At 35.4% G+C, this 129,197-nt stretch overlaps 2 protein-coding genes across 2 annotated transcripts; both read right to left on the bottom strand.

Moving 5' to 3' along the window:
• Positions 1–11,452: 11,452 nt before the first annotated feature.
• Positions 11,453–19,837, bottom strand: LOC127178220 (GTPase IMAP family member 8). The gene is made up of 5 exons (XM_051130948.1): positions 19,813–19,837; positions 19,489–19,544; positions 18,630–19,331; positions 15,827–16,534; positions 11,453–12,492 (listed from the first exon to the last, which is right to left on the bottom strand). The coding sequence occupies exons 2-5, from the start codon at positions 19,514–19,516 to the stop codon at positions 11,723–11,725; spliced, it is 2,208 nt and encodes a 735-aa protein (XP_050986905.1). The 5' UTR covers positions 19,517–19,544; positions 19,813–19,837; the 3' UTR covers positions 11,453–11,722.
• Positions 19,838–28,307: 8,470 nt separating this feature from the next.
• Positions 28,308–128,480, bottom strand: si:dkey-12j5.1 (uncharacterized). Its single transcript, XM_051130958.1, has 11 exons — positions 128,286–128,480; positions 127,831–127,931; positions 127,592–127,738; positions 127,303–127,452; positions 124,645–124,751; positions 122,454–122,577; positions 118,210–118,326; positions 116,353–116,421; positions 53,534–53,587; positions 48,824–48,937; positions 28,308–29,310 (listed from the first exon to the last, which is right to left on the bottom strand). Exons 1-11 carry the CDS (start codon positions 128,350–128,352, stop codon positions 29,119–29,121), a joined length of 1,242 nt encoding a protein of 413 aa, XP_050986915.1. The 5' UTR covers positions 128,353–128,480; the 3' UTR covers positions 28,308–29,118.
• Between the last annotated feature and the right edge of the window lie 717 nt (positions 128,481–129,197).

Genomic DNA, 129,197 nt, shown 5'->3' with positions numbered 1-129,197 from the left:
GAAAGATGTATTACTCTTATCTGTATGACCAAAAATGACGGAGTATTTTAAGAGCAAGTGGCCGCACCAGCGCCTCCATCTGTCTTTTCAGCTGTCTTCTCACTATTCAGCTTCCACACTCCACACAGACACTTGAACAGTGCACATTTTTCTTAGATTGAGCAGCCATGTAAAGTTGCTACTATATAAATCTTTCAGATGAAAAGCCATATTTGAGGTTGATGAATGATAGGATGTCCTGCATGATGTACTATATTACCACATAAACCAGCTGTTAGCGATCTGTCTGTCACGGACTGCGTGAGTTTGCTACTTTCTGTGCAATTTTGTTTTCTGCGACTAAGCAACTAAAAAAATTTAGGTTGACCAAGTCTCTACTCGTCGACTAACGGTTAGTCAACTGTTAGGGGGTAGCCCTAGTCATATACATCTAGGATGGCTTGAGGGTGAGTAAATCATTGGGTAATTATCATTTATATATATGAACAGGGACAAGAACGGGGGGGGGAAATGCACATACAGACAACATATCACAAAAATGGTACAACAGTGGTACAAGGGACTGCCAGGGCATAGGGACTGACATTTTTTGAAATCATTTTTCAAACCAAGTGGTTACTGACAGTCCTACACAAGCAACCAACTAATTTCCTTGTTTTTCAGCCTTGCTGGCAGTAATTGATATTTACTGTGAGCTGATGAGTGACCATTAGTGTTTTATCGATTAGAGGCGGAGAGGAGATAGACATGTGAAGATAATGAGACAGCCAGACAGAAAAAAAAAAAACACTGTTTAAGACAGAATAACACTGAATACATGCATTCAGACATACAGTAGACTGTAAGTCACCTAATCCTGCATATTAACATTTGAAGTTAATAATTAAACAAAAAAGGAAAGAGTTTTCACTCCAATTTTCATTTAGCAGGTATTGGATTTTAATTTTAAGGAAGATTTACGATTAGGTTTTCTAATCCTTTTGGGAGCTGCCATGATTAGCTTGGTAATTAACTCTTTGATGCAGTTTCCGCCTTGAGATAGCGCTACTGCCTGCCTAATGCACTTTGTCGATTTAGTTATCCGGTTGTTGTGATGACACATGCGTCGTAATCCTTTAATCCTTAAAATATTCATTCTTCCCCCAGTTCTAATTAAACACTAATATTTGGATTAATTGGAGGTTGTCTGGGTCTCTGCGATAAAAAAAAAAGGAGCTGTGTGAGGCCTGAAGCAAAAAATGTGCGGACGGATGTTCCAGCGGCTACAGAAATGATTAAATTGCGGATTCTACGAACTGTGATGTGCTCGCTGGTGACTCTATTCCCAGAAGGACTGGTCATTGTCCTGTAATGCACTCATGGCTATCATCTGAATGGTAAATAACACATTACATAAAGAATATGGAGAGAAAATTTGATAGCAAAGTCTTAGTTTCAGATTCTGTTATGGAGAGATACAGACATACAATTTCATGCTGTCACAAAATGTGAAAGGTGAGAGATGTTTATTGTATCTGTCAATTTCAACTTGCCATTGGATTCCGATTCCCGTCAAATATGCATTGGCTTGGAATGAGAGCATAAAACAAATATGACATATTCTACATTCATGAGAAGGGCCACTGTCATCGTCTGACAGAGCAGAATGTAAAATTTGCAGCAAAAACATTCTTCTATATATATTCCTCATGTTTTCATTGAAGAGTGTGTTGAGTTTGACCACCTTGTCTAGACTGAATATACCACTTGTTCCTGATGTAATTTAAAGGCTGTTACATCCAAAGAAATGGAAAATACTTTGAGGATTGTGGTGTTTGTCTTATAAAGAGAGAGACAGATGGCCACAACACTCCCAGTCTGTAAAAACAAATCTCCAACAAGCAGAAAACATTACAGTTGTAACACTGCGACACTCTGTGTTCAAATTAAAATGGTGCTCAATTGTGCATGTGTCTGTATTTTAAACTGTCGATGATAAGTTGCATTGTAATTTGACATCTAACACATAGCGAGAGATCTATATCGAGGTTAGCTTGTGATGGATGACTGGTTGATAATAATTGGTTTTAAAACTGCACTGACCATTCACGCATGAAAGAGTCAGTAGGGGTATTTTTGTGTTGTTGTCGAGGTGTATCTGTGACAGAGATTCTCCAGGGGGCTGGAGTCAAACCAAAGACTTGTCAGTAAAGTTCTCCGAGCATCAGCTCTTCTGCACTCCTCACCTGCTGCTGCTGGTTACTTAGAAGAGCTTTCCTGCGGCGAGGAGAGACGGAGCAAATCCTCCTGTCAGAGCTTCTATGTTTGACACAGTTTCGTTTCAGAATGCAACATGGAACACAAACACTCTTGTACACTGGGAAGAGTGGGAACTTTTGAGGTTATGCTCGTTTACACTAAAAATGTTGCTAAAAGCTTTGAAATTTGGACCTCTTTAACATGTCAGCAGACAATACTTGTGTCAGTTAAATACAGCCTATAATTCATCAAGTCAGATACAATTAAACTAGAAATACATAAGCCGTAGTTCACTAGAAATATTGTATGGTAAGGATGCACATTAATAGATAAAACCAAATGTAAACAAACAAGCTGATATGGAAAATAGCTTAGCTTTAAAATAAAGTAGTCAACATTTGAAGTGGATTAAAACCTTTCATCAAAATTGTCCTAAAACCAATCTTAGGACAACTTTGATGAACTTTTTTGATCCACTTAAAATGTTGACTACTGTAGTTTTAACTTTATACTGCTCAAATTTGATTAGCAAGCAGGTGGTAATACATCACTGGCTGCATCCCAATTTGCATACTTCCCTAATCTATAGTAAGCAAAAAACAGCATGTGAAAAAGGTAAGTCTGAATTCATAATGTCCATTAAAGGATTAGTTCACTTCCAGAAAATTTACAGATAATGTACTCACCCCCTTGTCATTCAAGATGTTCATGTCTTTCTTTCTTCAGCCTTAAAGAAATTATGTTCTTTGAGGAAAACATTTTAGGAATTTTCTCCATATAGTGGACTTCAAGGGTGCCAGTGAGTTTGAACTTCCAAAATGCAGTATAAATGCAGCTTCAAAGGGTTCTAAACAATCCCAGTAAAAAATGGTCTTATCCAACGAAACAATCAGTTATTTTTTATAAAAATGTACAACAAATGCTCATCTTGTCCAAACCTGTGATGTGCATGCATACTCCGTGCACTCCATTTCAAGACAGTCAGGGTATGCCGAAAAACTACCATCTCATTTTTTCCTCCAACTTCAAAATGGTTCTAGATCACTGTTTTACATTTTTTTTGTAAAAGGCGTTCAACCTTCTTTGCACGTTCACTTTCTCAACACTGGATCAGTACTTCTGAAGCAATGTAGGACGATTTTGAAGTTGGAGGAGAAAATGAGATGGGAGTTTTTCAACATACCCTAACTGTCTTTAAACCGGAGTGCACAAAGTACACATGCGCATCACAGAGCTAGACAAGACGAGCATTTGTGGTTAAAAAGTGTATAAATTGTAATTTTATAACTGATCGTTTCACTAGATAAGACCCTTTATTAGAACCCGTTGAAGCTGCATTTAAACTGCATTTTGGAAGTTCAAACTTGGGGGTACCATAGAAGTCCACTTAATGGAGAAAATTCCTAAAATGTTTACCTCAAAAAACATACTTTCTTTTTGATTGAAGAAAGAAAGACATGAACATCTTGGATGACAAGGTGGTGAGTAAATTCTGTAAATTTTTGTTCTGGAAGTGAACTAATCCTTTAAATTCAATATGTCAGTATTCATAAAACAGTAAGCGAACATAAGTGACTTAACACTTGAGGCTAGATTTTGGAGTTAGCATCCAGTAGACATTTTTATTATTCCATGAGGTCAAGAAAGAGGATTTGTGAATGGCAGTGAAGCAACGCAACTTACTGTATGCTAGCAAGTCACATGATTAACCCTCTGGGGTCGAAAAACACACAGATTCATACTATTTTAATAGGCATTAAGTATTCACTTATGAGTGAATCAATGAATCATTCACTCAGCTGATTTGTTCAAACACTGATTCATTCAGGAACAAAACAAGTCTTTATGAGTGAGTCATTAAATCATTCACTCAACTGATTTGATTTTGATTTGTTTTCGGTTATAAGTATATTTGGATTAAAGGGTTAGTTCACCCAAAAATTAAAATTGTGTCATTAATTAGTCACCCTCATATCGTTCCAAACCCATTAACCATTGTTCATCTTCAGAACACAAATTAAAATATTTTTGATGAAATCTAAGAGCTTTCTGACCCTGCATAGACAGCGATGTAACTACCACATTCAAGGCCCAGAAAGGCAGTAACGACAACTTGTCGAAAAAGACTAACACAGAAAAACACAGAAGTATTCTTGTAGCTTCAAATAATTCAGATTGATCCACTGATGTCACATGGACTATTTTAATGATGTCCTTACTAACTTTCTGGGCTATAAAACGTTTCAGTTGCATTGCTGTCTACGCAAGGTCAGAAAGATCTCGGATTTCATTAAAAATATCTTAATCTGTGTTCCCATGTTGAACAAAGCTCTTACGGGTTTGGAACGACATGAGGGTGAGTAATTAATGACAGAATTTTCATTTTTAGGTGAACTAACCCTTTAATACTTTAAAAGCAATATTGTGTCTAAAATGTTATTAATTTAATATTATCTTTTTTATTAAACTGTTTTGTTGTATACAAACAATATCATGCTTGTAGTTTTCAAATAGTATTTATTGTAACTGAAAATGTGTGAAATTCATCAATAATGAGTTACATATGAATTAGAATATATGAGTTACATTACAATTATTTCTTTCCTTTCATTTAGTTTCCATGTAGAACATTTATGCTCACATGCCATGTACAAAAAGGTTTTTTTTTGCCTTTGTGTCAAGGTTTCTTTTATTCATTCAGCTTTTTGTGCTGCCATTTTCAAGGAGAGATGAGGAAACACTTGGTTTAAACCCCACTTAACATCCTTAATACCACCTTCATGACTAATGCTAAAAAATTTTGTATTTCTTTCTGTTTCTCAGCTCTCCTCCCATTTCCTTCCGCCAGGTGCCTTCTTTTAAGAGCAGCTTTGAGGGGGAAGTCTTTACAGGATTAGTGTTCTCTGTTCAAGCAGCCCGACACTTGCTGAGCAATTTCCTGAATCTCTGTATTGAGAATGTTCTAGAAAGTTCAAAGTGCTGACTACAGGATTACACAGAGACTTGTTCCAGCCAGGAGCCAGGCAACAGGTAAGCCATTCAAGAGCACCACTGCACCGACAGTGGAAATGTCACCGGAAAACAGGTGCAATATTTTTAGCACCATGAATATTTTAAAACCCTTTCAAAAGAAAAGGTTTGTCAAGCATTACAGCTGTGCTTTGTATCTGCATAAATGATTTCATTGTTAAGCTGTTCTCCAAGGCCAAGACAATGGTTTGGTCTCTGCAATGACAGTAAAACTTCCTAGAACTGAAGTAATTCACATATTTAGCGCAAGAATTGCTTATGAATTGCTTTAATGCAAATGAACCTATAGTAAGGGAATTTTACTCGCTCCACTGAGTGAAATGACCCATGTAGCAATTATTTTCATTTTAACGGCAAGGTCAAACCATTGTGAACATTTAAAACTGTCATTACATAACACAAATTACATCACTCCCCTCGTTTCTCAGAAACGTATGGCTCTATTTTCAAAAGATGAATGACAGAACAACCTCTTTTTTTCATAATGTCACAAGCCTTCGAAGACTGCCATAACATATCCCCCTAACCATCAATCCAAGCAAATGTATATTCAAAAGGGATGAATAGCACATCTGATTTTTTAAAAGAAGGCCACAGTACCTAATTTTAACAGCCTATTTTTAAAGAGGCCTTGGTGATTGGAACACTTGCCATTCTTTTCATTCACACAAGCAATAACTCATGTCTCTGTTGCACAATTGTCTCCAATTCAGAAACACAATGTTCTGAATAAGTGCATGAGTAATATAATGCACATGAGGGCACCCTGACATGTTTTTCCTTGTTTGAACATGACTCCAGTGCATCAATTAACGTAAAAAGCTGCGTGTTTGAAAGAAACAAATGAATCATTAAGGCATTTTGACTTTAACACATTTCTTCTGGTCAAAACATCAGTCCATAATCCATTATAATTCTTCCTCCAGTGAAAAAGTCTATCCAAAACCCACCAACATATTTGTTTAGAACTGTTTTTGCTTGTAAACCCTGCTTGATCTTTGCATATTTCTCTCCTGATTCAGACAAGATGACATTTTCACCGGAGAAAGCTGTTTGTTTTTTGGATAGAGGCCTTTTTTGGAGTTAAAAATGTCTTGATTGATTTATTTGTTACAAACATGCAGCTTTTCACTGCACAATATGTTAATTGATGGACTGGAGTCCATCAGCTGCTTGAATTCTCATTTTGACGGCACCCATTGATGGCAGAAGATCCATTAGTGAGCAAGTGATGTCATGCTAAATTTCTCCAAATCTGAAACAAACTCATCTACATTCTGAATGGTGAGTACATTTTCAGCAAATTGTGATTTTTCGGGTGGACTACTTCTTTAAACTGACTGACAGTCAACAAGTGAGATCTGCTTATTTATTACTACTATGTTGTAAATTAAAAACAATGTGTTTCATTCACATTCAGAGCAGATGCCCTTGTCGTGCCAGAATTCTTTAAAGCATACATTATTTGCAATTCAGTGACATGACATAAAGTGAATACTGAGTAAATAGTTATGCACAATGATATGAAAAATGATTAGCTTGAGATAGGCAGAGTATGAAAACTGATGATTTTAAAAATGCATAAAGTGCGTTCTACCAGCCACGCATAGATTAAGCAAAGGGCCAAATATTATAAAGTGACAGATGAATATACACTTAAGTACTAGACTGGAAGACCATGCCAAGCCTTTGACACAGAAATAATAATAATAATAATTTCTCCTCCTAGAACATTGATTTCATGACCACTTAGTGCTGCTTTACATGATTATGGTATTAAACATGCTCTGCCCTCTCACGTCTTTCCCCCGTCGTGAACAACCCCTCCCTAATTCCAGTCCCCCGTAAAAGAAGCCTCAATTAATTATACAGTCTTAGTTGGCCTGAGTAAAGTTGAAAACATGAATTATTCATGTGTAATTTTTTGAAACAGTGCATATGTGTGTGTGTACGAGACAGAGTGAATGGATACAGTTTGAAGGGCCAACTCAGTGTTGCAAGACCAACTCTGTCATCTGTCGAGGCTTCATTCAGTCTGATTCTGTAACCTCGCTTTGTTCCCCTTTCACAGCTTTCATCCTCTTCCTTGACATTTCTCAGTTTTGCCCTTTACCGTTTCTTTATTTTTCAAACTTTTCCTTGCTATCATTTCTGTTACCGCTTTTCATCCTTTAGCATGAGCCAATATCTGTAACCTATTCTTTATTACATACATTGTGATTAAAAGAGAACTGGGCTGCTCTGAGGTTAGCCTGGATAGAGATACAATCCAAAAATGCTTAAACTTACTGATGTCATTGTAAAGCAATCGTCCACCTAAAAATAAAATTTCTAATAATATATATTTAATAGTTTTAAGAGGTTTTCATACGAGAATGTACTTGTTTATAGTTTAAATATGCAGTTTGTTAATAAAGATAACGTCTGAAAAATGTGTGACCTCTAGGGCATCAGCGGCCATTCAGCGCTCATGAACCCAAGAGAGAAGCCTCAGCTTGGCCGGATCTTCTGGAATTTTCCACTGACTCTGATGTCTCCATAGTGGTTAAACATAAGATATAATTCGTTTTGGGCAAATCTAATGGCCAGTCTTTGGTCTCATCATCTATTATTTGTTTCAGAGCAAATCATTTTGGCAAAATCTCATCATGTGTATGTTAATTCAGTGTTGTATATCAGAGAGTGTGTACTTTTGACTGAATTGCTTAGCAACTTTTATGATAGCTGTTGTTGTTGTTTATTAAATATTATTATTCAATACATAATTTTTTTATATAAATAATAATGACATTTAATACATAAAGTTTTTTTTGTTTCAACATCAGCTTAATGCAGATGAAAGGATATTAACATTACGACAGAAATGACGCTTTCCTCAGCGTACATTCAAACTGATGTTTTATTGTGAATATTGTATTGATCTGAAGAATGAATGCTGTATCAAATGCAAGTATCACACTCGCCCAATACATCTCTCTCTCATGATACTCTACTATAGATAATACAGTGAGCTTTTAATGCAGTAATACAGTGAGCTTTCACTGAAGTAACTCACCGTTCCTTCATTACTAGTTCTAAAGCAGGGGTGCCCAAACTTGGTCTGAGAGGGCTGGTGCCCTGCAGAGTTTAGCTCTAACCCCATTTAGACACACCTAAACCAGTTAATTAAACTCCTTCTAGGCATACTAGAAACTTCCCTGGAGATGTTAAGGCAAGTTGGATCTAAACTCTGCAGGACACTGGCCCTCCAGGACCGAGTTTGGGTACCCCTGTTCTAAAGTGACATTTTTGAATTAGTAACGGAGGCTTGGGCTCAGCTGTTAAACTGTCAATCTTAGATTTGAATCTGTGGTGGAAGAAAGTGGTTCTGCATAAAAGAGGGCTTTCGAAGACGCTCTGTTGTTATTTAATGTATTTCAACGGCACCCTTGTGCTCATTTATAGGGCCCTATGAAAACGCAGACAGAATCGCAGAATCCAGTGATAAAATAGAATTTACTGTAGAACACGGAATGTCACGGAATTTGCCAAATTTTGGCTGATCAAATCAAAACGTGGTATGGACTAATGTCTGTGAATATAAACCCACAAAAATAGTAAATAAAAAATGAAAAATGAATGAATGGTGCAGACGTGCGGTTTTGTTTTCTAGACACATAAACGTCCGTGACCTTGCAGCCTCTTCAAGGTCTTTTCAGCCTCTGCCGCCTCAATATATGAGTACATATTAACATAATCTCTAGAAGTGCTCTGAGAGTCAGTTCAGAAGCATTTACGGTAGTTTTTAGACAAACTACCGTCATATCATATACAAACAGAAACTTCAGCAGTCCAAAACAAGTCCAATAAAGTGCATCCATCCATGATAAAAAGTGCCTCACACGGCTTCAGGGGGTGAATAAAGGCCTCCTGTAGCAAATCGATGCATTTTTGTATGAAAAATATCCATATGTAATACTTAATAATTACTTTAATCTAGCTTGCACCAACTGGTCGTACACAGAAGCTGCTCTAGGCAGATGACGTAGGACATCGAAATTGTGCATATGCCCCTCAGACGTGACGAACGCAGACACGTTGTGAGAACAGAACAACGGTCACAAATTAGAAGTACAAAACGAGGATTTGTAAAGTAAAATGTTGTAGGATTTCGATATAAGCCAAAAGGAGACTGGTTTTCCTTTGATAAAGTAAGGAAACACTCCTTCATTTGCTCCTGTAAACAAACGTTGGTTTTTGCGAGACTAACCGGCGCATGAGCAATGCCAACGTCCTACAAGCTAGAGAAAAGTGATTTTTATGTTTTAAATGTGACCCTGGACCACAAAACATAGGGGTTTCATTTTTTTTTCTGAATAAATAAGCTTTCCATTGATGTATGATTTGTTAGGATAGTACAATATTTGCCGAGATACAACCATTTGAAAATCTGGAATCTGAGCGTGCAAAAAAATCTAAATATTGAGAAAATCGCATTTAAAGTTGTCCAAATGATGTTCTTAGTAAGGCCTATTACTAATCAAAAATTAAGTTTTGATATATTTATGGTAGGAAATTTACTGAATATCTTCATAGAACATGATCTTTACTTAATATCCTAATGTTTTTTGGCATAAAAGGAAAATCGATAATTTTAACCCATACAGTGTATTTTTGGCTATTGCTACAGATATACCCGTGCTACTTAAGACTGGTTTTGTGGTCCAGGGTCACAAACATGAATATTTTTCTTACACAAAAGCATCAATTTGCTACAGGAGGCCTTTATTCACCCCACCTCCAAAGAAACCAACGTCTGCTGAATAGCAATCAAATATTAGTGTATTATTCAGTTCAATGGCAAACAACAAAGTAACTTATTATATCTGAAGGTCCAGAAAAGTAGAAAGGATTGACCCTTTAACAAATTGTCTAGTTACGATTGATTAAGCTGTTCGTGGATGAATCTGCCACAGAGTTCATGATCCTTGAGCAAATAAATACCCTTGAGTGGTATAGCTACACTGAAAGGTTCATATGACAAAAGATGGAAACAACTCACAATGACTGTATCTGTACGTGTGAATATGAGTGACGGGCAGACATCCTCCAAACAGTGAATGATGAACAGAAGTATCAATGCCGCTGGCTGTATGAAGTGTTGTTGACTGAAAACTGCCTCTTCTAATGACATTCACTTCATCTACCGGAAACAATACAGTCGTTACAGTCATTACAGCACAACAGTAACTTGCATTAGCATTACTTCCTCTTGCCGTTCTTCCCCTTGGATGTTGTTTGTCATTTATTTATTTGTTTTGTTGTTTATTTTTGTTTATTTTTGCCCTGGAAATATTGTGCTGTGGCATCTCATTTGCATATTCCTCCTGAATGTGTGCCACTTGCCCACAGCAATGTGTTGTGCAAATGTATCAAATTTTAATATTCTCGTCTCTAAGGGGTCTGTGCATTAGGAGAGTAAAGATATGGCAGCGGATTTCCAGAGGAATACATTTTCCACAGACATTTCCACATTTCTACATTTTAAAAACAGAGCCTAGTGCCCTCTACATATTTCAGATATATATTGCATGCTTAGAAAATGCCTTTTTGAAGTATAAATGACACCATCTCATGTTTAAAAAGCAATGTTTTTAAAAATAATGCACTGCAAAAACTTTTTATGTATATACTTGGCAAACATAGATATATACAGTTGTAGTTGTTTCTTGTTTTAATCATAAATGTAACTGTTTTTTTTAGATGTATGCTGCTTATAACAAAAAAGTATATAAATATAAAATATAAATGTATATAATAATTATTATATATATATAAAAGTTTTTTTTATATATAATATGTGTACAGTGTATATTATGTACACTATATAAAGACATACACATACAGTATTTGTTTTAAAAATATTAACATGTATTTATGTATTCCTATTATTTATATTTCTGTATATATTCATATATTTAATATATAAACAACAGATTTTTCTTACATATATATACATGCAAATATATACAGTACACACACATATATTATGTTCACAGAAACTTTTTATTATATTTTTCATACTTTTTATTAACTTTTAAAATATGATTATTATTATTATTATGATTATTATTATATTAATATATGTATTATATTATATTTATATATAATTATATTATAGAATTTTATATAGAATTTCCCCCGCTAGCTTTAAGCTTTAATATTACTTGAAATGTTTACATAATAAGACATGATATGCAATTATGCATAATGTAAAATATCAAATAAAAGTGAAAAAAATTCACATATTATCTGAAAAATAAGTATAATAATAATAATAAGCCCAGTAACAATTTATAATAATACTAATTGTTAAATAAGTGTCTATTGTTTCAAGGATGTTTAGATATTTCTATTCAACAACAAAACAGCACTGATTATAAAAATGATTTCCACAACATTTTCCCTCATACATTCACACGGCAGTCGTCCATCTCCACGCTCTCGACTCCCATATGACTTCATCATCTTCACCGTCATCAAATACATCATCAGATTCATCTTCCTCTTTTTGTCCCTGCATCTTCGATCTGGTGTTTGCTCTGTCTTCCTCCACCTTCCTCCTCTCCGTCACCTCTTGCAGCACCTGCATGTCCTTGTCATTGCACCCGCTGTTTGCCGCTATCATCTCCTGTATCTTTTCCAGCAGCTCTCTGACCTGATGGCTCTCACCCTTGGCCTTATTATTGAAAACATGATATCTGTTTCCACATCTGTCAACAAGCCACTGCAGAGCTTTTCCCTCGCATTCAATGTGCTGCTCGATGGCTCTGTCTCCTAGCAGGTCCCCAAAAGTGAACAGAACTATACTGTTATCCCAAACCGTGGAGCCTAAAAGCCTCAAATGATCCTCCACCGCTTTCCGCTCCTGCTCTTTGAAGGAACAGTCGGCACGGAGGACCAAAATGTAAGCGACCTGTCCAGAAGTTAAAAGAGATGCACTCTGTGTAATTTCGTCTTTATTTAGTTCAGGGGTTTGTTCTATGGGCAGATGCTTCCACCAGCCAGGGGTGTCTATGATGCTGACCTGCTGTCCTCCCACCTCTCCATGTCTCTGAACACACTGGGCTGTTCTTCTTGACCCAAACACCTGTCTGCCGAGGATGGTGTTCCCTGTTGAACTCTTTCCAGAGTCTCCATAACCCAGCAGCACAAGACAAAATTCTGAGAAATGCTTTCCAACATCTAAAGATACAAAGAAAAAAAAAGATTACTGACAGATTTTTAATATAAGCCACCATCCTTCATAGAAACAATCCAACAATGTTTATTCCTTTTCACACAAAGTTACAGGTTTAGAGTTTTGATTAATAAGCCTAATTTTCACACAGTTACTTGCAGAATATGATGTTATGACTTCAAGACAATTTTAACATCCTGTGCGATTTGAAAACGATTTGAACATTGTCGTCACATATACAGCTTCATATGCATGAGTTTTCTAATTCAGGTTTGCTCGGTAGCTCACGCGATACAGCGTTGCACTTAAGTGATAAAGAGCTCCGGTACAAACCCCGTGAAACTACGGTTCGTCAAAACAGTCTAATCCGCGTAAGGAAGTTAAAATAGCACGGCTGCATCAGCAAATGCGTTTTTATATCACTTTTGCACTACTGGGTAGGTTTAGGGTTGGGTTTGGTGTGGGGGATATTTCCAACACGGGGAAATAACCTTTAGCGGAAATAACCCTGGATATTTGAATTTTCATTTTTAATCATGAACTTACAGGTCAAGCATATCGGTTTACGGATTTATTTATTTATTTATGAAGAGAACAGATAAACAGAGACTGTGCGTCACTTCATGTTCAACACCACACCTCACTGACAATGGAGAAAACTAAAAACAACAAAATACGCTTTTCGATTTTAATAGATTCTCATTTTTATGAACTAATATCAATTATTAAATCCCAATCGATCTTTTGGTCTATGCTGTTTTCAGTTAATGAATGAACAGTGCGGTAAGGTACTTGCAGTACCGTACGTAATCATGGTGTTGCAGAAATGTATATAGAGGCCCGTGTTTTGAGTCTGGGTTGATCATTTCAATACATGTCGCTCCAATTCAAGAGTCAAAAGTCCCAGTAAATAAAAAAAAATGTTTTGATTGTTATGAATAAACTGAAAGCTATGGAAACCTGTTTTTGCCACAAACAAAACAAACAAGATAATCAAAAGTTTTTGAGTTCCAATTCTGAGCTTATATCTCATAATATGAAATTTGTTTCTTACCTTTTTGAGTTCAGAAGTCAGTATTGCAGGATATAAATTTGCAAAAAAAAAAAAACTTTTTTGTTATTGAAATTTAATGTATATAAAAAAAAAAAAAATCAAAGTCCTTGATTTATGGTTTCTTCTTAGGGGTGGGCGATATGTCCAAAATCTTAAATCACGATATGAGTAATTTTTTTACTTGTAGGTAGTTATTTTTGCTTTAAATAAGGTCTTTATGATATCAACATTTTTGAAACCATAGAAATTTCATAATTCTTGACACCAGTGTCAATATCCCACAAAAACTAATACCAGCCTTAATTAAAAAAAAAAAAAAAAAAAAAAAAAAAGCTCATTGAAGACAAGTAAACAGACAGTGATTAAATAAGAATAAGAAACTAATTACAAGCAATAGGACAAAAAACTACAGTAGAACAAATAAATAAGAAATTCTACATACATTGTATAAAGTAATCAAATGCATAAAAAATTGCATATTCTTCACTATGTAAATTAAATATTTCTTCTTATTAAAGTTACAAAAGTGATGTAGTCCAGAGCAGTGAGACATTTTCTTTCTTTTGTTGTTTGATTAACATGAATGACAGACAGGAGAAATATTAGACTGCTGTCACTTTAAGAGCTGCCCGCATCCAATATACTGTTACACACGTTTTCTTTGTCAGCTGTTTGCTTTTACTTAAGACCTAAATTACTGTGTTTATGAGGGTACTTGCAAAGTTGGCATTTTGACACGTACAAGTGTGTGTATTTAACCATTCAAGAAACAGTCTCTCAGACAATAGCCAAATTGTTTATTTTTCACTGTTTCACTGCTGATTGCATTTCAATGGCTCAAAATCACTCATTTCTAAATCAAAATGCTTAAAAATGTGTGCAAAAGTTACATTTTTGTGACCACGTAGCACAGCAATGTCACGTGAATGTGTAACCGCAATGGAAACGACAGTCCAAAATCTCTACCAGTTGACATATTTCTACTGGTTAATCGTGTCTAAATGGAATATCGCCCACCCCCATTTCTGCCACAAACAAATAACAGATATCAAACATATATCTCACAATTCCTTTTTTCACAATTCTACTCCCTAATTTACATTGCAAATCCATAATTGTTTTTACTCAGTGAAGCAGGCTTCCATAGAAACCATAATTCAAGAACTTTCAAGAATTTTATTTTCATAACATATGTTGACTTTGAGGAATTTGCTTGAAATGGCAAATGTTTTGTAAAATTTATTTTTACCCAAGAAGTTATGACTAATATAAACAAATCTATACATATTACTTCAAGCTCATTATCAAATATCACATTCCCAAAGCCTTGTACACACAAACAAGCACTCAGACTCAACTCGAAAGTGTTGTATAATAAATAATGCAGCTCGAATGACACAGCACTTCTGTGATGCACACTGAACTCTTCGCAGACACACTGACGCCAGAACTTTTTCATCAAAATTAAACATTGTTTTTCAAAGACAAAGTGAGAACATAAAAATCCACAAAAGAACAAACTCAATTTGCAGTTTGAACTCTGTATTCTTCCAACACCACAATATTGCATGTATTGTAATATTTTCAACAATCTTCCTCTGAATCATCCCTTTGTCTTTTTTTAACTGATGTGCTCTTGTTCCTTTTTTAGTTACCATTTGCTGATCTTGTACAAACAGTACAGTTGTGCTAGATGCACCGAAAGGTAAAAGTAGATTTTCTTGCAAATGCAGTTGAAACATCAACATTTCAGCTTGCTTATTTAATCATTAGTTTTGAATATTTCTCATGGGCATTTAATAATTTTTGACTTTTCAGTCTGAGTTAAATCTCTTTTTTAGCCAATTTTATCTGTAAAAATCTGAATATAAGAAGTCTTTCACTTCCAGACTTCATGGACAATTATAAATCACTTATAAATGATTAAATACAAATGAATAGTTTTTAAAATTGATGTGATTTGGAATTGGTAAACTATGCTTGGAGAAAAAAAATGTGATCAGAACATTAACTTGCCTAATAATTATGCATGCACTGTATTCTGTATCAGCTATTTGTTGATGTGAACCAAAATCCAAATAGCTGTTAAAGGTTTATTTATTTATTTTTAGCATTTGCTCTGACTTCATTCACTGTAGTTATGAAAAGCTCAGTTGTAATGATCTCTATGCCTTGATTGCTTTTTTCTCATTGGATATCATGTTTGAATCAGAAACGTCATATTATGGAAGCAAAATGGTGTTCAAACCTCATATTGACTTAAGTGTGTAAAACTAGTATCTTACCCTTCACTGCACTGTTCATCTTCTTCATCTGTCTTTGTTTCTTTGCTCTTGCCTTTGCTTTCTTTTCCACTGCTTTCCGTTTCTGCTTCACCTCCTTCAGTGTCTTAAGGTCAGTTTCATAATAACGGCCTTTATTTTGTGCCACCATCTTCTCTGTCTTCTCCAGCAGGTTTGTGACCTGACTGCTATCATTCCAGTTCTCATTGTTGAGGACATGATACCTGTTCCCACATTTCTCGAGTAGCCACTGTAGCGCTTCCCCTTCACTCTCAATGAACTCTTCGACGGTCACGTCCCCCAGGCAATCTCCATGGGTGAACAGCAGTATGGTATGAGCCCACACTCTCTCACCAAGAAGCTGCATGTGCTCCTCCACTGATTGCTTCTCTGCTGCTGTGAATGACACGTCTACACGCAGGGTCAGCAGAAGCACGTGTGGTCCAGGTAGACAGAGAGACATGCTGAGTAAAATCTCTTCTTTATCCAGTTCAGAAGTGTCAGCCACTGAGAGAGACTTCCACCAGCCTGGAGTGTCCACTATAGTCACATGTCTCCCGTCCACCTCCCCTTGTCTTCTCAAAGATGTGGTGGTTCTCTTCGAGATGAATGTCGCCATACTCAAAATGGTGTTTCCAGCGGAACTCTTCCCAGCTCTTCGGAAACCCAACATTATTAGCCTCATCTTAGAAATGTGGACATGTTTGTGACCTGGTAAAAACAAGACCAAGTAAAATCAAATATCAATATCCAAACTCTTTCATTTCTTTATAGAACAAAAAAGAAGAAATTTTCAATCCGCTGTAGCTCAAATATGGTGCATTTAAGACATTTTGTGTCAGCTGCAGCAGAATACGGTTGTCAGCCCTGTATTTGAGTCCCTAATATGGTTACGTTCACTGTTTTTTTCGGTTCCAACCACATTATATAATGAACTCACACCCGTAAATTTTCAGGACTCACAACCGCATTCTCGGAACACACGCACTGTGTGAACGGAACAGGACTGAACAACTAGTTGTCCATCACGTCATTCAGTGCGAGAGAGTTTCTCTCGTCAGTTTCATGTTCCGTCCGCGGCTCAAATGCTATGCCCTTCACCCAAATGTAAAAGCTGCTGTCGGTTAATGAAGGTTTGATGAACGATTTCGCGGCTCGTCTGGACTCTTGTCGTGTCAGAAAGTGATAAAACTTTAAGTTTTATGGACGTCGCCATCTTTGACATTACTTTGGTCACTCTTGCTATGGTTACTAGTAAAGAATACGGCTTGATTCCCGTTGGACGATCATACAGACAGTAACTGCTGCTTAAAGTCTCTAATAGTATTCGAAAAGCTAGTAAGTTGCAGTGTGAACGAGACATTTCGAGACTCACACATGCAAGTAAATGCGGTTGTCAATCCCAATAACTGACAGTGTGAACGTAGCCTTATTTTGTCACTAGGAGAACTAAAGGTTTTGGGCATCTACATTTCTTTCTTTCTTTTTTTTTTTGTAGTTTATTATAAGTGACCCTGGACCACAAAACCAGTCTTATGTTGCACGGGTTTATTTGTAGAAATAGCCAAAAATACATTGTATGGGTCGAATTTATCTATTTTTCTTTTATGCCAAAAATCATTAGGATATTAAGTAAAGATCATGTTCCATTAAGATTATGACTGGTTTTGTGGTCCAGGGTCACATATTTGAAAGTTGCAGCAGAGAGGAAAACTTAATGACTTAAAATTTGGTTTATTATAAATCTGGCTAATCTGAATCATTGCACTTTTAAGTCAATTTAAAACTTGGACTTTTAACATGTTAAAAGATGTTCAAATCATTAATACTTTAAATATAAATATGTTTTGTATTTTTGGAGTTCGATAGCCCCAGATCTCATTCACTTTCATTAAATGGGAAAAAAGAAGCCATCATAGTCTTTAGAATTTCTCCTTGCATGGAGGGAATAATCAGAGATCTGGAACAAAACGAAGATAATGATAATGAGAGAAAATAATGAGGGAATTATAGTTTTTAAGTTAACTATTCCTTTAAAAGTGGTTATCTGGGGCCTGATTCACAAAACATTAAGAATGAAATTCCTCTTAACTGCTACTTTCTAGTTCTTTTGTAACTTAACAACGAAGTTTATATGATATGTAATATTGCAAAAACATTTGTTAAAGGGATAGTTAACCAACAACAAACAAATAAACAAACAAAAAAAAAACCCTGTAAGACCTTTGTTCATCTTTGGAATTTACAATTAAGATATTTGTGATAAAATATGAGAGCTTTCTTACCCTGCATAGATAGCAATGCAACTGGCATGTTCAAGGCCCAGAAAGGTAGTAAGAACATCATTAAACTAGTCCATGTGAAATCAGTGCAACAACCGTAATTTTTCCATAGCTTCATAAAATTACGTTTTAATTACTATTTTAATGATGTCCTTACTAACTTTCTGGGTTTTGAATGTGGTAGTTGCATTGCTGTATTGCAGGGTCAGAAAGCTCTCGGATTTCATCAAAAATATCTTAATTTGTGTTCCAGAGATGAATGAAGGTTTTATGGCTTTGGAACGACATGAGGCTAAGTAATGACAGAATTTTTTTTTTTTGGGTGAACTAACCCTTCAAGAATGAATTTAAATTACTGAAAAGAATGTTCCAAAAAATCCCCTCCAAGTTGTTTTAAATGTTCTTGTTAGAAGAGGAAGAAAAAGATGCTCTTAAGAAAATATTTTTCAGGAATAACACTTAAGAACTTATCAGAATTTATCCTTCTTAGAAGGATCGTACTGAATCCGGCCCCTGGTTCTTACCTTGCCGTACAAGTGGCATCTCCCATTGTTCTTGTACCATCTTCCTCCTCTGGTTGGCTCTCATGTATCTCTTCGTCATCGTTCCTTCTACCTTTTGCAACCATTTTCTCTCCATTTCAAAATGACAGCGACCGTTTCCCAGAACCATCGCATCTATTTTCTCTAGTAACCCCGTAAGCTGCGTACCGGTGGCTCTCTCAGCATTAAGAACATGATATCTGTGTCCACATTTCTCCACTAGCCAGAGCAGAAGAGCCTCTCCTTCACTTCCAATGTACTTTCCTAGAGATTGCTCTTGTAGCTGGTCTCTGTATGTGAACACAACTATAGTGTGATTCCACACTCTCTCGCTCAGAAGTTCCACGTGCTCCTGCACGGACCTCCTGTGTTTTTCTTTGAATAAAGCATCGACACGTATGATCAGCAGAACCGCATGGGGCCCAGGAGGACAATGAGCTACACTAAGCACAATCTCTTGTTTTTGAAATTCAGGAGTTTCTTTTACAAGGTAGTTCTTCCACCAGCCCGGCGTATCAACTACAGTGACCTGCCTTCCGGCAAAATCTCCACGCATCTTCACACTCTGGGCCGTTCTCCTTAGATGAGGCTCTGCATGACCTGTTATTAGGTTTGCCAAAGAAGATTTCCCCGCTGCTCTGTTTCCCAATAACACAATCCTCAAATCAAAGAGAAACTGGACTCCTGCCAATAAGAGACAATGCATTCCTAATATCAAAAACATGATGTCTTGCTCCCTGCTGACTATAGATCTAGACATTTAGATTTAAACTTTTCTTAAATACAAAATCCCAATGCTAGAAAACACCAAGAATTGAAATGCTTTAATCAGGGAACTTACCAAATTCACTTGCTTCACATGTTGCCATCGCTGCACTCTCTTGCTCATAACCCTGCCTAAAATATTTAGAAATAATGTCACTTTTGGTCTGAATTAGTTACCGCACCATTTAAATGATACGAGAAGGTTAATAAAATGACTTCCATCTTCAACTTTGTATTAATGTGTTTTTGTGGCACCAAGATCAAGCTAATGGATGATGCTTTTAAAAATGACAAGATTACCACCCCATACATTTACAGCGCTTTTCAACAAGCTTTTAGAAGCCATTAGCTATCTGTGAAAGAATGAATAAGTGAGGTGAAAAAGGGAAAAAGGTTTTACCTTTGTTCTCATCACAGCAGAAGAGCTGACAGTGAAATGAAGAATATTATTCTTGTGTGCACAACAAATATGAGAAAAACTGGTTAGTCAGGCTGAACAAGTGACTCAAGACTTTTATGGAGTCTTGTAAGAAAGGTTTCTGTTTCCATTACATTGACCAATTTAAATAGATACATCCATTAAGAGCCACACCGTGGATATTGTAATGACCAGAATAGCTGTACGCGCCAGTGAACTATTTTGTGTATTTGATTAGTGACCTGGAAATGACTAATCTGAGTTTGATTTAGATAAGAAGAAACCCAAAATGCACTGACCAATGATTGTTTAAAAAAAATGTAAAATGAATAATTTATATTTAAAGGGATAGTTCTCCCAAAAATGAAAATTATGTCATTAATTACTCACCCTCTAGTCGTTCCAAACCCGTGAGACCTTTCATTTTTGGAACACAAATAGAACACAAAAAAATATATTTTTGATGGAAACCATGAGCTTTCTGACCCTGCGTAGACAGCAGTGCAACTGACATGTTCAAGGCCCAGAAAGGTAGTAAGGACATTGTTAAAATAGTCCCTTAATTTTCTAAAACTACGAAAACAATATATATTTTTATTTTTTGTTTGGCCATTTTTTCATTTTTCTTTGAAAGGACAGTGGAGATGAGACAGGAAGTGAGTGGGAGCAAGAGAGGGGGGATGGGATCGGGAAAAGTCCACGAGGCAGGATTCGATCTCAGGACACCCGAGGCGCAACTGCACCATATGTTGGGACAATTGGCTATTGGCACCGACAACTACGAAAACAAAAATAACAACTTTATTCAACAATTTCTTCTCTTGGACTATTTTAACGATGGCCTACTTAAAAATGTCCTTACTACCTTTCTGGGCTTTGAATGTGTCTGTTGTGTTGCTGTTTATGCAGGGTCAGTGAGCTCTCAGATTTCATCGAAAATATTTTAATTTGTGTTCTGAAGATGAACAAAGGCCTTGCGGGTTTGGAACGACGCAAGTATTTAACAACAGAATTTTCATGTTTGGGTGAACTATCTCTTTTGTTTCATATATACATATATTTATATTCTATCTTTAAACATATAATGTTCACACAGGAATGTCTGCACGCTTACACCCGCCAGTGCTCAAACAAGTGTCTTCAAATGAAAAAGGAGTTTCACACTCTCCCTTGACATAGATCACAAAAGATGAATATATATGTTAGACAGAAAAGAGAATAGGAGAAATGGGCCGAGAGGTTGTGCGAGCGATGACTCATGGACAGTGTCAGCGAGTGCTTGTCTTGTTTTGATGTACAACACACAGACGCCTGAGATCGGTCAGGGACAGATATGGCCATATCAGATTTCACAGAACTAGAAGGGGAATGCAGAAATTGCTTATAACCTTGAAAAGACAGACCTTGAGTGAAAGAAAGGAAGAAAGAAAGAAAGAAAAAGAGAGAGAGTGAATTATGCGGAAAGGAACCGTACAGCAAATCCTTTGACAGCACTCTGGATAAAAATGGCTTTAGTGTTGATTCACAACAGTATCATTTTGCAGGCTTCGCTAGTGGTTTTTTCCGTTTTGGAACTTTTTATGTAAATATGATGTTTGTGTGAGCCTTATCACATTTTCTATCAAATTACAGATGATTCATATGGTCTCAGAGGTCCCCTTCAGTCTATAAATCTAATTAGCGCTTCTGCACCCTCAGCCACACAGGACCGACGTTTAGTTTGAAACAGAAGATCTGAGCCTTTGTTTTTCACTCAGTACAAGCCATTAAAGTTGCATTTAGCTCGTACATCATTATCACTGTTATCTGCATCTCTCAGTGGAGGATTACTGCTAGTAAAACATGAAAAGTGAAGGTTAAGAACACAATAACAGAGATTAGAATCTGTCTTTATCTCTAAGGAACTTGCCGGCTTAAACAGAGCTGGCTCTCTGTTTATATGCCCGTGTATCAGGTAATTGGAAAGTTCTGCTCGGCTGGAACCTGCGCCGCCTCCAGTGATGTTGGTCACACTTGTTTCTCTCTCATTCTGTAAGGAAATAAAGCCTCCGTGTGTGCGCAGCCCGAGCCTCGATAAGGAGAATGTTAGGAGGGCTCATGATGGCACTCGGATTATACTTCCACAATCCTTCTATCTAGACTTATCTGAGGACAAACTGCCTCGAAAACCTTTCCAAAGCGCGGCTTCTCTTCCATCCGTGTGCTTAGGATTGCAATATGCCAGAGACGTATCTGTGCTAGGATCTCTGCTTCGAGATTATTTTCCCACACGGATGAATGCGAATTTTTCAAAGAGATGAGGCAGATTATTTGGTTGACATGCACTTGAAATTCAGTTGCGTTTAATCTGTATCCACTTACTTAGTCCCTTTAGTTTGAAGAGGCTTTGGCAGACCGTGAGCCCCCAAATCACCTATTTCACTGCTTAGAGAAGCCTTCGGCTTGCTAAATTGAACTGGAGGAGAACTGATCTAAACTTAGCATCAATATTGCAAATCCTAGCTATAAACAAAAGCCTGTTCTCTTGAAAACAAAAGCAGTTTTAAATTAAAAACTTGAGGCAGTGAATAAATAAGAGCTACATAATTTGATTGTGGATACTGAAGAGTGATTATCTGTTTGTAACAAAACAAAGAATCTCTCTGAACGATTCCCGCTTAATAAGAGTACTTTCATTTGACTGAATAATTAGATTTTTGCTTTCTCTCTTCAATCCCATTCGCATGCCTTCCAGGAGCAAAAGCTATTTCTGTTTTTGATAGCGCATGTCTGTAATTAAAACTAACGGCAACATCCGCTGCTTTAACTTTTAACATAGAAAAGATAGCACTATGAATAAAATATTTGAGGTTCATACAGTAACGCCTTATCTACACAAGCTCTGTTCCTCTTAGAAAAAACATTAATTACCTGTACAGTAAAGTATATAAGTGAGTTTTATAGAGGAGCTTTATAAAGTACTTTTGTACTTTAATGTAGTTCTATATTTAACAAATGAGCTGCATGTTCATTTTGTTCCAGAAAAAAAATGGTAATTAGCGTATTAGGCTGTGCAGCCAGTAAACCCTATACAGTACACCATAGAGGAGTTTCTGACACGAAACCAAAAATATCTCCTATTCCAGCCGAGCTCTCATTAGTCATTGGAGTTGTTATTAATGTGCTTCAGCCTTTCTACTCAATCCTCCATATAACCCGCGGCTGTACAGTGATGGTGACGACTAACAGGGAAAACCGCAAATGGCACTTTCCATGAATATGATACAAAATAGGGCCCGATTTTGTCTTTTTTCTTCCAACCAATGGTGCTAAAAGGATAATTCACCCAAAACCCATTTACTCATCCTGATATTGCTCCAAAACTTTATGACTTACTTTGTTCTGTGATGCATACGATTTTGAAAAAAGTCTCAAAGGTTTTCTTTCACCATGGTTTGGTAACCAACATTCTTTAAAATACTATTTTTAAAAAAAAATTATTTTCATGTAGATTTATACAAGTGTTTTGTTGCCACGTAAAAAAAAAAAAAAAAAAAAAAAAAACATTAAAATTACAAGATTAAATTCGTAATATTTTGAGAATAAAATCGGAATTACAAGAATAAAGTAGAAATATTATAAGAATAAAGTTGCAATATTTCAAGAATAAAGTCTAAATGTTTCGAGAATAAACTAAAAATTACGAGAAATAATTCGTAGCAAATACGAGATCAAAGTTATAATATTTTGAGAGTATATTCTAGCCTATTGCGCATGCAAATGACCCGGATTAGGAGCACCGGAAGAAATTCCAAAGTCTTAGCTTTCAAAATCTGTCAGTTTTATAGCAAAATACAAACTATGTCTTACAATAATGTGGTTTTCATTCACTTCAGTTTAAGCAGCATGAGTCAATCATCTTTCCGATTACAATAATCAGACTTTTGTTTCATTGAATTAGGCTATACTGTTTTTTTCATGCCTTCTGATGTCCCTTCACTTTTATATCTTCCCATAAAGAATTTGAAAGCTAAGCTGTGTTATATTAAAAGCAACAAGGCACATAATTATTGCGATTACTGGGTGGCTGGCGCTACAAATAATAAATGGAAGTTGTTAAACATTATGTCCAATCATTTACTGTATTATATCGTGAATAAAGCAGCTTGTGAATAGTCACCTTTAGAAAGTTTTATTGTTGTTTTTAATTAAATACATGTGAGGAATGAAAGTTTCGACGCCACAGATGTTTTTGAAAAGTAGGTGGTGGAATTTTCACAAACAAAACAGGCTATAATTTAATAAACTGATTCACAGCGATTTGTCATGCCACATTAAAGAGCTTGCAAAACACATTATTGTAAGCTGAGACTTTGTTCTATATTAAAAGTACCAAAAGCACAAAGCTTATTTCTATTGGAGGGCTGGCGCACTACAAATAATGAATGCAGTCGAAGACATGAAATCGTCAATTATTTTCTAGCATACTGTCCCCACGAGAATGACACATATGTATGATTTCTGCTAATAATCCCACATATATTTGTAGTATTAAAAAGGGTTAAATAATAGAGCTACGGCGTAAACATGTACCCTTTGATTCCTGATTTTCAAATAGTTGTACCTCGGCCAAAAATTGTCCAATCCTAACAAACCATACATTAATAAAAAATTCTTATCAGCTTTTAAATTATGTATAAATCTCAATTTTAAAAAATTGACCCTTATGACTGATTTTGTGGTCCATGGTCACATATCATATTCTTGATATTAAGCTGTTTCCGCCAGTCCTTAAAATGGACTCTTTCTTATCCCAGTAAGATAATGTGGCCGCTCGGACGCAACACTATTCAAATAAATTCCAGTGGCCTGGCAACTTCACCCAGTGCTCCCAATCCGGGTCACTTGCATGCGCAATATAGGCTATATTGCAGCCAACGTACAGTATGCTAGAAAATAATAGCCTATTTCATGTCTTCGATTGCATTCATTATTTGTAGTGCGCCAGCCCTTCAATAGAAATAAGCTTTGTGCTTTTGGTACTTTTAATATAGAACAAAGTCTCATCTTACAAAATCAGTTTTTACATTTTACATTTTTTGTTTTATTGTTGTGATCATTGTTTTTATGATTGTTCTACTTCCTTTTTTGTGATTATTGTTTTTATTATTGTTTTTATGATTATTCTACTTCCTTTTATGTAAAGCACTTTGAATTACCTTTGTGTATGAAATGTGCTAAATAAATAAATTTGCCTTGCCTATATCAAAATATTACAACTTTAATTTCTACGATTTTTTTTCTCGGAACATTCCGACTTTATTTTCGGAACATTCCGACTTCATTCTCGGAATCTTAGATTTTTAACATTTTTTTTTAACATGGCAATAGAACACCTTAGAGAATTTGTTGCGTCAGCTTAAAATAATTTGTTACCCTGCTGCCTTAAAATTTTAAGTTCAGTCAACTAAAATAAGTTTAGTCAACTTGAAATGTTAAGTTGTACTAAGTAACAACTTAGATATTTGTGTTTGCTAAACTTAACAGATGGGTAAGTAACCCAGCTGCCTTAAAATTTTAAGTTGATTCAACTCAAATATCTAAGTTGTCACTTAGTATAATTTAACATTTTAAGCTGAATAAACTTTTTTTGAGTTGACTGAACTTAAAATTTTAAAAGGCAGCCAGGTTACAAATTATTTTAAGTTGACGCAACAAATGGTTTTTTACAGTGTAGATTTAAAACAACATGAGGATGAAGAAATTATGATTTCTCATTTTGGTTGAACCATCCCTTCATAAATCTTCAGAAAATCATGACTGTCAACCTAAACTACGTACAAATTGTTATATTTTGTATACATTCATGTTAGCAGATTTTTGCAATCTTGCTACCAAAATTTGGGATTTGTGAACCCGAATTTATGTAAAAACTAGGATAATTATCACAAATTAAGCTTAAATAAAGCAGCTGATGAGAGGCTTGGTCAGGTCATTGCACAATGCGCTTTCAGTCTGACTTCTCTTAAACACGCCGAGAAGAAAACACAGATTTGGAATGACCGACTTCGCTTGCAGCGTCTTAAAGGCTAATCACTTTCGGCTTCATCTGGACAGCCTCCTATCGGAGGCTTTTAGTCACCTTAGAGCGGCCCGCCATCTTACAATCTCAGTGAAATTGGATGAATGATTCCAGTTAAATAGGGTTTGTCATATAATGAAGAAAATTAGCACCAGGTACCAGATTAACACCAGTAACTTGGAGGTATCTGTAAGTGTTCTCAGAGTTCTTTTCCAAATATCTCATTTAATTTTTTTTATACTGTGCTTTATGTTAGATAATACATTATCCAACATATCTAACAGGTCGTCAGAAAAAAAAGCCATGGTGTTTGTGTGTCTACTGCTTTTATAAAAGTCATAGGCCACCAATATGTACCGCATTTGTGAAAAAAAAAACAACACTACAGAACTGTCTAGACAAGTAAAAACTCTTACCTCAGAATGAGCCTAACAGATATTAAACCTGAGCTTAGATGAAAGATTTTAATAGTCTTGCCCTTGACACTTTTACTCTACAGCCCTATTTCATAAAGCAATTTAACATGTTCTCAGTGTTCATCGTCCTGCTGCTTTCCCTGGTGGAAAGTGTGTTGCCATCTTAAGTGCCTTTCCATTATTCTAAAAGCCCAAGTGTAAAATCGACCCTTCGATGGATGAAGAGACGAGTCAACAAAACACAAGAACTCATGGGAACATATTTTTTCCATAAGGCATAGCATGCCATCGCATTTCTCTAAAAAAAAAACATAAAATTGACAGGAAAGCTGCTGGAAAGTGAGAATTCATTTGTTTAGCGATGACAACCAAATTTAAAGGCGTAAGCTGGTTTTGTCTGATTCGAGTATGTTCCATTTTCATTCCACACAATGTCATGACATTTAAGCTTCGTATTGTCAAATCCTGAGGGTAAATGGATGACTAGCTGTTACAATTGAAATCACGACCAGTACAAGGCGTAATCTTGATCCTCAGGAGAAAAGTTCGCTCTAAATGTATCACTGAGACTGACCTGACAAGTGCAGAGACTGTGACTTCTGCTGTAAGTTAGACCTGCTATTCAGGTGACCAGTTTTTATCGATCTTCACGTTTGGCTGTTGATTTTCTGTAAGGGAGCTTCTCATAACGGCCTTCACTGTGAAAGAACAAAGCATGAAACAGGTTTCATCCATTTTGCAGCCAGCACACTCATTCATCCTTCAGGAATTATTGAACATATCACTGAATTATCAGTACACACATGATATCTCAAACTTGACATGCTTTAGCATAAATGTTTCTCATTTATTCAGTCATGCACTGCTTTCTGTCATCTCCCTTCTTGTCGCTGTTTCCAGTGAATTAATAATACATACTCTGACTGTGTGAAATGTCCATCAAAATAAAAAAATACATAACTAAAGGTGTCCCAACGGCCTTAGAAGACTGTAAAACAACTTTGTAAAGCACAATACACAGTACAACCACTGTTTAATGTCTTTAGACATATTGTAATTAAACCATTTTCATTTTTGTAATGTGCATTCTGTTCTGTACTGTATAACTATTTATCAAAGTAAGAAAGATTTTTTAATTACAAATTTTGGTCAATTGAAAAGCTAACAGAAATGTATTTCAAATATATTTTTTTTAACTTTCTATTTGGTAAAGAACTTAAAAAAAAAAAATGTGTCATGGTTTCCACCAAAATATTAAGCAGAGTAATTGATTTCAACACTGATAGTAATAATTATAGTTTCTTGAGCACCAAACCAGCATATTAGAATGATTTCTGAAAGATCATGCGACACTGAAGACTGGAGTATTAATGCTGAAAATTTAGCTTTGCCGTCATAGGAAAAAATTACATTTTAAAATATATTAAAATAAAAAAACTTTAGCATTAAACTGGCAAGCAATTCCAGCTGCAGTGCTGAACCGTTTCCCCATTGAGAGTCTCCACATTATACTGTCCTCGTACATTTCTTACATGGACAGCCATCCTTTTGGGAGGACTTGGGCATAAGAGACATCTTTCAAAAGATCTTACAGACCCTAAAACATTTGAAATGTAGCGCATGTATAAATAGGGATTATACTTGTTTTTATGGACACATGTCAGAATTACCACTAACTTTGTTGTCAAAAAGTCAATATGTGACTATATTTCATCCAGACACTCCATCTCTGAGAAGCTAAAAGTCCATAAGCTTAATTAAAACTTTAGAATCTTCATTAGGTCTGGGAACCGGCAGTCCTTGTGTGATCGGATTATGAGATTTGCTTAGGATTCACAAAATGAAACCAAATGTCTCATTTGAACTCAAGAGGCTTGTTCTAGTGTCTCTGAAAAATTTGATGGGAACAACTGAGGCAGTTCATAAAAATAGTTCTCTGTGAAAACTAGAAGACACACAGAGGCCATCAGAAAAGACAAAAACAAACAAACAAACAAACATCAAGGCTCATTATATTAATGTATTGTGATGGTGGCATTATACCACATTTCTGCAGACTGCATCAGGATAAACAAAACTATTTTAGCACATCCATAACCAAAATGATCCTTAGTTTCATCATTAGGGGAACGACATTAACAAACACTCAAGTATGTTGAGGGAAGAAATGTTTTCAAGATAGTGGGTTCATTGTGCAGATTCTGGATTATGACTGATTCTATTCACACAAGACCTAAAGTCATAATGAAGTCAGAATGAGACCATGTGATGACACCATTATCATCATCATGATTATCATCACCATCATTTCAAAGTAACATAAACATGTATACTGATATTTAGCTGTTTGTTTTTAAAATATTTCAGTATCTCATTGCATTTCTCATTCGCATTCCATATAACATACATTAAAACAAAGCAAAAAAAACTGTAAGGACATATATGTTTTATGGAATTAGAAATGTCTTTTTTATTGCTATTTTAACACTTTGTAATAAAACAGTAAAAATAAAGGAAGTACTGTAAGTTATTATGAATCACCGTCTTGATCAGTGTCCAGATCAGTGTGACAGATGTCCTGATGGTTTGGAGTCTCAGCATGCAAAAAAACAAGGCAAACAGAAAACACATCCCAGTTTTAGTCAGACATATCTACTAGAATAGAAGGGGAGGAGGAAAGTAACTAGGAGAGGGAAGATGGAGGAAACTAGAAAACTGTGTGAAGATGCAGCCATCTGCTTTCAGTTTAACATTCTGATTTGATAAATCCATAAAAGACAGTTAGAAAAATCAAGAGTGAAAAACGCTGAGTCAATGATCCATGGTGTCATCTTCATCACTGCTTTCAATAAAATCATCTTCAATGTTGTCTACAGATGGTCCAGCTTCTTCATCATCATCATCAGCAGCAGCAGCCCCATGCTCTTCACCACCCAGCTCTGCTAACAGCTGCTCGGTATGCTCTAACATGGGTGAGTCCTCACAGCGCAGCTTCACATAGAGCTACAGATTAGAGAAAAAGAGTGAGAAAAAGAAACAGAGCTTATGATTATTATCAGAGGAATAGTGGCAGTGTTTGTTTGTAGAGTAAAGAGAAATCTCAGCTTTGACTCAAGGCTTGGCATGTTTTGCAGTGTGAACAAGTTGCCACTAAATCAAAACTCTCCTCTCCTATATTTTTCTCTTTTATCTAACTCCTCTTTTCTCCATCTTTCAAGGACTCGCTCTCTTTCTCTCCCTCCGTCTTTCTTCGAGAAGGTCCAGTGCCAGCAAAGTCAGCTGGCAAATTCCACAAATTAGTGACTCCTTTCCAAGCACAAACGAAGCGAGTTTTGCATCAGTGGGAAATTGTTCAGCAAGTGACTGAGTGCTTGCCAGGAGAGGAAGAGAATTCAATCCCCCCACTGTCTCAACTCTTATCACTGTAAAATATACCCTGAAAGAACATGATAAAAAAGCAATTCTCAATGTGACTGCAAAACAATATATCGCCCCGCACTTTCTCCCTTTGCTTAATACAAAAAGCTTGCAGGGGATTTCATCCTGTTTCAGCAGGGGAATCGGTATAATTAATATCACAATATTTTACAGTTTCAGTGCAACTACCAAATGTGGGTAAAGGGATACACATGATTAAATAATGATCAATTAATTGTCATTTTAATCATTTAAGCTTTAAAAGTCTGTTAAGTTCAGCACAGATACATTCGGAGGCAAGCCAATGTGAAAACGTAGGGATTTTTATTTTTTTACAAACAAAGATTGCATTCACTACAAACAAAGTGATAATGTATTAAATAGACACACTTGAAATTACACCATAATTAGTGGAACGGTATGTTATGTACACCGTGTGTTGTTATTTGGCACAAAAAAAGTGTTTTCACAGGATTTTTTGCCCAAAATTAAAATCAGCCCATTATTTACCCACCCTCCAGGCATCCTAGGTGTGTATGACTTCCTTATTTCAGACGAATAAAATTTGAGTTAAATTAAAGAATGGCGTGGCATTTATAATGGCATGGGCAGGCCCTTCTCTTCATCAGTCCAAAACAAGTCCAATAAAGTGCATCCATCCATAATAAAAATTGCTCCACATGGCTCTGGGGGGTGAATAAATACCTCCTGTAGTGAACCGATGCATTTTTGTACAAAAAATATCCATTTTTAAAAGGTAATATAATCTAGCGCTTAGTGCTTTATTCACCTTTATGCTGGAGCTGCGTGAGGGACTTTTTATTATGGATGGATGCACTTCATTGGACTTGTTTTGGACTGATGAAGAGAAACACCCACCCATGCCATTCTAAAGCTTGGAATTTTTTTATATAACTTCGATTGGATTCGTCTGAAAGAAGGAAGTCATATACACCTAGGATGCCTGGAGGGTGAGTAAATAATGGGCTAATTTCCATTTTTGGGTCAGTTGCGAGTTTATATCAGAAATGTGATACACTCGCAATTCAAAGAAAAAAAGCCAGGCATAAAGACAGAACTGTGAGATATAAGCAGAGTTGACTTTTGTCACTATCGTTGACTATTGTGACTTTTTTTCTCAGAATTATGAGATATAAACTCGCAATTGTGAGTTATAAAGTTCAGTTCTGAGGGGGAAAAGGTATATTTTCTCTGAATTGCTAGAGTATCTCACAATTCTGAAAGACGTGAACACAAGTGAGAAAAAAAGTCAGAACTGTAAGATAAAAAGTTGTGATTTTTACTCCTTATCCAGTGGCAGAAACAGGCTTCCATAATATACACATTGTGAATTATTATTTGACAAACTCCACGTCAAAAAAATTAGCATATTAATGTAAAAAGACTTAGAATGCATATACAGTAGTGCATAAATATTACAGAAAGATAAATATAAAAAATAAAGTATAAAAATCAAATAAATATAGATAAAAATCAAATAAATAAAGATAAAAATCAAAATAAAGTTATTCAATTAAAGTTGGCTATGTGCACATTTGAAGTAATCTGCATGTATTTTACTGTATTAATAGTAACAATTTATGAAATGAGAGTTAATTTTAATGAAAAACAATGATGAAAATTCCTAAAGTATTACTTGAGCGAGTCCTCAAAGACTGATGGAAGCCAGCCATGAATAAAAAACAGTCATGATGTGATAAAAAAGCGGCTAATGATGGCAAAGCTAAAAAGAGCATAGACGTCAGACCGCCTTGCACCCCATCAAAACTTCCTCAACTTTCAGAAAGCGTCATGTAAGAATGACTAATGCATACTATTTTTTTTAAAGGTCATTTCTTATGAGGTATTAGCAGTGCGTTTGGGGTACAGACCTCTCTTCAGCGAACTGTAATCATGCGGTCGCACAAGTTCTGTCTACTCTAACAACCAGACTTTAATTAAGAAAGCACATTTCTTATTAATACTTGAAAGAGCAGTCATTTAAAAAGCCGGAGAAAGTGACCCCACAACTTATCAACTTCTCCTTCGCTGTTCTTTCCTCTCTTTCCTTCTTTTTATTTAATGAGTTTTAGCACCACAGAACCTTATTTAACTCCCTCAGGGGCAAAACCACAGAGTCCTTCACACTCGCAGACTAACCAGGTCATCTCACACACACATACTGTCAGTGGGCAGCCCGTTGCTCCCTTATATCACCCTTAGAGTCGTGGGAACAGTCGCTAAGCAACAGCGAGTGGCGACAGGGCTCTCTGGGCCTCGTGGGATCTCATTTACGGACCGATCATAAGACCTCAGGAGAGTCTGAAACTCCTACCTGCTCTACAGACCTGACCTTCACACACACAAACATTACAACCACTGGCCACACAGGTTTAGTTGGACCCATGAGGGCATTTTAACACAATGTTGATGTGTGTGCATGTACTGTAGGGCCTTTTCGCTGCCGGATATCAAGGTTAATTGTGATGACAAAGCAACGCTTAAACATTAAACTCACACTGGCTCACAGGACCGAAACATTTAAATGTCTTTTGAATGATTTGTTATATACCGGTTAATGCATAACTGGAGTGGATAGCTATATTGAATGGTCATTGCGAACGTTACTGTACATTTAATTCCAGGTTTAGCACTCAAACTAATAGACCAATTTGTATAAAAAGGACAAACATTTCCAGGTAAATGTAACATGCTTGTTTCTGAGATTTTAAAAAAAACACACTTTACTAATTAAAGAACAGCACAGATCATTTTGAAGCTCTTATAGAAAGTATTTTAATGACGAAGAACATTTTAAATGGCATTTTGTTAAGTGTTTTAATTAGCTCACTTGCATTAGTCGCCTAAAAAGTGACTAAAATGTGTGAGTGCTTAAGTGATGGGGCTTGGAGAAGAAAGAGAGAGGAAGAGATGGAAATCAGAACAAATTATTCATGAAATAATTGCAGTGCCATTAGTTATTGTATATAATCAATAAATGCAGTGTAAATACACACACACAGTACGTACAGCGTGTGCATGATTATTAGGCGCATCAATATTCTGGTCATTTTTTTTTTTTTACTACAATCAACTACATCAATCTTAATAAGTACTATTAATTTTGAACTTCTTATATTCAGGTGTGCATTATTATTAGGCATGCTTTCTTTTACAGATAAAATGAGCCAAAAAAAAGATTTAATTATTAAATGCCCATGAGATATAATTAGAAGTAATGCAATACAGAAATTGCAATGTTAGGGCATGACCATTGGACAGCAAAATGCTCATTGGGTCAGCACGGTCAGAAAGAAAAGAAAACACATGTTAACTGCAAAAGAATTAAGGTGAAGAATTAGGTGTGAAACCAACAGGAACCATTTAGTCTCCAATGCCACCATTTCTCAAAACTGCAACCTACTGTACATTGAGTCTCCGAGTACAAGGTTTCAGATTCTCAGAGATTTTGCTTGGGTAAAAAAAAAAGTCTAAAACATGACCTCCACTTAATAAGAAGTGTTGTGAAATACATGAAGACTGATTTTTTTTATAGGCTTTATAGACCGATAAGTTGAGAGTAACTCTTGAATGACCAGCACCACATCCTCTTATACCATTCTTTCAGGAATTTTTCTTCTAAAATCTGGCAGTAAGTTTTGGGAGTCAATTTTTAGTCCATCTCCACAAGACAGACTTTGCAGGATAGGAGATGGACTGACCCAGTGCTGACCCAGTGAGCATTTTGCTATCCAATTGTCATGCCCTAACTTCACAAGTTCTGTATTGCACTAGTTTTGAATATTTCTCTTGGGCATTTAATAATTTTTTTAAAGAGTTAAAAGAGTTTTTAGCTCATTTTCATGGACCTTCATGAACAATTACATATCACTAACAAATGATTAAATACAAAATTATGACCAGAATATCAACATGCCTAATAATTAAGCACGCACAGTATATGTAAAAAGGATATACATTTGGATGGATGGATAGATGGAAAGACAGAACAACAGATACAACAATAGATAGAATGATAGAACAATACATACACAGAAGACAACAGAATTACAGAACGATAGAAAAATAGTTAGAATGACAGAATGACAGATAGATAGATAGATAGATAGACAGACAGACAGATAGACAGGTGATGGACTGATAGACAGACGACAGATGGAACAAAAGATAGATAGCAGGGAAATAGAATGACAAACAATAAGTGGAATGATAGACAGACAGACGATAGAATGATAGAATGACTGATAGAACGATAGATAGACTGATAGATAGACAGATAGATAGAACGATAGATAGAACGATAGAATGATAGATAGATAGATAGATAGATAGACGATAGATAGAATGATAGATAGAACGATAGAACGATAGATAGAACGATAGATAGAACAAGATAGATATATAGATAGAACGATGGATAGATAGAACGATAGATAGAACGATAGAACGATAGATAGATAGAACGACAGATAGATAGATAGATGAATAGATAGATAGATAGGCAGATGATAGATGGAACAAAAGACTGATAGCAGGGAAATAGAATGGAATGATAGACAGACAATAGACAGAATGACAGAATGATAGAATGATAGATAGAACGAAAGAACGATAGACAGAACGATAGACAGAACGATAGAATGATAGAATTATATATATATAGATAGATAGAATGATAGAACGATAGATAGATAGATAGATAAAACCAATAAAATTATTAAAATGCCTTAAAATATTTCCAATATTGTATGCAAATATATCTTTAAACTTAACACGCAATCCTCCTAGGAGCAATACACTGAGATTATTTTCCGCAGGGAAAGAAAAAGCATGTTATTCAGAGAATGACCCTGCACCACTCCACCCCCACTTCTGCCAATAAATGAATGAATTGAGAAACACTTGTGCCACAACTCCTGCGATTTGGATTCACAGATCTGAGTTGTGTTTATTTAATCAATCTAGAGGAGGACGGCGCTCCAGTTAATGTGTCACCTCAGCAACAGACACCATCTGGAGTTCCACCCTGTAATTACTGAGACCTGGGGCCAGTTGCATAAACTTAGCCTCTATGTTAAGACAGCGTCTTAAGTACTAGTCTGATAAACTAGCAGTTAACCAAAGAGTAATCAGTCTTATTTTTTGGATCCAGCTTGGACTAATCTACATTTTTCTGTAACTGAATATAAAACATTAGGACCAGACATAAAGAAAAATTTGGCTGACTTACTTTTTAAGACTGGTCTAACCCCTTTATGCAACCGGCCCCCGATCTCCAGTCCCGATAAGAGTTACACTCCATCAGCCACTGATACACACACACAGTGACAAAAACACCTTCCACAAACCAACAGTTCACCCATCACCCACTCAATCTCCCCGTCTTTACATCCTCTATTAAGCTCTCAAAACATATAGACAGCGGAAATGTTCCTCCCAGAGAAAGCTACTGCTGAAAAATATCTTACACTTTTTGCAAGCAATCCCTACCTTATCCAAGACTTCTACCTTCGCCAGTAATGTATTTATATGTTTTGAAATGGCAGCTTTGCAGAGGAACTCTGTCTGGGGGGGAGAAGGTCTTTGCTGAAGAAAATTGGCTGGAGGTGGTGATGGTGTGTCATGTGTGTGTGTGTGTGTGTGTGTGTGTGTAAAAGAGCAGAAAAGAGCCTGCGATCTCCTGCTATGGCCATCCTACTCACTTGGGAACAACCACAAATGAATTTCACACACACTTGTGCAACTGAAGACAGACCACATACACACATACACAAACACATCTGCTTTTCTGTCACGGTAAGGATTTTAAACTGATTTTTTTTCTAGACCCTGTTTTCTTTATTGTTTTGCATTTTACATCTAAATAGAGTGTACTAAATATTTTTGTTTTCTTTGCACACAAAAAGTTTTCCCATAGATTCAAAAAATAAAGGTTGAACCACTGATGTCACATGGACTACTTTAACAATGTCCTTACTACCTTTCTGGGCCTTGAATGTGGTAGCTGTGTTGCTGTCTATGCAGGGTCAGAAAACCATTTTCATTAAAAATATCTTCGTGTTCCAAAGATGAACAAAGGTCTTACAGGTTTGAAACAACATGAAGGTGAGTAATTATTGATAGTATTTTCATTTTTGGGTGAACTATCCCTTTAAGTCTTTAAGTATGCCTTCTCTACTTCCAAATACAATGCAAAAGTTATCTGGTCCAAGAGTTTGTTTGTCAGGTGCATTTGTGTGTTGAAAGTAATGAATGTGATTGTGTTTGTGCCTGTCCTTCCCTCTTTCTCTGCCTTCTTTCATCATTCAGATTACCATCAAGGACTCCTCCCACTGTCCTTAAATAACTCTCTTCAGGCCGTATCTCTCCCTCTTGTTCTGTACATCTCTCCTCTGATGAACTGCTGGGCTGGACCGACTTCTGATCCACAACTGACCTTACTGTCCCGCTGACAGTCATTTATATCTGCACAGTTCACAAACACACACACACACACATACACAAGCACCTACACATTCTTTCCTTCCTTTGGAGGCAGACAGCAGTGTTTCCTGCACTTCTAACCTACAGCATCACTCCAAAAGAAATTTATGAACGTAAGACCTAAAAAATGGTCGATCGTTTTGCTAGATAATACCCTTGTTCCTCAGCTAGGATGGTGTAGAGCCCTTTGAAGCTGCATTGAAACTGCATTTTGGACCTTCAAATCTATAGCCTCCACTGAAGTCCATTATATGGAGAAAATCCTGGAACGTTTTCCTTAAAAATCTTCATTTCTTTCTGAATGAAGAAAGAAAGACATTAACATCTTGGATGACATGGAGGTTTTTTTTTAATGTGTGATTACACTGATTGAACCAGAAAGAAAAAATGTATACGACTAGCATATCCATGACTTTAATTGTCTTGGTTCTTTATTTTCATACACAATAAACGTCAAAGAAAAAAGGTCAGACACTTCCGTGCATCAATGTAGGAAAACATGAGCACCAAAAAGGTATCAGGACAGAGTGATAACAAAAGAAACCGTATAGTTTCAGTGTGAATCTATAGACGAATAAGTGACTCCAATCCTGTTTGTGCTTGTGTCCACAAGAAGCGATTTCTTTAAGAGCACAGCGATAACACTTTCCTATATCTCAAGGGATGAGAAAGGCTCTTAATACATCAAACTACAGACCTGAGCTAAGAGAACAAACAAACATAACGCACTGAACAAAAGACGCTCTGCAGCTCTCACTCAACTGGGAGCACATACAAGCAAACAGACTGGAAGTGTTCTCCAGAGTACATTTATAAAGCATCAATGTACTCTAGAAGTCACTGTGAATTCAAATGTTGCACACTCTATAAGAAGAGTATATAAGACTTCATACAAGTCAAAACCATAATGTAGTACAACAGACTAGAGAGCATTTCATGGATTTAATTTATGGCTGTCAAACGATTAATCGTGATTAATCGCATACAAAATAAAGGTTTGAGTTTGCCTAATAAATGTGTGTGTACTGTGTGTAATTATTATGTATATATAAGTACACACATATTAATGTATATATTTAAGATAAATATGTTATGTACAAAATATTTTTATTTATATATAATATGAATTATATAACAACTATAATACATATACTTGTAAATATTTCTTAAATATATACATGAATGTGTTTGTATTTATATATACATAATAATATATAAATAATAAACTTTTTTTTGTATGTAATTAATCACGATTAATCGTTTGACAGCCCTAATTTAATGATTTTGCATACTAGAGAGATTTGAATTATTATTTTTGAGCATTGTTTCATTTATAATTACAGTACACTTGAAACTGGAAATGATAAGAGAGCGAGAACAGGATTTGGAGATGTTGCAAGCCAGATTCGAACCTGAATAACCCGCATAATCACCACAGCTCAACATGTCTGAGCAAATGGGGTTTGATGAGGAAAAGAAAACTGGTAACAACAAACATCTACAGCTGCTATGCTACACACAGAGCAATCAATACAGGATATAAATAAATAAGATTTGTGCATCTTTTCACAGTTTGCTTGCTGACCCTTCTTTGCTGGTGGTTTAAAATTCCACCTGCTTTCTAAACCTTGACAGATAAAATACCAAACTGGATTGGAGAGTTTTAAAAATGATCTTGAACCTAGTGAATAGAAGAGGTCCAGACTGTTGGAGGAAAACACACTGACAATGGTATGTTACATATACTGTATTTTTAGCTACTTCCACAACAACAGTGACTTGTGACTGAGGAAGGTTACTGATATTCTTGTTTGTACTAGTTTTTCTACAGCTGGTTGCTCTTATGTTATTAGATACATAAACATCATCATAATCAATATCAGAGATTTTTCTAATTATTGGTATCAGCTAATGTGATGTTGGTCAATACTGAATTGTAATATGTTTAGATGACCATCGTCTTTATATAATACTCACGGTTAAAAATAATCTTCTGCAATTCTATAATGCTAAATTCAGTAGTAGTGTTCATTTTCTCAGCCATTTTTAAAATTAGTCTTAGTCTCTTAAATTAGTTTTAGTCCTGTGTCACATGTAATTTTTAGTTATCATATTTAGTCAACCTTGTCTGGTTTTTTAGTCAAGTTTTAGCTGACTAAATGTCAGAGCATGTTAGTCTAGTTTTAGTCAATGAAAACGTCACATTTTCGTCATGTTATATAATAGTTAAACTGATAAAAAAATATATTTTTGCTTAAAATTATAAATCAAAAAGATTGTTTGAGAAATAATTTTTTACATTTTAGGTTTTGCACTTCACCAATAAGCACAAATCAATAAAAAGTGGACTCATGTTTTTTTTCTATTTAATACATAAATTATTATCAAAGCCTTAGATACGCACTCTGTCTACATTATGAAAACTGGTAAAAACAAACAAACTAAAAAATTATAACAGTGAAATTCCCAACAGTAAATCCAAATTGCAATAATGTTTCTCCATTAAAACAACAGCGGTTAAGTACAAAATAGTTGAGATCACAGTCAGTGCTTCCACAATGAAGAGCGCAAATGGTTGCCAGATTGCAAAAATATAGCAAAACACTGGGAAGAAAATGTATCTTCTTGTAGCCATTTAAGAAAATGTATTTTTGTTTTGCATTTATGTTTAAATATTATTTGTTTGTGTTTTGTTCGAGTTTAATCTGTTAACTACGAAAGAGAATTGTGAATGTCATAAAGGGCATGGTAACTGGACGGCAAGATGCGGAATGGGTCAGACACAATTTTTGACCACTTCATACGTTTTTGTTTGTGGAAGATCCTTTTTGTCTGAACAAACGATTTGTACAGTAGGTGGACAGCCAAAATGAGTACTACCGCCGCCGCAGGGCCATGGTGTTAACTGCAACTCAGTCACGTGTTAAAGTCATTAACGAAGCTACCGCCAGGTGGCGCAAAGGGACAGATTGCAAACTGACTGGAATTTTATTTTGGTTTGTAAACGGAGATTAAATAACGAAATAAAACAACAACAACATTATGACATCCTTAAGAATCATTAAAAAAAGGGTTAATTTCAGAACGTGGGATAGTCGTAGGCTACAGCCTACGCATCAAAAAAAAAAAAAAGAATGAAAGATATTTACACAAAGACTACACTGTAAAAAATAAAAAACACAATTTGTTGAGTCAGCTTAAAATAATTTGTTACCCTGCTGCCTGCTGCAGTCTCTTTAAAACTTAACGCACATGACGTGGATCTGGCACATATCCGATTTTCTCCAAACTCTTTACGGTCATTTAATACTTTATAACTCATTTAAGAATACATTTACAAGGTAACTCGCCAAAACTGTGCATTTTTACGTAATTGTGAGCGTTTTTGTCCATTGAAGCACTACTGGTGCGCTGTCTGAAGTGGCTCAGTGTATGCGTACAGCCGAACATGAAGCCTTTCAAACTATACTTCACCATCTAGGCGGCATAACCCCAGGTATGTGTCGCCACACTCTCGGGTTATGAAGAATAAAGAAGGGAAAAGTAACTCTTCCGAAATGAAGCAGACATATATTCTCAGGTAAAAGTTATTAGAACTATGTCTAGGGATAACCTGGCCATCACACTTCTCTGACCTTATCAGCCTGTTTGTATTTGTTACGACCCGTACACTGTTTTTTCTTGTGTATGTTCTTTTTGTTCTGTCACTTTTAGCGATTCTAGGTACCGCCTCCTTTGGAACTCTATTGGCTGACGGGGCTGTCCTTCACCGTTGATCACCTTTAAAACGGAAGCGGCGACTGGAAGTTCTGTGCTGTTTGACTTGGCGTGTCACTGGTTGTTTGTTGTGTCCGTTTGTCTGCTACTACTTGCGACACTAGTGTGAAATTTGTTGAAATGATCTGTGTAAACTATTGGCATTTGTGACACCTGAGTTCACGACGAACCTTGTGTGTCTTTGACACTTTTAGCCCGCTTACGCTCCACTCAAACTTGTGATCTAATTGCTGACTTACAGACAACGGAGACGTGGAACAGCCTAGTAAGTCACGTGACGTACATACCTTGCACGTAGGTTTTGTTTCTGTATTAGAATCACCAGTTTAGTGAAGTGCGCTAAATGTGTATTTTTGTGTTTTTTAGTTAGCGTAAGTTCAGGGCGCATTTGCGCTGAAGATTTTTCTTTTCATATTTTTGTTTTTTTATTTAGAGGACCGGGAGGAGACAGTGGGGTTCTTTTTGTTATATTTATTTCTTCGGTTTTCTAGCGCCACTTCTAGTTCCCTCTCCCGTTTGTCTTGGTTATATAAATTATTATTGTTTCTTATTTTGTTTTCCTAAATGTTGTAAATACTCATGGTTGTGGGAGCAATAAATCTCTTGCGGTACTAATTTGTTGTCCTGCCTTTCTCTTGCCAATCTTTACCTTCAGCTTTTTCTTCTGGTCATCTCAATGTTACTCCTTTTAAAATCCTAGACAAAAATTTCCATCAAGGTCGTAACAGTATTTCATAATTTGATTCGCTCGTCGCTTATGACAGAACAGCTAATCACGGTGATCTTGTGTTCGCAAAAGATTGTTTTATTCGCTTATGTCAGAAACAGCGAATCTCTTTAAAAACTGGCTGTTGTTTTCACTACATTCCATTGTTAGATTTCGTAAAACTTACATATACTCGTCAACGGTGATTTTTACTCGCATTTGGCGCTTGGCGAGTGTTAACTTTAGGCCCTGCTTATGTAGTAGCGGCATTTCAGTCTTATCTTTTATCGTCAACAACACTGCATGTTGATATGGTCACAATTATCATTTATTGACCTTATTGTCGTCTCTTCATTGCCTCATTTTACTCTTGGGAAATAAAGCTTGTCAACAAACATTTTTCGTCATAGTTTTCGTTAAAGAAATTAACACTATTCACTAGTATTTAAAACTACTAATTTCAGTTTATAATTTCAGTTTTTAGTGATTTATTTTTATTTATACTAAATTTCACCAATTTATCAGTTATGGGGCAAAAATGGGCTGATTAGTACAGTTCATATTTTTAATATAGTCAAATCATTATTGAAAATGAATGTCTTCAGACAAATGTCTGATTATTTGTCCTGAGGTTTCGCCCACTGTCGCACCACAGTGCTGGTTGTGCTAAATGTGGCACCTACTAGAATATTTTGATCCTGACATTTCACCCCTGTGTTGTAAAACCTGTAAACAATGGGAGAGCACCTAATAGCTGGCTTGGTTTGAGCTAAAACATACAATCAAAAACGTATGATTCACTCAATATCGCTCTGGTGTGTGTGAAAGACAGCTGTGGGCTCTACTGCACTTAATGAAATGACACAAAGCATCTATTAACACAGCTGCCATACATACACATAAAATTGACCAGTCACTACAAAATCGCCATATAGACAACAGGTAAGGCTACATTTCTGTTTACAAACACTCTTGCATCTCTTCCAGGAAATGTTAAATTCACTCAGATACACACTGGGAGCAAACAGCAGACCTAAAAACATAAATTTGCTTAATTGGAATGTGAAAAGAGCGTGAAGATGCACACTTACGCAAATTAACCAAACAATTTTTTTCACTGCGTATATTAGTTCTTCAAGGTCACACAAGGTGTGTCACTGTGTGTGTGTTCAAGTGAATGTGCTTTTCGTGTATTTCGCTAGAGGCCATTTCAAGAGCTGCCATGGTAAGTTACAGACAGAGCAATGAGACACTCAAAACTGGTCATTTTTTCACCCATGGCTGAGCGAGACGCTTTACTAATGCTGCAGTAACATTGTGACACACAAGATCTATATTGCCAGACAGAACAAACACTGATGAAATGCCTTCCGAATAATGCCTTCCGAATTTTTCTTTTCTCAATTTCCCCTCGAGGATCGATAAAGTGTGACTGTCTGTTCACAAAGCAAGAGGCTGGAGCATACATGCATTATAACATAAGCATGATAAATCATTATATGTAAGATTATTAATGGTTGAAAATATGGTAGTGCACTCAAAGCTCAATCGATATTGTCCAGATCAATGCAGGACAAGGGATGGAGGTAATGAAGAATAAAAAGAGACGTACTGAGGGATGAAGAGAGGAAGAACGAGCTGATGGAGAGACATAAGACATAGTGACATTAAAAGGGGGAGAAAGATTCTGAAGAATAAAACATAAGTACTGAGAAACCAGAAAAAAAAACAAAAAACAGACCGACTCATTCCTTTTGTGCCTAATGTTTTCTCTTCTGCTCATCAAGACTGCATTTATTTGATCAAAAATACAGAAAAAAACAATAATACTGCAAAATGTTATTACAATATAAAATAATGGTTTTTATTTTAATATACTTTGAAATATAATTTATTCCTGTGATGCAAAGCTGTTTTTCATCAACTCCAGTCTTAAGTGTCACATGATCCTTCAGAAATCATTCTAATATGCTGATTTATTTTTAGAATTATCAATGTTGGAAACAGTTGTGCTGCCAAATATTTTTTGGAACCTGTGATTCTTTTTTCCAGGATTCTTAGATAAATAAGAAGTTAAAAAGAACAGCACTTATTCAAAATAAAAATCTTTTCTAACAATGTAAATCCGCACTATCACTTTTTATTAATTTAACACATCCTTGGTGAATAAAAGCATAACTTTAAAAATCTACTAACCCCAAACTTTTAAACAGTAGTGTATATTGTTAGAAAAGATATCTATTTAAATTAAATGCTCTTCTTTTTAACTTTCAATAGAGAAAGAATCCTGAAAAAAAGTATCACTGGTTCAGAAAAAATATTAATCAATACAAATGTTTCCAGCACTGATAATAAATCTGAATATTAGAATGATTTTGAAGGATCATGTGACACCAAAGACTGTAGTAATGATGCTGACAAATTCAGCTTTGATAACAGAAATAAATTGGATTTTTAATGTACATTAAGACAGAAGCACATTGTTCTACATCGTAATAATATTTCACAGTATAACATTTCTGTATTTTTGTTCAAATAAAGGCAGCTGTGATGAGCACTAGAAACGTATTTAAAATATATTTAATCATTTGAAAGTTGAAAAGAACAGCATTTTTTAAATTGAACAACATTTGTATTTGAAATCTAAACATCTGTAAAAATGTGCATGCTTCATGTAAACTGTTGATGGTGACAGTAACTGTAAGTAATTAGAAAATGAAAACTAGAAAATATTTCACTAGTCATCTGATACATATGAGACTAAAAAACCTGAAAATTGTTTTCTCGCCTCATGTCTTTCCAAACCTACAAGTATAAAACTATTCAGATTATTTCAGTGAATTGATGATCAATGAATTTCAGTGTTCAAGATTCTAAAATCAAAATAATTTGTTATCCTGAGATTAATTTCCCGAAAAATGGAAAAATGTTCCATCCAAAAATATACTGTATGAATTCCGAGGACCACATATGGACCACTTTTCTTATACCTTTTGCATACTGACAAAGCTAGAAAGGCTCTTTCACTGTATTTGCACTGAAAAGAGCAAGCCGGATATTATTCATATTATGTATTCCGTGGAGAGAGAAAAAAAAATAATAGTAAGGAGATAGGAGATAGAATTTTCAATTTTGGGTGAACTAATCCTTTAAAACCAGGTATAAGCAGGAATAAATCTCCACTGACCATTCGTGATTGAATCAATGAGAAAAATGTTAATTGCTGGTAAAAACAAGGCCATAGAGACAAAAAGTACTGAGCAAGAAAGGAAGAAAACAGATTTAGCAAATAATACAGGATATAAAGAGAGATAGTGAGGAATGGCACAAGTGAAAGAAAGAGAAAAGCGAGGTAGTGAGGTATGGAGGGGGAGGAGAGGTGGGTATTGAGGGATGGACGTGTAAAGAGTTGGACATTGAGGAGAAGGCAGAAAATCAATGGTGAATAGCGGCTAAAGTGGAATCTGAACTCTGCCTGAAGTCATAGAGTGTGACGGAGGAACGAGCCGAGAGTAAAGAACCGAGAGAAGGATGGGATGAAGGCAGAAAAAAGGCAATATGAGCGCAGACACGGAAAACAAATCCACAGCAGGCAGAGTAGCCACAAGCTAATTAAAATCAGAGGAGCAGGGGAAATCAATCGATTCAGGAGAAAAATCGAGGCTGTAATCAAGAGATTAGCTCAGGAGCCATCAATTTCACAACAACTTGCTAATGATCACTAAACCAGAGGCATGAAACTGGAGATTTAAAAATATATGGAAATACTTTTGGAGTTGCAATCCACAGCAGTTTGGCAATAGCTAATAACATAATTACACATTTCCAAGTCCTAATTTTAGATATTAGGAATTTGTTCGGTGCATGAGGCCTTACAACAAATACAGGCAATTCACCCTTAATCCAGAAGGGGGCAGCCGCAGTAATGCAATGCTGTTTAATAACCGCCGGCAGAAGTTGCACATTTGAAAACTTTAGCTGTGTCCGAAATCGTTCACTCGTTCACTAATATAGTGTATGGCAGTTGAGTGGACTATATCAGAAGGAGTGAACGAAATGAAGTGAACGAATTCGGACGATGACGTCTACATTGCGCGTGAGACTTGCAAAAACATCTTCGTCATATATGCTTTTATATTACATGTACCTTATTTTAGAAAATAACATTAATAGCAATAACACTTAAAATTACTTTATATTGTAATTATACACACCTCCGCATATATTATTAATTTGTTTTGTAATGCTTATATGTTAATAATCATTAAATACTATTAAAATACTGTCAACAAAAATAAACACACATTAACATGTTCATATGTTTATTGATTTTAGTATCTTGAAATTCTCCTGTGCAGCGCTTTGCAGTGCCCTCAGGCGACCGTTAATTTCACATCAGAATGAATACGCTACCAATGAACATTTTTAAATATCACCAAATTATCATAATTTTTGTAAATTAACAAAGATACTACCTCAGTAAATTAGTAAAATTTTAAACAAATTTAAAGCCTCCATTATATATTTAAATATAAATAATGCATAAAATATACGTTAAAGCAGAAGTAAGAAAAATGTAAACGGCATCTCTCATTTAAACTCGCTCTCTCTTCGAGCTCATCGGTTCTCCGGATTGGACTGTGGGAAATAGCGCTTCAGTGAGTGTACATCAGTTGTACACTCGAAATCAGAATGCATTGTGGGTAAAAAGTAGTGAACGAATGTAGGAAATGAAGTTGTTCACTCAGAATTCGGACAGCACTACAAAATTGCTGACACTCGAAATAGTGCACTATATAGTGGATAGTGAGCGGTTTCGGACACAGCTAAAGACCACTAGACAGCGATTATGTGCTGATTCTGAACGCGTCTCTCACTGACAAAGGAGTATAACGTTACTTTAAAGGCTTGCGTATTCAACTGTTTGCGAAATGGAGCTTTGTGCTCTTGTATCCTACCTCTCTCATTCGGCACAAATCCAAATATTCCATAATATTTTCATATTTGCGACGTAACCAAATGCTAAACTATTATTTAATATGTAAATTATAGGCTTTGTACTTCAGTGACGTTCCAACGTTGAAACAATGAGACTGGCGCGTTTGGTTTACTGTATTTTATTTTGATAAAGTACCAACTGCGCTGTCAAGTAAGCAATGTTTTATTAGCAAAAATAAATTAGACAGTTTAAATAAATAAAAATTAGCAAACACTGTGGAACCAAATAAATATGAAACTTCCACTATCACCTTAGATAAATGGCAGAAGTCAGTCAGACAAGAAGCGGAAGAGTTTCAAAACGAAATGCAAAAGCACCTGTTTTAAAAATATTTTGGATTTTGAAAAGCCTGTTGACTTCTGCCATTTATCTTAAGGTGATAGTGGAAGTTTCATATTTATTTGGTTCCACAGTGTTTGCTAATTATTATTTATTTAAACTGTCTAATTTATTTTTGCTCGACTCACTCTCTTCACGTGATAAATGAAACGTGATGAAACTGTCGTTCAGCAGCTGCATTGAGCAGTGTATTGTCTGTTCTCTAACTAAACTAAATGATTTTTATTACTATAAAAAAAAATCAAAATGACACGTTCTTCTTCGGATGACTCACAGATGAAGCAGCAAATACCGCCCTCTACCGTGTATTGTTTAATGAATATTGAGCGATCTAAGCCATGTAGCACAGAAATTACGCTTTTGCTTCACTTTAAAATGAAAAACGAGGAAACAATCCCTCATGAAAATGAATGCCATGATCATATGAATTTAAGACTTGCTGCTCTGATTTAAGACCTTTTCAAGGCCTTAATTCACGGAAAAGTGATTTAAGACTGTTTAAGGCTTTTTTAAGACCCGCAAAAACCCTGATGTATGTAATAAAGCACATTTTTGTTGTTTTATAGGATTAAAGGAATACTTCACACCAAACTGAAAATTTACTGATCCACGGATCCTCCAAGATGAGTTTGTTTCTTCTTTAGAACATATTTGGAGAATTGTAGCATTGCATCACCTGTTCACCAGTGGATCCTCTGCAGTGAATGGGTGCCGTCAGAATGAGAAGTCAAACAGCTAAGATAAAAACATCACAGTAATACACAAAACTCCAGTCCATCAATCCGTAGCCTTCACATCTTGTGAAGCAAAAAGATGTTTGAACTCTCATTCTGACAGCACCCATTCACTGCAGAGGATACACTGGTGAGCAAGTGATGTAAAGCTATATTTCTCCAAATTTGTTTCTGATGAAAAAAACAAACTCATCTACATCTTGGATGGCCTGGGGGCAGGTCAATTTTCAGCAAAGAAATGGTGCAGAAAATAAGATTCTTTACGATGCTACTTGAAATATCCTCTTCGCAAAGGTTGAAAATGTAGATGGTCACAAGATCTAATAACGGTTTAGGTGGTTCTAATACGTTAATACTGAGCAATATACTAGCAACTCATTCATAACTGGCAGTATGTTTCACAGCGCAGAGAGATGACCTTCTAAAGGGCTAATTAATAAATGATTACTGTTTGCTTTATTATGGTCATATTAATGACGCAGCTAACAAAAGCTTGGCCAATATGGGGCACTGATTAAAGAGCAGATGAATAATTGAGACGTTAGCGAAAGTAATTAAATATTCACAAGTCTGAACCAAAGCCAAGACTGTGACTTTCAGGTCTTATTTACATATTTTGTGCTCATGAGCTAATTTTTACGCTCAAATTTGCTTTTATAAAATGTATAAAGCAGCACAAACAGAGATTTTTCTTCACAGATTTAAACAAAGTCCAAAGACAAAGTCTTTCAAAATTATGCAGTCGAAGACTCTTAAATGACCCTGAAATAAAAGAGTGTAGGTTCATTATTAATTGTATAATTATATTTTTTACTTCTAAATTTTGATTAAAACATAACAGGCCAACAATCTTTTTTATTAAAAAAATCATTAAACTCACTATAGTAAAAACCATGCCCATCACAAATGACAAATTCAGAAATAAGTGCAAGAATTAAACTAAGACTAAACAAATGTAATATATTACTAAAGTAACACATTTAGAAATTAGCAAATTAATACTAAAATTTCACCCACTGGGTCAGTTATTTATTTATTTATTTTTCATGTTTTTTATCCTTTTGTTTATCTGTAACTGTAACTTACTTTACTAGTAAGGTTAACACAAAGACGGGCTTTTTCATGAAGTGTTGGGTGCTGAGACAGGGTGAGAGTTTGTATTACGTCTCGTCTGGATGCTTTAATTTGAAGATTTACATGTCTGAGACCTTGAAAAGCCACTAAAATCAATGAGAGTACTGAGATAGATTTCTCCTGCTTTCCTATTGGCTGGTTATAACTACACATCAATAGCACATTCCGCAATAACATTAAGCAATAAAAGTCTATGTTTCAGAGTCTCAAGAAGAGACATCCAGTATGGATCCACAGGTATATGTCAGACAGCAGGAGCATCCCTTGTCCTTCCCAATAATTCATCTGAATACATCATCAAGGACGCAGTGAGACAAAAGAAAACGAGGGGCTGCAAGGTGAAGCAGAGGGAATGAAGGACGGATGACGACGGATCCATCAGAGAACAGAGAGAGAGTGATGTAGAGACAGAAAAGCAATGAAAGAGGAACAAAAGAGACTACATGCAGTGACCAAACGTTGCTTCAGAGAGAACCAAAGTCCAGCGAAAAGCCTGAGGAAGAGATGGAAAAGGGGAAAAGGAAGAGAAAGAAAAAAGGACAGCGGTTGGTAAAAAAAAAAAAAAAAAAATCAAAAGAGCTATAGGTATTGTGATACCTCACCCTGCAAGCTATTCCCGCTCTCGTTTTCTTTCAAACTTTGGCTTTCATTTTCCATTTCTATAGCACTCGGACACCAGCAGAGTTTGAGAAATTTCACAGTAGAAAAAGAGCTGACGGCATGCTGAGAGAGCCATGACAGATGGAAAAATGAGAAGGGACCAAGGGAGGAGTGGAGAAATCAGCCAGGTAGAAAATGTGTGTGTGTGCGCACTGTATGTGGGGGAGAATGAAAACTACGCCAAGATGAAATCACATGGCCTCACCATTTCCAAAAGAAGAGCGTGTGTATGTGTGTGAGCTGTACCTTTTTGGCCTTGCTAAGGTACGTCCAAGCTGATTTTCTGAAGTTAACACCGTTGTTTGTCAAGTCTTGTTTGTCCAGCTGCAAATAAAACAGCCATCCCAACAGATACCACACCTGAAATAGGAAGAGAATAAAATACATAAACAAATAGATGGTATGAATCTCATCAAGTTAGTGTTTTTAAGCATTTTACATTTATTTAAGAATAATAACTTAACAATATATTTTATTTGTGAACTTATGTTCAGCTATTCTTTTTAAAAGTTAACTTAACTATTTTTGAATTTTTCAGATTACTGGTTAAAAGAGAATTTCCAGAACAAAAATGTACAGATAATTTACTCCCCCTCTTGTCATCCAAGATGTTTGTGTCTTTCTTCAGTCGATAAGAAATTATGTTTCTTGAGGAAAACAATTTAGGAATTATCTCCACATAATGGATATAATGTCGATCTTGTACGTCTCGTTTTCTTCCCCAACTTCAAAATTGTCCTACATCGCTGCGGAAGTACCGACCCAGTGTTTACAAAGTGAACATGCAAAGATGATCAAACACCCTTTACAAAACAGCGATGTAGGAAGATTCTGACATTGAAGAAGAAAACGAGACAGGAGTTACACAGACTATGCATGTGCATCGCAGAGACAAGACAAGATGAGCATTTGAGGTTAAGAAGTATATAAATTGTCAATTTGTTTCGAAAATTACCAATCGTTTTGCTAGATAAGACCCTTTTTCCTCAGCTGGGATAGTTTAGAGCCATTTGAAGCTGTATTTGAACTTCATTTTGGAAGTTCAGACTTGGGACACCAGAAGTCTACTATATGGAGAACATTCCTGAAATGTTTTCCTCAAGAAACATAATTTCTTATTGACTGAAGAAAGAAAGACATGAACATCTTGGATGACAAGGGGGTGAGTAAATTATCTCTAAATTTTGTCTGAACTTTGCCTTTAAGATTGATAAATATTGGTTAAATATTGGTTAAATTTAACCAAGCTAATCTACTCACTAAAAACTCCCACAGATCATGTTTTCAGGCCATTTCAAACATTGGTTAAACTTCCCCAAGCTAATCTACTCACTAAAAAACTCCCATAGATTATGTTTTCAGGCCATTTCAAAACTTATTTTGATGTAACAAAGTGGTCTAAGTCTAAGTGTGCAAGTTGTTTACCCCATTAACGGCATTATATTGTTCATTCAGACTGATTCGCTAATGCAAAATGCAAATGAACTCAAGAGGTGGGATTTAATCGCATGAACCAATCACAGCCAAACATAACCAGTCATATTCAATGGAGGCATTGGATGTATTGATGATGGAGGCATTGCCTCCTCTCATGTGACTTTCCCCCATTCATTCTCAATTACCCCCCAACCAAACTCACCAAACGCTTTAGGGGTTCTGTTAAAACTCAATGGGCTCAGGGGAGGTAAGAGAGACGCGGACTCCCACTGTAACTTGTCGCTCTTGGACAGTTTTACAAACGAGTTATATTCTGTAATATTTGCATTGTTTTATTTTGTACTAGGAATTTTTTTTTCTCATTCAATATTATGAGACTGCACTAACTCCCTTGCCTCCTCGGAGGAAACGGCCCTGATATACTGTATATATGTTTAAACACTGAATGAAAATGTTGATTATTTAGCTAAAAAATTGCTATAATTATTCAGAATTTATAATAGTTTATGTGTTTTTGGGATAAGCTGTGTCTGTGGTTTAACTAAAACTCAAGCCTTGCTTTCAAATGCAGGTAATACCATTACAGATATTATTACTATTACAAAACATTGACTATTTCTGCACTATATACAAATTTCTGGTCAAATTTCTGCCTTTTGGAAGTTCAAAATCGGGGCACCATATCAGTCAATTATATGGAGAAGAATGCAGAAATGTTTTCCCCAAAAAAATATAATTTCTTTACGACTCAAGAAAGAAAGACATGAACATCTTGGATGACAAGGGGGTGAGTACATTATACATGAATCTTTGCTTTGGAAGTGGACTTCTCCTTTAAAACTGTTTCCTGGCTTTTAACTTTAAAATGGGATTACACAATAGTAAGTTTATTTATTTATTTATTTGTATGTATGTTTGTTTGTTTTTTCTATTCATATATTCATTTGAAATGTAAATGATTCCCATATTCCCCACTGATTACAAATGTGTTGGAGTTACTCCAGGATCAGGGTTTGGGAATACTGGCCTATAGGATAAATGATGTAAAATCTGGCACAGCTTACCCCACTCTCGCCACCATAAATACATAAAAATACATAAAAGTATGCAGAGATAGTCAGTCAGCCACTTGTAATTAACAAAGCAAACTTAAAGCGCATCCTGTGCACTCTGTCAGAACTATAAATATTTGATTTCAGGCAGGATTAAAATAACCTTATTTTGTGGCAAACAGAGAGGGAGAAACAAACAATCGGGCAGCTTTGTTTGTACCCTGAAAAATGAGAACATTGAATAAAGGGAAGTCAGACGCAAATGGGCTGTGGGGAAGAGTGTGTGTGCATGTTTTTGTTGTGCAATGTTGAAGTGCTCTTCACTTTATCACCTACTGTTACACTCTATATCCTCCTCTGATGTCTCAATAACACACCACAGAGAGTTCAAACATCTCTCACTCCCACTCTCTCTGTCTCTTTCTCTTTCACACTCCCTGACTCTCCTGAGCCGAATGTTCAGAACACTCTGTAAGCGCTCTCAATCTGTCAGATATCTATTAGAGAGAAAGATTGTGTGTGTGTGTGTGTGTGTGTGTGTGTGTGTACTGTATGTTTGTGTGTGGGACTAAACTCATAGTGTAGACTAAGGATGGAAATCAAAGGAATTTAATGGTCCGGTCCTGATTCCAACATATCAAAGGACTTTTTTAAACAGCTAGCAGGACTGGTGATAAAAAAAAAAAAAAATCTAATAAAAATAAAATAAAATATTTTAAAGTTATACGTTCATATTCATCAACTCTCAGGATGTTGTTCATATTATATAAGTTTTAATCAAGTCTGAAGAAAAGATCAGAAAGCCTTCTAGTTTAATTACGCTTTTTGTGCTTTTGATGGTTTCTAAAACAATAATTTATGTGGCATCAGGATGTGGGAAAAAGATGTGCTATGTGTATGAGTGTGTGTGTGTGTGTGTTGGTCTGTCAAAATACGATGTCTCAGTATCTCAGTTTCAGCCCTGTGCAATTTCCATAGCTAATAATGTAAAGTGAAGACCAAAGCACTTTCACACAAACAAACTACTGTTTCAGCAGGATACAGCGCCATGTATTATTAATCCAGCCGTCTGAGACAGTGAGCAATGCATCAAATGCTGGTGTCAAACATCCTACCAGGTAGAGCTGGCAAGACGGGCCTGATAATACACAATCACACAAACATGAAACAAACAGGTTACAGATTACAAGTTACCCTATTTGAAATATAATAAGTAGTGTAACTATTTCAATTACTTTATTAAAGTAATGTAACTGATTACATTTGAGAACTTTTTGAGTACTTTTTTTAGGCAGGGTTAACCTTACTGTAGTACTCAACACTAATTACTGTCAGACTTTCAAAATCCTTCATCACTTTAATTAAGATTATAAAAAATAATTTTAAAGCACAGCACAAATTCAGACTTTATCACCTCTATTTACTTTGAGATCGTACTGAGGTTAAATACTAATTTAAAACCATAAGATATAGGGCCACATTTACTAACCACTTACTAAATGTCTTTTGGCGTTAAAAGTTAGTACTGTCAGGATTTACTAAAGACGTGCAATGAAGAATTCGTGCTGAAAAGGCATGGACACTTATTTATTACCCCCTTTATCAAATCGAGCCATTCTCAGATGGCATCACACTGACAGAGGCCGCTCCCATGATAGTTGATTGACATGAGCGTCTTACCTCAGATCAGCTGTAACACTCCGACCTCCATTGTTTCGATGCCGGAGCAGGGATGTATATTAGACAAGAATATCTCTGATTGAGCGATTGAGGTGTTGTGTTTGTTTGTGAAGGGAATGCGCCTCCCGATCTACATAAATGCGTCTGTTCACGCAAATCATTCGTGATCCAGCTTCACTTACAGCAGAAGTGAGAAAATGGGTTTTTTTTATGAATTTCTGCATGAATCATGACAGTCACCTTTCCTAATAATGTGCTAGTTAGCAAGTTTTGCGGATAAACGCGCTAAATGTGGCTGAAGTAAACAATCTCTCAGAGCAGCAGCGAGAAGAGAGGGGCGGAGCGAGCAGAGCTCATTTGCATTTAAAGGAAAAATCCCTCAGAATGAGATGATTTTTTCAAAGCTCATTTTGACAAGGTAAAAAGGGTGTTGTTTTACACAACCATTGAGAATTTTTAGACTTTTCATTAAGACCCTAAAGAATCATATCAACTTGTGGAAAAAATGGGCATCCGATGACCTCTTTAAGTAACTGTAATTTAATTACACATTTTTCTCAGGGACTGTAACAGATTACAGTTACATTTATTATGTAATTAAATTACATAACTCCATTACATGTACAGTAACTAGTTACTTCCCAACACTTGTTATAAGTCATTTATTGTCCTTTATAACACTGTATCATCTGAGTCCGGTATGATTTACTTAGATTAACTGGCTAACGTGTCTATCCCTAAAAGTACTTCTACCATTTACAAAAGATAATAAAAACGAAACACACACCTCCACGACTTCGTCATCCTCCTCCAGGAGATCTTCCAACACCTCTGTGGCCATCTGGAAAAAGAAAACAGCTCTGAAATATGACATGTAACTTCTGGAAAGTGAACTGATTTTTAAATCCAAATAACTGCTCAACAAACAAGAGTTATTTTTGCATAAAAAGATATTGCACTGAGACATTATTTAGATGTCATTAAGCACACCGCCCTGCACGCATCTAGCATTGCCTATTACTTTTAATTATGATTTTTTATTATTAAACCAGCATAAATTGTACATAACGGTGGCATTTGTTATACTGTCTTTAAATGAAATTTAAATAAATATATCTTTTTCGCATTACAGTAATGAGAACTTTGTGTCACAGTGGAAAAAAATGTTAATAGCCCTAAAAACAGGCTCTAACGACTGCAATTACTTTATTTCTGGGTGAATCTTTTTGGGATTTGCCAATAATATGAATCTGAATCAAGTCTGTTTATGTTTGGCTTACGGTCAACAGCACTCTTTTTGCTGAACTTTAATTAAGTGTTGACTGCGCTCTGCTAGCCTGTTCTCAAGGGAGAGAAAAGTGCTTATAATGTAATGATTTTTTTACTCCTTTATCACCTCAGTTCTTATGTTAATTTGTTAAACACAGTCTTTATCTCTCCTTTGAGAGCTTGAGATCTTCATTCCCCTGATCGGTGTTATTGATCTATCCGCTGTCAGCCCCTGCCTATCAGCTTAACCCATTCACCCAGAGTGTTTTAATTAAGCGTCATCAATACATCAGATCAAGAGCAGATAGACAAGGTCAATTAAAGTCAAATATTCAGCCATAAAGACACTTCAGCTCAAAGCAAGCTTCAAAGAATCAGACGAGAGCTGTAATCAGCATGAATCATGACTGTACAATGCAACCCAAGCTAACACTCGACTCTGTACTGTACATTGATTTTCTGATTCACAACAGCAAGTGGAGATTTTTCCTCCACAAAAACATTCAGACCTGCTACAGAGTGCGATTTTTTGACTTCCCAACTTTTAAAACGCGCTAAAGCTCCTTGTAAGTTTCTCCTGATCGATATACTGAGACAGGCTCTCTTGTTATTCCCTCAGGAGGGTCACGGCTTTGGCCAGGGGCCACGGTGACCCCTAAAGCCTCTGTGAACTCAGATGTCAGCCACTCTCAGCATCCCGCTCTCCTCTCGTCCCGCCACACTCACGCCATCCATTTCAACCAGGGCCACAGAGTCAAGATCAAGCTCTCGTATATGTACGCGCTGAAAGGGAGGGGGAGAGCGAGAAGGAGAAAGTACAGCAGCAGGAGAAAAGTGAGGACGGATAGAGCACATCGCTCGATGGATACGTAATTTAAGGGACTGACCAACCAATTTACGATCCTGCAAGGCCATAAAATTCAGCCTGGACTTAATAATAGCACATTTAATGTGACACCTCTGACAATTCCAATCTAGCACAACCACACTCGCCCGCCTATCTGTATCTGCTTTTGTGTGTGCGTGCGCGAGCGACTGTGCATGGCAGAAAGACAGACTGCGTGAGGGAGAATTTATTCTCCTAGCCGGGCTGTGTGAACGCAGAATACACACATACTCGCTTTCGCACCCGAATTTTATAGTCGCACCGTTTATCAAAGGCAACATGGCTGCCACTGGGAGCTAAAAACTTCACTTATATTTAGCCTTTTGGAATGAGGAGGAGCTGAGATAATTACTTTAGGGATTGATGCTCGTGTTCGCTCTCGTTCCTTAGCCGCATATCACTCCCCGATGCCGGCTCGAAGCGCTCAGCAACAGATAAAAGGGACGGATAAAGTCAAATGCTCGGCCCAGAGGAAAACTGCTATGGGGTACGTGGGATTCTCCATTTAAGAAGTTCAAATTGAATGCATAAATCTGCTTGAACGCTTCTTAGATACATACGCGATTACGGACGTCTGACTGCAGCTGGCGGACCAGGAGTTGGTAGCGTGCCCGAGCCCCTGTGGAGGTGTACAGCCCCTGGCAGTGTCGACGCTAACGCAAATCTATCTGATGAAGACGCTCAAGAGAGGTTTTAAAGAAAATGAACGTTTGAAGCAACTGTGGAAAAATAATACCTTCTGATTAGATCTAAATAATGTGGAAAGCCTTAAAGAATGAGTAGTTTTTGCACATAGTGAAAGTAAATTGTGACGTATCGCCAAGCTTTAAAAGTGGCAAAAATATGATTATTACAACAAATTTCAAATCTTTATTTCTTTCATGTTTAAGGGCAGATTTTTGCTCTGAAAGCTGTAGAAACCAGACCATTATTTGTGGTTTTAAAATACTTTTTATGGTCATTATGGTACACTTTTCCAGTAATTTGTCATTGATAAAAAAATATTTTAGTAGAAACATTTCTTCGTTTTTGCATGTTCTAATGAGTGCTATTATTTCAAATTATTTCAAAACAGGTTTGTCGCCTGATAATATTAATAATAATAAATTACTTTTTGTCTTTTAGAAATGCACATTTGAGAGTAGCTTGACTTGATAGTAGTAGTAGCTTCAGTTAGGGTGCAGATGTAAATTTATGTTCATTATCAAAAACAATAACATCTGTAAATATCATAACTATCTAATTTTTATGTGGTGAAATTATTTTTTTTAAATTAATCATTGGTCTTCTGTAGTAGCATACATTTAGACTATGACAGCCATAGTTAAAAATGTTACTGTATGGTTTTTAGTTGTTTGTATGAAAAACAGGAGTCTACATACGTTTAGTATAAATGCGCACACACTATAAATCACAAAAAATACTGTAAATATATTTGACCCTGAATCACAAAACATAAGGGACATAAGGGTCAATTTTTTTTAAAAATTGAGATATGTACATCATCAGAAAGCTGAATAAAAAAGTCTTCCATTGATGTAATCAAAATATTGAGAAAATTGCTTTTGAAGTTGTCCAAATGAAGTTCTTAGAAATGCATATTACCAATCAAAAATTAAGTTTTGATATATTTATGGTAGGAAATTTACAAAATATCTTCATGGAACATGATCTTTACTTAATATCCTAATGATTTTTGGTTATTTTGACCCATACAATGTATTGTTGGCTATTGCTACAAATATACCTTTGCTATTTGTGACTGGTTTTGTGGTCCAGGGTCACATATTTCATTACTCACTTTAATACATTTAATACATGTCTACATTAATAATAAAATATAATAAAATTATATATGAATACCCCACATTTCTGCCATTAAACCATGTTACAGCAGAGGCTGCGTTAGACTTCAACATTGCCCGTCATTTTGACGGACAGGGTCGTAAAAAATCTGTCATAATCTATAATTACCTGTCATTTTAAGTTTCATATTTTAATTAGAGTACCACATTTAACTGCTTTTATTTTTCATCAAATTTTCCCTTTAATCATGAACCTACTGAAAGACAGTGCAGTGTTTAAAAACAACAAAATACATTAGGGCTGGGTAAAAAAGAAAAAATAAGAAGAAGAAGAAGAAACTCAAAATAGATTCTCATTTTAATGAACCAAAATCGATTCTTAAAATCACAATCGATCTCTTGGTCTATGCTGTTTTCAGTTGATGAATGAACAGTATACAGTTAGTCTTTCTTCCAATAAATAGCAATAGGCTAGGCTTTGTTACTTTTGATATGAAACAAAGTACCAAATTTCAAATTCTGTCGATTTCCTTAGGAAATTCAAGCAATAAATACCGTTTTGCCGCTATTTAATGTGGTGTGATAGATCGTTGTAGTTTCTGTAATCAAACGCATAGGAAAACATTCGTGATAGTTTTGTTTTTGTTCTGTATCCTGTGCTCTGCTGCCAGACTGGAGTGCACTCGCCACCAACTGGACAGGGGTGGGAATTACATTTACAATATACAATAGATCACCCTCAGCGTAATCTGTCAAAATGACGGACAACCTTCAGATTTTTCTGTCACTGATAAAAACAATTTCCGTCAATGACGCATAATTTTCGGGTTAACGCAACCTCTTTGATACATATAGTTAGTGTTAATACAGCAAATCCATGGTAAATGATAAATCTGTAGACTGAAAAGCCTGATTGTACAGGTGCGCACAGTGTTTCTCCTGTTTCAGTGCTGTTTCATTGGTTTTACACAGGTTTAAATCACTGAGTCACTGATTAACTAAAAATAACTAGCTCTTGAGTCTTTTGATTGTGAATCAGATCTTGGTATGTTACGAATCAGTCTAGACATTTGAGGGGTACAGCAATGGGAAAGATTTTGAGTGAATAAACGAAGCGTTTAAATGTGATTATTTGACTTATTTAGCCTTGTCCACAAACAAATCTGTTGTTTGGCTTCAAAAGACTGAAATTTAGCACACAAGTTGTATGGAAAACTGCATGATACATCCACAGTGCTTTTCATTTTTAAAGCTTGATAGCCTGTGGCCACCATTCACATGTATGAAAAAAAGCACTCTCTGCTCCTGATTTTGTGAAGAGAGTACGTCATAACAGAAAATCTTTTTTGTCCTTAAATCCATTCTTTCACAAAGAATTATCCTAAATTCTAATAAATACCTTTTTTGAACTCCTCTTTTGTTGGGCTGAATATGAAAAGCTGTGAAAGGGAAATGTTGAATAACCCTATTGTATTTTGCGGGGCTGTAATTGTCAGGTCAAATAAAGGTGTTGTCTGAGTGAGCCTGGAATCATAGGAACGCAGCCATTAATATTAATATGTTCACACTCAGGAGGAGGCCTGTTCATTGAAAAGTGATTATTTCTTTCTTTCAACCCCTGCTTAAGGCTCCTCATAACTCCTATCATTTTTCCTTTCCTATTTGCCTGTCTCTCTTTGTATCTTAAATAGCACATCCATTTGTGTTTAGCCTCACTAGACGTGTTATATATATAAAAACACACACACTCACTGCAGACATACTGTATATACACATATGCATTGTATATAGATGCTTAAGTCATCTACAGTATAAGGTATATTTACTTTAAAGGTATAAACCGGCTTGCTTTGCCTTTAAACTAAGACATACATGAAGAACTTATTCAAACATTACCAAAAGCTTAGTCATAAACCACAACTCTGTTAAATTAAACAAACTTTCATCCCAGGATGCTCCATGAAGTTTTGCAATTCTAGAAAATATATTTAATAATCCATCACTCTCAAAGAAAAATGGTCTAAGAAAATGAAAATATCCCAACTGTGCAAAAGATTCAATTGAAGGCACGACAATGTCTGTGAAGACGCGTTTGGAGCCAATTATATTTCGAATCAAACTGTTCATGAGAAAAACTCCCTTCAAATTCATTCAGTGACCTTTCCTGTTTGCCAAAAACTTAGTTTTGAGTCTTGCTCTGTGCTGTTTGGTCAGCAAACTCCTCTAAATGAAATCCAGTGCTGACCTAATCTTATTTTGAGTCTGACCAAGTTTAAGCACCCTAAGCATTTTTTTGCCCACAGACAAAGCAGATCTTTGACATTTTAGTCCAATTCCAATTTTTTTTAACAGAAAAATCACAACAATCCCCAATAAATGAATGCATTGTTAAAGGTCCACTTAGGTGTGCAGTGTTATTCTGTGTTGACATAATTTCAAATGATACTGGAAGACAGGGCATGACGTATCAAGCAGTCCCGCCTCCTTTTTTAAATAGCCAATAGCATTTCATTTATATCACAGCTTGAGGCAGAGATGTTGAGATCTCTAAAGCTGCATTTGACAGCGTATGACAGCCACAAAATATGGCACTCTGCGCAAGCTTCTAATGGGTCAGATACATTTTGCATTGACTCACACATATGATCCGCTCTGTGCTTTCATGTCTCTGGACCGGTGCAGAATGGGTGCACGCTGTATCCGAAACCAGACTTCATTCGCCACAATGGAAAGTATATTTACACTGTCTGAATCGTTCACTGTCCCCTATAGTCCACTACGTGCCATTTACCATACAGAAAACACAAATTCTGTGAACAAGTGACAAATTTCAGCCGCAGCTTCAGTGTCTATTTATAGCGTAGGGGGCGGAACGCTTCGGATTCTAGAGAGCATTTGATTGGACAGAAAGTTTGATGAGAAGCTGAAGCACAGAGTGATGTCATCAAAATCGTTGATCCATATTAGTGGAAGTTAGAGACTGTACATTTTGAATGCTTGTATCTTATAAATGCGAATTTTGTCATTTTGTTTTGGAGCACACTAGCTTATAAATAACCTTAAGGCTAATATATTCATACTAAAAGCCAAAAAACTATGTGAGGGACTTATGAGTATTACAAGTTACTGTAAGTCCAAGTTTTAATTATAAAACTAATTTAATCCCACTGTATTAAAACACACAGAAAAACACTGCATATTCAATAGACTACTTGCAAATAAATAAATAATTTCTCTCAAAATTAAAATTCTGTTATTTTCTCACCATAATATCATAGACAACCTGGGAAAATTAATGTTTTGAGATGCCAAATGAATATATTCTTTTCCACAGCTGTAAATCCAGCCTAAAACAACACGTACACACACACACACACACACACACCACATGTTGTGTTTCATTGTTTCATGGAGACAGTCCCCAGGCACAATGGTTTTTATACTGTACAAACTGTATTTTCTATCACCTTACACCAACCCTACCCCTAAACCTACCCTTAAAGAAACTTTATACATTTTTAGATTTTCAAAAAATGAATTCTGTATGATTTATAAGCTTGTTTCCTCACGGGGACCTAAAAATGTCCCCACAAGGACATTTTGTCCCCATAACATAGGATTTACCCGGACACACACAAACACACAAATATGCTTAGTTCTTGTAAAAGTCCATCAGATACACTATATTAAAAAAAAAAAAAAACACAATTTGTTGAGTCAACTAAAAAAAAAAAAAAAAAAAAGTTACCCTGCTGCCCTAAAAGTTCAGTCAACTCAAATAAGTTTAGTCAACTTGACATGTTAAGTTGTACTAAGTCACAACTTAGATATTTGAGTTGACTAAACAAAAAATCTGGTTTGTTAAAACTAAAAGCTGAACTTGTTTCCCAGCTGCCTTAAAATTTTAAGTTGAATGAACTCAAATATCTAAGTTGTCACTTCATACTGTTTTTTACAGTGTAGTCTCTTCCAGCCTAAATGGCTGGTTTGCATTCAGAATAAACTGCCATGAAGACCAGACATTACGCCACTAATCAAAAGTTTAGAAAACTTCAGAACTCACTTAAAAGAATTATTTGAAAAGATTCAAACAAATGATAGCTAATGATCACAACATCTATTCTAGGCTGTTCTAAATTCCAGGCATGCAACACTTTAAAGTCGGCACTCAGAAAAACAGACCTGAGAAAGCTTTAATTTACACAAAAATGAAGAGCGTTGAGATTAGACGGTGTGTAATTAAGAGTTTAATGATGTAACAGGCTGTTAAGTGTTGAAAGTTGATGGTATTGATTCTCATTTCTGAAGCCTTTAAAATAACTGCGCTATTGATCTGATTGAGGTAAACAGCTTCTGCAGAGAAGCAATGATAATTAGTCTGTAAAATATGAGAATTACAAATTCTCAGTAACTGATGCAATACAATACAAATGATACTGTTATAAAGGACATGCACGAGTGACCAAAAGGTCAAATCGCAAGAAAATTTATGTTTGAAGGAGAGAATGAATAAAGGCCAAGACGTAGAGACTATCATAAAATATAGATCTGCCACAAAAGGAGACTATATTCTAAATTGCTCACTTAAGTTTAATTTGGTCGTCTCTTTAGCGGCACACCAGGCTGACCCTGGCAATGAAAAAGCCTATTGTCTGACTCTGTTAAACGCTGGCCCACACAGCCCCTCATTATGACATCATTAGCCAGAGAAGACCGCAGCTCTGCTAAATGACCTTTAGAACAATGCCGGCCCATCAGTCTGTTTCAGAGCCGCAGCGCCGGCCTGTCAGGAGAAACAGCGGCAGGGTACGGGCCGCATTGTGCTCGTCGTCTCGGAGAGTGTTTTAAACGAGCTCTGGATATGATGACACGCTCTGTGAGAAGGAGCGCTCTGACAGATCGCCTTGTGTGGAGAGCGCACGAGGGACGAGCGATGCTTTTTCTTGTCTTCTAACAGAGGTGAAATTGCTTTTTACTACACGTTTAAGAAAGTTGAAGGTGAGATTGAGCATTTTCTCTCCGTCTCGCACATACACGATTGTTCTTGGTGTGTGTCGGTGCAGCGGCAGCCGCCACAGCGGCAGCGCTATTGATTTTCAAGAAGTGATTGCGAGCGGTGAAGGTCAGGGTACAGACGTTAAATCAGACGGGGCAAGAAAAGGAGCCGTAGAATCGCTCTACACACACAGGTGTAATCACACATAATCCTTATGGAACCAGAATCCTATTTCTGCATTCTACATATCCGACATTTTGCCTTTAGGGGACGACACTTAATTAAAGGCGAACGGAGAAGAGAGCGTGGAGGTTGAGGATATAGATGTTTGTGAACCTGCAGATGCCACACAACTGATATGGTAAAAACAGCTCTACATTTAGAAGAAAAAGACCAACTCTGCTCTATTTTTCAAAAGTTCAACAACACAAACTCCACCAGAAGTTTATTCACTAGATGCAGTCCATCTCCCTGAAGTCACACTTTACAAGGTCCCAAACAAAATCTATAAAAGGATTAGTATGTTAGACTGACCCCGTACTCTTTCGGTCTTGTTGACTTATCAATAATACAGGAAGGCCTTCTCCGTGATGAGACCAGAGCCTCGGGTCTCTGTTCATTTTTAGGTGTCAGCTTGATTCCTGCTAATGCTGGATTACATTTAATTTTAAAAAGCAAGTGGGAATTCTGACTTGGAAGCTTGCGCTGGAGATCAACAACCTTGCTTTTGTAGACAAATATAGTTATAACAGACTCATTTAATAATTTCATTTGTTTAAAAAAAAAAAAAAAAAAATATGGCAGGGTGAATTTAAAAAAAAAAATAGCAGAAAATGTGAGAGAAAATTTTGAGATATATATATATATATATATATATATATATATATATAAAATAAGCATAATAATTGTGACAAAAAGTTAAAACTATGAGATGCAGGAATTATGACTTGCGTCTTAAGATTAGAACAAAGCCAAAATTATGTCAAAAAGTCCACATTTTTGATAAATTAAAAATAAGGAACTTTATTATCATAATTATAACAGAAAATAATAATAATAATAAAGCCAAAATTATGGCAAAAAGTCGAGTTGAGAAAAGTTGAGAAAATTGTAGAAAATAATGTCTGCATTTTTCTTTTCTTTCTTTTTTTTTTTTTTTGATAAATTAAAAATAAGGAACTTTAAAAATTAAAACTTTATTTGTGGCATAAAAATTAATTATAACATTTCAATTATAACATTAAAACAATTAAATATAATTTTTTTTTTTTTTTTGATACATTAAAAATAAGGAACTTTTTCTTATGGCCCACTGTCCATAAGAACCAAAAAACGAAGACATTCTGTGGTAAGGTTAAAACTACGAGATAAAATAGACACGTCATAATTCTAACATAAAAACAATCATAACAAAGCCAAAATTATGTCAAAAAGTCCACCTTGAGAAAATGTGGAAAGTAAATTTGGATATTTTTTTGATAAATTAAACATAACTTTTACCTTAATTTTTTTTTTTCCAGTAAGGAAGCCCATTGCACAGGACAACCAAAAACCAAAATCATGCTTTGGCGAATAATAATTGTGGCATAAAAAGTCAAGATCAGTAGATAAAATGCAGAATGACATGTTGAGAAATTGTGGAAAATAAAGTTTACTTTTCTTTTCTTTTCTTTTCTTTTTTTTTTTTTTTGATGATTTAAAAATAACGAACTTAAAAGTTTTACCTTTACATTTTTGCTATTTCTTTCCAGTATGGAAGCCCATTGTGCTTGAGAACCAAAATTTTAGAAAGAAAATCATGCTTTGGTAAATAATAATTGTGGCATAAAAAGTCAAAATCATGACATAAAATGCACAAGACATGTCAAATATAACATTAAAACAATTAAATGTGAAAAATAAAGTTTGCGCTTTTTTATTTATTAAATTAATTAAAAATAAAGAATAAAATTTAAAGGATAAATTTTCAGTTTTTTCAGTATGGAAGCCTGTTGCGCATGAGAACAAAAAAAAAAAAAAAAATCATGCTTTGGTAAATAATAAGTATGGCATAAAAAGTCAAAATCAATTATAACATAAAATTCTAACATAACAACAATCATAATAAAGCCAAAACCATGTCAAAAGTCCATGTTGAGAAAATCTGTGGAAAATTTCTTGTTTTTTTTTTCTTTTTAAATAAAAAAACTTTATAAATGAACTTCATAAATGTCATATTTCTGGCATAAAAATAATTAGAACACAAAGCCAAAATTATGGCAAACAGCCAAAGTTATAAGATAAAAGGTCAATTGTGTCATAAGGACTCAACTGTCATAATTGTAGTTTATGTCATTATGTCATTATTATTTGCTAAACTAATTTTTGTGTCAATAAAGGGCCTCCCATATTCCAAGGCACCTCGAGTATGCAGAGAATTTTGTTGTTACAGTAAAAAGTAATAAAAAAAAAAAAACATGCAATCTTCTGAGCATCAGAGTCTAAAATGTGTTATGCTGGAATGCCGCATAACAGAGGGGCTTCTCAACATGGATCTGCTTATAAAAGAACAATCACCAGGTGCTGACGTAACTGCTCATACACTCCCAGCATAGAAGTTATTCTGACCACTTGTTAACCACATGCACACACACATCAAAAGCCATGGACAGGTTGTCAGGCAGCAGATGTGGCAGCAGGTTATTGAAGCCAGACATTATTAAACTCTCATTAGTGCTGAGAACGCTCTCATTCATTCCCTTCCTCACACACTTTCTTTTTCCCGTTCTATGAGGTCAGCAGGTGTCTCGGGCTCTGTAGGGCCTGTCTGAACGTAATTAAGATCTGCTCGTTAAGATGTTGCTCAGACCGGTAACGCTGTTGGCATGGCGACCGCCCGCTGAGGAGCTGTGCTGATCGAAAACCTCTTAGTGATATCATCTCAGCATGATGTCGCTGACTGAAGATAAGTGAGTGATGTCATCACTGCGCTCCCCAACAGAGTTCCCACAGCTGATGAGTTAAACGTCTGCGTGTGTCGGTTCATTCGCGAATCTGAGGTGAGGGGGCTTGAAGGACAAGAGTGCTAAATGACACTACATGTTTGGCAGCCTGATGAACCTTCGCTTCAGTGTGAACTCAAAGATTTATATATATCGTAAGTTTGAGACTACTGGTGCCAATTCTTCTATTTTGGATTTTTCTAATTAAATAACTTTTAAATAAATTTTAACTTAAATTGTTTTAATGAAACAAAACATTTCAAATGGTCACAGATCAGAATCTAGAAATAATTATTCAAAACAGAATATGAATAATATAAATCACAAAAAATACGCAAATGTAAACTTAAAAAGTAAAACAATAAACTACAAATATATAAATATAAATAAAATCAAAAATGTATTTATTTTTTAAAAATGTTATACTCATACTGTACACACACATTGCCGTTCAAAATAACTATTTTCCGTTTCTGCCACTTTATTAAAAATAAAAAATAAAAAGGTAATTGCGATTTTGTAATCTCACAATTCTGACTTTTTTCCTCGCAATTGCAAGTTTACATCTTGCTTTTCTGACTTTTTTTTTCTTAGAATTGCGTGATGTAAACTCAATCAACTGCAAGTTATAAAGCCAGAATTGCAAAACATAATATGAGAAATAAAGGCAGAACTGAAAAATATAAACTCACAATTCTGACTTTTATTCTCAGAATTGCAACTTTATTTCTCAGAATTGCAAGTTTCTCACAATTCTGACTTAATAACTAATAAATTTAAAAAAAAGTCACCATTGCAAGTTAAGTCAGAATTGTGAGAATCTTGCAAAAAAAAATCTTTCTGACCTCAAACTGTTTAATTGGTAGCGTATTTTTATCTCTAAAAGTAAATGAGAGGAAAACAGCATGAATTGATTTCCGTCTTGTTTTGATTCTTACAAAATGAAGTTGACACTTCAGTCTATTCAGGCAAAGTGCTTGAGAATCATCCAGACTTATGATGGAGCAAACAGAAAAAAATTAATTTTTTCTGAAAGGCTGAAAAATATCTCTAAGCCATTCCAAAGCTTAGGCTAGTTTCAAATCTTTTTTTTGCCTATTTAGCTAAATAAATGAGACTTGTATTAGTCTCTCATAGCGTAACTATACAAATGAAACATATGAATGCATTCTGAAGCAGATGAGGTATTTAACCTTCAGCTGAAAGTGTTTTACAACAACTTCATTTTGAGGATTCAAGTGTCTAGAGTGCCTGATACATTAACCTCAAGACTGCAGGAGTGATCACGATTTGGGAGACCGATTCATAACAAACAGGGAAAGCCCAGGAAATGTAACAATTTCCAGATGAGAGAAGAGAGTGAGCAACAAACAGAATACAATATTCTATGACAGAGTTCTGCATCCCCTAGGATCTGATTAGATTTGCTGAGGCGCCGGGGTAAATTTCTGATTTGTAAGCGCGAGCGGGCAGTATTCCTAAGAGTTGTCTGCGGTAGCGGACAGTCTGAGAGTCGTTTTTAATAATGCATACAGTTCTTGGGTCCCTGCAGTGTCTGACAGATTCCTGCAAATCAATCCTTTTGAACTGTTTGTTTCAGCGAATCGCATCAAAAATCTGATTCAACTGTAAGTCGTGTTAGAATGTTAACATGAGTCTTTTCTCTTTTCATAAGAGCACCAGCATAGAGGGTCAGCGATGAAAGAAAATAATTAAGCTGAAGGCAGGGGAGCACAAGCTGAAAACTCAAAAATAAATTGAAACTCTAAAATCAGTCCTGTAACATATGATGTAAACTCAGCCAATCACGCACATTTGTGCCGATTCGAGCGGAGAGAACATCGTGATGCATGTAATAATCCTTTAGAAAGAGTGTTGAATGGCACTAATGTTGCTACTTTGATCCTCCATAAACACGCTGACAGACAATTAACCTCCTCTCAACGCTTTCATCAGTCAACACTGAGCAATGGCATATTCTTCCCTGTTGGCAACGCTGAGCGCACATCTGCTCGGATGTCAGGTGGCGATGACTCCTTGATAATCTCATCTTTAGGAAAGATTATGGGTTCTTCCTGAGATTTTCTGCCTCTAATTACAGAATTTTCCAAACTGAATGAGCTGGCTCTGTTTCCCTGGTGATTAAGACTTCAGTGGTGGAGTGTGATTTTTACTGCGCATAATTTGAGGCGAGGGCTGAATTCAATCCTAATCGACAATGCAAACCACTATAAGATGCAATAATCACAAGGGATAGATTGCTAATGTTTTGTCAGAGCTGTGCTCAAGTCCCATCTGCTGCCCTACAAAAAAAAAAGACATTCAACATGAAATAAAGTCCCTTTTCAATTTATCCTACGGCTGCTGAGATGCTAGTCATCAGAGGTATTTCTGACCACACAATGCTTTTTAATGTCGTCTGGCTTTGGGACAAAAGAGAGCGAATTTACACTTGTGTAAAACAATTTATATGATCTATTTTTTTCAACTGTATTTTTTCAAATAAATCGGCATGGGTGAATTAAATTGTACAGTACAGTAATGTATTATTAGGTTTTAAATCACTAGGATTACAAAATATTTCTATTTCAAATAAACTTTAATACTTTCTTTTCATCAAACAATCCTGAAACAAATGTATTATAGTTTTCACAAAAGCAATTTTCAACAACATGTGTTTCCTGAGCACCAAAACAGCATATTAAAATGATTTCTGAAGAATCATGTGACTGAAAAATTGAAACCTGGAGTAATGGCTGCTGAAAATTCAGCTTAGCCTCAAAGAATCAAATAAACATTTTAAGATATATTAAAAACAAAGCTATTTTGAATTCCAATGATATTTCACAATATTACAGTTTTTACAGTATTTGATCAAATAAATGCAGCATGAAATTAAAAAAAAAAAAATCCCAAACACTTGAACAGTAGTGTACGATGACATTTTAGTGCCATGTTAACAAAATTTAAAAAATCTGATTACAAGATTAAAATCATAATATTTAGAGAAAAAAAAGAAAATTACTAGAATGAAGTTATAAGAATATTATGAGAATAAAGTAATAGCAATACGAGAATAAAGTCTAAATATTTTGAGAATAAAGTCTAAATTACAAGAATAAAGTTGTAACATTTTGAGAAAAAGGTCAATTTTACTGCAATAAAGTCATGATATTTTGAGAAAAAGTAAAAATTACTTAAAGTCGGAATAATTTGAGAAAAAAGTTAAAATTTCTAGAATAAAGTAGGAACATTTTGAGAATAAAGTTGAAATTAAAGGAAAAAAGTCAAAACATTCTGAAAATAAAGTCAAAATTACGAGAATAAAACCTAAATATTTTGAAAAAAAAAAAAAAAAGAGTCAAAACTACGAGAATAAAGTGTAAATATTGAAAAAGTAAAAACAATGACAGTAAAATTTTGAAAAGTCGAAATTCTGAGAATAAAGTTGTAGTAATACGAGAATAAAGTCTAAATATTGAGAATAAAGTAAAAATTATGAGAATAAAGTGTAAATATTGGAAATAAAGTAAAAATAATGACAGTAAAATTTCGAAAAGTCGAAATTCTGAGAATAAAGTTGTAGCAATACGAGAATAAAGTTTAAATATTGAGAATAAAGTCAAAATTATGAGAATAAAGTCAGCAATATGAGAATAAAGTCTAAATATTTTGAGAATAAAGTCAAAATTATGAGAAAATATGAAATTATGAGTATAACCTATATTGCACATACCAATGGCCAGGATTGGAAGCATGAGCTTTCAAATTCTGTCTATTGTATAGTGAAATACAGACAATATTTCTTGTAATAATGTGTTTTTCACATTCTTTGATGTGGCATGACAGATCGCTTCATTCGACACAGTTTAAGTGACATGTAAATAAATCATCTTTTCAATTACAATGAGACATTGGTTTAATTAAATTGAAATTTTTCTTTGTGTAAATTTTGTAATTTTGACTTTCTCAAAATATTTTATTTTAATTCTCATCATTTTGACTTTTTCAAAATATTTTGACTGTTCTTGTATTGCTACGACTTTTCAGAATATGAACTTTATTCTCAAACTATTTAGACTTTATTCTTGGAATTTTGACCTTTTTTTGTCAAAATATTATGACCCTCGTAATCTTATTAGTTATAGTTAGTTATTATATATAAATAAATTGTTTAAACTAAGTATTAATTATAAACAAACAAAAATATATATATATATATAAAAACTAAGCATACATAAACTATTCACGATTCCAGTCAATGTTTCAGTCCGTGTATCTCAATGTTGTCACTTGTTTATTTTCATTCCCTCTTCTCTCTGCTTGTTTATGAGTCACAGCTATGCTTCATGTAATAAATTGTGGCATAAACAATAATAATGTGTTATCATGCAGCACACATTCTCTGGTAGTTTTAATGCTTGTAAGTGTGTGAACATGTTTCCGGGCTGCCAGTAAAAGCAGGCAAGCTTTTAGAGAGGACTGATAAGCTGAAGAGGGGAATACCGTTCCTTCATTTTTATGATTTAATACTTTTCTATAAGCCATCCAGCAAACCCTGTGATGGCGTATGAACCCTCTAGCTATAGCAGCACACATGATTGAAAACTCCACTATAAGCTTATGTTTGCAAGCATGTGCAGTATAAACCAGAGCTCAACAATAAGGATGGCCCAATGCCTCAGGCCAGTATGAAAAGTGTTTCGGCCCGGGCCAGTTAACAGAACTGCCACTTGGCCTATTGGGCCATTTAATTGCACACTTAAAGGATAGTTCACGCAATGTCGTTCCAAGACCTGTGTTCATATTCAGAACACAAATTAAGATATTTTTGATTAAATCCAAATGCTTTCTGACCCTACATAGACAGCAATGCAACTGAAACGTTCAAGGCTCAGAAAGGTAGTAAGGACATTGTTAAAATAGTCCATGTGACGTCAGCGGTTCAACCGTAATGTTATAAAGCTACAAGAATACTTTTTGTGCGCAAGGAAAATGTGTGCTTACTAAAATGTTGTTGTTGAAGTGATAATGTTGAACCACTGATGTCACATGGACTATTTTATCAATATCCTGACTACCCTTCTGTGCCTTGAACATGGTAGTTGAGTCTAAAAAAGCTTTAAAGTTGGTAATTAACCATGTCAAACATGTTTGTATCACAAGTGCACAAGTTTTTTTTTTCAGAAAACAAAAAGACAACTGCATACACATTTGTATTCTACGCATAGAATGACAGCAGCTAGGAAATGTAAGAACCACTTTTGGCCATTTGTGAAGTCAGAATCAGACTTTGAGAAGAGATAATAAGGCAGAAAGAAATCAGAACGGGTCAAGACCAGCAATCTCCAGATACGAGACTGAACATCCCAACCATTCAACCATGAAGCCAGTCTTTTTAAAATGTTAGCCATTTTAATGACTAGAATAATGCCTTGCCTTCAACTTACACAGACAGATAATTTCAGATGTTAGACAGCCAATCAAGTCTTAACCCTAATTCAATGTTATATGAAAAAAGACTAAAAAAGAAAGACCTAAATGTCCAAAGGAGCAAAGATACAAAGGATGATAAGATTGTCTTTTACAAAGAGGATATTAGGAAGGAAGATTTCTGTTGCGACTGAAGCAGTAAAAGCTGTCTCCACAGGGACACGCAGAGATGATCTGTCATTTCCTTTAGACAGACTTTTGTATACACGACTGGCTGACGCTCTCAAATATACATCTGTATTCTACAACCACGCCATAGTTCAAATCAGAAATTCCAACTACCGCCAAGTCCTAACGTTACCTTCGATTTTTCAGTAAACAAACTGACACCTTTTGAGTGCAAACCTGAGGACTGTAACTTGTGATATCGTGCCATATTTTGATTAATATTAAGATCAATAGAATAAATCAGGATGGTATCAAGATCAAAAGACAAATCAGAAAGTGCATCAGTCCCTTGACAGGCCTGCTTGCGTATCTGTGGAACGACCCTACGAGGAAACACATTCACCACAACAGTAATACTGAGAAAGGACTGCACTTGTTATTCAGCAAAATTTGCCTCCTTTCACCTCTCTCTCCTGTTGGTTTTCCACGAACCAATCTAATCTAGGCAAATACATTAAACAAATGTCATGTTAAAATAGCCGGATTGGATCTAGGCAGATTTGAGAAAAAAAAAAAAAAAAAAAAAAAAGAGAGAGAGAGAGAGAGAAAGAGAGAGAGAAGACACTGTATTACAAATTAAAATATTCTCTAGAGACGCGTCTATCCGTGCTTCAGTCAAATTGACATAATATGAATTCAGAACAAATTTAATCAGCTTTTGTCTTCCTCGCTAGAACAAACAAACCAAAAGTGAAATGTACAGATGGAAACACAGGAAAACAGATAATTATGTGTTAAGTTGATTAAGGTTTGTCCTAATTCAGTTTGATTAACTGGAACACTGACGTGAATCGTGGTGACAAAAAGCAACGGATGATTTTTATTTATTTATTTATTTTTACAGGGTATCAATAATGTAATAAATAAGCACAAAATGTACATTTACGATACAGTATATGAGAAAAAGACTGTGGACACCAACATTTTTTGTAGACCAGTAACACCAGTGAAAACAGGTTAAAAAAAAATAATAAAAAATATGAGCTATTTTATCGACGTCCTTACCAGTGTTGGGGGTAACGCATTACAAGTAATGCGAGTTACGTAATATTATTATATTTTACAAGTAACTAGTAAAGTAACGCATTACTTTTTAACTGACAAGAAAATATCTGAGTTACTTTTTTCCAAAAAGTAACGCCAGTTACTTTTCCCCCCATTTATTAATTAAAAGCTCATCTGTCCCCATGTTGAGAGAAAATCGAGAGAGAAAAATGTTAGTTCTAGAATAAATGTGAACATGCATTAATTAATCTCAATCACAAAAAAAACAGATTCAGTATTCCTCAAAATTAATAAAAACAGTGAAATTCAACTCGCAATCCTGCAATAATTAAATGTTAAATAATAAAAATATCCTTTATGCATTAATCCCATTTTATTAACCAATGTCTTTGCTGCCGACCTTTGATGATCCAATTCAACCATTCTAATAAGCAAAAATTACTCAATATAATCTAACATTTGTTTTGACATTTTTTCTTCTTAGTCTACTGTATAGACGTGAATTTACTTTTCTCAAAGCCTAAGGCTTTGCAAAGTACTCTCTTTTGGCAGTACATTTGCCAAAAATAGAACTTTTTATATTAAAAACAAACAAGCAAGCCCTGCCCAGATTTAAAAAGTTACGCAAAAGTAAAGTAACGCATTACTTTCCATAAAAAGTAACCAAGTAACGTAGTTAGTTACTTTTTTAGGGAGTAACTCAATATTGTAACTCATTACTTTTAAAAGTAACTTTCCCCAACACTGGTCCTTACTACCTTTCTGGGCCTTAAACGTGTCAGTTGCGTTGCTGTCTATGCAGTGTCAGAAATCTCTTGGATTTCATCCAAAATATCATATAAGATAAACAAAGCTCTGACGGGTTTGAAATGGCATGAGGGAGGGTAATTAATGATAACATTTTTGGGTGAATTATCCCTTTAATGTATTTAACACATAAATCTAACAGAACTTTTCTGATATGAAAGTGACCATTTATAAAATCTGGTTAACGGTATACAGGGGTTGGACAGTGAAACTGAAACACCTGGGTTTAGACCACAATTAGTATGCCGTTTGGCTTCCTTTTGCAGCCAATACAGCATTATTTCATCTTGGGAATGACAAATACAAGTCCTGCACAGTAGCCAGAAGGATTTTGAGCCATTCCTTTCGCAGAACAGTGGCCAGGTCACTATGTGATGTTGGTGTATGAAAACATTTCCTGACTCGCTCCTCCAAAACACCCCAAAGTGGCTCAATAATATTCAGATCTGGTGACTGTGCAGGCCATGGGAGATGTTTAACTTTACTTTCATGTTCATCAAATCACTCTTGTCACCAGTCTTGCTGTGTGTATTGGTGCATTATCATCCTAATACACGGCACCACCTTCAGGGTACAATGTTTGAACTATTGGGTGCACATAGTCAACCTTCACACTCTGCTCTTATTGGTGGAATGTGCGATCAGTAAAGACTGGCCACCAGGCTGCATAAATATAGCCATGAAACCTTCAACACTATATTGGCCAGTGTTTCAGTTTCATTGTCCAACCCCTGTACATGCTGTGCAATTTTCTTGACTTGATTTTTACACATCATTTAAATATTGTGGAGAAAGGTGTTGTGTTACTGAAGAATGCTCGCTAATTACTAGCTCTATATCTGGAGGCTGACATTTAGAGTATTATGTAAATACCACTGATGTCATTATTCACTCTTGAAGTGATGGATGGACAAGTATCGGCCCATTTGTGGCTTTTGTTCCCTTGGGAGCAGACAGAAATAATGAAGTCAGACCCCTGCATGCACATACAGCATCTGTCCCGAAGGCACAGGTCAGCCTAGCACTTAGTCTTTAACTAGGCCTATTATTTAAGGTTAATTAATGTTGTGTAAAACAGGAGAAAAAAATTGGTGTGTGCAACCAGATGTGTTTAGTTGAGCTTTCGTATTTTGGTCAGCAAGATAAATTATGACCTATATAGTCTGAAAGATTCTGGGGCAAATTTACCCAACACTTGCACTATGTGGTCACATTATGTGGTAATCCAGCATATTTCTTACTTCACTTACTGCCCTCAGAAGTCTATTGCTAAATGATGAGATCATTTCAGATTCAAGAGCACATACAGTACAAATCAGATAGTATTACTTTGATCAAATTAATTCAAAAAGTGTTCACAGATTTTAATTCAATAATTAGATATAATTCACCCAAAAATGAAAATGTTGTCATCATTTATTCACCCAAGAAAATACTGAAACGTTGGTAACACTGTATTTTACGGTTTCTTAACTAGTTGCTTATTAGCATGCATATTGCTAGAATATTAGCCATTTATTAGTACTAATTAAGCACATATTAATGCCTTATTCTACATTCTATACCCAATACCTAAAAAGAAAGCCGAGAGAAAAGAAAACAAAAGAGTAGAACAAACTAGTGTTAGAGACCTTTTTTTTGGTAATTGTATAATAAATAAAAAGAAAAACAAATAGAATACAAAAAGAATAGAGAAGCTTCACAGCTATTGGTTTATTTTCAGTTGGGTGCAACAAAGGTAATGAAAAGAACCAGTTTTTTTGTTTATAAATTTGACTATATTGAAAACAATATTGACTCTTAAATCCCAAGAATCAATTTACTTTTGCCTGTTTTCAGTTAATAACAGAACACTGTAGCACACCTCACATCCGAAAAATTACAATAAATTACGTGTTGTTACTTTTGATATGACACAAAGTCTCAGATTTCAAACTCTTTCATTTTATTACAACATTCAAAAAATAAATATTGTTTTGGCGTTGTTTAATGTGGCGTGACAGATTGCTGTAGCACCACAGTTGAAGAGAAGTGGCAGAACAAAGCACACATGAACATGATCGTTTCCTCCGCTTTGACCAGTTTCAGCATGAAATAAACATGAATGAACATCCGAAGGTATGTTAAAATAAAGAGTTTTTAACCTTCAGTATTATAGTAATGTAGTACTCATACTAACTGTCTCTCATGTACATTTTACAGAATAAGTTGAGAGATTTTTTTTTCCTTTAGAAAATCTGCCATGTACTCTACCTGACACACATCCAAAATAATCAATATTAAATCAAATTGAATCGCAAGCTTGTGAACCAGAATCGAATTGAATCATGAACTTTGTGTTAAAACCCAGCCCTACCGCGCATTTTGATTACATGATAAATGAGTGATAGAAATGCCAAGTTTCCAATCTTGATTCACAAAAAATTCTTACACTTGCTTGAGGTGGTATTTGACTTGTGCAAAAAAGGTTAATGCGAATAATGGGAGATGAAAACGCATTTTCCGAATAAATTCCTTCATGCGCATCAAAAAAGTCATGTGACTTTGCACAATGGGATGGCATAACCTGACTAATCAGGTTACATTTCTGTATAATTACCTCCAAAACTGTCTTACACAACTGCTTTTCCAAAACAGCAGGCATCCACTTCCGAAAGCAATGACCGCATTTATTGCATTTCGTTTCCTCGCTCTAAGATGCAAGTAATTTTAAATTTTAAAAAATATTATATTTAGTCGCTATTTAGTCGTGATATTTAGTGCCAGCTTATCAGGAAGTTACGATTTTCTTCTATTTGAAACCATCTTGTTAGATGGAAGCGGTGATTATTCGCAAATGTTGTATGCAATATTCTAATTTTGCGCTAGGGCTGGGCGATAAATCGAGAATGATAATTATCGCAAGATATGAATTTCCTTGATAAACGATAACCAGAGGTAGTTTATCAGGTAACACAAATCTGTTTCTTGATTTTAAACAATATTACTCATTAAAGCATGTAAAACTAAGAAATTAAGATATTTATTTTGTTAAGGAAAAATGACCGAAAAGGAAAGATTTCAAAAAACATGAAGTGTTTGTCATGTTCTGACCATAAAGAATATTTTAAAGCCACTTTTAACCGTCTGGTTTTTAAAACTTTCACACTGTAGCAAAAATCTGCCTTTAAACTTGAAAGAAATAAAAATTTGACATTCATCGTGATAATTATCGATACTGACTAATATGAAAAAAAATTATCATGATAATTTTTTGGCCATATTGCCCCCAGCCCTAGGTTGGGCAACAAGGCAAATGTAAATCTTGTTTTTTTTTTTTTTTTTTTTTTTTTTTCTGAACGTTTGACCGATTCTCGACTTTTTAACTAGTCAACTTTAAAATGTAAGTACGACATATTTCAAGTAACTTTTTCTTTATTTACCCTCTAGTTCTCTAGCTCTAATTTTATTCCAATGCACCACACATAAAGTTGTCAACATGATAAACAAATCACTTGTTAAATATCTTTGCAGAAAAGATGCATAAACTACAATCTTGTACAAACTTGTCTAATACATATTATACGTTCAGAAATAATCCCAATAAAAATGCATTTAAAAAAAATCCTAAAAAAAAAATTTAAATTCAAAATGGTAAAACACCATTATACTATTATTAACAATACATGTTCTGTAAAACCAATGAACAGCAGCTTTCAGCCTGTCATCATGATGCAAACATGAAATATCAGACATACAGTAGTAATTTTTCAGTTTTTTCAATGCGCTGCTTTTCCATAGTTTTTTCTATGTAAATATGGTTGCGTTTAACTGCTGCATTTGTGTCTATTGTAGCGTCTCATGCATGAAACGCATTATAAAACTATAGCTATACTATACTATAACTACTATTATAAGACTAATTTGGGACAAATTCTGAGGCAACTTATAATTTATGTAGTGAACTCGAAAACAAAAGCAGACACCACATTCAAATAAACATTATTAGCAAGCGCTATTTATTCTTAGTGAATTACCCCTTTGAGAGATCTTAACATATTCTCTCTCACTCTCCAACATATTCATGCATCAACACACACACGACAGGCATATTTATGACCTTTTAAAGTGATAAAAAGATTAAGCATCTCTGATGAAATGTGATAAAAGAAGACCCATGTGTGACAATTTCCACAAGCCACAGCCTGCGGAAGTCCAAAACTTAACACAAACAACACTTCTTTTGGTGTCTAAATTTAAGACGTACGCATTCCCTGCCAGTGGCATGTTGTAAAGTTGATAACATAATGCGATTAACATCTAATATAATCTTATCTCGGCAGAAAAATAATTATGGAGAGCATGCTATAACACTAGCCAGTGGGCTGTGCTTCTGTGCACACCGCTTCCTGACATCCGATCTTTTTTTATCCCCCAGCAAAAAGGGAGGAAGACAAAAATACACGGATGCACACAGGCCCGTGGAATAAAAACAAAGCAGCAGAGTGGATCGAATCATTTTTCACTGTAACCGGACATAAATCGGCAATGTGAACAGGGTGCTCAGCCATGGATGCAAAATACAAACACACAAGGCAGAAACAACAACATTACATCTTCACTAGCACATTTTCTATGACAGGAACTGATAAAAATATTTCCACGGTTACTTCGGCACGGTTAAATCCAGTGAAATGGAAAACAGAGGAATATCTCTTTCAATCTAGCGCAGAGATTCAGAAACGTCGAAATTCACACACAGGAGAATTAAAGTGCTTCTTATTTTTAATGAGTTTCAGTTTAAATGTTAAACACTTCTCAAAGCTTCAAAGACACTAGCTTTTCATATTCAGGCATATCCGTCTACGTCCTGTCAGGATGTATCCCGTTTATTGATGAAGCGCTAATAAGCGATGATTAACTGTGCTTTAATTAGACAGCACTGATAACAAATTCCCTTGTCTACATGTTTTTTAGACAATAGGAAGTGACTGGCGATCTATACGTTCACTCACACCACCACCCACACACAGCAACCCGTTCTTTTTTCCTCCAACACACACACACAGACTTAAAAAAGCGGACCTAACTGTACAAAACGCTCTGCATTGTGGGCTCATCCATAATGGATTTGGATTGTGGAAGGATGAATGAATCTTTAACCTTATGACGCAGCCCCCTCAGATCAGCTTTACCCTGTCATGTATTTTTCATGGGACCACAAGTTGTTTTATTCATCTTTGTTTTTTAAGGTGGGGTCCTGGAGGGCAGGGACACTATGGAGGTTCAGGTCACAAAGAGTAAACACTTCAAACATCAGCTTTCACACATATGTTGTTCAGTAAGGTTGAAAGTTGAGAAAAGAGAGCCAACAGTTTACAGAAAACCCGGGGAATGGGGATTTATTAAACGTCATGCTTTATAGACCTTCAGCCCTCCTGACGATACTTTGAGAGGGCAGGTGGGTCCTTTCAGTGGCGTGGTGTGATTTATAGTCTAGTTAAAGCCAACAAAAACCTGCAAACACACCAAGCGCAGGTGCTCTCTATGAGGCCCTGCGTGATTATAACCCTCTACCGGTGCTGGTTGTGATTGAGGAATATAAATATTAAGCTAGTTAGTAATGTCTGACTTGTTTAGTTGGACTAAAAGAGTCTTAAAATGTGTCAAGGCTGTAATTACAGTGCACCTTCTATCCACTTTAGATGGTATTTAATATATATAACTTTTAATAAAAAAAAAAAAAAAAAAAAAAAAAAAATATATATATATATATATATATATATATATATATATATACACATACATATATATATATATATATATATATATATATATAATTTAGGGCTGTCAAATGATTAATCACGATTAAATCGCATACAAAATAAACATTTGAGTTGCCTAATATATGTGTGTGTGCTGTGTGTAATTATTATGTATATACAAATACAAACACAATGTATATATTTAAGAAATATTTACAAGTATATGTCTATTATACTTTTTATATAATTTATATTATATATAAATAGATACATAAATATTTCTCTTAAATACATGCATTAATTTGTGTGTATTTATATAATAATTACACACAGTACACACACATATATTAGGCAAACTCAACCATTTATTTTATATTTTATATTTTATATATTTATTTTGTATCCGATTAATCACGATTAATCGTTTGACAGCCCTAATATAATTATAATAAAATTAATAATTATCCTATATTTTTTACTGTTAAGTCATTAAAACAACACAAAACAAACAAAAATAGATTTTTTTATGTATTTAATGTTTTTTAAAGAGGTTTCGTATGCTCATCTGTTCCATTTATTTACATAAACATGCAGAAAAAAAGTAATATTATGAAATATTATTGCAATTTAAAATAACAGTTTTTATTTTAATATACTTTAAAATATAATTTATTTCTGTGATGCAAAGCTGAAGTTTCAGCAGCCATTACTCCAGTCTTCAAAAAAGATGATCCTTCAGAAATCAGATTAATATGTTGATTTTTTTGTCAATGTTGGAAACAGTTGTGCTGCTTAATATTATTATTTTTTTTAGAACCTGTGATAAAAAGTTAAAAAGAACAGCATTTATTCCAAATAGAATATTTTCTTAGAATCGAAGTCTTTACTATCACTTTTTATCAATTTAACACAGCCTTGGTGAAAGTACTCATTTCTTTCAAACAAAGAAAGAAAAATTTTCTGGCAACAAACTTTGAACGGTAGTGTATATTGTCATAAAATATTCCTATTTTAAATAAACGCTGTTCTTTTTAACACTTTATTCATCAAAGAATCCTGAAAAAGTATCACAGGTTCCAAAAAAACATTAAGCAGCACAACTGTTTCCAACATTGATAATAAATCAACATATTAGAATGATTTCTGAAGGGTCATGTGACACTGAAGACTGAAGCAATGATGCCTAAAATTCAGCTTTGCATCACAGAAATAAATTACATTTTCACATATATTAAAATAGAAAACCATTATTTTATATTGCAAAAATATTTCACAATATAACGTTTTTTTCTGTATTTTTTGTCACATGATCCTTCTGAAGTATTAATTTCTTTAAAAAAATATATATATATCCTTCATCATCCTTCCTAACCTCTATGACTTCATATTTTCCTAAATATATTTTTGTTCCACAGAATAAAGAAAGCCATACAGGTTTGATGTGATATGAGAGTGAGAAACTCATGACTGAATTTCCATTTTGAGGTGAACTATCCTTTTAAAGCAACCAAGCAACCACGACTAGGTATGTGTGTTTTAGATTCACACGAGAAAGGAAGCCGATATGTCAAGCTGAAGCATTTGTATGTAAAAACTGTTTTCAAATAAATTATAATAATAAAAGGTCACCACTTCACCTCCCGCTGAATTCTGACATCCCCAGATCACCTGCTGCTGCGCTAAGCGGGGAGACGACTCCGGGTAAAGAGACGGAGAACAACAGACACACAAGGGGCTCCAATTTGCATCCCCAAAATGGTGCGGCCAATCATAATGTTTATTAATATGACATTACCTTCCCTCTCTTTTCTTCCTCTCTCCACACTCTCTTTCTTCGTCTATCACCTGCTGGGCAGGAGAACATGTGTCACTCAGCATGGCGGCGCACCACGGGTGCGAGAGCAGACTCGCGGGCAAACACACACACAGTCGAAATGAAAGTTGCTTCGCGCCTTCAGCACAGCTATTTTTTGTGCGAACGAAGGTGTGCGGGTACATTTATGTGCGCGTGTGTGTGCGTACTTCTCCAAGGATTTCTGAGAGGCCACTCAAATGGCGTTTATTGCTCTCCGCTCTAGAGGTGAAGTGCTTTCAATCTGCACTGAGAGAAAAGAGGCAATTATGAGAGCACAGAACACATTAGAATAACCATCATGTTATCATCAGCTCGGCTCAAACAGCAGGCGAGAGCTCTGACCCTTCTCCTCTCGCTCGCTTTCATCTCGCGCTCTCATTTGCTCGCGTTCCGCTGCCTATGATAGGTGGCGTGTGATGTGCTTTCTGGTAATGCTGTTGAGCATCCGCTATCTTTGTTTTCAATGGAAAGTTCTAAAAAGTAATCTGAAATGGATGTGCGGCGTCTTGTTTTATGGAAGAGTGAGACCCTGAGCAGGAGTCAGTCAATTGAGTCTCCGCCAAATCTCCTACGACAAAAGCCGAGCGGCCGAACACACAAACACTCGCGCACACGCTCGCATAGGCCAAATTAAAAATTGATCCTCTAAGCTTGAGGTCTATTTCATTTTTTTGCTTGCTTCCGTCCTCAGTTTCCCTTCCCATCTCTCTTTGGGGTGAAAGACTACCGCTGGAAATGTGGATGGATTAGGTTAGTACAGAGAAAGAAATACAGCCACACACACTTCAGTGTTGGGGGATTCAAGTGCCAGATGAGATGATGCACACAATGTGACATCAGGCTGATATTAAGAAGCAGGTTTGGGTGATTGATGAACTTTCACAATATATTTGGCTTGATTTTGCTTGAAATATTAAACTAAGCAACACTGTGTATATCACAATGTGCTCTCTTAGTTTCCTAAGACTGTGTCATTAGACTAGTATAACAATATTTCTTTGTCTTGCAGCTCAAGAGCACTAAGAAAGACATGAGTGTAAAAACAGAAGTTTTAATACAATCTCTGAATCAAACTTCAACAAAAACGGCATTCCAGTTCATTCCAGGTCAGGTCAAACCGTTATGGAAGCCCATTTCCGGCACTGAATGAATAAATAAGAAAAGGTAATTGCGATATTGTAACTACCAACTCTGAAATTTTTTCTGAAAATCTCGCACTTGACTTTTTCTCGGGAATGCGAGTTTGTATCCCGCAATTCTGACTTTTTCCTCACAAATGCAAGTTTGTATCGCAATTCTGACTTGTTTCTCACAAATGTGTTAACATTTTGCAATTCGGCCTTTTTTCTCGCAAATGCAAGTTTTTATCTTGCAACTCTTTACTCGCAATTCCGAGTTTACATCTCGCAATTCGGACTTTTTTCCCTTGCAATCCCGAGTTTACACCTCGTAATTCACTTTTTTTCCTCACAATTTGAGTTTGCATCTCACAATTCTGACTTTTTTCTTGCGTTTCTGACGTTTTTTCCTTGCAATTCCGAGTTCACATCTCGCAATTCTGACTTTTTTCCCCTCACAATCACAAGTTTACATCTTGCAACTGACTTTTTTTCTCACAATTGTGAGTTTATGTCTCGCAATTGACATTTTCTCAGGAATGCAAGTTTGTATCCCGCAATTCTGACTTTTTCTCACAAATGCAAGTTTGTGTCGCAATTCGGACTTTTTTCCTCACAATTCCGAGTTCACATCTCACAATTCTGACTTTTTTCTTGCAATCTCGCAATTCTGACTTTGTTCCCTTGCTATTCCAAGTTAATATCTTGCAATTCTGACTTTTTTCCTCGCAATTCCGAGTTCACATCTCGCAATTCCGACTTTTTTCCCTTGCAATTCTGAGTTTACATTTTGCAATTTTGATGACTTCTCACAATTCTGAGTTCATATCTCACAATTCTGACTTTTTCCTCACAATCTCACAATTCTTTTTTCTCGCAAATAAGAGTTTGTATCTCGTAAGTCTGACTTTTTTCCTCACAATCACAAGTTTACATCTCGCAACTGACTTTTTTCCTTGCAATTCCAAGTTCACATCTCACAATTCTGACTTTTTTCTTGCAGTCTCGTAATTCTGACTTTCTTCCCCTTGTAATTCCAAGTTTATATCTTGCAATTCTGACTTTTTTCTTGCAATTCCGAGTTTACATCTCGCAATTCTGACTTTTTTCTTGCAATTTCGAGTTTTACATCTCACAATTCTGACTTTTTTCTTTCACAATTTCGAGTTTACATCTTGCAATTCTGCCTTTTTTCAGAACTGTGAGATGTAAACGTGCAATTCCGTCTTATGAAATCAGAATTGTGAGATGTAAAAAAAAGTCAAAACTACAAGTTTATATCTCACAATTCTGAGAAAAAAAAATGTTGGAATTGCAAGATTATAAGTCGCAATTACTTTTTTTTACATTTTTTATTCAGTGACTAATACGGGCTTCCATTAACTGTGCATTTCAACTAATCAAAACAAATTTTAAAATTAACTGATTCAAAATGATTTACTTCAAACATTATCCAAAAAGGTCTAAAGCATTTTAATATATTAAAATATATATTTTTAATGGTAAAGTTATTATTAAAATGTTAATTCATATTAATATTTTGAATTTCTGAAATTAAATTTACAACAGCTGCTTGATTCAAACAGTGGTTTCTCTGATTAAACAGAAATACTGTTTACATGTTACACACATTAAATATCACCAAATAACTGAAAAATAAAGATAATTATCAGTTATACTGTATCACCCAAACTGACATGAAACTTTAAACAGTGTTACCAGACTGCAGAAACATTTAAAAGTCAAAACACTAAGTAAATGAATCAATAACAGGACAAACATCTGTTCACATATGTAACCACTGCAGGAAGATACAGCGAGATCGATGCATACAGATTTTTTTCAGACATTTCAGATTTACACATGGCAGAGAGAAGCAGAAAAGTAAAGGATATCATGGATTAGTCACGGATGAGTCCCCAGCAGTGACAGTTTTACCATGGTGACAGGTTTTCGCCTGAGCAATAGGTTGGCGTGGTGACAGGTTCGCCACGGTGATGGTTACCTGGCGACAGGTGAGCGCTCTGCGGGGATTGGTCCCCGGGGGTCGGTTCAACCAAGCCTCGTTTATCACTGACGTACACCACATGGAGTAACAGATGCCTGAATGTAGACGGCAGCGGGGAGCAAACGTGTATGTGTGAGAAACACAGAGCGACGAAAACAGTGGTGAAGCTTGTTTCTTCAGTACTGTGAGAAATGTGAGAAAGCCAGGGCATAATGTGCAAACACCATAAATTGCATATGAAGTTTGCAATATCAAAAGAAGAAACTGAAACTGGTCCAAAATGATTTGTGGCATGCTCAATGTTCTCTTGAACCTTCTATTCATCAAATAACCCTGAAAAAAGTACTACTGTTTCCACAAAAATATGCAGTAAGAATAAGAAATGTTTTGTAAGCAGCAAATCAGCATTTTAGAATGATTTCTGATCATGTGACACTGAAGACTGGACTAATGGCTGCTGAAAAATGCTTGATCATTATTATTTATGTAAAAACATACAGAAGTGCAATGAAGTAAATGCTTCTTTCTTAGCTTACATGCTTTACATTTGTTTTATTTTGTGCTAAAGCTATTTCCCATTTTTTAATATTACTTGCTTATTTGTTCTTCATTCCAAATTGAAAAATTTCCATTGTACACAATGAAAAACAACTCAAATTGATAGAGGAAAGAGATGAGAGGTACATAACGTTTGAGATGTTTGTGATTTGAGTGCATCTGGAGATGTTTATGAAATTTGAACATGAGGATGTCAGAGAGAGACTTGTGCTGGATTTCGATGTGTGTGTGCTCCTATAATTGCTCTTAGATCCCTCCACTCTTTTGTCTAAGAGCAAGATCCGTCTTTCATTTCATTTCCTCCACTTCACCACAAATTTGAGTCTGCAGCAGGGCTAAGCACAAATCCTCCAAAAGCCGACCGTGTATGTGTGTGCGCCAGCGAGACAGGAAGAGAGAGAATTCAGCTGTACTGCAGCATCTCAGAAGCATTGATATGAAATAGAGCTCTGGGACACCAACAAGGTTGTCCAAACACAGCAAAAGTCACTCACACTAATGAAAGTTCCTGCACCAAAATAAAGCACTTCCTCCTGTAAGTCATCAGCACCCTTGCAGACCCTATAAGAGTGTTGATTTATAGAATGTGTTTTTTTTTTTTTTTTTTTTTTTGTCCATATACTGAAAATTAACAGGGTCCAGTGTTGACCAAGTTTTATTTGACTAAAAGTCTGAGCATTTTAGGCTAGTTTTAGGCAATGAAAACATTTTCGTCATGCTGGATACTTCTTGAGTAATAGGTACACAATTTTGGAAAAATAATATTTATGACACTCAAACAGGTCCTACACAAGGGCCTTTTTTAAAAAAAAAAGAAATTTAAAAGAAATTTAAAATTTAAAAAAAAAAAAGTTTATCAACAACTAGAATCTAAAATCATGTTGCAGTATATCTTATTCGTATATCTTATATTCTTATATCTCGAGTTAAAAAATATGTATGGCACTCAGGTATCAATGGAGCTGTTTTGACAGAAGGAAACCTTAGCTGTTATAAATTCACTGTAAACCATGGCTTCACAGGGCTTATTGCTTTTATAAAATGTTTGTAGAGTAATTTACAATAGCTTCGAACACTAATGTGTGTTGGCAGTGTATGTACAAATCTACCCTATAATGATAAAAATCCATGCAGTGGTTTTTAATTCACTTGTAAAAATAATATTTCCTTTTTCAAATCGAGCCATTCTCAGATGCCAGTCGGTGACAGAGGCCGCTCCCACGATAGTTGACTGACATGAGCGTTTTACCTCAGATCAGCTGTAACAGTCCGACCTCTTTGTTTCGATGCCGGAGCAGGGATGTACATTAGACAAGAATATCTCAGATTGAGCGGTTGAGGTGTTGTGTTGTTGGATGAAAATAAGCTAACTTCTGTCAACATAACCAACGTGACCACCTGCTTGCACAGGGAGACTATTTTCAGGCACTGCGTAATATCATTGCGCCTGCTGCACCCATGGTACGACAGCAAAATTCCTTGATTATTACACTGTAATGAGAGTATAGTTCCTAGCCATATCAGCCTAGAAAATCAACTTTTCATTTTTCGCTGGTCTTAGTACACTATGTAACTACAGAAGTGTCAAGTGTTAAACAGGAAAAATATCAAAACTCTTTGGCCATTTTTGAGAGACATGCTAAAGGTCTAATCAGATTCAATGATCTAAGCTAAGCTATGCTAAAAGTGCTACCGCCAGACCCGGAGATTGGCTGAATGGCTTTGAAAACGGTAAAACTCAACGGGTTTAACTCTAGGGGAGTTGGAAAATGAGCCTATTTTCAAAAAAAAAATGGAGTGCTCCTTTAAAAATGAAAATGCTAAAAGGAAAGTTTGTTAAGACCCAATATCTAAAAGGGAATATTTTATATATAAGATTTTACTAACAGACCTACAAAACTCTGTGTAAAAATAACAGTATGATGGAGCCATCTTTCTGAAGTCATTTTTACCCCCCCTGCAATATAGCTCTGAATCTCAGGTGTAAATTGTAATTTTGACCCCCCTCTACAAAATAGTGGATTACTCTGTAAATATTCATCCATGACTTTTAATATTGTGGCTTTCATCACTATACATGTGTATCTTTATTCAGAAAAAATATTAGTAAAATCAAAAATTTAAGCCAGGAACCTGGCTGTTGGGTTGACACGGAATGACCCAAGTGCATTTATTCAGCAACAAACGTCGTAAAAAAAAAAAAAAAATAGTCAAGATCTCATGACAGAACACAGACAGGCTGAACATTTTTCGTCATTGTTTTTGTTAACAAAATTAACACTATTTGAAACCACATAAGGGTGAATGATAAAGGACAAAGGTTTTCACTACCCATTTAGTAACCTCATTAGCTCTTCAGACTTTACAGATCCGTGGATGGACCCAACCAGAGCAACATCTAAAATGAACATATGATAGCAATACTAACATCTAGAAGCTAATTCCATTTTAAACCCTAAGTTACCAATAAACAAACAAAAAAATAAATGTAAAAATGTGGATCAATGTAGTCTGTTAAAACCTGCCTGATTAGAAGCATGTGAACAATGCTAATGCTCAAACTGAGTGCTGAGTCCAGTATCCAGTAGTCAAAACCAGACTGCTCTTTAGGTTCTCCTTCAGGAAATCAAGCGTACAGACTTTAAAGGCAAACAGATTAATAACTCATCTTTTTGTCGATCGCCTCACTGTTTGGCTGCTCTCTTTTTTGGCACGTAGACTGAAATTGCGGTGCATCGTCTTGTAGACATAACAAAAAGGTAAACACGACTCGCAGAGATGTTTTCTCAAAGTGTGTGTTGTTTGTGTTTTCTATTCCTCAGTGGGAACGAGTGGAAGAAAGAGGATAATAAGGGCTGGGTAAGAGTCAAGAAGCTAATAAGGCCAAAGGAGGATGAAACATGATGCTAACATCAAATTAACCCACTTAAGCAAGAGATGACCAAACGCTCTTCAATCCAGTCGGCAGGGTTAGATAGATAGAGGAAAATTTAATTAGAAAGAAGAGTGGAGCCATGCGACAAACCAAATTCAACCAAGTAGGTTAATTAGGAGCACTTGTTTCCTGTCTTCCTGTCTTCCTCTCACACTTTACTGCAAATACACTCTCCTATACATGTAAACACAACGGCAAAATCCAGCATCAGCAGAACACTGTTGTGCATGAAGTGTAAAATTAACAATAATCTCATTGAACAGACCATGAGGGTATGGAATGTATGCAAATAGGCAGAAGAGAAACAATGGGTCCAATATAAGCTTAAAGACAATAGAGTTTGAGTGACAACTCCATTCTAACCAATCTCTGATGAGAATACATGCCAATTACAGTGAGGTTTATGAACACGGAGTAACAATGGCGAACAGTCCTACAGGCTGATTAATCCACCGTCCATTATCTCCAACACCCCAGACAGAGGCAAACACCACATTTACTCAACTCACAGTAAGCGTGTCAGCAAAGTGTTTAAAGCATTTAAAGATCACCTAGCTTCGAAAAACAAAACAAATTACAGTTATGTTAAAATAATGCATAGAAAACTGAATTTAGATAAAAAAAAACACATCAGTTTCTACTAATCAAAAAATCCTGAAAAAAGCAACTTGGTTTAAATATAAAGCAGCACAACTGTTTTCAACATGAATAATAATAAGAAATGATTCTTGAGTGACAAATAAACATATTAGAATTATTCCTGAAAGATCATTTGACACTAAAGACTGGACCATAATATTACAACATACTGCAGTTTTTTTTTTTTTTAAATTGAAAATAATGGCAGCCTTGGTGAGTATAACCCTAACAATAAAAAAAAAAGGTATCCGTGTCAGAAAAGCGAGATAAAAACTTGCAATTCTGACTTTTTTCTCAGAATTGTAAGATATAAACTCACAATTGTAAGTTATAAAGTAAGAATTGTGAGATATAAACCTGCAATTAAGTTATAAAGTCAGAATTGCTAGAAATAAACTCACAATTCTGACTTTTTCTCAGAATTGCGCGATATAAACAATTGCGAGAAATAGTCAGAAAACTCACAATTTTGACGTTATTTTCTGGGAATTGAAAGATATAAATCGGCAATTGCGAGTTATAAAGTTATGAGGGAGAAAAAAAAAAACAGTTCTCAGAATTGCGAGTTTATATATTACAATTCTGACTTAACTGACTATTTTCTCAGAATTGAGAGATACACAAATTATCACAATTGTGAGTTGAAATGTTTTAAGATGTAAAAAAAGACATGTTCTCATAATTGCGAGTTTATATATCACAGTTCTGACTTAACTCGAAATTGTGTTATAAAGTTAGAATTGTGAGAAAAAAACTTGCAATTTCGACTTTCTCTCGCAATTCTGACGTTTTTTCTCAGAACTGAGAGATATAAAATCGCAATTGCGAGTTATAACGTTCTGAGATGCAAAAAAAATGACTGATATGTTCTCAGAATATATATCACAGTTCTGACTTAACTGGCAATTGCGTGTTATAAAGTTAGAACTGTGAGATAAAAACTAGCAATTTGACTTTTTCCTCACAATTCTGACTTTTTTCTCAGAACTGAAATATAAAATTGCAATTGCGAGTTATAGTGTTTTGAGATGTAAAAAAAATGACTGATATGTTCTCAGAATTGCAAGTTTATATATCACAGTTCTGACTTAACTGGCAATTGTGTGTTATAAAGTTAGAATTGCGAGATATAAAATCGCAGTTGTGGGTTATAAATTTTTGAGATGTAAAAAAAGACTATGTTCCCAGAAATCTGAGTTCTGAGATTGTCACAATTCTGACTTCTGTTGTAAAGTTAAAATATGCGAGATATAAAGTCACAATTACAAGATATAAACTTCCAATTGTGAGAAAAAGTTGAGAGTCTGTCTCTCGCAATTCTGACTTTATAACTCACAATTGCGCATTTATATAACACAATTCTGACTTCATTTCTCTGATCTGCAAATTTATATCTCACAATTCTGACTTTATAACTCACATTATAAGTGACATAGTCACCACTAATAAGCTACTACTAAATATATTGTAGAAACTTTAATTTTCTGTAAAGCTACTTTGCAATGATTTGTATCGTGAAAAGCGCTATACAAATAAACTTGAATTGAATTGAACAATTGCGAGCTTATATCTCACAACTGCGAGAAAAAAGTTGGAATTGTGAGATAAAAAGACGCAATTACCTTTTCGTATGTTCTATTCAGGTGCGTAGATAGGATTCCATACATAAGAGACTCAAAAAAAAAAAAAAAAAAAACTTACACCAAACATTTGAACAGTCGTATGACTGCTATCCAGACTGAATCTAGAAAATTATGGTTGTAGCCTTTTAATAAATGGTGGCTATAGCATGCTTGTTTATTGTACAGGGCACATAAATATTTGAAGCAAATATTTGATTTGAAGCAAAATAGAGTAAAAGCATGAACTTGAGGAGTACTAAGATTTTCTGTAATCATAATTGATATGTTTTTCCCTCATGAGGACCACTTATCATGTTAGTCATAATCTGTGCAATTTCTCAGTGTTCTCTGACCTGTGCTGTTGTGGGTCATCTTGAACCAATTTAGACTTTAAAGTCAACTGTTTTCAGCCTGAAAATTCATGCCATCCTCTACAGATGTGATTTGAAAATGGCAAATGGCAGCACGTCTCTTTCACAACACATACGGTGTCTCTCACACATCATCTCTCTCACTCACAAACAGCAAACTATGACTCTTGAGCTGTGATTTGTCATATAGGGTCAATTTGACACAGTAACAGCTATGCTAGATCTTCAAGTGCTAACAGCACTTTTGAAATTTCGCCCTACTATAAAGGCACAGCTCTGTCAACATAACTCATTCTCATGTCGTTCCAAAAATGACTTACTTTCTTTGGTAGCACACCAAAAAGAAGATATTTTTTTTAATAATGTTGGTAACCGAAGTTTTGGATAGCACTGATTTCCATTGCATGAAGCTTTTCTACACTTTAAGGCATTTCTATAACTGGACAGAACTACACATACATTCTGTACTTGTAAGTATATCCACGTTTGACCAAAAACACTCTTTAGAATGTCATCCTTGATGTCTCAAATGCATCTGTCCTCTCTCAATAGAAAAAAAAAAAAATTGTCAACAAAAGAAAATATTTCCATTTTTGTAACAATAAAAACTGTCCTGTCTTTGTTTCCCTTGAGATTCCAAAAGAGAAAAGAAAAAATCCCATCCAGGTCCAAATCTCTTCAGCGTTAAAACCATTTCATTTTAGAGATCGTAGAAAAGTACAAAATGAAGATCCAACTCATAATCAGAATTACATGAGATAGGGTCTTCACAAACGTTAGAATTACAAAAAGCCTACAATTTTTTAAAGAAATGTAAACACATGCGCAGCCAAAAAGCCGTGATAAGTGAACACTGGATAGCAGGTGCTGGAATATTGAAAAGCAGAGAGATGAAATTGTGCAAAAAGCCTGCCATTCACGGCCAGCACAAAGGAACAGACAACACAAAGCTTGTTGTTGAACACGCTCTCACTCAGAATTTGAAAGTGGTGCAGCCTCTTGTGACGATCAAAGTAACATGACTCAATGTCCTCTCTATTTACTTTCCTAACAAACCGTCACAGGACGGTTCCGCACAGACAACTGAATGTATGATAAGCAGCCTATTTGCAGTATCAAAGATAGACAAAGAAGCTTTCGTGTCAGAAAATCAAGTCACGTTTTCAGGAGAAAAAAAAATAAAAATGGCAGGCGCATTAAGAGACTCTTGTAAGAAAAGCAGTGCATGGCTCTTCAACCCTCTTCAGGATGAAGAATATTCAAATGTTTGTACATATTTGCGTATGTGATGGGTTTAGTGTGTGTTTTGGTAATTAAAAACAAACTACTAATCATGGAGAAATAAAACAGCGTTTAGCTGAAAGGTCCAAGGTCGGAGCCTTGAGGGACATCATAATAAGGCAAGCAAGGACAGGCAGAGAGGGAGGAGGATGGGTGTGAAGACAAGAACAGCAGCCAAATTAGAGAAATTAAGAAGAGGAAGCCAAATGTCAGGTCAAACATAATTAGGCTGCAATGAGAAAGAGAGTGAGAAAGATGGACAGAAGGAGTGAGGGAAAAGGAATGAGATGCACTGGAACTCAACATGCCTAGGAGTTTTCACCTCCAAAAAGCTACAAGAAACAAGTCATTAAATCTACACACCACATTACTGCTTTTCACTTTAGACAGAAAAAAACACGAATAAAACAATAAAAGCAATTCAGTCAAAAGTACAAAGTCAACGCTCTGATATATAGCATTAATGATGAAGATTATGCCCTCAGCCAAAATGGTTTGTTCTGAAACAAATAATAGATTAATAAGAACAAAAACTGCCCATTAGATTTAGCCAAAACTAATTATGTCTCGTTTAACCACTATAGAGATTTCAGAGCCAGCGGCAAATTCCAGATCTGGCCAAGGTGAGGCTGCTCTCGGCAGGTTCATGAGTGCTAAACAGCCGCTGACGCCCTGGAGCTCACAACTCTGAAAACATTGAAACAATTTTTTTTTAAACATTATCATCTTCATTAACAAGCCAAACAAGTACATTCTTGCCTAAAAAAACACTGAAAACTACATTCCGTGACACAAAAACAGCATTATTGTAAAACTATAGTGGATTTGGGCGTCCGCCATAACACTCGATATAAGAAATACAGCAAGCGGAGTGACGTTGATTTTGGTGTTTCGATATTTATCAGTGCTGTCAATCGATTAAAAAAAATTAACTAATTAAAATGGCACGTTCTCTGAAATTAATCGTAATTAATCCACCTGACATTAAAGTTTTAAAATACACTTTAATATTGGAATAACTTCACATCAATCTTCAAATTAATGTACAAATAACAAAGACAGTATATTTTTAATATCTGTTTAACTGCATCTTTATGACTGTAGGCCAGTATCACTGATACCAATATTACTCATGTCTCTATAAAATTGTTTTTCCCCATAACATTTAATCATTATAGCCATTCAACATTACAGTATAATTAAGTGCTATCAATTTTAACATTTATTAGACTTTAAAAAATACCTTCCAATATCAGTGAATTTCAAACAATCTACATAAACCCATTATAATAAATGTCATATTCACCTGTGCCCTTCAGGAAGTAGGAAATATAAAGAAATTAAATAAAGTTATCCAACACTAAATTCTAAATTAAATATAGATGAATCTTTAAAGCTACAAAAGTTATTGATTTCCTAGAAATAGGTGGTTATATCCCACGCTTCTGGCTTTTTTTCCATCAGAATTGACAAACTCACTATTGTTGAGTTAAACTGAAGTTATAAAGTCAGAGACAAAATTAGCAGATATAAACTTGCATTTGCAAGACAAAAAAAGTCAGAATTGTGACAAAATAAATGTTATGTAAAAATGTTAATAGCAATAGGTTTAAATAATATTTCATGCTGTAACTGTAGGGCTAATACAATACGTCCCCTGTGAAAAGCATATGTGAATATTATGTAGGCCTATTGTTCAAATCAAATTTTTTGCTTTAAAAGTAGAGTAATCATAGCAGTTTTCAACCATAGTATATATGTTTAAACGTGTGTTTAGCTTCAAATGGCGTCTTTTACGACAGCATTCTATAAAAATTATTTGCATTCCGATTTTGACATCAAAAGGCACAAAAATAGTTTTTTTCTCTTATTCCATGGATTTTACCCATTTACCTTCACTTGTTACCAAACTGCAAACACTATGTGCGCGCAGCTGCAAGTGACGTAACTGTGACGTCTACTCCAAATTGGTCTATAGACCTCTCATTATGACCGTAACGAATCAAATCAACTTGTGAAAAATGGGCATCCATTCATAACGCTGTTAAAATGAAAAAAATCAATTGCCAGCATTAACACGCTAATTTTGACAGCACTAATATACATATAATAAGAAAATAAGATAAAACAAATAATCTAAATATTTTCTTTTTTTTCTGAAGAAGAAGAACCAGTGCTTCACTGACTGGCCAAATATATAGTCTAGTGTTTCTAGACTTGGAAAAGTTATGCAAATTAATAATATCTTATAACTCCATTGGCAGTTTTTATGAATATTTAAAAATGTTATTGGCTAGAAACTGTGAGCAAAAAAAAATAATTAATTTTACCCTTAATCCTGGAAAAAAAATAATAAATAATAACAGAAAAGTTATGGGTTTTCCATCACTGTGGCAACTGTGGGACTGTGAGACAAAGAAAGGAAATGAGACCGAAAAACCGAATTGAGTATTTTCATTAGAGGGAATAATTAATTAGAGTGTGCTGATGGGAGGCGTATTAGGGGGAGACCTGATGAAATCCTTATTAAACGAGAGAGTGCAGTACTGCAGGAGAGCGCACATGGGCTGCTGTGATTGCCATCGCGAGCCTGTGCCCGGTCCTTCGCTGCTGATTGGACACAGCTCAAGAGAGTTTTTCAGAGCGGATACCGTAACAAAACACAACGAATGGCTGTGCACAGCCAGACAAGTCATGTCGAGCACTTTCTGAGAGAATGCACAAAATACATAGATATCCGGGAAACGTTTTCCCAGAAAACAAATTAAAAATGTACACCATTCACTGGTCATTTTAATGAACAATAAAACACTAAGAACTAGAACTGCTGTGCTATGGCAACACAGTATGAGTCAGTCTGCATCAGTCTTTCAGACTGCTTTTATTTTTATTTTATTTTATTATTATTTTTTTCATCCTTAACCTGTAACTTTATTTTAATTGTCAGTTATACTATATCCATTTTATACTATATACTAATATCCATTTTAAATTTAAATTTAAATTTAAATCATTTAAATAATTTTTTTAGCCAGTTAAGATTAATTTAATTTTACAGATAAGGTGCCCATACTACTTTCATGTTATGGTAAAAAAAAAAAATAATAATAAAATAAAAAATAAAAATAAAAAAATAGTCAATGAAAAGAATAATTTTACACCATTTTCATATAAATAAATGAAACTGCAAAAAGGCAAAAACTAATTTATAATGTATAATATGAAAAAGGAATATTTATTTTGAAATTTAAAGATTACATTTAAGAGTGTCATTTTCATTTGTGTTTATGAGTTTTAGATGACAGCAAAGGTAATCTAAAATGTAAAAACTGTAAAAAGGAAATGAGCAAGAGCAACTAAATATTCACTATTGAAAAAAATAATAAATAAATAAAATCTGTTGATCATTCATATGGTATATTTATGCATTCCTTTTTATGTAAGAAAAAGAGAAACAGACAGAGAGAGAAGAAAGAGGACAGTTACCCAAAGCCATTGATCTTGTTAACAATGAAAGTCAAGTGTGTTGTGAAAGAGAGCAAGACAGAGAAAGCGGCAAAACACAAACACAAAGCAATCCGGCCTGTAAACTGCTTTTAGAGAAGTGAATGTTTGATCTCTCTTGGCCTCCACTGATGGAGGTAATGATTAAAAGGGCGACAGAACGAAAGCGACAAACACACAGGACAGATATCACAAAGCAAGCCCCTCTCGTTATCTGCTTTTAGGATTGTGCGTGTCTGATCTTTCGTGGCCTCTGCTGATAGAGGTATTGATTGAGAGAGAGAAAGAAAACGCAGCCTTGTCGCTCCTCCAGATGTGCTGTGAGTCTCACTGCTGATGCTGTAACAGGTTCCACACGTGTATCCGCGTGTCTGTCCGTGTGCATTTGTGTGTGTGAAACAGTGCCGTCTCTGTTCTCTCCTCTAATTCAGGCTACATTTTCTTTCTTCTGCTACTCCTGCTGAGCTCTGACGCTTCTACATGCCCTCCCTGACCTCTGCCGGCAAGACAAATAGATTTCCCTCTACCTGCATCTAAACATATACTCATACTAACACACACACGGACCTTATTAGGATTATTATTGATGTTCTGTCAACATGGCGCCTAAAATACACTAAACCCTACAACCCTGCACCCTACACACTGTTCTTAACTAAATGCATGTATAAAAGAGTGAGTGTGTGAGTGAAACAGACTATGAGAGACAGAGAAGGGGCAAATGGAAATACATAGGTATACATACAGTTGAAGTCAAAAGTTTACATACACCTTGCAGAATCAGCAAAATGTTAATTATTTTACCAAAATAAGAGATCATACAAAATGCATGTTATTTTTTATTTAGTACTGACCTGAATAAAATATTTCACATAAAATATGTTTACAAACAAAATAATCGTCGAATTTATAAAAATGACCCTGTTCAAAAGTTTACATACACTTGATTCTTAATACTGTGTTGTTACCTGAATGATCCACAGCTGTGTTTATTTTTTGTTTAGTGATAGTTGTTCATGAGTCCCTTGTTTGTCCTGAACAGTTAAACTGCTGTTCTTCAGAAAAATCAGGTCCCACAAATTCTTCGGTTTTTCAGCATTTTTGTGTATTTGAAACCATTTCCAGCAATGACTGTATGATTATAACATCCATCTTTTCACACGGAGGGGAACTGAGAGGCTCATATGCAACTATTACAGAAAGTTCAAATGCTCACTGATGTTTCAAAAAGAAAACATGATGCATTAAGAGCCGGTGGGGTGAAAACTTTTAGAATTTGAAGATCAGGGTAAATTTAACTTATTTTGTCTTCTGGGAAAGATGTAAATATCTTCTGTAGCTTCTGAAGGGTAGTACTAAATGAAAAACATTACATTTAGGCAAAATAAGAAAAATGTAAACATCCTCATTCCATTCAAAAGTTTTCAACCCCGCTCTTAATGCATTGTTTTTCCTTCTGAAGCATCAGGGAGTGTTTGAACCTTCTGTAATAGTTGCATATGAGTCCCTCAGTAGTCCTCAGTGTGAAAAGACAGATCTCAAAAATCACACAGTCATTGTTGGAAAGGGTTCAAACACACAAAAATTCTGAAAAAACTAAGAATTTGTGGGACCTGAAGGATTTTTCTAAAGAACAGCATTTTGTATGATCCCTCTTATTTTGGTAAAATATTTAACATTTTGCAGATTCTGCAAGGTGTATGTACACTTTTGAATTCAACTGTAATTATATATATGTATAGATATATCTGATATTTGTGATGAAGAGACTTTGAGTAGAAATGTTAGAATAATGTTGTTATTTTTGTTTTCTTTGTGCATAAAAAGTAGCTTCATAAAATTATGGTTGAACCACTGATGTCACATGGACTATTTCAACAATGTCTTTACCACCTTTCTGGACCTTGAACATGTCAGTAGCATTACTGTCTATGTAGGGTCACAAAGCTATCGAATTTCATCAGGAATATCTTACTTTGTGTTCCAAAGGATGAACAAATGTCTTACAGGTGAGTAATTAATGACAGAATTTTGGGGTAAACTATCCCTTTAATTATGTTTATTTTACCTTTTAAATCTTTGAAGTTGAAGTAGTAACTACATTTAAAATATATGCTACAAATAAATATACAAATCTGCCATTTTAAAATATCAAATACTACCATTTCCATCTGAAACAGTCACGTTGCTGTATCACCACATTACTTTTGTGTAAAAGGATAGATAGAACAACCACTGTAGATAGTATTTTTTGTTACACGCTATTGACCTATATAAAAACATGCTGATGCGGCTGCAGGTCAGCTGCTCCGATCTCATGTAGTTCATTAGTCCGCCATGGACATATAATGTCAAGAGGAGCTTATAGACCACTCAGCTGCGCGTTTCAAAACCACAGCAGCACTTCTGCAACACGGGAGAAAGAAACATTGTTAGGAAAAAAAAACTCGAATGTCAGCTTTTACCCCCACGCTGTGATAAAAATAAAAGTCTCTCTTCAGCCTTTCCCAGCTTAAACCACAAACTGTACTCGGCTCACCTTGATGTTACAGAGTTCAGTTAATGGTTCAGTGCAGCAACTTAAGAGTTCTCAACTATCAATGTACTTCCTGTGTCCCTTAGAAGACCTTTCCATACCTTTCCAAAATCATTCAAAACAATGACCTAATTGTGTAGCTGACTGCATTGGACTGCTGTATACCACCATTTACATGCACATTTAATGTCAGTAATAATTAGTAGACAGCAACAATGAAGACGGATGAGCAGTTTTCAACAAACATTTTTTACTCACACTGATTACACAAGCCCATCCCGGGTGGAAAGCGATAGAAAACAGAAGGGAATGTGGTTTGAAAATGTTGCAGGCTGAATTCAAACCTTGTCATCCGTGTGAGCACCAGAGCTCAGCGTGTGGTGAATATGTAAGCAGACTGCTTCGCAGCATGCCTTCACCTAGCTCGGTAATAAAACAAACACACTCACAGACAAACAACAACACATTCCCGTCCCGCTCTCCGAGACGCATTCACCGCAAGAGTTTGATTTCAGCAGCGGCGGAGCTGTCAGCAGCGTGCCGCAGCTCTTGTGACGCCGGAGTAGAGCTGAGCTCTGACTGACAGTCAGGAGAGAGCAGACGCTTGCTGACAGGACTCCAAACAAAGGGAAGTGTCAGTTTGCTTGCGTGACATGCCGGCGGCTTACACGTGGCAAAGAAAAGCTGAAGATGAAGCACTCGTGCCAATTTAGAAGCACTGCCAGTCCTAGGAGATTTTAATCTCATCCATGAGATATCAATGAGAGGCTGTCAAAGAGATGGAAGAATATTCATCTGCGCTCTCTCTCTCTCATACACACAAACAAACTCTGCATCACAGAGATAAGAGCATTAGCCCATTGGGAAGACACCTTTTACACAGGATTACACAAATTAACGCCACATTTCATTCGACAGACGCAATGTGGCACAGACACAGACTTCAGAAGTGCTAACAAACAACAAAAGCGCCAACTCCTGTCCAAAGACAGAAGGACGAAAAGTACAATGTGCTGACAACAGCAAAGTACTTTAAATATGAAGCCTTCAAATCACACCTGAGTGATCAAATTTTAGATTTAAAGGGATAGTTCACCCAAAAATGAAAATTCTGTCATTAATCACTCACCCTCATGTCGTTCCAAACCCGTAAGATCTTTGTTCATAAACACAAATTAAGATATTTTTGATAAAATCCGAGAGCTTTCTGACCCTACACAGACAGCAAGACAACTGACACATTCAAGGCCCAGAAAAGTAGTAAGGAAATCAACAAAACAGTCCATGTGTAGGGCCCCATGATTTCCAGGATGCAGAAAACGCGGATGGAATTGCAAAATCTAGTCATAAAAACAGAATTTATTGTATAACGCGGAATGTCACTGAATTTGTCCAAGTTTGGGTATTTTAAATTAATCAAAAGTAGGTCAAATCACGATATTGACTAGTATCTCTAAATATTAAGCAAAAAGACTATTTAAATATGTATCGTTCATGTACTGCATGTCTCCGTGTGTGTGAATGGTGCAGACGTGCAGTATTGTTTACTACTCACAAATTGAAGCACGTGTGACGCCCGCTGTGATTTCAGTGTCGTCTTGCCAAATGAGGACATAAATACATTAACAACATTTTCAGAACTGCTCTGTAGTTTCTTAATGAGCATTTTACTTTTTATTTTGAGAGGAACTATCGTCATATTATATACACACAGAAATGTAAAGGTATTCACCTTTAACTTGAAGACATATATTAATATTGTTTATTAGCATGCATGTAATACTACTACTATTATTACTAAAATTGTTAAAACTTTATTTCTTTTATTAATGAATAATAACACAATATTTCTTACATGTTTTAATTTTAATAGTAACTTTGTTTGCCAAAAGATAAAAGTGAGAAAAAATAAAACATTTCATAGGGCCCTAAACATGTAATTTTTGTTAAAATCTGAATAAATTGATGTTAAACTATATGTTTTGTAATTGTAATTAATTATTAATTAATTAATTAATTTTTGATTAATAAAATGTAATTTACCCATTTTAAAAAAATAGCCCAGAAAAATTAAACTTGAAAAAACTGAATCCAGAAAAATTCAAACGGAAAAAAATTAATTTGGTAAAAAATAAAATGGATTTCATAGCGCCCTACATGTGACATCAGTGGTTCAATCTTAATTTTTTGAAGCTACGTGAATACTTTCTGTGTGCAAAGAAACAAAAATAACAACTTTAATTAACAAATTCTTGAAAAGCTCTCGGATTTTATCAAAAATATCTTAATTTGTGTTCTAAAGATAAACAAAGGTCTTGTTGGAACGAGTAATTAATGACAGAATTTTAATTTTTTGGTGAAGTATCCCTTCAATTTCACATGAAACGGCACAGCAATGTTAGTTACCAATAGAAAACTCTTTCAGCCACAATGTTCAAAATGGCCCATTAAATGTGCAGTCAATTTTTGTTTTTGTTATGCTAGACAATTCCTGACTTATACTAATGGTGTAGATGCAGCACCACGCTAAAAAAAAAAAAAGTTTCTGATGCAATTGTAGAAATGCACAATGTTCTGTAAGAGATGAATTATTTACTCCAAGAATCAAGCTGGTCATGTAAAATTGTGGCCCTCATGAGGCAACCCACAGCTTGTAAAATAAAACAGCTTTTAGTAGACTTCTGATACGATTATCTTTATTTCATAGGTCCTCAACTTCAAAACCTCTCATTGTCTACAACCATATTTAAAACCCCCATAACTTCTCTAGTGTTTTCGTGATTTATAAGGATTAAAGATTTCATTTTTGACTCATCATTTCTATCCAATACATTAGTTTTAGAGCTTAGCAAAACTAGAAAATTGTATGATCATTATAAAAATGCCAGTGGAGTTATATTTTATTATTTATTACCTAGACTTTTCTAGGTCTATCACACTGTCTCCCATAAATCCAAGTTGTTTAAGATGATAGGAATCCTGATTCTGCAAAAGAACGAAACATTTTTGTGGGTTAAATAAAAAAAACGTATTGACTTTGGCTTATTTGAAATCATTGGAAGTTTGCTGAGGCCCCCCTAGTAGGCCCCTAGTACGTTTGAGAATCATCATCTAATATGAGTTTTTTTTTCGAAAATATTATCCTTTTCTGTGCATGTAAGCCACTTTAATGAGCAAAAAAAAAAAAAAAAAAACATTACTGAGATTCCCTTTTAATGTGAATTTTGACAGCAAAATTTATTCCTTTTGCATTTTGTACACCACTGATGAAAACCTATTACAGGCTTGCATGAATAAACGACTCATTTAGCCTATTTTTGAGGTGACAGGCTTGTGCGACAAAACTATATTCCCCCGCACGAGTATGATAAAACACAGATACAGCATCAATTACCCACCTAATGCACATTCTCCGCTCTTCATTTTGTTACATTAGTGCTAAATGCATTCTTTCTTAAGTGAAAAACACAAAATGGCCCAAACATGCCGGTGTTATTCCAAACAAAATCACTTATTATTTCACACTAGATCACATCTTTCAAGTTAATAAGTGCAAACTTCCCACAAGGACTTGAAAGCAGCATTAGCCAGTGTTGGGATACACTACAACATTTGAAATTGCATCTTAATAGCTCAAAAAAAAAATGCTTTGCATAAAAATCACCTTGGGAAATATTAGCTTACGTTCCACACACCTTACACTATGTGAACTTACAGGGTGCTAAATGATCTCAAATTGATCTAAAAGTGGATGTTGGTGCATTTCTGCAAGCTGAATGAAAAGCCAAAAGGGAATCGAAGTTCGGTTCTGCAAGTTGGAGGAAACCCAACGCTGCGCTGTATTTCTGGGGCTGATCTTCTCGGCATTCACATCAAAGGCAAAACATCTCATTAGAACTCTTTGAATGACTGACAGGTCTATGTGAGAACAAATGCGTTTCCATGACAACCAGTCAGTTATTGGATGACAAGGGCATCATTGACAGAAAGATTAGAGCGAACTAGAGCCAGAGGAATACACGAAGCTAACACCAATCGATAGGGAGTTTCACACAAACACACACAGACCCAATAGCACACACAAATACAAGTCATTGACTTAACAGATTAGAGCAAACATACCCAAACACAAACTCTGAAAAATACTACTTTTATTTGCTCCTTTTCTACCACCATTTTCACATTATGAGAAATGATAATGAATGCATTCTTTTGCTATTCCCTCTTGTTTCAGAGGCTTTATCTGCATACAATGAGCAGCCACACATATTCACTCCAACAGACATACACAACACAGGCCCTCATCAGCGGTGGTTCATTAAGCTGGGTAAACAGAACATTAATGATTCATTAGAGCCAGCGCTGTTTATTAGTACACAAACCAAGACAGACAGAGCCTGTCTTATGCCCTTCTCTCAGACATATTTTGTGTAGACACACAAACGCACTCAGCGAAAAGCACTTGCAGACAGACATGCCTGTAAAACAATGGAAAAGCCCACTCAGCAATAAAAGAACAACACCTGAGTCCACGTCTCACCTAACTAGACTTTTGACTATCAGCAAAAAGTCTAGGTCACGTTACAAGTTATTCAGGCTTTTGCCCACTTAAAGAGATAGTTCACCCAAAAATGAAAATTATCCCTTGGTTTACACACCCTCAAGTCATCCTAGGTGTATTAGAACTTTCTTCCTTCCTTTCTTTCTTCTGACAAATACAATCAAAGTTATATTAAAAAATGTCCTGGCTCTTCCAAGCTTTGTAATGGCAGTGAATGGGGTTTAAGATTTTGAAGTCCAATAGGAGTGCATCCATCCATCAAAACAAATACTCCACATAGCTCCGGAGGGGTAAATAAAGGCATTCTGAAGCAATTTGATGCATTTTTGTAAGAAAAACTTACAAACATCGTCCATTCCGCGTTATACAGTAAAAAAAACTTACTTATATTTAAAACATCTCTAGCTCTAGCACTGTCATACGCACATTCACGAGAGAGTGGCGTTCCACACTGTCCAAAAAGAAGTTACAGTTCTGTTGCTGAGGCAGTACCCTAAGGTACAAAAGTGAAAAGGTACATCTTTGTACCTTACCTACCCATAAACGCTACATATTAGTACCTTAAAAGTACATTTTAGTACTTTGAAAGTACATATTGGTACCTTAAAGGAGAAGTCCACTTCCAAAACAAAGATTTCACATGTAATGTACTCACCCCATTGTCATCCAAAATGTTCATGTCTTTTTTTCTTCAGTCGTGAAGAAATTATGTTTTTGAGGAAAACATTTCAGCATTTTTCTTCATATAATGGACTGATATGGAGCTCCGATTTTGAACTTTCAAAATGCAGTTTAAATGAGGCTTCAAATGATCCAAATGCGGTTGTAAACGATCCCAGCTGAGATCGTTTGAAGCCGCATTTAAACTGCATTTTGGAAGTTCAAAATTGGGGCACCATATCAGTCTATCATATGAAGAAAAATGCTGAAATGCTGAACGTGCATACGACAGAGATTACAGTTTATAAAGTTTCAAATATGGATATTTTTCTAACAAAACCACAAGTCGCTTCAAAAGCCCTTTATTAACTCCCCCGAGCCGAGTGCAGCACTTTATTATGATAGATGAATGCACTTTTATTGGACTTAAAGGAGAAGTTCACTTCCTTAACAAAAATTTACAGATCATTTACTCACCCCCTTGTCATCCAAGATGTTCATGTTTTTAGTTTTTCAGTCGTAAAGAAAATTATGTTTCTTGAGGAAAACTTTTCAAGAATGACTTCTATGGTGCCCCTGAATTTAAACTTCCAAAATGCAGTTTAAATGCAGCTTCACAGGGCTCTAAACAAAAAAATATTCTCTATTTTCAAAAAAAAAAAAAAAAAGTGCAAATTATATACTTTTTAACCTAAAATGCTTGTCTTGTCTAGCTCTGCAATGTTAGGCTATGTCAAAAAACTGCTATGTCATTTTCTCACAAATATTGAGCTTGCAACAATAGCTGCACTATGCATAAACTCATCTGCATGACCATATTCCCATTAATACAATTCTAATCAAAATTTGCCGAGACTGATAAAGTTTTTTTATTCATTCCAATTATTGTTTTAATTTATGCCGTTTTGCCTATAAACTATACATGTATTTTAGGATGTTTAGATATTTTGACTTGAAAATGATACGTTCTACAGTGTCAATACAATTATCGGAGGAAAAAAAAAAAAAAAACACAATATTTATACATCAGGCCCACGGTCATTAGACTTGGATTAACATTTGCTATATGTAGAAAATAAAAGTAAAAAAAGTAAAACAAACATGACAGATAAAAATAGCAGGAAATACTTAGAATACTTAAATATCCCAACTCACAACTGTTGAAGAGATGGATAATAACTACTTGCATTGTAACCTCTGGATATATCTGAAGTCAAATAGATTTAGACAGCCAGGCTGGTTATCCTCAGTTAACCCTGGAGGAAGATTCCATAAATACTGTATTATACAGGAAAAATGCATTTTTCAGCACTGACCACAATTTAATAGTAGCCATGCATTCTGGCAAAATTGATTTTTTTGCAAGCAAAACAAACTGCAGATATTTCATTATATTATAGTAGGCATTCCTCCAGTTCCCCAATATGTTGGGCTCTTGAAAAAATGAAAATGTTTTCACAGCACTGACTGGCTGAAACTGCCACAAGAATGTGTAGAGTCCTGAGCCCTTCACTAGCAACTTTTCTGCTGGTTCATGAGCCGAGAAGTGAAAGACAGCAGACGGGGGAGGGGAAATAAGTCCATTTCACACTGCTAAAACATCCAAAAACAAATCATATACTGGTAAAACTTCCACATTATGAGATTTTTGCTCTTTACAGGTGCATCTCAATAAATTAGAATGTCAAGTTCATTTATTTCAGTAATTCAAATCAAATTGTGAAACTCGTGTATTAAATAAATTCAATGCACAGACTGAAGTAGTTTAAGTATTTGGTTCTTTTAATTGTGATGATTTTGGCTCACATTTAACAAAAACCCACCAAATCTCAACAAATTAGAATATGGTGACAGCTAATCAACTCAAACCACCTCTCAGTTTGGTTCACTAGGCTACACAATCATGGGCAAGACTGCTGATCTGACAGTTGTCCAGAAGACAATCATTGACACCCTTCACAAGGAGGGTAAGCCACAAACATTCATTGGCAAAGAAGCTGGCTGTTCACAGAGTGCTGTATCCAAGCATGTTAACAGAAAGTTGAGTGGAAGGAAAAAATGTGGAAGAAAAAGATGCACAACCAACCGAAAGAACTGCAGCTTTGAGAGGCTTGTCAACCAAAATCGGTTCAAGAACTTGGGTGAATTTCACAAGGAATGGACTGAGGTTGGGGTCAAAGCATCAAGAGCCATCACACACAGACGTGTCAATGAATTTGGCTACAGATGTCGTATTCCTCTTGTTAAGCCACTCCTGAACCACAGACAATGTCAGAGGTGTCTTACCTGGGCTAAGGAGAAAAAGAAATGAACTGTTGCCCAGTGGTCCAAAGTCCTTTTTTCAGATGAGAGCAAGTTTTGTATTCCATTTGGAAACCAAGGTCCTAGATTCTGGAGGAAGGGTGGAGAAGCTCATAGCCCAAGTCCAGTGTTAAGGTTCCACAGTCTGTGATGATTTGGGGTGCAATGTCATCTGCTGGTGTTGATCCACTGTGTTTTTTGAAAACCAAAGTCACTGCAGTCGTTTACCAAGAAATTTTAGAGCACTTCATGCTTCCTGCTGCTGACCAACTTTTTAAAGATGCTGATTTCATTTTCCAGCAGGATTTGGCACATGCCCACATTGCCAAAAGCACCAAAAGTTGGATAAATGACCATGGTGTTGGTGTGCTTGACTGGCCAGCAAACTCACCAGACCTGATGTCAAGAGGAAAATGAGAAACAAGAGACCAAAAAATGCAGATGAGCTGAAGGCCACTGTCATAGAAACCTGGGCTTCCATACCACCTCAGCAGTGTCACAGACTGATCACCTCAATGCCACGCCGAATTGAGGCAGCAATTAAAGCAAAAGGAGCCCCTACCAAGTATTGAGTACATATACAGTAAATGAACATACTTTCCAGAAGGCCAACAATTCACTCTAATTTGTTGAGACAGTGAATTGATGGGTTTTTGTTAAATGTGAGCCAAAATCATCACAATTGAAAGAACCAAAGACTTAAACTACTTCAGTCTGTGTGCATTGAATTTATTTAATACATGAGTTTCACAATTTGAGTTGAATTACTAAAATAAATAAACTTTTCCATGACATTCTAATTTATTGAGATGCACCTGTATATGATGCTAGCAAAGAATGTATTTTAGATGTATGTTAGAATACTCCGCTACTTTCAAAACAAAAAAAAACTATCGGTGGAAAGTGATGGGGTTTTTTGGCACCAGTATTCCAGTGTAGTTAAGTAATCTATCAGTGGTTAACTGAACCAATCTTGGACCTGTACATCTGACAGCCATGTTGGCTCATGTCATCCCTGCTTTGGTCAGGTGGAAACAGAGTCCCTGGCCCGTCTGTACTTACCTGACCCAATGCAGTGCAAATGCGGTAATATAAAGCTGGACTGACAGCGCATAAAACGGCTCTGGAAAAGATTTAAAGCAGGCTTGCGTCCCCGGCACAGCCAGAATGTTTCGTGGATGAGAAAATGTCTGGAAAAGAGCTAATGGCCCATCTCAAGTCTGCTGAGAGTATGTGAAAAGGTTACCACACACACCGTTAACCTCGTTCATATGACCTTATGACAAGACACATTCTTCTGATCTCCGCATATGACTTATGAGGGCGTTACACCGTGCTCAGAAGCACAAGCACATTTGCACGTGTGTGCATCCATGTGCGAACACAGAGGAACACATTAATCATGAATATTGTCATTAGCCTAAAATGTCCCACAATGCAAAGGCTTGCAAATGTACAGGCTAATAACACTAAAAAGTCCCATAATGCAGCAGGCCGACACATTTGCAATTTAACACACACACACATTGTCCGTTTCATCTCTTTTGATCGCTTTATCCCTGCCTGGGCTCTAGTGCTGTGTTAAAAAGCAAACAAGCTTTCTTCCCCAGCAATCACTGGAGACAGGGCAGACAACGAATAATTAATGATCAGGGCCGGCTCGTTTTAGTAACGAGGCTTCACTGGGACCGAATATTCAAATGAGAATTTATGACTCATCAGCAGCTTCTAATTAAGCCCGATTGTTGCATTATTTATCAGCTGTTTACCACAATCACTGAAAGTGTGTTTGTCTGTGGATATGACTGCATTTTATGCATCCACCTAGCAAAATCATTTAAAATCAAGATAGCCTAAGCTTTCATATCTATTTAATGTAAATTTAATTCATTTCCATATTTACATGCAATGCTGGGTAGATTACTTATTACTTATAAATTGTAGTCCGTTACTGATTACAGATTACAGATTACATGAAAATTGTAGTTAGTAATGTAATCTAGATTATGCTTTTTAGCTAATGCATTCTGACTACTTTTTAAATTACCTTTTACCTTACTTGTTTAAAATTTACCATTTATAATCAGTAATACATTTTTTAATTAACTTTTCCCTTAACTTTTTTTCCCTCCAAATTTATAAGCATGCATCGGAAAGTTATTTATATGACATTTACATGACCATTTCATATTGCGAATATAGTTAAAGTTAAATGGTATGACAAACATATTATTTCAATTTGCTATTTTCTAAATAATATGTAATTGTGTAATTCATTAAAAAGTAACTGTAATCTGATTATGAGCATTTTATAATGTAATAGACTCTAACTATAAGTACTTTATTTTTGGAATCTGATTATGTAATCCAGCACTCTTTACATGTTATGTAACCATACAGTGAAATGAAAGCTGATGTTTAAGTGTGGTTGCACATTACTCAAACACATGAAAAAAAAAATAAAAAATCCTGGCACAGACTGAAACAACTTTTTTTCCGCCTAAGAATATTTCATCTGAAAATGAAGCTTTGATGAAACTCATTTACTCACCCACATCATTCCAAAGTTGTATGAACAATAATAATCACAAAAAGTTTATTCTGCTCTCCAAAGACGACAAAAATGCATCAAGCTCATGCATAAATTTCACTCTGTTCCTCATAAAAATGTTGGTTAACTTCAGAATGTACAGTATATAACATTTTATAACTAGCCCATTAGTCATGTTGCTTTTATAGTGCTTTATACTTTTTGGAGCACAGCGGCATCTGTCCACGTTCACTTTCATTGTTTGAAAAAAAAGAAGCACTGACATAAAAATCCCCACTAACATATACAAATAATTGTTTTTTTATTGACTAACATTATCAAAGATTAACAAATGCTATAAAAACATACTGGCCATTGTTAGTTCAAACTAGCTAATGCATATCTAATGTTAACAATTGTGCTAACCATATGTGACCCTGGACCACAAAACCAGTTGTAAGTAGCATGGCTATATTTGTAGCATTAACCAACAATACATTGTATGGGTAAAAATTATTGATGTCTCTTTTATGCCAAAAATCATTAGGATATTAAGTAAAGATCATGTTCCATTAAGATATTTTGTAAATTTCCTACCATAAATACATCAAAACTTAATTTCTGATTAGTAATATGCATTGCTAAGAACTTCATTTGGACAACTTTAAAGGCGATTTTCTCAATATTTTGATTTTTTTTTTTTTTTTTGCTACCAAACCATATGTTAGTGGAAAGCTTGTTTATTCAATTTCAGATGATGTATAAATCTCAATTAAAAAAAAATTGACCCTCATGACTGGTTTTGTGGTCTAGGGTCACATATGTGACCCTGGACCACAAAACCAGTCTTAAGTCGCTGGGGTATATTTGTAGCAATAGCCAAAAATACACTGTATGGGTCAAAATTATACATTTTTCTTGTATGCCAAAAATCAATAGGAAATTAAGTAAAGATCATGTTCCATGAAGATATTTTGCAAATTTCCTACTGTAAATATATCAAAACTTAATTTTTGATTAGTAATATGCATTGCTAAGAACATAATTTGGAAAACTTTAAAGGCGATTTTCTCAATATTTTGATTTTTTTGGACCATCAGATTCCATATACTGAAATAGTTGCATCTCGGCCAAATATTGTTCTATCCTAACAAACCCTACATCGATGGAAAGCTTATTTATTCAGCTTTCAAATTATGTATAAAGCTCAATTTCGAAAAATTGACACTTATGACTGGTTTTGTGGTCCAGGGTCACATATGAGTTTGTAAAGAGACTAATAAAAGACTGAACATTGATTCTGGATAAACTATTCCTTTAAATACTGAAGATGAGCAACAGACTTGTGTTTTGTATACATCTTGTATGTAAAGGGTATGAACCTTTTACTGCTTAGTTGTTCATTCAATATTTGAGTTCAGAAGCATATAGCATTTGAGTAATACAATATATAAAGTAAAAGAGCACCTACAAAAAATTGGATCTTCATTATTTAGTCTACAAGATTCAATGATGTTATTCAACATTAAAGGAGAAGTCCACTTCCAGAACAACAATTTACAAATAATTTACTCACCCTCTTGTGATCTAAGATGTTCATGTCTTTCTTTCTTCAGTCGTAAAGAAATTGTTTTTTGAGAAAAACTTTTCAGCATTTTTCTTCATATAATGGATTGATACGGTGCCTCGATTTTGAACTTCCAAAATGCCGTTTAAATGCGGCTTCATACAATCCTAAATGCGGTTGTAAACGATCCCAGCAGAGGAAGAAGGGTCTTACCTAGCGAAACGATTCGAATATTTTCATTTTTAAAAAAAACACAATTGATATACTTTTTAATGCCAAACGGTCGTCTTGTCTCACTCTGCCTAAACTGATGAGCATTTGAGATTAAAAAGTATTTAAATTGTATTTTTTTAATGAAAATAACCAATCGTTTCGCTAGATAAGACCCTTCTTCCTCGGCTGGGATCGTTTACAACCACATTTGGGATCGTTTGAAGCCGCATTTAAACTGCATTTTGGAAGTTCAAAATCGGGGCACCATATCAGTCCATTATATGGTGAAAAATCCTGAAATGTTTCCCTCAAAAAACATAATTTCTTTTACAACTGAAGAAAGAAAGACATGAACATCTTGGATGACAAGGGGGTGAGTACATTATATGTGAATCTTTGTTTTGAAAGTGGACTTCTCCTTTAAACTGAAATTTAAAGGGATAGTTCCCAAAAATGAAAATTCTGTCATTAATTACTCACCCTCAAGTCAGTCCAAACCCATAAGACCTTTGTTCTTCTTAAACAAATTAAGATAAATTTCATGAAATCGAGAGATTTCTGACCCTGCATAGACCGCAACTCAACTACCATGTTCGAGGCCAAGGAAAGTAGTAGTAAGGACATCAATAAAATTGGTCAGTGTAACTCAGTGACTGCATGAGCTTTGCTCTCTTCAAACTTTTGATGCTCCTTAAACTGAAATTCAAAGTTAAGAGCTCCCTGCAGAAACTTCTGATTAAAGATATGAGATATGTCGAACAAACAGCCTCTGGCATCCTTAGGTCAAAGTGCTTGAACACTAAATGCGTATGTGTGTGTGTTTTCACATCAAATGGTGCGTCACACAAAACTCTCAGCTCTCTCCAAAGCTTTAAAGTCATATCAAACAACAGTTTGATTTGTGCTCAATAATTCAGTCTCAGGGCCTGACGAACATTTCATTCTTTTCATTAGCTAAAAGTTCCTCTAACCGCTATTAAAAGTGTCAGCCAATCACTCCAGCTTAGAGCTGCAGAGAAGCATTATCTCAATTAGAGAAAAGCTCAGAGTAGCATTAGACTGGGAGTGAGCTTATGAGTCCTGCATGAAGGGATAGAAACACGCTAGCGCACGACTCCAGGGTCACTGCAGAGACGCTTCAGAAATCTCTCTCTTTATACTCCGCACTGCGGGCAGAGGTGAAAAAGTTTTATACTTGGTTTCATTTAGTTCAGCTATAAGCAGATAATTAAAACACCACAGCAGCACTTTTTCATAAAGACACGTATCTAAAAAGAGAAAAAGAGAAAGTAATTAAATTTGAAAAAAAAAAAAAAAAAAAAAAATCAGATAAATGTACAGTAATTAAACCAGCTTGTTCAAACCAAGAGTGATGAAACTAAATTAAAACAATAAATATTCAGAAACAATTACTTAGCCTCCAAAAATATTTTCTTATTTTCTTCATTATCTAATTATTTAATTTTCTTCTATTAAATTATAATTTCAATTTTCAAACTCAAAATATGTTTTATATCTATACTATTTTGTCTAAATATTTGTTTTGAGATCTAAAATTATTTTATGAAATGTTACTAAATTATTAGTGTTTTTAAAAATTAACTTTAAGTGAGCATTAGCTGGGATTTAGAGTAATCTAAGTGTACAATCACACATGTATGTATATTTTTCACACAATTTATTGTAAATACTGGTAGTTTTAAATTAAAAATCTGATTTTAAGCTTTTCGAATGTGTGTAATTTCTGCATTCCCTGAACAAAATTACTAAAATATTGACCATTTCAAACAGGTTTTCCAAACTCTTCCATCACCTACCACTGGAAAGCCAAAACAACAATTCGACCTCAACATTTTAATCGCATTTGAGCTAATGTTGCTGTATCGGGCTGGTTGAGATGCTTAAACAAGCACAGCAAACATGTTTTGATATCATCTCTGAGACCTAAATCAAAACAATCTGTCTGTAATCAAACAGATGCAATTTTATTACGCAACCTTATTAGATCACGACAGCAATCACATCAGCAGTTTGCAAGGAGCTACAAACAGATTTATCTCTCACTGGAAGGATGGGAATTCAGACAAGAAAAATACTACACATCCTCAATAAAGACTCGACAACAGTTTAACAATCTAAGAAACCAAAAGTGAACACCAAAGATGACCTCAGCTTTAACACACACAGCCTTAACACACGGCTTCCTTGCTTCTAAAAATACTCCTCAGTCCTCCTTTTCAGCCTCCTGAGACTGACGCGAGGGAAGAGAGTATCTTCCCAAATTATCATTCTTATCAGAGCCGGTCTGGATTACCGATGACTCTCTCGCTGAGCTCCGACACACACACAACAAAAGACCGGAATGAGAAAGAGATGGAAAAAAAAAAAAGAGAACATTATTTGTACCCAGTGAAGATGTGGAAACGTGTTAAAGCCTTAAAGCCAGCTTAGTCTCTAAGAGACTGTCATATGCTCCTTTACTCAGAGGAAAATCACTATAGAAGCCACATCTATAGCTGACACAATGTTAATCCTGTATAAAGGTGTCCTGACATCAGTGAAACCCCTAGAGTAAGAAATTCTGACAAGTACAAATCACATCACAGAATAGCATGGCATAGCAAACCAAAAAGTTTGTAGGTTCAAATCCCACAAGAGATGTTACATGAACTCCACTGTGTCCTGAATGAAGTGCTTTAAATCATTTTCAAAGCCTAACTGAGAGCTAGCTGTATATGTCCTTGTGTCAGTTCAAAAGGACAGTTCATCCAAACATGAAAATTCATCCACTCATCCTCATGTTGTTTCAATCTGGTAAAATTTGGTAATGTTTTTGAAATAAGTTCCTTATGTCCTTAAAGACTAAAGTGTCCCTAAAGACACAGTATATTTGTGTTGTGTGTGTGTGTGTGTGTGTGTGTGTGTGTGTGTGTGTGAGAAAAATTAAATCTGTAATATATATATATATATTTTTTTTTTCCAAATTCTGCTTTTTTCCGTTTTGTTTGAATTTTTCTACACTCTGTTTTAATGGTTACATTTTAAAATATAAATCAAAAAGCATGTCTAATTAGCAGAAATCATGAAACTTACACAATTTAACAGCAATTTATTACATTTTTAACAACAGTTACATTTTTAAGGCTCTATGAAATATGGCCTTTTTTTCTACAGTTTACTTTTATTTTTACCAAATTCTTTGATTTGCAATAATTTTACGGATTCCTTTTGTATGGTTTCATTAAATTGTAATAATCATAAGCATCTCTAATCAACTGATTTTACAAATATATTATGTATTTATGTATTACTGTGAGAAATACTGTGTATTTACATTTAAATATTTTATTATTTGAAATTTTAACAGAGAATAATTACACTTCTTTGAATACAAACATATAAAACTTGCATTTTAACATTTAAACATAACAAAGGGAAAAAACATAAGAAAAATAATGATATTAAAATAAATAAATACAAAAAAAAAAAAAAACCAATATCATAGGGCCCTACTTAATATCTGTGTCACTTTTGATCAATTTAATGTGTCCTTGCTGAATAAATGTAGGAATTTCCTTAAATAAACAAAAAAAAAAGAAAGAAAAGAAATTAATGAACAAATCATTCTGACCAGTGACCTAAAAGAACTATGTATTGTACATGTATTGAAACAGCATTACATTAAGTAAACAGTGACCAATGTTTCATGTTTAGATGCACTATCCCTTTAAATAAAGTCATATGAATATGCTGCACAATGTATTTGGTCACAAAATCCACAATTTGGATCAGTCTGAATTAATTCCATTCAGTCACTGAAAAAAAAAAAACTGAAATCTGCAAACAAATCATGTGAGAACCTTTCTTAGCCATTTTGGTGAATTAGGTTTAACCAATTTAGGTTCAACCAAAACCAGCCCAAACAAAAAGAAGTTTAATATTTGTTATGTAATGCAATGACATTCATAAATTTAAGTGTGACTTAAGTATCTAGATCGGGATAGAGTTGCAACCCGCTGTGTTCACAGACAAAAGGTAAAAAATTCCAGTTTTATTTGAAGTAGCGTGCTGGTGTGTGGCTATTAGCTCCAAAAGGCTAATTAGCACAGGGGTCTAGGTGTGTGTATAACCTTGTGTGTTAGTCCCTAGGGTTTGAGTTTCTTTTAAATATCTCCCTCTTTAGAGATAATTAAGTCCTACACTACTGACATTACACAGTACCTTTGTCACTTTTAAAGGGCAAGACTTCCTTCTCCTCCCAACTACAGCATTTCATTCAACTATATCTCTTTCCGCTCTCTCCATTCCTCCCACTCGTCCTACTGCTCGTGTCTCTCTTTCTCTCCTCCCTCTTTTCAGCCCACTGGCGAAGCAAGACATCAATCTTGTGCTGTCACAGAGTGTGTCAGGCTTTGACCCAGCTGGAGTGGAGCAGGAAAAGGCCTTGCTAATATTGAGTTAGCTCATGCAGCATGCGCTGCCACTACACACAAACATACACACACACACACACACTCTCCTGAGTCCTCAAAACTCATTTTGAATCGCCACTGTCTGACAGTTACATACACAGCCAGCAAAACTAATACTGAATGTGTTCAAGCAGGACATTATGGCACAAGGACACAGACATATGCTATTTATAATCTATAAAGGAAGCAAACATTCTACCCCTGTAATAAGAACAGAGCTTTCCTTTCTACCTTCAAAGGATAAAATGAAATAAAAAAAACTCACTATTTCAAAGTATTGCAACATTTTACCTCAATATACATAGTCAGAATATTAAAAACAATGATAATTTTGATAAATTGTTCATGTTTTAGGAAAAAATGAGTTTAACATTTTGAGGGAAAAAAGAGATTTTGGTTAATACATACTCACACAGGATTATTTCTATTTGATCAAAGTCTAAACTCAGAATGTGCTACAAATATAGTGATTTTCAATTCAAATGAAAAAAAATTAGTAAGTAAAATATCAAAATATAAATCACAGTTTTTAATTACTATACACTAAATATAAATAACTATAATACTGTGCAATGTAAAAATGCTTGTAATTGTTATAGAAAAAAAAAGATGTTACCTTACCATGTACAGTGGAAAACTACGAATAGTTTAACATTGCATTATATGTTTTAATTTAGAGCAGGAAAAAAAATTACTATTTCAAATTACTGGAACATTGATATACTTTGTTCAGTATATATATATATATATATATATATATATATATATATATATATATATATATACACTACCGTTCAAAAGTTTAGGGTCAGTAAGGCTTGTAATAGTCTTTAAAGAAGTCTCTTATGCTCATCAAGGCTGCATTTATTTGATTAAAAATATAGAAAAAAACAGTAATATTGCAAAATGTTTTTACAATATAAAATAATGTTTTTTATTTTAACATACTTTAAAATAGAATTTATTCCTGTGATGAAAAGCTGAATTTTTATCAGCTGTTACTCCAGTCTTAAGTGTCACATGATCCTTCAGAAATCATTCTAATATGCGGATTTATTATTAGAATGATCAATGTTGGATAATATCAACAGTTGTGCTGCCAAATATTTTTTGGAACCTGTGATTTTTTTTTTCAGGAATCTTTCATGAATAACAAGTTTAAAAAGTACAGTGTTTATTCAAAATATAAATATTTTATAACAATGTAAATTATTTATTATTAACTTTTAATAATTTTTTTAAAATAATTCTATTAAATATATTTTTTTTCTACATACATGTACACATACATAATTTATGTAAACTTTTATTTTGTATGCGATTAATCACAATTAATCATTTGACAGCCCTAGTTGTAATGAATCATGTAAAATATGGCTTGACATTTATTATGCTGCATGCTTAAAACTGATTTTTTTTTTTTTTACACCAGTATCTATAGAGCTTCAACTGCCTCTAGACATCTAAATTAGTCCATCCTTCTCTTTCTCTCTCCCTTTCTCTCCGTTTAAAAGTGCTCACCTTTCCCAGCTGTCCAATCAAAGGGCCTTGCTGCTGGGGGGCCCGGCTTCTGTCTAAACACCCGCTGTCGCAGAGCCGACCCTGCAACCTTTGGCATCATTTTGACAGACAGCCAGGTGACTGGTTTTAATATTAATATGTCCCCCGTGCTGGGAGGAGATTCTATTTGTGTTCGGCTAAGGGAGAGCAGACGCTTTTTAAAAGTCAGGCTGCAGCCCTCAGTCCTTCACTGTCTCCTCAGGATGAGCCCGAACAAACGTAAGCAAGTGTGAAAAAGAACTAAAGAAAAGTGTGCCTCTCACAGCTGTCAATTCATCATTCTCTCTCTCACACAAACTGACTTGGACTTTTACAGCATCTCATCCCGGTCCTGCCTTATTTCATTCTGTCTCTCGACCCCGTCATTCTTCCTTTTTCCTCTTCGCTATTATTTAAATTCTCCGTTCTCTCACTTTTTCCGATACCTCTCTCTGAGTGCTGGACAGGTGTCAGGACAATCACACTCTCTGCACCAAAAAAGTACTCTTTTGTGCAATACTGCACACTCACATTTTGCAAAGGTCACGGTAAAGTGCAAATAAAATACCAATCCTGCATTATTCAAAGGATGCCTTAGCGCTGATAGAAAAGGAGAAAAGGGTTTAAAGGGAAACAAATCTATAGTCTTAGCCTTATTAAGTGTGAACGCTGTCTCTGTGGGACACCTTCACACTGATACAAAAGACAAAACCACTAACACTGGAGGACTATACAAATTCAGCTTGTGTATGGTTGTGTCTCACAAACAGGTCGACTGAAAATACACATTCAAAAATTGTTTGCCAAAAGTGTTTCTATAATAATAATAATAATACCTATTTGTTCACCTCACCAGCTTCACCGCAGCCACAGAAACAGACATCTTTAGGTAGTAAATAATTGCCCTGCTGACAATTATACAGTATCACAACACACTGGGTGATGGTTTACTCTACAGCTGCAGTAGAGCACAAATTAAACCTTCTCATTACACACAACACTGACAGCGTTAAGCCTGTTTGTTAGACATATAGCTAATATTAGTGTACTTGTACAAGATGTATTCTATAAGTCTTTAAACTTGCTTGCACAGCAAGAATGGATTGTCTTGGATTAAACTGTGCTAACACCGGATAAATAAAGACTGAGTCTAGAATGGATCCGATGCACTGCTATGAAATCATTTTTTACCCTGTAGCTTGAAAACAGCTCGTCAGCTGAATATGGGTATAGGACGACATTACCAACACCTCAAAGAATAACTGACAGGTACTTTATGCACCTCTTTAAAATTCACTGGACACTTCAGTTCTGCTTTGCTGAAGAGCATCAAAGTTAAACATCCCGAAACGTGAATCTTAAAGGAGAATTCCACTAACAGAACAACAATTTACAAATAATTTACCCACCCGCTTGTCATCCAAAATGTTCATATCTTTCTTTCTTCAGTCGTAAAGAAATTGTTTTTTGAAGGAAACATTTTTGCATTTTTCTCCATGTAATGGACTGATATGGTGCCCCGATTTTGAACTTCCAAAATGCAGTTTAAATGTGGCTTCAAACAATCCCAAATGTGGTTGTGAACTATCCCAGCCGAGAAAGAAGGTTCTTATCTAGCGTAACGATCAGTTATTTTAATAAAAAGAATACAATTTATATACTTTTTAAATGTCAAACGCTTGTCTTGCCGTACTCTGCTTGGAGTGTTTTAAAGTTAAACTGCATTTTGGAAGCTCAAAATTAGAGAAAAATGCAGAAATGTTTTCCTCAAAAAACATAATTTCTTTACGACTGAAGAAAGAAAGACATGAACATCTTGGATGACAAAGGGGTGAGTACATTATATGTGAATCTTTGTTTTGGAAGTGGACTTCTCCTTTAAATGTGTTGAGACCAGGGGCGTTTGCATATTGCAGTTGCCATACCCTAGCATTCAGAGTTCAGACAAAACTTCATGATGATGCTCATTAAAGACACTCGAAATATACCTGAACACTGCTAGGCTGGCATTCCTAATAGTGACAATAACACGGTAGCAGGGTGTGTCACCATGAGCGCTGCTGTTCAGGGTTGCCAGGCTCTCACAAAAAAACCTACACAATTGCTACTTAAAACTAGCCCAAATCTAGGCATACCCTAGTTTTCCGTGAAATGCAGCCACTGGTTGAGACCATCATCTTACCTCATACTCCTCGGCTTCGATCAGCAGTTTGGCTGTTGTTATTCTGGATTCATAAGGCGGGATGTTGCTCTGAAACAAAAAACAATGCAGAAAATATTAAGTAAAAGGCAAAGTACTCAAGAATAATAAAAGCCTTCATGTGATTTTAAAGGCTCATTATTATGATTTAAAAGGTTAATTGATAAACGTGCGACTAATAGTTAACTAATGCTTAAAATGAACGACTACTAGTCGACCAGAAAAATCTTTAGTCGAGAGCAGCCCTAGTTGTATATTAAGTTACACAACAAAGATCTGCACTTTTTACACCTCAAACACTGCATTGGCACAGTAGAATTAAAGTTGCCATTAAAGGTATTGTCAGTAGCAATCAAAAGTATGCCACAAATGCTTTCCATAAACCTTATCGCATTCTTTACTCACAACATTGCTTGAATTTGGTAGATAATTTTCTTCATGACACTACTGCTAATAAAACATGTGTTTGAGAACTATTTTAGAACAGAACTAGCTAAACTAGGGCTGCACGATTAATCGATTATGAGCGTGATTTGGCGTAGCTTGTCAGTGATTTACGGCTCTGTGTATTAATTGCCGCTCCAGCTGAACGCACGTGATGGAGCTTTACTACTAATCAAAGTACCGGCTTCACTGACTAAGCGCGCCTCACAATATCGTGCGATTAATCGTGCAGCCCTAAGCTAAACAGTGTATTGACTACTACCAAGAAAAGAGTCCACATCATGAATCCGTTTTCCAAACCACATTTTTGGTTAATTCTGAATCACTATGGTACACCTAGAATAATTTTATATTCTGACTATTTCAGACTGGTTCTGGTAGGAACCAGTACGGTTCTACCTGCGTAATTCGTCATAGATATAAACAGAAGTAGCTCCGGCTACAATGTTCTTATACAAGACACATGCAGTTGTTTATTAACCGCTACAGCGCCAAAAGTTATGGACTGCAGCTTTAAATAAGTAAAAGTTCTGTATGTGACTGATTTCTTTCCAAGGTCTCAATGGACATTTCAAAAATCCCACTTTATAAACACTATTTACTTATTCAATATATCACCACACCATCAAGGCCACTTCATCTCTTGTGTTAATTGTAGTCTGTCTGTGATGTTATGAAGCTCATTCTTATATTGCCCATACAAACACAGTCTCTCATCTGTATACTGAATAAATAGTTTGTAAATCAGCTTTGTAAGAAGAGCACTGAACCCGATTACATCATGCTTCAAACAGGCGCATACTCGCCTACCTGCCAAGATTTTCCACAAGTCGCAAAGCTGCATCTACATATGACAAAATTATGTCTAGTGCCAAGCAAGTTCCCTGAAATTTTAACCAACAGGAAAGTAAACAACTTTTAAAAATTCCCTCAACGAGTCAGTTCAGGTGAGGCTTGTTTTTCTGTGGTTTCTTCAGCCGTACTTAACAGATGAACTGCGAAAATTAATTTAGGCACATGGAAATGAAAATATGTCTTCGAAAAACCATGAAATGTGTAGCCTTAAGGAAAAAACAATGTTTTTAAGAGTCACAAGGCTGTCAGTGGCGAAGCGTGGTCACTTGATGAGGGATCTGTGTGTGTGTCTGCGTGTGTGGCCCCAGGGCCAGCCTAGCGGCAGAATGCCACAGCCTTGGCCTGGCGTTGAGACAAAAAAGAAAAGATAAAATAAGCTAGTTTGTTTCCTTTCTTCCTCCATCGTTTCCAAACTAAAAACTTTTTTAAGGGTAGTACTATTTCATTCTATGCCATCAGAAAGAGGTCAAAGGAGAGGTCACGATGCATCCTATCTTTATCTTTCCATTCCCTTTGGAACGCAAACACCTGTGTACACACCTTATTCTGATCTTCTTCCTCCTCCATGTCATGCTCTGTGCTCGCCAATGACTCTTCCTCTTTCTGCAGGCTAGGTAACCATGACGACACGCTCTTCTTCAGGTACTCACGCCCCTCCTGCATAAAAACATGATGAAAAATAAAGTTGAGAGAGCCTTTCCTCTAGGCATGCTGATTGTAAAAACACAGGTACATGTTTTTTCAAGAAAAGAAAAGAGGAATTAGGAAGTAGAATAGGATGACAAGTAGTAAGATAGGACAACAGGAAGATCTATAAGAAGAGGGGAAGTGGAAAAGGATGAGAGGAAGTGGGAGAAGGTAGGGTAATCTGTAGTGGTATGAGATGAGAGGAAGTAGAATAGGATGAAAGGAAAGGAGTAGAATATGTTGAGAGGAATCAGGAGAAGAAAATAGGAAGTGGGTTAAGGAGAGAGAACGTACAGTAAGACAACTTGAGAGGAAGTGGCATATAATGCAAAGAAGCAGGAAATAGCATGGCCATTAGAAAGTGGTGTAGGATGAGAGGAAGCAGGAAATGAGAAATTAGGAAGTAGAACAGGATGAGAAGTAGTAGTAGAATCGGACAACAGGAAGCTGTATGAGAAGGGGAAAATGGAATAGGATGAGAGGAAGTAAGAGGAAGTAGTATAATCAGTAGTGGTATGAGATTAAAGGAAGTAGGATGGGGTGACAAGAAGTAGTGATGGGTGAAAGGGAGTATCATATGTTGAAAGAAAGCAGGACAAGACAACAGGGAGTAGGTTAGGGAGAAAGAGAGAAAGATAGACAGTCTGAGAGGAAGTGGCATATGATGCAAAGAAACAGGAAATACCATGGCCATTAAAAAGTAGTATAAAATGAGAGAAATTAGGAAGTAGAACAAGATGAGAAGTAGTACGATAGGACAACAGGAAGCTCTATAAGAAGAGGGGAAGTGGTATAGGATGAGAGGAAGTGAGAGAAAGTATTATAATCAGTAGTGGTACAAGATTAAAGGAAGTAGGATGAGATGAAAGGAAGCAGTAATGGATAAAAGGGAGTAGAATATGTTGAACGCTTTAAAAGTGGTACTGCATGAGAGGAAGTAAGATGTAAGATGGGTATGAGATATAAGGAACTAGGAAGTGGAATAGGATAACAGGAAGTAGAACAGGACACCAGGAAGCTCTATAAGATGAGGGGAAATGGTGTAGGATGAGAAGAACTGACAGAAAGCAGGATAACAGGTAGTGACTTGATATGAAAGGAAGCAAGATAAGATGAGAAGTAAAAGTAAAGGATAAGAGGATGTGGAATATGTTGAAAGGAAGTAGGTTAGACAGAATCGTTAATATGGGAGGAAGTAGTAAAAGAAGTAGGAAATTGCATGAGAAATAGAAATTGTAAAGGATGAGAGGACAGAAAGTAAGATAATTGGTAGAGGTATGAGATAAAAGGAAGTAGGATGGGACGAAAGGAAGTAGTAAAGGAAAAAAACGGAGTAGAATATGTTGAGAGGAAGTAGGATAGGACAATAGGAACTATGTTAAGGAGAGAGAAAGAAAGCATATGATGCATTAAAAAGGCCATTAAAAAGGTATAGCATGAGAGGAAGCAATATGGTAAGATAGGTAATAAATGGGAAATGATATAAGGAACTAGGAAGTGGAATAAGATAACAGGAAGCAGAACAGAACACCAGGAAGTTCTATAATATGAGTGGAAATGGTGTGAGATGAGAGGAAGTGAGGGAAAGTAGGATAACTGGTAGTGGCTTCAGATTAAAAGGAAGCAGGATCGGATGAGAGGAAGTAGTAAAGGATAAGAGGAAGTAGCAAAGAAGTAGAAAGTTGCATGGGCAATAAAATGTAGTAAAGGATGAGAGGAGATAACAAAGTAGGATAACTGGTCGTGGTATAAGACAAAGGAAGTAGTAAAGGATAAAAGAGAACATAATATGTTAAAAAGAAGCAGGATAGGAAAATAGGAAGTAGGTTAGGGAGAGAAAAAAATAAGACAATCTGAAAGGAAGTAGCATCTGATAAAAAGAAGCAGGAAATAGCAGGGCCATTAAAAAAAGGCACAGCATGAGAGGAAGTAAGATGGTAAGATAGGTAATAACATGGGATGAGAGAAAACTTTTAACAGACAAAATGGGAATAGATATTAAGGAACTAGGAAGATCAATAGGATGGCAGGAAGTATAACAGGACACCAGAAGAGATGAGAGGAAGTGACAGAAAGTAGAATAACAGCTAGTGACTTAAGATGAAAAGAATCAGGATAGGATGAGAAGTAGTAAAAGATAAGAGGAAGTAGGATATGTTGAAGGGAAGCAGGATTGGATGAAAGGAAGTAGTTAAGGATAAAAAGGAGCAGAATATGTTGAGGAAGCAGGACAGGACAATAGAAAGTAGGTTAAGGAAAGAGAACGTAAGACAGTCTGTAAGGAAGTGGCATATGATGCAAAGAAGCAGGAAATAGCATGGCCATTAAAAAGGTATAAGTATAGGATAAGAGGAAGTAGGAAATGAGGAATTAGGAAGGAGAACATGATGAGAAGTAGTAGTATTAGACAACAGGAAGTTATATGAGAAGAGGAAGATGAGAGGATGAGAGGAAGTAAGATGGTAATAATATGGGATGAGAGAAATCTTGTAACAGAGAAAACGGGAAAGAATATAATGGAATATAAAGTGGAATAGCATAACAGGAAGTGGAACAGGACACCAGGAAGCTCTATAAGATGAGAGGAAATAGTATAGGATGAGAGGAAGTGACAGAAAGTAGAATAACTGGGGGTGGCTTGAGATATGATGAGAGGAAGTAGTAAAGGATAAGAGGAAGCAGAACATGTTAAAAGGAAGTAGTTGAGAAAAATAAGTTAGGATGAGGAAACTGCACGGGCAACAAAAAGTGGTAAAGGATGCGAGCAGGTGACAGAAAGTAGAATAACAGGCAGTGCTGTAAGGAAGTAGAATAGGATGAAAGGAAGTAGGTCAGGGTGAGAGAAAATGAGATGAGGAAGTGATAAAGGATGAAAGGAAGTGGTACTGTATATGATGCAAAGAAGTACTGTAGTAAATAGCATGAGCAATAAGAAGCAGTATAGACTGAGAAGTACCAAAGCATGAAAGGAAATTAAAAAGTAGGATAACAGGTAGTGCTACAAGATGAAAGAATGTAGGATTGGAGGAGAGGAAGTAGTAAAGGAGTAGGTCAGAGTGAGAGAAAGTAATATAAGATGAGATGCCACTGTATGAGATGAAAATAAATAGGAAATAGCAATATGTGGTATAGGAAACAGGAAAAAGCATGAATAAGATGGGACGAGAAGGAAGTAAAATGGGATGACAGAAAACAGTTTAGGAAAAGAGGAAATGGAAAGAGATGGGATGAATTGGTAAATAGAACAGAATGACAAAAAGCAAAATAGGACAACAAAATGCTCTATAAGATGACGTGAAGTGGTATAAGATGAAAGAAAGTAACTAAGTAGGATAACATGTGAAATGAAGAAGTGAAGGATATATGATGTGAAATTAGGAAACTGAAGAAAGGAGGAAATGGTATGAACAAGTAGAATCTGGTAAAGTACAAGAGGCAGAAACATAGGATTAGAGGCAGTGACATAAGATGAGATGAAAAAGCACAAGCCTGAAAAAGGGTTGAGGTTGGAGGACACAAAGAGACTCAAGTTTATGATTTTTCAGTCAAGTTTTGCTGTCAGCTCTTTGAAGGGAAATGGAAGTGTCTTCTGAAGTGAAAATACCCACAATGTTACAAGAGCTTTAAGCTGGAGACTGAAGCTCAACTCAGCAGGTCGCTCACGATCAGCAGACGTGCTGGTCTTATGTCAGTTTGCCCCCTAGTGGTCCAATGAGGAACTGCATCAAACCAGGCGTGTTTGCGCTAGTAGTAAATCTGTCCCACACTGAGTCATATTCAATAAGCTTGTTTTATTAATGGCTTGTAATTCATTAGCTGTGACCTAACTCTCTCATCTGCCATCTTCATCTATCCCTCATACAAAAAAAACAAGCGTACATGCCCAAAACCTGTCTTTCTTACTCGTTCTCTCCCACAATTTCTGTGTGTCCTTCTCAGAAATACATGACTCAGCTCTCTCAGCTGCTGTCCACCTACACTAATTATGACTGCATAATGGCCCACTGCTCACAACGCTCTTCTTTCTAGAAGTGCAATGAACCAGTGAGATAGTGAGGGAACTCTGGGTAATTCACTTCTCAGTTGTCCTGTCGTACCTCAGTTTTCTCGATGCTGAACAGGTAGCTGGCCATCAGCTGGAGAGCTTCGGGGTTGTGCTCGTCGTACTGTAAAGCTTTGTCGATGGCCTCTTTGCAGCGGTCAGCAGCGCCCTCCTCCATGCTGTCAAACAATCAAAAAGTTATAAAGCTATTTAAAATCACATAAAAGCCAGTCAGTGATATTTAACTCATGTGTAAGTACATATTTTTGCATAATGTGCAAATGTTTGCACAAAGAAATCAATATCTTAATAGACGAGAGATATAGGTAGCACTATCCTTCAAAACACTATGGTTTACCCATTTGTCGGCAAGAGGTTTTTAATAATTTAAAATATAATGAAGCTTAGTATAATCGCTTTTTCTTGTATATATTTGAATAAGGTCAGATTAAGTACATTGTTTCATTTTTACATTCATATACATTATCAGTCAAAAGTTTTTGAACAGTAAGATTTTTAAGGTTTTTTTTAAAGAAGTCTCTTTAGCTCACCAAGCCTGCATTTATTTAATCCAAAGCACAGCAAAAACAGTAAAATTCTGAAATATTTGTAGTATTTAAATAGCTGTTTTCAATTTGAATATATTTTCAAATGTAATTTATTCCTGTGATTTCAAAGCTGAATTTTTAGCATCATTTCTCCAGTCACATTAGCCTTCAGAAATCATTCTAATATTTTGATTTGCTGCTTAAAAACATTTATTATTAGTATTATTATGTTTAAAACAGCTGAGTAGATCTTTCAGGTTTCTTTTATGAATAGAAAGCTAAGAAAAAGAGCATTTATCTGAATAAAAAACCTTTTGTAACATTATAAATGCCTTTATCATTACTTTTGATCAATTGAATGCATCCTTATTAAGTAAAAGTATTCATTTCTATCATTTCTTTATGAAAAATAAATAAATAAATAAATATACTGACTCCAAGCTTTTGAACGGTATAGTGTATAATGTTACAAAAGCTTTTGATTTCAGATAAATGTTTATCTTTGGATCTATTCATCAAAGAATCTAAAGAAAAAAAAATGTACTCAACTGTTTTAAATATTGACAATAATAATAATAAATGTATCTTAAACAACAAATAAGCATATCAGAATATTTCTGAAGGATCATGTGACATTGAAGACTGGAGTAATGGTGCTGAAAATTCAGCTTTGATCACAGGAATAAATTACACTTTAAATACATATTCAAATAGAAAGCAGTTATTTTAAATAGTAAAAATATTTCACAACACTAAATGATGATGAAACATTATTTTGTTTCATTATTTCCTTATTCTGACATTTTATTTTCACAAAAGTTATTTGAAACATTAAAGTAGACACTTTTCTTGCATTTAATATGCTTTTTAATTTGATGCAGAAACCAAAATGGGACGTATCAAATATGTATTAGAATTAAATGCATTTTTTTGAAACTTTTTTGAAGCAACACACACTGCGTGTTGCAGCTCTGTCTGGATACAATGCTTACACCAAAAAATTACAAGTTTGACCAACAATTGAACTAAACAAGAGTCTCCACAGCACCCAGGGGCATCAACACTAGCAAAGAGAATGTTATTTATTAGCACACACACTCTTTTCCGCTCTTGATTTTCCAGTTATCGCCTGCAGCAAACATCTACCACAACAACAAACCCGATGCACACGTACATCCAAAGGAAAGGCACAGAGACGTACTGTACTTTGCTAGAAGCTGCTGCTGCACGTTCATAATGTACACTGATGTGTGAAATGGTAAGGCGCTTATTTATAGTGAATAAACCTGACCTTTTTCTCATGCTCTGAATTTCAATCTCAGGGTTTGAATGAAGTCACGTCGTGCCAAGATCCTCTGCAATCAACACTAAGCGCATCTCCAATCCAAATCTACTTTTCATCTCTCTCCTACCATACCATTACTCCAGTCCTGAATTCCCAACCCTCTCCCTCTTTCTATCCCTCTATCAACCAGTCTGTGATTAGATCTTTTCTGCAGGCCTCAGAGCAGATGGGCTCCAGTCTGCAGCGTCCCAGGTGTGTACGCCTGTGTGTGTGTGTGGTATATCATCTCATCAGGTGCAGAAAGCCAAAAAGGTTGAGAAATGAAAAGAGTGAGAAAGGACAGGGCAAACAAAGATGGGCAGAAGTTGAACAAGAGCCAGAATATATCTGTGTAAAAAAAGAAAGATATTTACCAGAGATCTGTGAAGAAGATCTCAGCGATGGAACAGAAGGCCACAGACACGTCCTTCTTTGTGACGGCAACCTCAGATGGGAACGCAGCCGCTCCAAACGCACTAGCCTATCAGTGCACAGAACCACGACAATGAGTTAAAATAAAAATTATTCACTCTGCCATTGTTAACTCACCCCTTATGTTATTCCAAACCTGTCGAATGTTAACATTTATGTTAACGTTAATGTTTGTTTTGTCTTTTTTTTATAGAATACAAAAATAAAATTGTTCATCCTGGTGACAACTGGCTCACAAACTGCAAAAAAGACAACAAAAAAAAAAAAATATATATATATATATATATATATATTCCAACATGATAGCTGTGAGTGATGAACAAACCAAATTTGAGTCATTAATTCGCTGCTCCACTGAGGCTGTCAAAATAAAAATGCACCACATGTTCATCACAAAAGTATCTTATGGCTTCATAAGACTTATCTTTTATAGCACATATAGAACAAACGCTTTATATTTTTATGGTGAATTATAATATTTAATAATTGTAATAATATATAACACAATATATAATTTTATACATCTAATCATTTTATACTTTTTTTAATTATTACAATAATATTTTCAACAAACACGCAAGATGTTTAGTAGATATTCACAGTTAGTTATTATGATACATGCAAATTGTCAGCAGTGATTTTCCAGGGACCTCAGAGTAGCAAAATGACTTTTTAAAATAATTATTTAAATGAAAATATTGTTGTTTATTAACAAAAGTAATATTATTTTTAATATTTTTAAATAATCTAACTTAACTGAAATTATATAAAACATGCAATATCATATTAAAATCATATTTATTTATTTTCTCCCATCAAGAACTGTCTTTTTGTTTGGTTGTTTTTTGTGTGTGTGTGTTTTTTCGTTTCTTTTTTTAAGAATTTTTTGAATCCCAAAATAAATTGTGGTTAATTCATATGAAAAAATTTCTAATTTCCGCTAATAAAGAAAAATTCAAGGAAAATAAAAATGAAAATTGGCAGGCATTTGAACACTGTGTTGGACAATGGTAGCCCTTCAAGACAAAAAGGTTAAGAATCAAGGTTGCCAAGTCTGTGGTTTTTCCACAGAATTTGGGCCCCATGGGTTAAAGGTTTAAAATATTGTGTAAACTACATTTGATTGAAATGACTGTATTGAAATATTTGCCATTCTACCTATGATAAAACTGCCCTACCGCAGGTATTAAAGGAGTAGTTCACTTTAAAAATGTACAAAACAAAAATTTAACCCCTTGTCATCAAGATGTTCATGTCTTTCTTTCTTCAGTTGTAAAGAAATTATGTTTTTGAGGAAAACTTCTCCCCATATAGTGGACATCTATGGTGCCCCTGAGTTTGAACTTCCAAAATGTAGTTTAAATGCAGCTTCAAATGGCTCTAAATAATCCCAGGGTCTTATCTAGCGAAACAATTTTTTTTTTTTTTTTTTTTTTTTTTTAATTTACAATTATATACTGTACTTTTTAACCTCAAATGCTCGTCTTGGCTAGCTCTGCGTTAACTGTGTATTCCGGTTCATGACAGTTAGGGTATATCGAAAAACTCTGAAATGTTTTCCTCAAAAAACAATTTCTTTACAACTGAAGAAAGAAAGATATAAACATCTTGGATGACAAGGGGGTGAGTACATTATCTGTAAATTTTTGCTCTGGAAGTGAACTACTCCTTCAAGTTTTGTGAAGGAAGGTCACTTCTAGAAAGCCATCGAGCTTTGTTTAGGATCAATGTACATAACAGTGAGTGTAAAATATGAATTCTAGATACGGAAAGTACATATTTTGAGTTTTGATGTTTAAAATATAATCACTATGCTACTTTGGGCTGTTTTTGATTGGCATGGGCTACTTTTGTTTTGCAACCCTGTTGAGAACCACTTCCCTACAGGACTTCATTATTTGCTTATGTTTTATTGCCATCTAGTGCAGAAAGACTGAACTGCACATTTAACACTAAATAAATCGCATAGCTGGTTCCTCTTTGTTCAAACAGAACTATCCCTTAAGACAAATCATTTAGACCACCGAGGACATACATCTTATGCTGCCCCAATGCTCAGAGCATTATTCACAGCATCTTAATCCAATACACAGTAATGTATGCAAGACCTGTGTGGTCACTGCAATTGATTACAGTTTGCTTTGATGTAAAACAATATCTGTGACCAGCTGGATTTCAATAGCTATCTACCTACAGGAACAAGACACATCTGTCAATTTGTCTTTTCCATTCACCTGCCCCGTGTAGACAGATGCAAACGGCGCAGCTCAGCATAACTAAATGCCTCCTGCTATTATGTCAGTGCTAATTCTGTGCCTTCCAGAAAGCATTACTCTGATTCAGCAGCTAACTTTGTAATCAATGCAAAGAAAGTGCCGTCCACTGGGAAAATGCAGCATAATGATGGAATGCATCCATTATTCATTAGCTGAAGCTCTAAGGGTTCTAAACTAAATGAAAATCCCTGTGTATTTCAGGGAGGAAAATTCTGTTTACATCTGGTCTCAGCTAGTTTCTTTCATTTTCAGGGTTCTGTGGAACTTACAACACATTCTGTTGAACAGTAGCGTATACAAATGTGTAAATCAGCAGGGTCTTGCCTCATTGGCGTGTTTGTCCATGGCGTTGAGCATGACCTCGGTTCCTTTGCTGAAGTACTGCACAGCCTCCATGCCTGTGTGAATCTGCCCCAGGTACATGTACTTACTGTGCCCCTCCTCTGGACTGAGCTCCACAGCTTTTAGATACACGTACAATGCTGTCAAGGACTGTAACACTCAAATACAATTAAAAACAAGACTAGAGGCTTCATGAGGACAGTACAGGATAAACATATTCAAGTTCTATATCAAAGACCACTGGTGGCGGTACAGTATGTGTGAAGGATATCTCTTTAGCTTTCTCTATATCTCCCAGCTCAGCGCAGATGTTCCCCATCATGTCTAGGAGGGTCAGGTTAGTGGGCTCAATCTCCAGCGCTCGCTGACAGTACAGCCTGGCCATGTCAAAGTCAAAGTTGTCTATACTCTCTTCAGTCTGAGAGGAACAGAGAGTGGGTATAGTAATACAGTCTGAAAACAAACAGTAATATTTTGTCTTTAACATGTACATTATAGAAAACGTACTACCTTTTCGATTAATTGATCGATGGTGTATTTTTCAGCTGTTTTCTTTTTGGCTTTTTCCTGCATCTTTGCTTTCATTCTCTCCTGTGGTGACATCAAGGCACCTGAACATCACAAAACACATTTTCACAACCACTCACACAATCAAACTTTTAGTTACAAAATTTGTTTAATGTGAATAAGCACAGGTTAGGCAAATTGGACAACCTTTTTTCAATAAACTCAAGATGAAACAGATCACATGGACATATAATGTCATGTTTAACTTACATTAAACCGTTATTGTCAAAGCAAGCAATGCTGACTACCAGTGTCCGGTCTATAGCAATAAACAGGTTAAATTTATGTGGTATTTTTAAAAGTGTGTTTTAAAGTCATTATTTTCATAAACTAACAGCCATATGACCACATAGTTTAACTCTCTAACGGTTAACGTTAGATTTCTAAAACTGACATACCTTCATTTGGTTTGGTGTTTTTTCTTTTAGCTTTGTTTTTCTTTTTAGCTTTTGCTTGTCCGCCCATTGTTGTTAAATAATATCTGTGTATTTATATCACTTTTATAAAGAGGAAAATACTTCTCCACTAGAGGTGTGTTCACATGCCAGCGTGAAAGTACGCATGGGCTACAACGTGAATCAGACAGAATGACTTCCGGTTACATCTTTAACAAAATAAAAGTCCCTACGGATTTTTGGTGCGCCTGTCGTTGAAACGATTTTTTTTTCCACATAACCGCTTCTCTTTTCAGTGCATTTTTGTAAATAAATAAATCTATCTATCTATCTATCTATCTATCTATATATATATATATATATATATATATATATATATATATATATATATATATATATATTATTTTAGTATACTTCAAAATATATTATGCAACGCTGAATTTTCATCAGCTGTTACTCCAGTCTTAAGTGTCACATAATCCTTCAGAAATAATTCTAATATGCTGATTTATTATCACAGTTATCAATGTTGGAAACAGTTGTGCTGCCAAATATTTTTTGGGACCTGTGTTTTTTTTTTTTTTTTTTGTTTTTTTGTTTGTTTTGTTTTGTTTTTATGAATTCTCTGTCAAAAGAACATAATTTATTCAAAATATATATTTTTTTCTAACAGTGTAAATCTGTGCTATCCCTTTTTTATTAATTTAACACGTCCTTGGTAAGTAAAATTATTAATTTTTTTAAAAGAAAAAAAAAGAAAGAATAAAAATTTACTGACCCCAAACTTTTGAACAATAGTGTATTTTGTTAGAAAACCTTTCTGTTTTAAATAAATGCTGTTCTTTTTAACCTTTTATTGATCAAAGAATCCTGAAAAAAAGTATCACAGGTTCCAAAAAATATTAAGCAGCACAA

Source organism: Labeo rohita, chromosome 16 (genome assembly GCF_022985175.1).
Source record: "Labeo rohita strain BAU-BD-2019 chromosome 16, IGBB_LRoh.1.0, whole genome shotgun sequence".
NCBI classification, from domain to species: domain Eukaryota; kingdom Metazoa; phylum Chordata; class Actinopteri; order Cypriniformes; family Cyprinidae; genus Labeo; species Labeo rohita.
Note: the sequence above shows the minus strand (reverse complement) of the source record. Positions and strands in the feature narration are given on the sequence as shown.

Coding starts and splice junctions, on each gene's coding strand:
- LOC127178220 (XM_051130948.1), bottom strand. CDS start 19,516: ATGGCAACATGTGAAGCAAGTGAATTTG. Junction 19,332..19,488: donor ATGTGAAGCAAGTGAATTTG/GTAAGTTCCCTG, acceptor TCTTATTGGCAG/GAGTCCAGTTTCTCTTTGAT. Junction 12,493..15,826: donor GATGAACAGTGCAGTGAAGG/GTAAGATACTAG, acceptor TTGTATCTTTAG/ATGTTGGAAAGCATTTCTCA.
- si:dkey-12j5.1 (XM_051130958.1), bottom strand. CDS start 128,352: ATGGGCGGACAAGCAAAAGCTAAAAAGAAAAACAAAGCTAAAAGAAAA. Junction 124,752..127,302: donor TGGACAAACACGCCAATGAG/GCAAGACCCTGC, acceptor GTGCACTGATAG/GCTAGTGCGTTTGGAGCGGC. Junction 29,311..48,823: donor ACCTTAGCAAGGCCAAAAAG/GTACAGCTCACA, acceptor TCTAATCTGTAG/CTCTATGTGAAGCTGCGCTG.